This window comes from Lucilia sericata, unplaced genomic scaffold (assembly GCF_015586225.1).
Source record: "Lucilia sericata isolate MDLA Ls3-8-SP2 unplaced genomic scaffold, ASM1558622v1 Contig001178F_arrow, whole genome shotgun sequence".
NCBI classification, from domain to species: Eukaryota; Metazoa; Arthropoda; class Insecta; order Diptera; family Calliphoridae; genus Lucilia; species Lucilia sericata.
The window spans coordinates 129-144,307 of record NW_023995146.1 but is presented as its reverse complement, the minus strand read 5'-3'; the positions used below and the strand labels follow the sequence as shown (position 1 = coordinate 144,307).

The 144,179-nt window shown below is 27.2% G+C and overlaps 1 protein-coding gene across 1 annotated transcript; it reads left to right on the top strand.

Annotated features, from left to right (window-relative positions):
- The first annotated feature begins 38,342 nt into the window (after window positions 1–38,342).
- On the top strand, window positions 38,343–108,526 carry LOC119610402 (uncharacterized protein MAL13P1.304-like). Its single transcript, XM_037965577.1, has 8 exons — window positions 38,343–39,035; window positions 63,771–63,921; window positions 98,923–99,134; window positions 102,892–103,027; window positions 103,139–103,272; window positions 106,211–106,333; window positions 106,398–106,566; window positions 106,736–108,526. Exons 2-8 carry the CDS (start codon window positions 63,855–63,857, stop codon window positions 107,317–107,319), a joined length of 1,425 nt encoding a protein of 474 aa, XP_037821505.1. The 5' UTR covers window positions 38,343–39,035; window positions 63,771–63,854; the 3' UTR covers window positions 107,320–108,526.
- The last annotated feature ends 35,653 nt before the right edge of the window (window positions 108,527–144,179 follow it).

Below are 144,179 nucleotides of genomic sequence, written 5' to 3'. Positions count from 1 at the left end.
CCTTTAGTTTAGCCAGAAAATGGTCTTTTATGTTTTCACCCAGAAAATCGATATTTTTTGGGAAATTAGAGTGATCACAGATTTTCTTTCTTTTTGCCCTAGCGCTTTTAGTTTAGCCAGAAAATGGACTTTTATGTTTTCACCCAAAAAATCGATTTTTGTTGGGAAATTAGAGTGATCACAGATTTTCTTTCTTTTTGCCCTAGCGCTTCTAGTTTAGCCAGAAAAGGGACTTTTATGTTTTCACTCAAAAAATCGATTTTTGTTGGGAAGTTAAAGTGATCACAGATTTTCTTTGTTTTTGGCCTAGCGCTTCTACTTTAGCCAGAAAATGGACTTTTATGTTTTCACCCAAAAAATCGATTTTTGTTGGGAAATTAAAGTGATCACAGATTTTCTTTCTTTTTGCCCTAGCGCTTCTAGTTTAGCCAGAAAATGGACTTTTATGTTTTCACCCAAAAAATCAATTTTTGTTGGGAAATTAGAGTGATTACAGATTTTCTTTCTTTTTGCCCTAGCGCCTCTGGTTTCGCCAGAAAATGGACTTTTATGTTTTCAACTAAAAAATCGATTTTTGTTGGCAAATTAAAGTGATCACAGATTTTTTTCTGTTTGCCCTAGCGCCTGTAGTTTAGCCAAAAAATGGGTGCATAATATAAGCGCATATTTTTGTTTTTTAGTGCATGAAAATCCTTGCCTTGTTAATAATTTGTTTACGAAATCATGCGGAAAATTTACACAAATCTAAGGATTTGAAATAATAATTTATACAACGTCAACGGAAATATTAAGGATTTTAACAAAATAGCATTAAACTAATATATGATACAGTTCTATGCTCTACTACTGTCCAGAAAATTGTAATATTATGTTAAAACAACAACAGAAAGTAAATAAATTATGTAAGAATTTATTTGTCTGTCTGTTTGTTGTTAGGCTTGTTGTCGTTATTTCTCTAGAAATAAGTAAGCATCAATTAATTTTCTCTTACATACACTCAACAATTTTGCACTTAAGCCTCAATGCAAAGGATTAATGCGTGAATGCGTTAAATCTAATAAACCATAGGAATCAAGACGATGGAGAGTTAAACAGCGATAAGTTTAAGTAAAATACAAATACATAGAAAAGAAGTCAAAGACACATACATACATACATACATACATACATACATACATACATACATACATACATACATACATACATACATACATACATACATACATACATACATACATACATACATACATACATACATACATACATACATACATACATACATACATACATACATATGTACATAATGGAAAACCCAGCAAGGATACACAACAACACACTCTCTCTTTCGGTCTTAAGCTCCTTATACTCAAATTTAAACCAATTTTTGTTTTGGACTTTGTGTAAAATAGGAAATTATTATTGTTATATTAGTTGTTGTTGTTGGTTATTTAGTTGTTGTTGCAGCTTAAGTGAAAGCATTGCAATTTAATGTCTTCTTATAATTTAATAATAATGAAAATAACAATGCGTAAATAATATTAGGACTTTATTAACAGCAAATCAGCAGAGCTGATGATAATGTCCATGCTGCTGTTGATGTTAATGATGGCGATAATAATGATTATAGAGTTACAAATACATTTCCGTTATGAAATATTTAGGTTATTATAGTATTAGTGCTTGTAATTTTTTCCTTTCCCCTAGGTAATGCATTTATTAAGCTGCTTACTGCCGGCTCCTTTTTGCCATTTTTTATTTGTTTGTATATTTCATTTTATCATGGTTAATTTACTGTAAGGCTTTTAAGAGGACGCCAGTTAGAGTATTCGTGGTTAGTTAACGCTGCCGCCTGTGGGTTTTAGACGTGTCAAATTGTTACTTTGGTTTGTTAACTAAAATAGCAAATCATTGTTTTATGAAGCAGAAAGTAATTTTGTTTAATATTGAATAACTTTTTTTTTAGAAAACACATTCAAGAAATTGTTCTTTAAGTAAAATACTGAAAGTTTTAAATTGAAATTAACTGCCAGTTTGACGGTTTCAAATACAAAGTGAATTGAAACAAATTTTATGAAATGGTTTGACTGAAAGAAAATGTTCTCCCATTAGATTTTGAAAATCAATTTCCAAAGCGATGGCTCGTAAGGGAAAGTGCTTTATTTTTAATAATTACACATACATATCTAAAAACTGATGGATTAAAAAATTTCAATGATCACAGATTTTCATCTTAGTTTTATAATGGTGGTAGTACATTTAAAACAAAATAATTTTTAATTTAATTGTCTTCGAATTTAATACCAACCCATTTGATTTTCAACCCTGATGTTCTTTCTCGATATTCTTTACCTAACTAAATTTGTGTTGGTTGTCTGTATATGAAGTATCGATGTGTGGGTGATTGGGTGTGTGTGTAATTGACATATAGTCCGAAATATAACAGAATCATAGACAGGCATATAATTGTAAATAGAGCATAGATTACTATATGAGATTTTCTATTGACTATTCGAGAACACACATGCACTATATGCATATTACATACGTATGTATATATGTATGTACTTGGGTAATAATACATCTAAATTTAGATTGTAGTTTTGTATACATTTAAGTATGAATAAATGTACATAGCAAAGTAAAATGGATTTTGAAAAACATGAGAACTTTGTTTTTGTTGTTGTGCCTAAAATTCCTTATAACACCTCAATATAGCAATAGGGTTTTTGAGTTTTTGGAATGATAATTTTGAGAACAATAAAGATTTTTGAAAAATATCTGCAAGACAGTGAAAACACCTTCCAAAGGACTTAATCGATTTCCTTGTATAAAAACGAGTGCAGCAATAGTAAGTAGTATGTTCACATATACTAAAAAAAATAAACAGCATTTTATAAAAGTCTAAAAAAAAATATTTCTTTCTGATTAGAGCCCCTTATGGGTATTGATTAGCATTTATTTCCTGCATACATTGTTTGTGTGAATAAACCAAAGAGTCTATTATGTCCTTCACATCTTTAGCCATTGATTTCAAGCAGAAAATGTTTGTTGATTGGAAAGACCTAAATGAAATTTTTCTTCATGCAAATTCATCAATATATCTTCGAAAGCAATAATAAATTTTATGAATTTTTCATATTTAATATGATTCTGGTTTATTGAAATTTACTTGTGGGTTGACAGGTGTAAAATGCAAACAACAATATATCTGACAAAGGCAAACAAATTCTTGTTTGTTTGCGTAAGTATATGTACATACATAGTACATATGTATGTACATTGGGGTCAAACTTAAAATGACAATAGAAAAGAAAAATTTAATCTATTGTATTGGTCAACTGAAAAAAGATCAGGCCATATACATTCATTCGTTTGTTCAGTCAACATCAACGTCATTATCAAACACATTTGTAATAAAAGTCAAATATTTTGTTATGGCAAATAATATTTATCTAATCGATTTTAGGTAAAAAAAAGCTAAATAAAAAAGTAATTATTTGTTTTTCAATTGTAAGTATTTATTGTATGCATTATGAATTTATTTACACACACATGTACATATATACAAATATGTATGTGCACATTTGCATACATGTGTAATTAGGACATTTTCTGTTTATGTATTGTATTCTAGAATAAACATAAAATTGCCTTTTGTGGTTTTTACATTAATTTTATAAATGCGTACATGTGTATGTATGTATGTATGTATGTATGTATGAGTGTGCGTTTGAAGTTTTTATGTAGGTTAACTATTTTATAAGATTTATTTGTTTATGGTTAAATAATTGAATTGTTTATGATTGCGAAAAATATTCATTTCCCATATTCATAGAAACCGCAACATTTTGTAAACTATTGGTATTTCCAAATAAAATGTAGGTTAATAAAGTACAATAAATAAATTTCATATTACATGATGGATTATTAATTTTCATATTAAATTTGCAATAAAAAGTGTATGTTTGGTGTTTTATAATTTATACAAAACCATGGAATTTCAAAAGAAATTTATATTGTTTTAAAGAATGTCATATTTGGAATTTTAAAAATTATTCGGAAATCAAACAAAATGCAATAACACGTTTACACAAAAGTTCTTTTTTTGTTTAGTTTTAAAAATCAATTTTTCATTTTTTTTGTTGTATTCATGGTGGTTTTCTTATGGAAGCCATTTTATTTCAATTTTGTGGATTTTTTTTGTTAAATACAATGTTTCTATACTCACATGTATGTTTTGCATACAAAATACTATTTTTCAGAGATTCGATTTTGTTTTTGTAGTTTTTCTCTTTGCAAGTTAGTTGAGAAAAAAAAAAAAAATAAATAAAAATCTGAAAAGAAATGGCTTGAAGTGTTTTGTATAAATATCGTCATCACGTGTTTGAACACTATTTCATTTGATATGCATACAACAAACTCCCAAAAGTATGAATAGATGAAAGAATGATATTTGAAAAACGTTTTGTTATTTTATTATTTATTCATTTATTCTCTCATTTCATCAGCTGTAAAATATTGATATTTTATTGAAAAAAAGCAAAAATGCATACGCTATTTAATGGCTTCTGAAAAAAGTTGAATTCAATCGTAAATTAGATAGAAAAAAGTGATAGTAACAGAGTTACATTTATTGATGAATAATAAGTCCAAAAGTAAAGTTTGCTGGAGTTTCTGTTATATCAGGCAAGTTGAAACTTTTTTAAAGCCTTTAAAGCATTATCATAAATAAAAAATATTATAAAATATTTATTAAATTGAACATTATTTTTATTAAATTAAACACAAATTTATTAAACAAAGTAATCGTCTTTTTGATTACAATTACATGTATTTTTTTTAATGTAATAAATCATTTTCACCACAATTTACTTTGAAGCAATTTTATTTCATTACTACCAATAACATTTATGAGGTTTGTTGCCACCATTTTAAAATGAAACTTAAGCGCCATATTGCATGCGTGAGTACGAATGGATGTGTTGTGTTGCGACAAAATGTATGTCAAATGTAACTGTCATTCGCAATAATCTTAACGCTTAATAACATTCACGTGTACAACACACTTTACTTTCATCGCAATCCGTAGTATGTTTTTGTTGTAGTTACTGCTGCTTCTGTTATTTTTATTATACATATATATTATTATAGTTTTTTTTTTTCATTTTATTCTTAATGCAGACACCTTTAAGCATTTTAAATACTTACATGCTGTGAAAAGTGTTAAGAAGAGTTGCAGGAATAAAAAGTGTGTGACAACACAGGAAGTGCATTAATGTTATTTGCACTTAAACTAAATGGAATATATGTTACTGTTCATAACAAAATGGCGTGGCGTTGAGGTTGCCACTGACGATGATGATTATAAAGACTACAGCGGTGATACAGATGATTTCAACGATGTTGATAATAATGATTTTAACGATGACAATGCTGCCGTGAAAGTAGTGTCGAGAAAGAATGATGCATTTGTTACTTACATGCAAACAAACATTTGGTAAGTTGAGTAAAATTTTCTTTTCAAATGACATAAAATGATAATGTGTGTAGTAATGCATTCTATTAGTTTATAAAATTAAATCACAATAAATCAATTTGTAGATAAACAATTTAAGTGTTAAATAAATTATGCAAATAATTCCAAATGGCTTGGGTACTAATTTGAGGGCGCGTATAAGAAATTTAATTTCTATATTTGCACTTGTTGTTGATACCAAAACTACTCCAGTGTTTATATTATTAAAGAAAAAGTTAAAAACATTTTTTATACAAAAATATCTTTCATCCTTTAAAAACTTACTAAACAACTAATAATATATGTACTTCTTTTAAAGCTTGATGATGAAAACTTAAAAAAAATATTCTTATGAAGCCAAGATATTTTGGTATCCCTGAAGTGCTTAAAAGGAAACATCTTTGTAGTTGCATTATTTTAAACCATTGAATTTTTCCTATCTTTTTTGTTTCTTTTTTTTTTTTGCAAGATAAGTAATATTAGAGTAGGTGTGCAAGTATGAGTTTTTGGTTAGAAGTAGTAGTAGAAGTCTGCAAAGTTATAGTTTGCAGTTAATAAATCTTAACTTCACTTACCTGTATCTTCTTAAGCAGAAAAGGAGATTGAATAATTCGTTTGGTGAAACACCATAAATACTTAGTTTGTACAATAATATTATACGATAGAATAACTTATAATGTGAGCATATTTCGTATGAACTTTTAAATGAAAATTAATGAGCTTATAACAATTTTTAATAAAATAAAAAACTGTATCTGTTTTTCTCACTTTGCCCACAAGCTGTTTAACTAAATATCGATTTTCGATTATATTAATTGGTTGTATTGAATTGTTCCCTTACGGTCTTCCGAAACAAAACTTGATGAGCGATCACATAAATTGTACGATTTTGTATTAAATATCCTGCAAAATAACAAATTTCGTAATTTAATTGAAGCTCGTAAAAACTCCATTGTCTCAAAGAATTTGAAAAATTTAATCACAACTATTGATTAAATTAAATATTTAAACTCCATTGTCATTCACCCCTTCCTTGAACATCATTAAAAATGCAACACTGTACTTAAAGTTGTATTCTTAACAGTTTTTGTCATTTTCTTCTGCTCTGTCCACTTTTCTTGTAAGTTATTTAAAAATTTTGTGTCTTTTTTTTTGTTTGTGTTGCTCCTTTTGTTGTAGTTATTTTTTTTTGTTTCTTTAAATAACTTTCTGTGGCTGCTACAGTAAAGTTTATAAAAATGTAACAACTGTACAAGTCTTTATATATAAGAAAAAAGATAAAGAAACAAAAGACAAAAGCCGGATATCCGGTGTCGTCCTTAAAACTGTTGCAGTTACAGGAATAACGAACAATGAAAACTGAATGTAAGAAAACTATTCATATTTAAAGAGACATTGAAAAATAGCTGTAATACACTACTATTTAAGTTATTGCTTACAAAAAAATAAAAAAAATGTGTTGTATTTTTTTTTTTAATTTTCAAGAAACAGTTTATAAAATATTTGTTAGCATCTGATATTTTATTAATGTGTGTATTCAATCAGTAACTATGCTTTTGACTTATTTATTATTTCAAGCTTATTTGAATTAATTCGAATGGATTTTTTTTTTTATAAATTAGTTAAAATTAATTTGAAATAATTAGGAAGTAAATCTATTTCTATTTTCATTTAGTATGTTAATATTACTGACTATGTATTTGTTTTTAATGTTTTGTTCTGGGCAATTTAAAAAAATTTAAAATTTTTACAAAAAATTTGTATTTAGTTCAGCAGATTTATTTCATTTTAAAGAAGAAACTACCCTAGAAAACACTTAATATTTCATTCAAACAATCTTTACTGAACAAGAGAAAACATTTAAAGTGAATCATTCATGCATGATCTAAAAAGAAGGAAGTGTTGAACAAAAAACTGAAAACACCCACAATGACAATGAAAACATGTAACAGTGCTTAATTCGGTTATGATGAATCTTATATATCCTTCACCATAGAACGTACATATTAAGAAACTTATTTTTTTTATTAAAAAAAATAATTGAATTTTAATTTTTCTTAATTTTACAGGAATTTTCAAATTCGGTTCATATTAAGTTGAAATGTAATTAAACTCCTCAAAAATTTGTTTCTTTTGGCTATATTTTCGGATATATCTCGAACAGAATTTATTTAAGATTCGTGAAGAATTATCACTTTTGTTTTGAATTTTTTGTCTAAATCGGTTCGCAAAAATAAATTGTAGAAATTACAAATGGAATGATAAACTTATATATACATAACCTTCAGGATTTAAAAAAAAGAATCAAATCAACAAACAAGAAAAATTTTTCCAAAAGAAAAATCATAAAGTTAAAACTACAATCTTTTTTCACTCTTATTTGAATATTGAGAAAAGAAGTAAAAAAAACTGAATTTGTACTTTAAACTCTGAGACTTTCACTTCCAATTTTTTGCACACATAGTTATCTTGTTGCTAGTGTATGGTAGCAACTATACAGGCGTCTTAAACAGCTTTAAGCTGAAAGGAAAAATGTTTATTTGATGTCAATATTGTCTCAATTGTCTTTTAGTATTGCTAGTGTTTTTAACATTGTTTTTTTTTTTTTTTTTCAATATTATTGTTTATGAAAGAAAGTAGAGCGTTTTCAGCAATTTTGATATAAAAATACGAATATTTATTTTTGATCGAAGCATTGCTATACACTGAGTTCATAATAAGTAATATAAAAACTAAAATATTTCTTAAATATCAAGTACATTGTCACATAGCAAGTTTTGGCTTAGTGCCTTGAATTTTTAATTCTTAAATCAAACAGTAATATTATTTTCTATGTTTTCTTTTAAACAAATATAATGTTTTCAATATATAAAGATACATATGAAATATTTCGATATCTCTGTGCATGATATTGTTAATATTTGTAAAAACTAAAACAACATGCAGAATATTTTTGATTTATGTTTCTAATCATAACTGTAAATTTTTCATTTAGCTATGAATTTGATTTGAAAAAGAGTAAAGTGTGGCCTCAGGTAGGTTACTGGTTAGTGTTCAAGTCTGGTATACCGGAGGTGGTGGGCACGATTCCCACCTGAGGTCTTGGTAAAGGAGCGCACAACAAGCCCGATATAGGCCTAGGTATATTTGTTCGGATTTGTTGTAACTAACTAACTACTTCAACATAAAGTTCGTTAAGTTCTTTCTTAATTTTTTCGAAGAGAATACATAATATTTTTTTATCCTTAGAACTCTTTACTAAGGAGATATAATTATAAAAGACATCTCAAAGATATTCTAACATCTCAAGACAACTAAAATATCAAAAGAAAAAACATTAAAGCAGTAGGTCTTCCATAAACATACTTCAGTTTTCTGTTGTTGACGCTATTGAAACCCTTTCATTACTTGTTCAAACACTTAGTTAGTAGACAACGTTGCTATTTACCTACAAGCATTTTCAATTATGAGCCAATTTATACTAGTTGACCACTTAATTTCAATATTGTTGTTGTTACCGTAGAGCCTACGATTTACTTCATCATCTCCAACACATGTTCACAAAATGTTAAGGATTGAATAATATTTGATAAACGTGCCTATCAAACTGACCAACTGCAGATACACTTTCTTCCTTGTGTACACACACACACACACACACACAAATAAAATATAATTGCTGAAAAGTTCTTATTACATACAAACATAAAAAGAAAATTTAGCAAAGATTTGGAAAAGCAAATAACTTTTTAAGCAAAAACTTGAAAAAGTTTTCACTAAATTAAGGTTAAATTTTGTAAAAGGAATTAATTAAAATACCCACATAATATATTTATATTAAATTTGTTAACAAAGGGTAAAAGTTTCAGGAAAGAAATATTTTTTAATTGTTGCTATTAAGTAAGTAGGTTATTATTAAGTTTTACTTTAGAGATTTTCAAAATAATGTTAATCATACGCCATATAGTGCTTAAATTGGTTCAACAAATTTTTAGCACAATATTAAATGAAAAAGTTTTCATTATATTTCTAAAAAATATTTTTAGAAATATTATTTATATTTTTGTTAACCACGTTAATTTATTTTTCTTTTTTTTAAGTTCCAGAATTTTGTTTTCTTTTGAATTTTTACAAAAATATTTTAAATTTTCGTAAGATTTTTTGTTAGCAACAATTTTCCCTTAAAATTCTTCTTAAATGTGGCCTTAAATTTGACATTGTCTTTCTGCACTTCTTAAAGGCGGAGAAAAAGATTGTTTGTTAACTTTTCGCATGTGTTGTTTTTATTATCTTAAGGGATCAAAAGGTTTTTTTCTTCTACTTTTCAACTCAACGTATCAACAACACTTTTAACACTGGCAGCGAAAGTAAAGGGTTGACTTTCTTCTTTTCTTATTTGTTTTTTTTCCTCTGTTAATATTTTTATGATTATTCATTCATATTATGAGGTTGCCATAGTCTACTACGTAATCATGCAAACATATGAATGTGTATGTCATACGTTGTGTAGTAAAAGAGTTGTATAATAATAATTTTGTATTGTTTATCATGTAAAACGCCTAAATGTTCCCTAGAGTTTTTCCACATTTTATGTTTAAATGTGATGAAATTGGCTGTTTTTATGTATGTTTGTATGAGAGTGTAGAGTGCCGTTTAATGAAAAGGTAGTTATGAATGTGTTGGCTTGTGTATTTTTCATTTCGTTTTTCTGTAGTGTTATGGCGTTAACAACGTGAAAAAATTAATTTAAAAAGTTTTTAAATTGTAACAGTTTAGTTTTATTTGGTGACAAGACAGCAATGAAATTTAACCTTTTTTGCCTTTGTTTTCTATTTTTAGGTTGTCAATAATTTTTAACAAAGTACTTTTGTAATATAATATGACATTTTATTAACAAAAAAGGAATGTTTATGAAGAGGATATTAATTTCTAGCTGATAGGGTAAAGTGTTTCAACTGTAACAAAATAAGCAATATTTTCATGAAATTAAACTTAAAGCAATAAACGTTATATTATTGATGTGTCATTGAAATGATTGTATTTTAGGTTTAAATTTATTGTTAGGAAATTACTAGAGATCTTAAAATTATGCGAAAATATACATAACTTTGTAACATGTTAAGGTTCTTATTCATAACAATTTAGCAAAGGTTTAAAAATAAAATTTTTATACAAAATTTGCCCTATAAAGCTTTAATAAATTGTTATGAATAAGACCCTAAACAAACAACTAAATACTAAATTTACCATATAAATTTTTAAATATTCCCACATGCATACATTTATAATTAATTTTTGCCTAATTTATACTTTCCTACATATTATGTACATAATATTATACTACATAATGAAAATTTCCGCTAAATTATAGGATTTTAAATAGATTTTCCCATAAATTAGACATTTTCGTTAAGCAACAATTAATGTAATGTCAACATTTTCCTACAAAAAAATATTTTATTTAAAACATAAACATTTTGCGCAAACTTACATCCTGCTTGTCGACAAATGACCAGAAATTGCAACGGAAACTTAGAATGATTATTGTTAGAGTTTGCATCATAAAGCAATTATATTTATGTATGTTATACATTTATGTATGTTTGTATGTATGTATAAGTATTGAGTGTTTATTGTTTAAAATGATTTCCTATTTTCACAAAATATTCACACACACACGTGCAAACACTTATAAACATTGTATGTTGAATGAGGCATTTGTGTATACGTAATAATGGTTGTTGCAAGTATTTAAAATACGCGTGTGAATTTAACAAGGATTATATGTGGCCAATGGGATGTGTGTTGTAATTCACACTTGAAACTAACTGTACGGCCTTAGGCAATAATTGATTTTTAATGATATTAAAAAATACACACAAACATTTTTCAAATTCTTTATTTAAAAAAGTATGTTTAACTGTTTATTTTAAATTGTATAAACTTAACATTAGATGTTGAAAAAGTATTTAGTTTATTTGAAAAGTGGTTGGTTTGTTGTTTGTAATAATTTTATATTAGGGTGATACCTCCTAAGTAATATCAGAGGCCACATATTTTTAATCAAGAAACTAAATCCAAATCATAAAGACAAAATTTAGGGATTTTTTTTTATTTGTATTTAGAGCGAAAAACTGTTAGCTTAAGATGTATCAAGAAAGGAATGAGGTATGACAAGTGTTCATAACATTGAATTATCTCCATCACAACGTCACAAACAAGGCGAATCGATTATAAATTGAAGTTTTTTTGTAAGGTATTTGCCCAATTTTTCTGAATTAGGCACTGACCTTACTTTCGAATATGGTGAAAATCCTGCGTTTTTCCAGTTTTATATTATGATATCTCGAATTCTGATATGAACCCAGGGTTTTGACTTATCGATTGCTAATGCTGCCTTATTATCAGTAAATATAGTTATGAGAGTTTTATTGCCATTTGGTAATTTTTAACACCATCCGTAGTGTATAAATAACAACGATGCATGAAACAAACATTTTAAACAGCAATAACAATAATATTTCAGATAATAGTTCATAAATAACAAAGTAATAGGTGCAACAATAAAGAAGAGTCTATTAACTTCAAAAAACTATAAATGATCAAAATTATAGCGAGTAAGAACAAATCGGTTTACTGTACATCTGTAGAAAGCTGTTTGGTATTAAAATATATAAATGGGAGAAACATTTTATGGAGGTTATATGATAATAATATATGTATGTACCAAATCTCATATTTCATCGTATTATTTTGAAAATTGTGACCTACATAATCGGTTTAAGTTGGTGGTAGGACTAATGTTTTTTGGTTGTTACAAGCCATAAAGGCGTACTATTATGGTAAAGGATATAGAAAGTATTGTGTCCAAAGAGGAGGATATTGGATTCTGGAAGAAATTTTCACTATTGATCTTAAATATAAAGTAATAAAACTAAGATAACCCAATAAACCAAACGATATTATAACGATATCGAAACGATATCACTTAGGTGATAAAAAATATCATAAGTGATACTCGTTCTCGTATCGAGAACGATAGTATTTACGTACTAAATGGTACCTTTCCTTATGATATAGTTTTTCCATAAAATTATGATATCGTTTTCGCTATCATAATTTCCAAAAATAATGATAGTTAAATCGCCTTTTTCAGTTTTTTTTCTGTATGCTCTTTTATTCTTAAAATTTCATTTAAAACGCTATTTAACTTAATATTTCGCTATTATACATATAAAAAAGCCTGAAAAGGGAAGGATTGCATTCATTTGTACATATTTACATACATACATTAATACATATTTTAAAGTAATCATATTTTTCATCACATTATGCATTGTCTTGCAAATACCTGAAACTTTTCAAAATTGCATACATGTCAACTTACCACAAAACTGAAGTATCGAACGAAATTCGCGTATTTATTTGGAATATTTATCAATAATTAGTTGATTTTATTTTTATATCCTTTTTACTTTTCTTATGTTACAAATTTTTTATTGAAATTATTTTTATGTTTGAAGTTTTTTTCAAATGTTTGTATTTTCTTAATTTTTTTATTGGAAACAAAATAATATAAAACGATATTATAATAATATCGTTTTAAATAATGAAATATGATATCATAATCGCCCTTTAAAAGCAATACCGTTTTCGCTATCATATCGTTCTTTGGTTTATTGGGAATCTAACTTCCCCAAAATTTAAAATGTCTCTCATTATGTTTATCCTAATAGTATAAAAAGTAAATGCCAACCAACGGCGCTATAATGTGGTTTTGAAATGTGTTTTAATACAATAATGTGGTTTAGATTTTTGAGCTTAGTATTACGGAAAGTTTTATCAGAAGCAGATAAGTATACTAAGCAGACTTACGTTTCTTACATTTGGATAATATTTATGAGAAGCTTAATAATTTTTAAAGTAGTTGGACCCATTTTTCTAATGAATCTTTACTTCCTGTTCAAATTAACAAACACACACTCACATACACGACTGGAAATTATTTACACATTTGAGTTGGACAGTATAAAAGCAGCGAAAGAAATAAATGTTAGTGTTAAATATATGTGTTAGTTGCTATCGTTGTAATTGTTGTTGTAGTTTAATTTCATTTCAGTGCTTTTAAGTTTTATTTATACTTTTGCAACATGAAACTACTTTGGTCAGACAATAATTTAACATAAAATTGTAGCACTTACACAGACTCACTAACAAACACACATAAATTCTCTCATAAAGAGATACGAAAAAAACAACGTACTCATAGTACAGTTATTCTTTTGTATATTTTCACAGTCATAAAATAGAATATTTTCTTCACTTTCATACAATTTTTCTCCGTCTGCTTATAAATAGTAAAATGTATTACGAGTATACTTTGTTTAAATACATAAATGCATGTATGTATGTTTGTGTAGATATGTGAGTATAAATTAAGTTTTTTTTTAACACACATAAACACCAATATCAGACAACAGACGATTTGACCAAAATGCAGTAGTGAAGTAGTAAAATACAACAACAACAACGACATCAATAGCTACAAACCAGAAGTATGTGTGAAGGTTCCTCCACAGTGACCAACAAGGACTTGTTGTTATTATTGTGCAGTGTGTGGAGAAATTTGTATGCTAAAGAATCTTTGTAAATGTGTTTGTATACTTATACATATTTAAGTGTGTATTTATGTATCTGTGAGTAAATTCGTTTCATTCATGTTCAGTAGTGTTAGTTTTATTTGTTGTTTTTAACACATTCTAAAGTGTTTGTAAAGTGTATTTTGTTGTTTTTGTGGTAATTGTTGTTGCCGTGTTGGTGCGTATATGTGCGTTTAAGTACAAGTTAGTGTAAAGAGTATTTGTCTGCATATGTGTCTAATATTTATGAACCATTAGCTTTTTGGCACGAAGGCAAACAATAATTGAAAATTATTTCATACAAATAAAGATGAGTTTTTTAGAAAGAAAATGAAATTAAGTATAAATTGTTTGGAAAAAACATATATTTAACCGGAAAGTTTATGTTTTGATGAGGGGAGATATTTAGGTTTGTACACATATTATGAATAAATTTTTGTTAATTTAATTATTTAACATAAATATTTTGTTATCAATCTAGTACTTATAATAAATACCCTTTGTTAGATAAATTACACCTAAATACAATTTAACACATTTTTAACAACATTTACCTACTTATGCCTTGTATCTGAAAATATTATTATTTTTGTTCTCTTATGATTATGATTTTCATTTCATTGTCTTCACTTCATTGCCTTTAATTGTATTTTCCATCACATTTACATGGTGTTTTCTTTTGTACAAATAAGAACCAAAAATGCAAACGGATGTGTTAGAAAATAAAACGAAAGAAATGCATAAAATTACTGTACGGACATCCGGTGATCCGGTAGCAAGTAGCTTTATATTAATAGGAACTAAAAGTAGCAAAAATGAAGGAAGTTGCAAGCAAAATAAAAACGAGAAAATAAAATAAGAAATGAAGTGATATTGCTTAATATATCCGGACATAAATGGAGTAATAAAAAAGTAGTAGTAGAAAAAAAAAAACACAATTGTCACTTTATGGTCTCCGAATGACAATAAAATAATTTGTATGGAAAATAAGTAAATAAAGTGAACAAATTATGTCACATATACAATAATTAGGTATATGGTTTTTCTTTTTTTATTTTAAAAGTTACATAAAACAAACTGTACGTATACGTATTTTTTGTGTTAATTGTTTATAAAGTATACGACCGTTGTACTTCCTCATATATTTTTATAAACTTTTAAATATTTTCGTTTTATGTTAAATCTGATAAGTTTCGGTTTATGAAAAAAATCCGCAAGATTTTTTAGAACCTTTAATTTACTTGCTTTGATAGTTAGTTGGCTTGTAATGGCACAAATTTTGTAACTGCATTTTTAACCAGTTTCCGTTGCCCGATTTGGTTGAAATTTGGTACACATAAAGACACCTGATTACAATGCTATCTTGAGTTTGAAAAATCTAAATAAAATTCTAAAATTAGGAGTTATGTTAGTATGTTGTTAGTAATTTTAACTGTATTTTTAAACCTCTTCCTGTAAATAAAATTTTTAATGTAAAAAATAGATTTAGCAGATATCAAATTTCAAAGCAAAATTGAAAAAAATCAAATCTGTGTAAAATTTTTTGGTTTGAGCTCAAATTAAACAGAAACAACAACAGTTAACAAAATACTCTATACGACAAAAATAAATACCTGGAATGTGACCTGTAAAAACATCTCCAAACTTTGAAAACGGTGCAAAACTAAAATCAAAAATATGTTTTCCGATGAAAAGCACACATAATTCTGCAGGTTATCTAAACGTCAGTTTCTGTTTTCTAAATCCGTTACTAACTTATAAGTGCTTAAAGGTACGAAAACCCGGGTTTTTACCCGTATCTCAAGATTTTCGAGGTGTTTGTCGAATTTCAAAAACAAATTCTTGTTCTACTCGGATCCACATTTCAGAAAAATAGTATTTCCCAGGTATTTCAATTTTCGTTTATTTTGTCTCACTGTGTTATTTAATATTTAAAAGCTTGTCATAAATGCCATTTTTAAATATACGTATTCTTTTTTCATTAAACAAATGTTATCCAAAATTACGTATACGTGTTATTTGCAAGAATTAATTAATAAATTATACGCCATGGTGTACTACTAGTAAACATTTTTACTTTTTCAAAAGTATTTTTTAGTATTTGCATTTCCTATAAAACTATATTTTTTGCCGGTTCAAATTTATCTTAATAATATGGTACGTATACGAGTTATTTGCAAGAATTAATCAATTATATGACATGGTGTACTGGTAAAAATTTTACTTTTCCAGATTTTATTGACCAAAGTAAATGTTTATTCTTTTGCCAATTAAAGGTATCAAAAACATGTTTTCGTTCCAGGTGACCCCTCGATAACTCAACGACTTGAGATTAAACAATTTCTATGAATTCCTACATATACATTAGGCCGCCACCACGCGTTAGCCAGTAATGTTCTAAAAAATAAATTAATGTTCAACTTCTTCGAGTATGGAAGCGATCGTCGCCATAAAGCAGGTGCCGATGATATTTCCTAAAACAAAAATAATTTTCCTATGCTTGTTTTTACATCAACTGCTTATACTTAATGAAATATATGAAAAATCTTTGATAAAAACGAGTTCGGCCACATAGTTCACTATAGTTAAAATATTTCATTCTTTAAAGTATTTTAAAAGTCAAAAAACACTCTCAATAACCTTTTAGCAATCATCATTATCATCATTCTATTTTGTGATTTATTTTTTGTTAAAGTTTTATTTCTGGTTTTAATTTAAGACTTTATTTTACCACTTTGGTTTTATTCTTTTATTAAGTTTTTGTTTAAGTTTTTGGTTAAATATTTTTCTTATTTTCTTTATAATTGTTAGTTTTTGTTTTTTTTCTATATTTTGTTTCCTCACTTCTTGTTGTTTTTCTTTAATAATTCCGTTTGCTTGTTGTATAGTAAGTGAGTGAGTTTAGAGAAAAGCCTTTCAACTGGTTTTTCACTTTAGTTTCAATGTAATACATTAACTGGCAACAGCAGCATGTCCAATCATGGATAAAGGAATAAATGTCGAATAAATTTCAAAAAGTGTTTACTTTTAATTAAAATGTTATACTTTTGCTTATACATACAATATGTACTATATTGCAATCTAAATATATAAATATGTATGTATGCATTTAAGTAAATGTTAGTATGTATCTATTACACTAAGAAATAGTAATAGTGACTAGTAGTATTATGTATGTATGTATGAATTTGCCTGTGTACAGCATAAATGACTAGAACATTTTAAAAACATTGTTTTTGTTTTGAATTGTGGTTATAAAAAGTTTTTTTATTTAAAAAATATACATATTTGAAATTTATTTTTATATAGTGCTAGAGAAGATGTTTGCTGAAGAAGTAATTCGTTGAAGCAAGAGGATTAAAATATTTAAAAATATTCAATAGCTATTGAGAATAATTTATTCATAGCTAAAGCTTATATGGTGTAAGAAATTGCTTAAATAATGGAAAACTGATTAAGTTTTAAATTTGTTAATATGTAATTTAATAGAATTTATGTAACCAATATATTTTTAATTTTAGAAGAACATTTTGCTTACGGCTTAATATATATATCGCTTATTTCCTACAAGATTGTCATATTCAAAAAAAGTCGTTTTGAGAAAAATGGCTTTGAATGATTAATGCCATTTTACAATTTTTTTTAAATAACTTTTAAATATATTAAGGGTTTCGGAAAATTAAAACTGATTCTCTAAACTGAAATTTAAATTTATCTAATATTCGTAAAAAAATCGATCTCATATAGGAAGTTATAGACATATTAGAAATCTGCTAAATCTTGACTTTAGTACGAAGCATGTTTTGTAGCCCTCAGTTTAAAAAAAAAATCCTAATTTAGATTACACAGTTGTTTTAAAGTTATTTTAAATCCTTTAAATCTATAACAAGCATAATGTTAATGAGTTTAATTTAAAGTTGATAAATAAAATCTACTTATCAAGAAAATAATATTAATCGCAATATTAACTGTTTCAAATATTTATACATGCCTTAATAGTAAGACCAAGAAAACAATTAATTCTTTGGATTATGATGTAGAATTTACATATATACACATGTAGTAAATATTAATGGGAAAGCCCAAATGACCTTAGATAAGTTGGCAAATAGAAACCAGTAAATAAATGCGACACATTTATTAAATAAAATCTCTTAAAAATATGTAAACCTTCCTCTGGATAAATAACATTTATATATGTTTGTAAATATAAGTATGTAAACACTTTAATAGGTCTAAAAACATAGAGAATGAATGTAAGAAGATTCTATCAAAATCTTTAACTAAATAAAAAAATCTATGATTTAAGACCTTTAGATGTGAAACACTCACATACATCTAAATACTTTAAGTGGAAAGGATAAAAGAACAACAAATAATACATTAAGTCACATATACACAAACATACTTAGACGCACATAAACCATGCAAAAACAAAAGTTTACCAAAAGATTTGTGCAGATAGTCGTTTTTACAAATAACTCAGTTAAACTGTTATTTAAGCATTTATTTAAACGATATTTATAGCTTTATTGTTTATTTTCTCTTTCTACATATACCGACATATACGCATATACCGATATACATATTTGTATGTATGGCTAAGATATAAAGTCGGTGTAGATGTGTATTATATGTGATTTATACTTTAACAGTCTTAAAATAAAACAAGATTGATAACACCTTATAGAGTTTTATTATTTTTGCTCTGTTTTTTTGTGTGTTCGTTTTCATGTAGTTTATAAATTGTTTCTTTCTTTCATGTCTTTTTCCTTAACACGATTCTTCCTTGTTCTTGTAGTTTAGTAGAACAAGAGATAAAATATTTTATTTTGTCTAGATGTATGTTTTAACTTGATATGTAATCATGCATGTATTTATGTTACAAAAGACCTTAAGAATTGTAACATAATATTATGCTCCAGTGATGTTTTACATTAATCATTCGGTTAAGAGTGATTTGGAACAAAACACAAATTGTTTATGTGTTAGAAATCGAACGAGTGTAAAATTTCTGTGACACGATATAAGAAAATTGTCATTGTGGACCAGAGCCTACTTTTCAATAGCAAAATAATCAATTTTTGTAATTTTCATATTATTATAACTTTTATTTTTTGGTATATGTATGTGTATATGTATAAATATAATTAAAACAAGTATATTATTTGATAGTGGGAGTTTCATACATTAAGAAGAGATTTTATTTTCAACAGTTGTCATATAGACTTTTACTATAATTGCCACTACAGTCATATGCTCGTGGTTTTATAACGTTAGAATTTTTAATTATATTTAAGCTCGACATAAAAATGAAACTGAATTGCAAAAGAGTAAAAGAATGGTGAACTTGACACTTTTACAGTAATATCGAAATTAACCAGAATTTAATAGAAAAAAGGGTGTTTACACCAAATATTCAAAAAGTGCTAATTCGGTCTAGGGCCAAAATTAAATATATTAACTTTTGTATTTTTTACATCTTTTTTAGAAATATTGCTATTTTAAAGTAGAATATTTTGTGAAGAAAGTAATTAGTATTAGTAATTTTGTTTTTTTTTTAAAGATTCCTGTTATTAAATATTTACCTATTATTAAATATTGCATACTGAAATGTTTTAACTCAAGATTAATCCTAGAAAGAAAAAAAATTAAGCAGTTTTTGCTATCCCGAAAACTAGACTTTTTCGAGTTAACACTTTTTGAAAAAATCTAGTCTACGGAAACACCGTTGACATTTACAATTAAATAAAAAATGGAATAAAATGTTAAAGGAAAATCAAGGCTATATTAATTTATTAAACTTTAGAAGAATGGTAAATAAAACTGAAATGACAAAAGGCGTTTATAAAAACTACAATTAAAAAGTGAAATTACAATGGATAAAAACGGAAATAATTACATTGTAAGAAAAAAGTGGAATCTCATTCACAATTTCATTTACAACAAAGACATAAAAATAAAACTGGAAATAATTAGCTTTTAACGAGTGAAATGATAGAAATGCTAACAAGAGAGAAAATATTTACTCAACAAACATAAATGTTGTGTAGATACAGACATACAATATAAATACAAACAAACAAATAAGCATATAAGCCTTACAAAAAGCTAATAAAACAACATGTCTACTGAACAATATTCCCTCTCTTACCAACTGTTTGATTCCAGTAGTAATAGCTGCTTTAAATAGTCTACGGAAATATAAGCACACCCCTGTAGTGCGCGGTAAGAGATTGGAACTAGTGCTTCTATCTAACTGCCGTACCTAAATAAAAGCGTCAAAGTCCCATATAAATTTCATGAAAAAAAAGTTTAACGCTTTTATAAACATGGGTTTGTCTCAGGAGGAACTAAATTATCTCTTTACAAATGTAAATCACACATGACTTCGAATAAACAACATACAAATGAGAGTCATATAAGTAGTAGAGATCAGTGGCCATGGCTGTCTCTTATGGATGTGCATTGGCTTCTTGTGGAACTGCTGGGATACTCTCACATAAACACAAACCATACATAGTGGTTAAGGAGAAACAGAGAGTGATAAAGGAAATTATTTGAGTATATACGACATATATTACCGTATAAATTTAGTTTTTGATTGAGTTAAGATTTCATGTTCAATGTTTAGATATTTATTATTTTTTTAACATAATTTTAATTGAAAGTGATTTTGATTCAATCAATTGTGTTTAAATACATTTTTAGCTACTTAGTAGGCTATTCAATTGTAAGAAGAAGAAAAGCTGATATATCCTAGCGGCAGCAACGAGGGTGAATGACTGTAACCTGCAACATGTTTGCTGTGTTGCCTGTAATTTTTTAGCTTTTGAATACGTAAAGCAAATAAATAACACCTTTAGGCATATTTGCTTGTAAACACATTCATAGAAGTCTTCTCTTAACATTGACGCAAATGTGTTTGAGTGGGTGAAAGTGTGTTAATGTATGAGAAAGAATGAAAAGCATACATTAGACCTGTCCTTAATAATAGTTTGTTTTTAAAAATATCCTAGTATCTATTATTTAGTATGTGAGGACAATTGAATAATGGAAGCCCATGTTGAAATCTATTAAAATTTTGGAAGTTTTTAACCCAGCCAAGAAATATTTAAGGAAGCAGGTCTAATATAAATATTTACCAACATATACATGGCCTGCAACCTGTATACAGCATACAAACAAAGATTTTCACTATAGTTTTTGTTTCATTGTGCGAGTACGTAAACGTGTGATAGTGTTACGAACAAGTGTTAAAGTATTAAAAAGTAACAGGCTTTCAGTTTTCACAAAATAGTAATACAAATATACAAACACTTAATCAAACACACTCAACCTACCTTATATTTTTTCTTCAACATCGTTTACTAAAATGTGTGTAAAACAAACAAATAAACAATTGTATTTTTTACTCTATCTTCCTCTGCGATTGTTTTATATCAAACTCCGTTTTCAACTAAACGTCCTCCAATTCCTCTCGTAAAAAAGTCCGTTTGAAATGTTACATTTCATTTATTCTCTACACACACTGATGTATTTTAGTTCTATTTGAATGATGTGTGTTATAATTGCTGTTGTTGTATGTTGCGGGTATGACTGTTTTGAAGATAGTATCTGTGAATGTGTTATGCATGATGTTGTGTTATGTTTTGTATTAATTTGTCCCCACGCATATTTTCCGTGAGTGTGTATTTGTCGATATTTGTATGTTTCCATATTGCCGTTGGTTGTTTTCTTTGTAAATATTTTGTCAACTCTTTACAATGACAATACAAATATAAAACACAACAAAGTACAATGACAGCAATAACAACAACAATTTACTCATAGCATAATGTTGTATAAATGTATGTATATGTATGGGTGCATATACATGTGGATAGAAAAATAGGCGATGAATCCTTAGATTGTAGCCGTTTGAAAATTCATAATTTCTTTAAAAGTAAGGCAAACATTGAGAGACGTCTATCAAATCAGCCTGTTGGTCAATTTGAAATCATTTAAGACAAATTTGAAAAGTTCAAGTTTATTCCTTAAAAATATTATGAATAATTATTAAGTATAATTTAAATTAAATAAATTATCGTTATGTCGAAACCACAGAAGGGTCAAATATTTGTTTTTGTCTTTTCATTTTTTTAAGTCATTTGGTGCGTATACGTATTATTTGAAGGAATTAATTATAATATACGGCATGGTGTACTAGTAAACATTATTTACTTATTCAGATTTTAAGGACCTAAATAAATGTTTATTCTTTTGTCTATTACCAAGAGATATTAAAGCTTAACTTCTTAAGAGTTCGAGTATGGAAGCTATCGCCGCATTTAAGCAGGTGTCGATCATATTTTCTAAAGCGAGAATAATGGTTCTATGGTGGTTTTTATATAAAAATAATTGTTTAAAAGTAAGGCATTGTTTTTTTTAAGTCTAGCAAATCAACCTGTTGATCCTTTTGAAGCCATCTAATTGAAAAATTGTTGTCTATTCCGTATAAATATTATGAATAATTATTAAACACAATTATGAAAACAATTCTGAAAAATATATGTACACCTTTAGTTTTCTACCCGCATGTGTGTTTATTTAGTTGTACGTCTGTATATGTATATATTTTCATATTTCTTATATAGTAGTTTTTAGGTTGAATTTGCTTTTTGTTGTTTTCTGTTTTCTATTATTTTTTGACATTGATGAAGGGATTTGCGAGTATAATTGTATTTTTTTTTTCGTAACAAAAACAACAACAATAATGGTTTGTTAAATGTTTACGCTAGTGGCAATGTTAATTGTTAGACAAGTTGTTTTTTTAATTTTCTATTGATTTTATTTGCAGATAATTAATATTTTTTAAGAACTAATATTTGCCTAGTACTTGACCCTTGATTAATTAATTCAGTATAAATATACTGTATGTATTTTCGTTTTGTGAGTTTACGTCAGGTTAAAATAATATTAAAGATGGATTAGTAACTTTAGTTGTCTTATAATTTCAAGACTTTATAGTCCCAAATTAGAAACAATCATAAATTTTATATATTTTAAGATTGTTCTAGTAAACACTACGACCGAAATAAAATATTAAAATAGTATTTCGATCTATAGCAATAGAGACTTCCGTTAACATCTGCTTAAATATTATTTCGTTGATTTATTAATAAATAAATAAAATTTCTTTTAAATATTTAAATATTTTCAGCTGAATCTTACAGAATTTTACTTTTGAAATGATAATTGGAATTTTTAATATAATTGACATAAAATTGATTTAAATGATTGACAAATTGCCATTTTTCTCACACATGAATATATTATTATCATACATACAAACATATGTATTTATACATATCCATGTATGTACTTGTAATAGATAATTAAGAGTTCATTGATAATCGTTAAATTATTCAAGTGTTATCAATTTATTATAATGTATATAAAATTTGAGTTAAGTTGTTTGTTTGTTTGGATAAATTTTTGTCACTGAATTATTTCCACTCTAACACTCTTCAAAATATTTTCACATAAATTATGTGCCGCTTGCCTGCTTGCCTCATGCTACACTTGCAAACGCCCACTTTTACTGTTGATATATTTTTTTTCTTCATACATTCCTACTTATGATTTTTCAGCTTGACTTGAGTTTAACGTTTAGAGATATTCTATAAAAAAATTGTCATACAGAAAGATAAAACAATCATCTACCTTCTATTTTCTACCTGTCAACTGTAAACATAATAAAAAAAAATATTGACGATAAAATATGAAATTATTTTATTTGAAATCTTTATTTTAAATATTTTTTCTTTGACTGATTGGAAACAATTTGTTATAACTTTTTTTCTTATTATACTTTTGACTTCGTAATATTCGAGAAAATTTTATTATATTTTAAATACTTGATATACACACATCATTTTTTACAACCTCTTTGACAAATATTCGGGTATATTGTCTTTGTCATTTTGTTTGTAACAGATAAAAATACATACGAGTGTCCGTTCTTCTGTTTGTGTATTGAAAATTTTATTATATTGAAAATATAATAAATATCTCAAATGAAAACAAAACTTATCTTCTGTTCTACCTTTGAAAGCAATTAAAATATTGTCTATATAGGGCTTGAAATCGTCCACAATTATTTTTTTTTGATCTCACATTTTATCAATATATGAAAACCCGTTAAAAAATATTATTCTAGAAGCAATTAAAACTAAATAAAATACAAAATAAGGAGAGCAGTAAAGAAAGTTTGTTGGGTATATATGATTCGGCATAGTTGGATATAATAATCTTACTTGTTTTCATCTTATACTCCCATTCATAAATAAGTATTTCTTCATGTTTTTAAGGAAAACCTTAAGTGTTTAAGCACGTGCATAAGCTTAAAAATTATTATTGAATAAAAAATAAAAATAATAAAAAAGGAAAAATTCCAATAAAGAAACAATTTTTTATTTATCTTGAAAATGACTTGAAGCATGAAAAAAACATTATGAAAAAAATGTTTAAAAAAACAACAACAGCAACGTAATAATGTAACAGAAAATTGTAACCAAATTGTTATAAATAAGTTAACGAAATTGCTTGCTTTTCTGTCTGTCTGGCTGTATGAGTATGTCGTTGTGTTGTATCTTGGGACATATGTGTTTGTCTGGATGGTTGTTGTTAATGATGAGTGTTGGTGCGTATATGTTCAACATTATAACTTTCCATATGAAGACGACATGATATGCATTTCAATATCATTATAATGCTTTATCATTTTCGAATAATACAGCGAAATACCAGAACATAAAACATATGGGTGTTGGATGAATAACATATATTTCTAGAAAGGTAACTGTATGATTCCCAGTTGGAAATTATTTTTATGTTGTATAAATGAAATGAAATTAAGAAAGTCACCTTAAAGAAAGGATTTAAGTGAAAACTATTGAAACAAGCTTTTGCCAAGTTTTATCAAACATACAACTTATGGTCAAAATTTCCTATAGGGGTTTAATTACACATAAAAAAACAATGGAATTGAATAAAGTCAACTAAGAAAAATTCTTGACAATATATTAAGTTATAAAAAAGAAAAAAAAACCTCATACAAATATATAAAAAGTGACTGAACGAGTGAATGACTTGGTTTGTTTCTGTGGCAAGCTTTCATACAAACGCAAGTATATAGGTATAGTCAAGGTAATAAAAAATGCCAAGCTTTAGTAAAATTGGTTATAAAAATTGAAAAATTATATACAGGTGAGATCACAATCAATTTAAACATTTATTCTTCATATACTAAGTATTCTACAACATCAACAATGTGAACAAGTGACTTTTATTTTCGTAAATAAGTTTCAGAAATGTTAAAATCTATCAGTTGTTATATAAAAAATAAACTCACATTTCAAATTCATTGCTTCTCTTGTTGACAACCCAACAGTTTTATAAGTATTTGAGGAGAACAATTAAGGTATTTTTGGCTAATATTTCTTTCTTTTGTAATACAAAGTGGAAACAATTGATTATATCTATATTTAATGCATGGACTCAATAACATTTCAGGATCTAAAGTGAAAACTTGAAATCATTTTTAGAGAGAAAATTTATCTTTGTATCAAATATTATCCATAAAATAAGTATATTGATACAATCTTTCAGAACGTCTGGAGTCTTAAAAACACATTAAAATGTACTAGAAAAAATAAAATAACTCACATACTTGTAAATACACATGATATACAAAACGTATGTATTTTCAAGTTTATCTATGAATATTTTTGTAAACGTTATTATATCATTTTTCACTATGAGTCCCAAATAAATATGTATGTATATAAAGGATGACTTTTAGTGAGTTTGAATGTGGTTGAAATGTTGTTTACAATTTTTCAATATTTTATAGAATTTTAAACGTTATTGTTTACAGTTATTGTGTGTATATTAAGGTAAATATGATCATATCTTTATCTTTTATTTTTAGATCATATTTTTTTATAAATTTTAAGAGCATATTTATCGATTTTTACTGAACTTTACTGTTTTAGAGCATATTTATGGTTTCCTGGGCATAACCCTAATATACATATGTATACAAATGTATGTATATTAAACATTGTATATACATACAAACACCAATCCCAATATATTTTGTTATACTATGTAGTCGTGCTATTTTGCCGTTGTTCTTTATATCCGTGATGACAGTGATGGCGATAATGAAAATAATGATGGTAAACGTTGTTACTGTAACTGTTTTCCAAAGTTATACCGCGTAGCTGTTGCTGCCATTACCGTTAGTGTAGGTATCGCTGTTTATTTTATTATTTTCTTTTGTACAGTTTATTATATGCATATCATCGGGAGTTTTGATATTGAAATTCTTACTTTCGCTATTTACTAAGTTATGTATCTGTTTTTTTAATATTTCATTATTTGTTAGTGTTGTTTGTTGTATCATTCATCGAAGCATTAAATTTTGTATTGCTATTATTGCAGAACATTGTGCTGATGGTAAAAATATTCAATCATAATAAGTTTTTCACTGCTGACTGTTTTGACGAAATGAATACATAGTTCAATAAGGACATGTTGTAAATATGTATGTAGTTTAGTTCAGTTCTAGTTCAGTTCTGGTTCAGTTCTAGTTCAGTTCTAGTTCAGTTCTAGTTCAGTTCTAGTTCAGTTCTAGTTCAGTTCTAGTTCAGTTCTAGTTCAGTTCTAGTTCTAGTTCAGTTCTAGTTCAGTTCTAGTTCAGTTCTAGTTCAGTTTCAGTTCTAGTTCAGTTCTAGTTCAGTTCTAGTTCAGTTCTAGTTCAGTTCTAGTTCAGTTCTAGTTCAGTTAGTAGTTTAGTTCAGTTCTAGTTCAGTTCTAGTTCAGTTCTAGTTCAGTTCTAGTTCAGTTCTAGTTCAGTTCTAGTTCAGTTCTAGTTCAGTTCTAGTTCAGTTCTAGTTCAGTTCTAGTTCAGTTCTAGTTCAGTTCTAGTTCAGTTCTAGTTCAGTTCTAGTTCAGTTCTAGTTCAGTTCTAGTTCAGTTCTAGTTCAGTTAGTTCAGTTCTAGTTCAGTTCTAGTTCAGTTCTAGTTCAGTTCTAGTTCAGTTCTAGTTCAGTTCTAGTTCAGTTCTAGTTCAGTTCTAGTTCAGTTCTAGTTCAGTTCTAGTTCAGTTCTAGTTCAGTTCTAGTTCAGTTCTAGTTCAGTTCTAGTTCAGTTCTAGTTCAGTTCTAGTTCAGTTCTAGTTCAGTTCTAGTTCAGTTCTAGTTCAGTTCTAGTTCAGTTCTAGTTCAGTTCTAGTTCAGTTCTAGTTCAGTTCTAGTTCAGTTCTAGTTCAGTTCTAGTTCAGTTCTAGTTCAGTTCTAGTTCAGTTCTAGTTCAGTTCTAGTTCAGTTCTAGTTCAGTTCTAGTTCAGTTCTAGTTCAGTTCTAGTTCAGTTCTAGTTCAGTTCTAGTTCAGTTCTAGTTCAGTTCTAGTTCAGTTCTAGTTCAGTTCTAGTTCAGTTCTAGTTCAGTTCTAGTTCAGTTCTAGTTCAGTTCTAGTTCAGTTCTAGTTCAGTTCTAGTTCAGTTCTAGTTCAGTTCTAGTTCAGTTCTAGTTCAGTTCTAGTTCAGTTCTAGTTCAGTTCTAGTTCAGTTCTAGTTCAGTTCTAGTTCAGTTCTAGTTCAGTTCTAGTTCAGTTCTAGTTCAGTTCTAGTTCAGTTCTAGTTCAGTTCTAGTTCAGTTCTAGTTCAGTTCTAGTTCAGTTTCTAGTTCAGTTCTAGTTCAGTTCTAGTTCAGTTCTAGTTCAGATTGTTTATTGGGTTACAATATACAAGTTTGTTCAGAAACACACGTTAAGATTTACAAAGTTTTAACATGCAAATTTAAGTCTTAAAAGGAACTAAAACACAAAATAAATATGTATGTGTTTGTGCAATGTGTACAAATAATGGTTTAATATGTTAGGACACAAATACATTTATGTAAGTGACCGAAAACTTGTCTGTTTGTTCAGTGTAATAGAATAACGAAAAATGTAAAGTATAAGCTTTATCTTAGGATAAAACTAAAAAGATAGTAGACCTCAATTAAACTTACAGTCGAAACGAGTTTGTGATCAAACTGCAGACCATAATTAGGAAGATAATTCAATGAAATTTGGTAGATGATCTTCTATTGTCCTAGGGACGAAGTCTATTGAAAATAGTTAAAATCGGTCCATTATTTCACTTAGGCCTCATGCAACTGAACCTCCATAAAATTTTATGAGGAGCGGTTCACATATGCCCAAGTCCAGATATAAAGCCTCTATCAGAAAATTAATTTTTCATCAATTGCTTAAATGCTTTATAATTTAGATAATGATAATACATATATTATTATAGTTAATTATAATTAAAATTGCCTATTTCATTTCATATTTAGACTCAAAATTTTTTATAACCTATATCTGTTTCACTGTGCATTACTCATAAAGATTTTCTGCAAAATTTTATTAAATCTAGTATTTTGTCTCTTTAATGCCTAATGGAGAGTTAAATGATAAAAAGATTCATTTAAGAATGTTTGTAACAAAAACATTTCTTGCATCATGCTTTTTTAAGAACAAAAATAAATTTATTTTAGATTTAATTTTAATATCATTGTTATTGTTGCACATACAAAGACCCCATCATATACGCACTACTTTTATTGAACAAAAATGTTTTTGAAATTTGATGCAATAAGAGACATAATGTGAGCTTAATTGAATTTTATAACCCTAAAATTGTTATTCAAAGAGATTATCAACAAATGCTCAAACATACATACATGTGTATACATATATGTATGTATGTGCATTTACGCATACAAAGAAATATAAATACAAACTTATACACAAGAATAATGCCGAAGAGATGATCATCATTTTACACACATGTGGGTATCTATGTACAACGACAACTACATAGATAATGTAAACATGTCTATTATATGCACAAGTAAGAATGTTTGTATATAATTTACTACATAGCATTTGTATGTGAGTATCTATGTATGTGTGTATATATTACATATACCTACATACATACATATAAGTGTTTGTATAAGTATGCATATGTGTATGAGTGTTTGTTATTAAACAGATTAAATGTAGAAATCTTCAAAACGAGAGAAAAAAACTATACTGAATGACACATCATACAGACAATCCATTGTGCACATATACTACTTGCATACTTACAGTTTACTCTTCCAAAAATATTTCCTTCTAATGTTCAAATGAACAAAAAGTGGAAGTGTTGAAAAAACATTTAAACTCAACTACACATACAAATACACACATCCCTGAATGTGTATCTAGGATAGTAAGAAAAAAGGAAAGCTTTTCACAGATTAAAAATTTAACAACAAATTGGGAAGTTTTAATGCCGAGATGTGCAACAATGTATAACAGGCCATATATCCGGTTTTTAGGAGACTAGCAACCATAAAAGATTTATCTTAATCGGTTATTACTTTTTGATATTTGTTTATTGCCAAAGTGCAGAGAAAAAAGTTTAGTTGAACTTTACAATGGTGTTTTCTTTGAGTTTGGTAATTTGTTTTTCAATTAGCTTCACTGATGATGCTGAAAATGTGATGCGATTATAGGCATACCATCTCAAAAAAGTTGGTTTTGTAATAAAATAATATTTTTATTTAACACTCAACACATTCGTAGTACATATAGATTAAATACTTTGTGTGCTTCTGTATGTTTCTGTGTATGTATTTGCATATTATCTATCATCACTTGTTTGTATACGCAGTGTGTTTGTGTGTGTGTGTGTGTAAATATTTGCACAATTTACAATCTTCTATGTGTACAAGTATTTACTTTAAATTTTGTCATTATTTCTGTTTTTTGTTTTATTTTTCTATTTTAAGACTCGAGCAGCTGTCAAAATACCAAAAGTAAATATTTTTAAAGTTTTGAAACAAAAATTAATTTTTGGATTTTTTGTTAAATTGTTTTCTTGGAATTTTTTACTGTAGCAAAGGAAAATCAAATTGAGATTTTTTATTTACTGGCATGTATGTATGTAAAAGAAATGGATAAATTTTGTTTGCCACTTCTGTGTAAGAACTGTGAATGTTTGATAAATGTATTCTGAGGATTGTTTTTGAAAAATTTTCAGGAAGAATACACACTCCTTTTTAATTAAAATCTTCATTTGAAGCTAAAAAAACTACTAAAGAAATGCAATTTTAATTAAACTGCAACAATATTGTGAGAAGAAATGTGATATTTCAAGCAAACATTTCAATTCATACAATTTTAAGAATTTTACATGAAAGTTGAAATCAATATGTATATGATTTTTATTTATTTATCATTGAATGTGGAAGTAATAAAGTTGTTAAAAGAGTATTGGGTTTGTTTATTAATATTACAGATTGATTAATGGAAATTATTCTGGTAACTTTTATTGATCAAACATTAAGTTATTTAAAAACAAAAGTTAATTGCATACTACATATACTTAAGTACATATTTATGTAGAAGTGTTTTCCTGAACAGAAGTTCTAACAAATGAAATTCTAATCAATATAATTTCAAATAAAAAAGTTATGAATTAGTATGTGAATGTCAAAAACTATTGCAAATATCTTATGGTATATAATATAACATTTTGAATTTCTTAAATTACTTTTGATTAAATTATGCTATTATGTTTGCATCTAAAGTTATTAAAATTGTGAAATAATATTAAATCTGTGCAAATCTTATTATAATAGAAAAATGATTTAAATGCTATATTTTTGCTGACTTTATGTTAAATCGTATTCTGTTCTTTATTTGCCTTTCCCCTTAAATACAATGTTAACAAGAGGAGAAGAAAATTGTGTATCTAATTTGAAAACCATTTATATTTAACTTCCTGTTGAAGGTTTTTTGTCTGGTATAATTCCATTGTCTTCTTCTCGTTTCTATTGTATTTCTGTGACTCCTGTTAATTTAATGTAATACAAAAGACATTTATTACCGACCATAAATCCGCCCACAACATTGGTCGTAATAATAAAAAAGGAATTGTATTTTTTTTTCTTAAAACAGTGTTGTTTTGTAGTGTCTTGTATAGTTTAATATTTTTTTAAGTTCATATTTTAGTTTTTTTTTGTTTCTTAGTGCCTTTAACCTAGACTTCCGTTTTTATGTTGCTTTTTGCCTTTATTCTCTATAGAGTTTCATTTGCATTTTTTAGTTGTTGTTGTTGTTACTGCATTCTTTTTTTTTTTCACAAAATACAAGGTGTATAATAAAATTTATGTCCTAACTAGCAAGGAATTAAAACATATACATACTAAATTATTATATCCTATATAGTATAGGAAATGTCTAGATCTTCTAATTGGTTTTATTTTCAGATAATTGTGTATATTTTCAAAATACCCCGAATATTTGTAATTTTTTTTCTTTTTTATGTCCTTTATAAGTTTTTAAAACCATATTTGTTGTTTAACTAATACTGACAGTAGTCGGCTGCCTGCTGTTTATTTGTATGAATGTCTCTCTTGTCCTATCTCTCTGTCTCCAAGCTTTTAGTTGTCCTTCTGTTTGTTGTTATTATTGTTGTAATATTGCTTAAAGCCTTGGCAGACAATTGTACATTTGGTTAGCCAAAAACTGTCTGCAATGTCATTGAATAAAACATTGTAAAATGTTACTTAAACAGAGAATTATAACAGTATTCACAAATACACACAGATAAAATGATTTACATACATTCATTGAAAAATACATATATACAGATTCTTATGAACATGTGTATGTGTGTGTATTTCTGTGTCAGTACAAAGAATATAAGGTGGTGCAAAACTCAGGTAAATTTAAATGGAAAACATTTGTTAGCGGTAGTGTAATATAAGTTTTATAAAAAGTATTGAAATATTATTTGGATTATTGTCATGTTTAAAGTTCGTAATTAAGATAGACACCGGTAGTCAGTTATTGAAATGAAAAGGTTCCTTATCAACTGACATTGCGGTTGTTGCATTTTAAAATTGCTTTTAGAAAGGACATTAGTATTTTTTAAACTTTGGATCTATGTATTTTTTATGTAAAGAATTTTGAACATAAAAAATAATTTTTTGATGATTTTGAAGTTTCAATCTAATCGCTTGATGTTAGCCATTTTCCCTCAAACTAGATATGATTTCATGTTTATACCCTACACCACCATAGTGGGGAGGGTATTATACGTTTGTGCTGATGTTTGTAACGCACAAAACTATTGGTCCTACACCCACCTTAAAGTATACCGATCGACTCAGAATCAAGAAAGAATTTCTGAGTCGATTAAGCCATGTCCGTCCGTCCGGCTGGCTGGTTGTCCATGTAAACCTTGTGCGCAAGGTACTGGTCGCAATTTTCAAGATATTCTGCTGAAATTTGAACCATACGTGTTTGCTCACCGAAGAAGCCTATTGAAAATGGTTGAAATCGGTCCATTATTTCACCTAGCCCCCATACAAGCCTACCCCCCGAAAAGGGCTTTTAAAATTAATCTACAAAAATTGGCAAAACTTAGTTCCAAATACGTCTTAATAATGCTACAGATTTTCGTAATTATCGGACTTTATTTGACCCTAGCCCCCGTACAAAGTCCCCTTCAGAAAATGACTTGATGGTCAATAATTCACTAAGAAACACTAATAAATACATTTTTCATAAAAATACCCGAGTCCCATAATATACAAACCGTATGCGTTATGGATCTAATGTATACGTCATATAAACTGCATTTGATACTCCAATTTATAACTAAATCGAAAGTGTTGAAAATTTAAAGTGGGTGAAGTGTCTGTGGAATGACTTCATATAAAAATCTATTTTTCGTGGAATTAGTAAGTTATCACAGCTTTTTGCTATTTTCTCGGTTGGAGAACGATAGAATATATATTCTATCGTTTTTAAGAATCTACAGCCGATTTTATCTTTTTCGTATAAAAATCCACTTTTGATGAAAAATATGAGATGTTAGAGCGTTTTTGAGGAACTAGAGCTAACATAAGTGATCAGAAATTTGGCGTTCTTTGATTGGAACGTTATTTAAGAGATTAGAGTGATGACATTATTGTTTTAATTTCCTGACTGCATTGTTATTTAATAAACTAGAGCTGAGAAGAAAATTTCAGCCAAAAATAATTATTTGTATTTGTAACATTCGTTGGTAAAAGCTTTTACTTAAATTTTTATTTTATGTCACACTTTTTAAAATTCATATAGAAAAAATGCCATACAAATTATAAATACATTAACTTTGATTGTTCTATTACTTTAACATTAAATATAAAAGTATGTATGTACATTGTATAACAATAAGTTATATTATTTTTTTTTTCTCAAATATAAATAAAAATTATTACAAAAATAAAAATAAACCGAAAAACACATAAAGTAAAATGTTTAAAATATTACCACCAACCAACCAAATAAATAAATATGAACAATATACTATATACTTACATATTTACGTAAATATTAAATAAAGACCATAGACTATCCTTTAAAAAATAATCATAATGTAAAATACAGTGTAAGAAGTACGAAAAGATACAAAATGCGAAATTTCAATATATTTCGTTTGTACTTTATTTGATTTAGTTGTTTATGTTTTACTGTACAGTGGAAAACCAGTAACTCGCTTGCTCGTTAAATTAAATAAATGTTTGTAGTACATACAGTGTGCCACGTATAACGCAATAAATTTTCCATTAAATTTAATTTGCATGGTTTTAGGCACAATCGGTTACAATACCAGCTTTACTAAGGGATTTTTATATATTTGTTTGTTTTATATAAAAAAAAACATTTTATAAATATTGTTTTTTTGTTTCTGCTTCTTTTTGTGTTTGTTGCTTGTTTGCCACCCACCATACTTGTACAATATTTTTTAGACTTTTTTCAATATGATTTTGCTCTACCATTCTACTCTATGAAAAATTTACAATAATTTTGTTGTGGGAAAAATAAGAATAATATGATTTTTTTCTCATTGTTGTTGCAACTTTTCTGCGTAAATAGAGTAGTAAAATGTAAAATGCTTAGTGGAGTTGGTAGGAAGTGAATCATATTTTTTGTTTCATTTTTTAGGCGAAACCAACAAAAAATATTTAATAAAAATATATTCATGTGGAAATAAAAAGATTAGAACGCTAATACCCACCAAGGTATATTACGGCTTAAGCAACAAAAAGTTAAATTTTTTTGTTATAAATGGAGATTTTTTTATATTGTTTTTGCTGTAGTTGGTATCAAAATTGTATGGCTATTTGTGGGGTTAAAGAGAATTATGAAAATTTAATTTTTATTTTATTAAAATATTGTAAACGTTTCAAATGTTTTTGCTTGAGTTTTTTTTAATATAAAATGGTTCGAGGCATAAAACGTATTTTGCTATTGTTGTTGATTTCTTCGTTAGATGTATTGTAAACTGTTTAAATGGGATAATCAGGAAATAAAAGTTATATTATTAAGAGCTTTACAAATTAACCCGTGAAGAAAACATTTTCAATATTTTACAGATATTTAAGTAAAATTAAAAAAAAAAAAAAAACAATAAATTACTTCCAATGACATTATATTATTATGATATTAAGAGTATCAAAATATTATGAGCATATTTTTAACTTCTCTGGAAGTAATGTTTAATGTATCCTTTTTATACCCACTGTCAAAAAAGATGGGTATATTGTTTTTTCTTTCCGTTTGTAATGGAAATATTGGTCATAGATCCACAAAAGAATATATATTCTGAGTCCTTATTGAATTCTAAGAAGATCTAGCCATGGCCGTCTGTCTGTTAAAATCGCGATAGCGACCAGACGGGATCAGCTAGACAGTTGAAATTTTGCATAAAAGTATTGGAAATGAGCAAAGACGGTCCATGAGTTTGCCTCCCCATAGGAGTGGTGCCCTGAAAAACTGCTTTAAAAATACGAGTATAGCTATGAAATTCGACATAAATAAGTTTGTTATGAGCCAAAATCTCTCTACGAAATTTTGTGAGGATCGGTCAAAAAATGACCCTACCCCATAGAAGGTCATCTTTAGAAAATTACTTTAACTCTTATTGCTGGATTAAAAATACGAATATAGCGATTAACTTTGCCACCAATAAGTTTTTTACGAAGCAAAATCTCTCAATCTGATTTAATGAGGATCGGCCCATGAATGACCCTACCCCCCATATAAGGTCAGAAATTGACCCTATCCTCATATAAAGTTCCTTCGGTCCATAATCAATCCTTTTACGGCAAATGGTTTGATTGTGGTTATATAAGATTCGGTACAGCCAAATATTGCACTCTCATTTATTAAAGTTGCAACTACTCGTGGCGATCAATACCGATTTTGTACAAAATACTTCTAAATGTTCATAAAGAGGGTAATCCAAATTTTTTTCAATATAGGATTGTTAAGGGTCAATAAAACGAAGATTTTAATGGAGAAGATTTTTAAAGAACCCATATAATAATTTCTTAAACAATTTTGATTAATTTTAGTATTGACTATACAAAAGGCACAATTAAGAGCTATGGTCAAAGTAAAGTAATTTTTGAAATATTGAAAATATTTAAAACCTATTTTGAATCACATGTAATATTTAAAAAGGATCTTTGTTACTTTAAACAGGATCATTGTTACCTGATATTTTCTTGTTTGTTCCATTATTTAAAAATTTAATGCAAAAAAATTTTAAGAATAAAATTGTAGAGAAAAATTCCCCAAACCCAAGTAAATATATATAAACATATGAAGTACGTTTGTATGTATGTAGATAATATAACAAATATTTAAATTTATAATTGTTTTAAATAAATTTGCAAAAGCAAGAGTGTTCTAATACATCATACTTAGAAACTAGCAAGAATCACAGACAGTTTACAAAAAACTTGATACTAAAAAAGAGAAAAAAAAAAAATACATACGAAAAAATTATTAATTGAATTTCCGCTTATATCCGGTATAATATTTTTTTTTGCAACATAAAAAAATGTAAATGAAAAATTGCAAGACACACTCCAAAAACACTCCGTTATAGAAACAGACAAACAGCGCAAAAAACCATGCACTGTTATAAATGGATGATAAGTAGAGTGTGCAAAAAATGAAGGAGGAATAGAGAAAAAAAAATCACATTATCAGCAAATATGTTGCGACGTTGATGAATGTATTAAAACGGAAGTAAAGCTAAAAGTAACAAAGTAACAGTTAGTTAAACACACATCCTGATACTCACTCATACTTAAGGAAACCACTGCTATTATATAGGAAATCAAGTAAAAAAATATTAAAAAATATCGAAATATATATAATAAAATCAATAAACGTATTTAGAAATATATTACTTTTTAAAACTATAATTTAATGGATTATATATTTTATTTATGAAATATTTCATGTTTTATTAGTAATGTCAGATTCATTTTGTAAAGTACTGAGTGCTATAATTCTCTTATTTAAATTAATTAATTGCTAACGGTAGACTTTTTTTAATATTTACTGGATTTTGTGAAATTTTAAAAATTTTAGTTCAAATATATAAGTATGTAGTGTGGATACAGAAAATAACATGTTCTGTTAATGTTAACAGGCAAAACTATTCAGAATTTTCCACTGTTTATAAATGTGCTATAAAACACAAAGTTGGAAAATACATTTTATTAAATGCTCATGGAAAAGGATTTTTTAGCAGAAATTTATTTTTATATGACGACAACGAAAAAAATATTTTTTGACTTATAAACTCTGAATTGGAAATCATTGTAAACATTTTATAAATATAGCGCCCGCTATTTAACTGGTTTATGTGGTTTTTGAGAAAGTATTACTTTTTGGACCTATAAATACGAAATACTTTACGTTGACTCAATGAAAAAGAAAATAAAAATACATGAAACTTGTAAAGCATTAAGCTTTATTATCGCAATATATTTTACTACCTTCTAAAAACTTGGTAACGACTTGAACTATCACGACAACTTACTTTTCAATGACTACTACATACAGTATGTATTACTTTATAATACTCTAATAATGAATTACATATGATCATATACTTGAGAACATATTTAAAGATGTATATAATGGAAATACTATTTCTGTGTAAAAATCATTACTTGATGCTCAATTACATAACTAAGCTAAAGTTTGATGAGTAACCTAGAGGACTAACGAACACTAGATACGGGTTCGAATTCCGAAAAAAATACAACTTTTTAACTCCCTTATTCAAAGTACATATTTGTGAGCTACCATCACCATGTTAAAATAATGATTGATAAGGGTGATTTTATTAGCTATTTTACTCATTATTTTTCAATTTAAGTCTTCGCTGGTTATAAAGCTTACCTTAAAAATTAAGGAGTTAAAAGTCCATGAAGAATTTTTCTAATCAAAATTTAATTTATGTAACAATCTTTATCCATTGAGTAAATAACATTTTCTCTCAACCATTTTCATACTCTTGTTACTTTAGTAACAAAACTCCAACTGACCTTCGACACTGAATATATCCTGAAGAGTTAATTTTCTGCTGCAATTTATATGTTCCTGTTGGAATTGCATGAAGCTAAATAGAGAAAAAAAAACAATGATAATAACAATGATGCTTATTTTAAAGGAGGATGTAAAGACAGACAAATAAAATACACAATACCATTGAAAAGAAAATTATATAAAACTTAAAGAAAAAACTACTTTAACATGAATTTAATATGAAATACTATAACATGATACAGTTTTTAAGGGCGATAAGGGAAAAAGTGTAAAAAATAAATTCGGGAAATATAAAGAACGAATAAAAACTCATGACCTATAACACTTAAAAAATCAACAATCCATAAATGAATTTTCATTCCATTTCATCCCAACAATAATATAATATACATATATATATATGAAGAGAGAAAAGGAGCAGCACGACAGCATCTCGTTATGGACCATAAACTTAAAACAGATCATGCGCTTTACCGCACTTTTACACGAAAACATACAAATTTGTTTCATTCCTTAGTCCTTGTTTACTAAAGAGCTAAACTTTTAGTACTAAATTTCGTTTAATTTTATTAGAGTTCAATGAGAGAAAGAGCCAAATTTGGTTACTTTAAAGCAATTTGTTTATGATTGTGTAACATTGTATATTGGTCTGGTCATGGACTACAAAAGAGCAAAATCAGTTTGTTTGATAACGTAGAACGTATTATAGCCAACAAATATATTAACGCAAACTAAATTTAAAAAAAATCGCAACAAAACTTTGCTCCAAAAAGTAACAATAATAATTAAAAGCAAAAAACAAGAGAATCGGGCGTAGGCGTTTAATAAAAAAATATTTTTTAAACAATAATTAAATGGTTTAAAAAATTAAATCTTAAAAAATATTTACTTTTTATTCTAACCACATAAAGCGTTCATAATTAAATTAAAATTAATAGTAAAACAAAAACAACAAATACGAAAATCGTTCTTAACCTAATTTCTGTTGTTTGAAAATTTATGTATGTGTGTCCACATGTGGCTTTAATGGTTTTGTGGTCTTTGCGGTCGTAGTGGTAACGGTCAATTTACGTACAATTTCTCCATTTATGATTTTTGTTCGCTTTGCTGTATTTTTTTATTTTGTGTTTTTAACGTGAGTGTAAAAGGTGCAAATAATTACAGTCATGATTATGTTTTCCATTAAAAAAATGCATTAAATAAAATTTTATTTTAAGCACCATCATAAAATAAAATTAACAACAAAAATACAGCAGCAAACCGTCTTTATTACACTTATTACGAACGTATTTTACGTTTTTGGTTTTGCTGTTAATGACATCAAATTTAATGTTTTTAAAATATTTAATAAAGACTTGTGTTAATTAATTATGGTGTCAAATTCAATTTGGGTGAGTAAATAATATAAAAAGTTAAAGTAATTAATAAACTGTTGGGTTATTTTACCCAGTAGGCGAGATCTTTGGAATACTGTTTATATTAGATGGGAAAAAATAACACAAATATTTAAAATTGAGTGCTATAAATTGGCTAACAGTGTATTCACTCGAGATACGAAGTAATGTTCAAATTATTTAATTTGTTAACAACGATTTTAATGGATCGACAGTCTATGATAGTTGATAAGTTTGAAAAGAGGATTTACGTATGTTATATAAGATTTAAAGAAAAACTCCTAGGCCACTATTAGGTATGTAGTAAGTCCCTTTACCAGAGTTTCTGGTGGGTATCGCTCAACTAACCTATCGATGCGCTCACAATAGAAACCTTAAAATGTAATAATATAGTCGTGATTATACCTATATGGTAAGCCTAAGCCATGTTACCGAATTGATTAAATTAGTCCATAAATATTGCTTTTAAACTCTACAAGAGCTTGCACAACCTTTGGGAGCAAGCAAGCATGATTCATCCAAAGTAGGGAAATTAGGTACCAATTAAGGAGATATTGAAATCCAACTCTGCATGTCTGAAATGCTAATTGAACTAAAATCATTTCTACACCGATTCATTATTTGCCGAATGGACACTAATGCTAAATATCCCTGACGCTTAGATAATGGTCGTATTTGAGGCCATATCTGACAACACCATCACTGTACCGAATACAACTGATTCGTTTAAAGCCTTGGCTAAAATGCCCAAAATATGCGGACAGAAATACAACGCTCTGCCACATGCTGCAATACATGATAAAACCTGGTTCGGAAGTGGTTCGGATATTTTACCTCATCCGCCTTAATGTCCAAACCTCACCCCATTCGAATACAATTTTTTTCGATTGACAACTTTGACCCCCTCTTGACCGATAGAGTTGAATTTGTGTCTGGTCTATTATCGTTTCTTTTAAGTTGAGTCACTGGACACGAAATAGCCCATTTTAACTCCGGCAGTTCTTGACCTATAGAGCTTGTTTTGCATTATATATTAATATCGAAAAACTTATTTATTGTATTCTACGCAGATATGTATCAGAAAGCTAGTCAACTGTTTCAAGTTATAAGTGGTCTTTATTAACCGCGTGTTTTAGTTTTACCTCAAAGTGAATCTACGTTATGACGGGCGAATATCGTAAATACTGGAGACCATTAAAAAGGTCTTAAACTTTTAATTTTAATCTAAGCATTTGAAGTTTACTGCTTCCTCTATTAATATATATATATAGGTCGACTCGAGAGTATTCATCGAACCAATATTTTGTATGTGTTATGTAGAACTTTAGAACTTGTTTTAAAAATCTAATTCAGGAACGAGTGCACAGAGAACCATTTCAGATTCTTAAACAATAACCATGCAACTAGTGATGTCGTAATCACTTCTGGAACCCGTATTAATACAGAAAAACTTATTTTATGAGGAATTTCTTCCCAGTACAAATTTTAGAACTAGTTTTAAAAATCTAATTCAGAAACGCGTGCACAGAGAACCACTTCAGATTCTTAAACAACAACCATGGAACTAGTGATGTCGTAATTACTTCTGGAACCCGTAACTCGGAACATTGTTGTGTTTCTAAAGTACTTCTAAAGAGTTTTCAAGGAAGTTTAATGGAACTCATAATAGTTTCGAAACAGCTTCTGGGAATTTCGAACAAAAATCATTGGTCTCAACGCCAAACAAGAACGAGTACAGGCTAAAAAATTCGTTCCAGAACTAGTTGTGTAACTAATACAGTTTTCCCTGGGTTAATAAAATTTACTTCATCAAAACATTTGTTTTAAATTCGTGTACAAATCCTAGGTGGTCGAATAATTTCGACATCGGAATGTGTTTTCGAACTCGTATATGATAATTTAAATTATGTTGTTTAAATTACTACAAAAACCTAAAACATCTTAAATTTATACATAAAAAATTTTATGTTGTGTTTGATTTTTTATTCTAGATAAAATATGTTTTAATAATTTAATTTGATTTAAAAGGCTTTTGTTTAAAGTACAAATATTATAAAAAACTGAATTAATTTATTATTTTTTTGCATAGATAACCTAACCAGTACATGATGCGTAAACATAAAAAATTTTAATATTATTTTATAAATAGCTTTAGGTTATTGTTTTTGTAGATTTTTTATTTTATTTTTTTAGTTGATTAAATTTCAAAACAAAGCTATATATTAAATATGTATGTTAAAAAGGAATATATGTATGTATGGATACATGCATATATAGTTGAAAATATTTATAATAGAAAGCAATTAATGTTTTTAATTTAAAACTATGTACATAACAAAAAATGCAAAGAAAATAATGTTAAATTTGAATAATTTACTAATTATTATATTATTATTATAACATTATAATGTATTAAATTTTTATATGAATAATATTCGATAAATTTTTACTACTAATTTCGGATTTTAATCATGATTTTTTATAACAAATCTCGGCCGAAATTGTCGCATATGTACGTGATGGAGAAAATTAATTGTAATTCAGCCCTTGACTGAATATTTAGTTAATCTAATCGTACTTTCAAACCCAGCACTTATTTAATACATTTGTGTTCATATGTTTGTACGCATGTATATAGTTAATTCTTCTCAATAGTGATATATTTTAATGTGGCCTCCGGTAGGTTAGTGTTCTAGTCTGGTAGACCGGAGGTGGTGGGTTCGATTCCCATCTGAGGCACTGATTAAGGAGCGCACAACAGGTGTAGGTGTATTTCTTCGGATTTGATGTGTATATGTATGTACATCCTCCTTTCAAACTAACTAATTATAATTTTAATTATATTATATATACAGATTACTTTAATTAAGAAAATACAAGTTTGTCTTAATTTTGGTGTTCAGAATAGAAAATGATCCTAACATCAAAAATAATTTAAAATCATCGGAAAACCCCCAAATTTTTAGTTAAAACATTATATAGGTAAATGAGATATTTATGTATATATTTTTTGTCATATACGACAACATTTTTTAGCTTCAATATTAAATTTAAGCCAAAATTTTCTAAAAGACCCAATTTAATATTAAAATAAGGCAAATAAAAACAAATAAGCGAAAAAAACAAATTAGCATATGAAAAGTGCGTGTATTGTTAAGGGGCGTGTGAAAACATACGGAAAAATCTTTATTAACGGCACCTTTGATGAATTTAGCAACGAAACAAGTTGTTATCGAAAAGAAATATTAAACCGTTATGTTTGGAAACTCAACAGACACTCACACACATATATATACATTTATTTATGAAAATTTCGTTCATTGACGCGTGAGTTGTTAAAGTGATTTTACCGTTTCTCGTTACTGCACGTCATGGAAACTCACACAGGATTTTATTTTTTTTTTTTATTTTGATGGTTGCCAATTTGTTGGGTACGGGTACGTATGAAAATATTATTCTAAGTGTTGAAATTCCCTCAAGTGTGTTAATTACATAAAACCGTGGCAGCTGAAGACATGCCTCGTTTTGTTTGATTTTTTTTTCTATTTTCTATTTTCTTTAAAAATAAGGTGTTTGTTTACATTAAACGAAAAGTTTAACTAGTGTTTTTCTAAAAAAGGCAAAAATAGAATTAAATACTTATTTTTTTCGTCATCGGAAATTAAGCTAAGAAGGAAAATTGCAGGGTTAGAAAAAATGGTTAATGAGTAGAAAATTAAGGTCGAAAAGTTCAAAATAGAATGAGAAAATGTTAAAGAAATTTAAGTGTGAAAATTCTAATTAATGAACACAAAAGAAAGCATGTCTAATCTAAAGTATTGGTTGAACCCCAAAGTAATTGGTTAAGAAATAAATTATAAAACTCTTTTTAAAATTAGATTGCAATGAAATTATTTATGGTGGGGAAATGCTCATAACTACAGAAAATGAATTTTATCTATAATATTTCTAAATGTGTGTACATTTAATGACGTTGTTAAATTTTATTTTAAAGCTGTTGAACAAATATTGCATCTAGAAAACCTCTTACATTAATAGTTATCCTAAAAAAGTATTATTTTTTTAATTATTATTCCCCCATAGGATATTTTGAAGTTATCATTTGTACATCTTTACTAGTACTTTTTTTATTTGTTCGTTTTTATTTAATTAAAATGAAGTTTTCATTAAACTACATTCATACACATGCTTATAGCCCAAGGTAAATATTTGCATTTTCTGTCTGTGCAACACTTACGTATGTAAAACTAACCAAAATGTTGCTGCACGCGACGGTTATTTCTTAAAATAGCAAAACAAGAAAAAAAGGGACATTCATGATTACGAATCTGTGTATATGGCTAAATCCTAGAAAATTTTTACAGCAATGAAACTGATTTAAAAATAATGCAATGTTTGATAAAAATCGAACCCTAGGTGCCACATAAAGCTCCCTTCAGAAATGTATGTTAACACTCGTTAAAGACGTATAAAACTAAAATAACGATGATATTCAGGATAATTAATTTTTTATATAGAAGAATATTAATATGCCACGGAAAACATTAAAATTTTATTCATTTCCCTAAAATAAAGATTTTTTGGGATTTGACGGTATGTGCGCATTAAAATGCTCTACAATTTAAAATATACGAAACCCTCTACTTGTATAGTAACAAGTATGTATGTGTGTATTGTTTACACACATACATACATTAACAATATTATGCTACATACATAAAACACATGCTTAATTAAAGTGTAATGGGAGTCATTATGCAGAAGAGAAAAAGCAACAATATTTTAAGTAAAAAATATGTGTCTTTGTATGTAGAGGAGGGAAAGGGAGAAAAATGCCAAAAACCTGAATGCACTATAGTATCTGCTAAAAATACAATATACTTGCACTATATATGTGTGTATATGTGCAAATGTATACCTAGGTTTTTGTATCTGCGTATGTTATAATTTTTGAAATGGATGACAGACGGAGCACAGAGCGTAAAAAAGTTTTAAATTAAATTGTAGTAACGAATAGGTAAAGTTACAATTATATTTATTACATCTATGTATGTATGTTCATTCACTCACATACATACGCAATATTCACATAGAAAACAAACTCAAACCGAAACCGAATTCCTCTATCATCAACAAAACATACTCACATTATACGTTAGGGTGTTTGTATGCGGCTGGCAAAAGTGAAATGCATCCAACATAAAATTGGGTTAAGTTTTAAGGATAAAATTTTAATTTTTTCTTTCACTTGTAACATGGTTTCAGGGTATAGGATTACGACGATTACAAGTAGCGAAAGTGGAGATACAAGTAAAAGTGATGATAGCGAAATTTGTATTTATTTATATGGAAAAATAATTTGTGTATGAATCAGCAGCAGTAAGAAATCTGAATTTAATGGGTATTTAAAATTTAATTAAATGTTCAATTTCTTGCAAGAATGTCAAATAATACTTGAGATATCAAGTGTTCTTAAAAGAAGATACCGAAATGAAAATTTTACAAAGAAACAAAATGATTAAGTTTCGCTGTAGTAATTTTGTGCCACTTCATTTGGAGCTCTAGCAAGGATGTCATAAATGAAAGGCAAATAAATTAAAATCAAAAGTATGTAATACATGTTTTTCATTAAAGCGGAGATGTTATAACGTCTATTCGTTGATGTCTGTAAGGTATTGATATGTTGATCCTGCAGATGACGTAGAATCCTTTGCTGAGTTGAATTAGTGAAGTCCTTCTGTTTATGTCTCTTTGTTATTAATGTAATCGAATTACAGTTCGAAATATTAAAGATAACATAGGACAACTTTTCAAACAAAATTTTCTTGATTTTTATATAAAATGCATAACAACAAGTAATTAAAGCAAATTTTCAAAAAATATTACCAAAAAATAGTTTTCTCCGAAATCTGAGAGATTTTGACCGAATTTCTTTACTGTTTTAATCCCTTATTTATTGTCAATAAATCGCATGGAGATTTTCTTAAAATTTGCGTCTGAAGCGTTTAGCAAAACTGAAAGACCACTATAAGACCTACATCTCCTAGTTTTGTCCAAAGTCATAAACTTTTTATATGGGCTGCCAGATATTTGTCATTTTTGAAATTGCACTGTTTTTATTAAGGACACCTGCACGTATACGTGTTAATGATTTATTAATATTACAAATATTAAGTATACGCATAATTTAAAGCTTTTTTTAATGTGATTTGCGATTTTGATCTTGAAAAAGCATAGTCACAGAGACTAGATAATACTAGGATTTTTTCGCCAATAAACTTTTAAACTTGAGACCTGAGCGAGGTAACACGCCCACTTTTTTCATAAATATTAAAAGTCGTATATTTCTGAAACTGATACAACTAGAGTCCTCAAATTTTTGCACGAACAACTTTGACATTGCTAACCAATACAAAGAGAGGTAAATTTGAAACAATTTTGACATTCATATTTGTCTAATTAATAGGTGTATTACGGGGGCGTGGTCCCTGCCATATGATAACACTGAAATCCATGTGAACAATAAACTTTTAAACTTGAGACCTGAGCGAGGTAACACGCCCACTTTTTTCATAAATATTAAAAGTCGTATATTTCTGAAACTGATACAACTAGAGTCCTCAAATTTTTGCACGAACAACTTTGACATTGCTAACCAATACAAAGAGAGGTAAATTTGAAACAATTTTGACATTCATATTTGTCTAATTAATAGGTGTATTACGGGGGCGTGGTCCCTGCCATATGATAACACTGAAATCCATGTGAACAATTTGAGAATACGGATTAGCAATGAATTATCTCATATAAATTATATATAGAATTTTTACTTCTGGGAAAATATAGAATATGTTGTACGAAAAATTTTGATATCCATGTAAATATTTGGGTTATAAATAGGCGGATTAGCCATTAGAATTAAATAGATAAATTGTGGGCGTTGCATCTCACATAAACACAGGTTCCAACTTTATAAATTCTGCAACCGGTTTCACTAGAATCGGTTGTTTTTTTGACATACATGTAATACCCAGGATTATTTTGTGAACTTGTTCCCGCTTTATCAATTATATAACGGGTTTCACTAGAACCGGATGCCATAGAATCGTTACCACTAGAATCGATTATTTTTTGACAAAAAAAATTACCAATATTATGAACAAGTTTCCACTTTATTAATTCTGCAACATGTTCCACTAGAAACGGGTTCTAGAATTTAGTCTAATAGAATCGATTGTTTTTTGTCAAAAAAGTATTGCCCACGATAATTTTGTGAACAGGTTCCTACTTTGTCAATTCAATACAACCAGAAGTATGATAGTTTTGTAAACATACTTTAATTTTAATGAGTAATTTCATTAGAATGAAAAAAAGTGTTAAAAATTTGCCTTTATGAGTATGCCACGCCCATAATTACCAATATTTTGGCCAAATTTTTTTGGCTACCTTAGTTTTAATGTATTTTAGAAATCAATGTTAACAAAACATTTTTTTATTTTGTTTTTATTTATATTGTTTTTAGGATAGCGAAGGACACTGGGTATAGCTAGTATGTAAAAAAACATCGATGCCTACACCATATCTCGCCCTTGAACTAAGTTAAACTTTATATAATTATATTTATAAAAATTTCTATTAAATATTAGTTATTTTTAATAAACTTTTCTGTTAGCTAAAATTATTTTTTTCCTCAACTGCCTCTCTTTTTTGCTGTTGAATTTTGATATTTATTAAACCACTTGACAGTCTTAGTTTCGAATTTCCTGTTATTGTGTGTACAATTTTGTTGTTGCTGTTTTTGTTGTTATTGTGGGTGTTGACAGCTTTTCTTGTTTTTTTCTTGTTGCCTAAATTCTTTAGCACAGCAAAATTTGTTTTTTCTTTTGTAGCTTTTGTTAAATTTGATTGCTTAGCTTGTTGACATTATGCTGCTTGAGACGTTTTTTTCATAGTTGTTGTAAATGCTTCAGTTAAGTTTTTTTCTTCATTCAAATAGATGAAACCAAAAAGGAGACGGTAAAAAACTTCTTGTGCCATTTTTTGTCATTTCATCGTTCAACAAAAACAAATTTTTTTTGACTGATTTTATTTGGGCACAACTTTTTGCACATTTCATTTGCACACAAATACGTATGTATATTAGAATGCGTGTAAAGAAAAACCTTAAATGCGGTTAAGTTTTTTATATGTAATGTTTTCTTTATAACACAATAATACAGTAGAATACTGCTATAATAGATTAGTTTATCAATTATTACAAAATGATTTGATTAATATGATTTCTACTATTTTAAAAATAAGATATATAAACAGATTTCTTTAAATTTTTTATATTTTCTGTTAATATATTTTGACGTTTTCAAAATTTCGTATACATAAGTAAAACTAACAAACATGACCATTTTTTTTCTTCAATATTAGCCCACTTACCATTTCATTAAGATATTATCTTAAAATATTTATCAAATTCTTAATACATATTTATATAAAAAAAAATATCATAAACATCTGTTATCTGAAGATTTTATTTCCACTTACTAGGCAATATACAGCACTCAACAATAACAAAAACAGACAGTATGGAGAAAAAATGCAAATCTACTTTAGATTTTTATCATATTTTGTTAAGCAAATTTTAACATACCATTGCAATATAGAAAGCCACAAAACACAAAATATTCTAGTAGACAAAATATGTATCACAGTATAGTCGAGTATAAATAAACAAAATATGAAAAAGATTTAAGAAAAAAATATTTGTATAAAAAGGAATTTGTTTACTTATTTTCATACTTTTACCACAACTACATGTATTTTTTTTTAATAAAAAATAAATATAAAAAAATCTATTCAAGAAAAACATTATATTGTTGAGGAGACTAGTAAAACTGGAGATAGAAAAAAAATTGTCTGCGTAGAAAGTTTTATAAGAAAACTGAAAAACCTTAGAACTATAAATATAAAAAAGTAACAAAATAGACATCTACAATAATAACAACGTAAAAAGGAAACAAAAACTTAAGAAAGGGAATTTAAACATTTAAATAAATCGTTATCTGGCAGTAAAAACTAAAAGAGAAGAAAACATTTATTGCTTATAAATACAGAGTTTATTTGCAACTACAAGTAAATTCAATTGCCCTACAGCAACTGTTTAATGCTTCTCAGTGCCGGTGAATGTCATGAAACTTATGTATATGTTTAGCACTTTAAGCCTTTTAGTACTCGGTATACAAACAGATATATTTTCTAATAATTGACTTAGAATGTCCTTTTTAGAAACACAATAGTCAATAAATCCCGTAGATATAACTATAGCACCTAACCTTATATTGGGCCCTTTGTTGAAGAGTGTCATATAGCGGGTATGTCCAACTATACGTTTTTTACTTTCTGCATATTTGAATGAAATATATTTATTTTAAGTGGTACTTTTGACAGATCTATAGTTCAAGAACTAGCTTGTGATAATAAATATAATATGTCTAATATATGTATCTTTAATTATATCTGAATTTAAGAAAAGGACCGAATAATAATTATTCTGTGAAATATGTTATAGCTTAATTTCGTTTGTTTTAAATTTTGGTTTAGTAATAAAATTAATTTTCTTTGCCCACTTTTCTATAAGTGTTTTATGGGTGCGACCGTATTTTATTTCCTTCCTCTTAAATCTCCATTTAGTATTAAAAAAAATTATTCAATTTATTTTCTTACCGCCTAAAAAATGTTAATGAATTTTTCCATTTTTCGTGTTCTTTCACTAAAGTTTATTAAAAGAACCTTGTCACCTTTTGTAATTTTTTGTGTGTTTTTTGTAGCCAAAAAATAAAAATAACAAGAAAGGAAAAAGATTTCATGTTAAGACACAAAATTTCATTGTCATTAACATTTTTTAGCTAAAAAGAAAAAAAAAAAAAATGTTTTCAAGCAACCAACCAAAACAAAAGCTATGCTATTCATTACCCTACACTATTGGGTAGTAAAATGGGTTGATAGAGTGATTTGTTACAGCTGTAATTGCAATGAAGTAAAAAATTTCATATATTATTAAATTTTTATATACAGACTTATAGTAGTCAGTGGATGTTGATCATTTACCAAAAATTTTTAATATTAGATTATCATAAAAAGGTTTCTTTAATTCGATCTTGCCATTCATTAGGGTAGAGTAAACATAAGATGCAATAATAAGAAAAAAAATTAAGACCCAGGTGACAGTTTCAGCACAAAGTCTTTTTATTGTTGAATCTGCCAAGTTTTCATAAAAAAATATTTTCTTCCCTTTTTTTATTTTACATGCTGTTGATGATGATGACTCTGTGGCAATTTTTTTCTTCTGTTGAGTGTTTTTTTTTTCTTATACACTTCATGAATATTGATTGATTGCTTACAAGTTTGCATAATAAAAACATGTAACAGAGTAAAAACGTATTCTTAACGAAATTGGTTGGCAAAGTAAAGGTGATGGAAATATTAATAGAAAAAAAGGAAAACCAATACAAGGGTTATACAAGAGAACACTCAAACTCATTTACCAGCTGCTGCAGAAGCAGGAGGCAAATTAATTAAATGCTATAGAAAAAAAACTAAAGTAAAAATATAAGAAAAAGAAACATCGACAATCCGCTTATTTAATTAGAGCGGTTGCAACAGAAAAAAAAAGATAAGAAGTTAAACTTTTGATATACTTTTTAACTTAAACATTAACGAAGTCATCCTTAAAAAAGAAATAATGCGAATAATATTAATTAGGAAAAAAATATGAAATAGTAAAATTTTAATAGTTAACTTTGAAACAAGTATTGTAAGCAGGGGAACATTCTACTTATTAAAGTGCATTAGACCGACTCAGTTTTCATGGAAAGCAAAATCGTGTTTCTATTACCCCTCTTAAAATTTAGCATGCTTTAATGAATCCCAAAAATATTTTGAATCTAGCAATGTAAGCTGAACTGATTTAAAAAATAATAATTTTAGTACTCATTGGGAAGAGTTTATAAAGCCGCATCAAGAATTCATTTCCTAATTCTTTTTTTGAAATTGAGTTTTATTTTAAACAATTCTTCAAACGCATTCCCTTTGATATAATTCCTAGAATTAATTCTTAAAGCTTTCGATATAGTTGAATTAATTCTCTAATGAATTAATTCCTATAGAATGTTAAATTCCTTCTGAATGAATTAATGTTTGCATTCAATCTGCTACAAATTGAATTAAAATAAATTTCAACAATTCCTATTGATTTTTAAATTCCCTCTGAATAATATAAATTTTGTTTGAATTCAATCTATTACAAATTGAATTAAAAAATTTTTCAACCATTCAATTTGAAATAGATTGAATGAAAGTTTTGTTTTATAATTCAAAAGCATTCTGTATATTAAAAATTGAATTAACTTTTTTTCTTTCATTCAATTTGTAATAGAGGGAATTAAACAAATATGAATGATCATTCAACTGAATTCATTCCTATAAAGAATGAATTCTCTTAGGAATTAATTCAATGGAATATAAAGCCAAGGTATTCAGCTTTAGAATTTAAATTCAAAGAATGATTTTATAGAATGGTACATTCAAAAATTTAAAACCGAATTAAAAATATAAGGGAATTAATTCTAAATAGAATTCATTCTCTCCATGCTTTGATCTAACGCTGTATTAAACAAAAATAAATGTCAAAACCATGTTCATTTAAACATGTAAAAAGGGTCCGAAAATATTTTTCGAACTATCATATGAAATAACGGGGGGCTCGTTTTTTTGAGTCGGTCTAATGTGAATAATTGACTTTATGTTAATCAGGTTAAAAGTATATAAATGAAGATATTTTTCTAGAATATAATTTAGAACTATTTGCTAAGTCGAAACAAGTCCATGATGTGATTTGGAAATCCATTAACCTTGGATTGACATAAGTTTAAAATCTATTAAAGCATCTCATGCTCTCATATTTATGTTTTTGAGATTTTTTAATAAATATTTTTTTTTTTTCGAAATACACACATTTTTGTTATGCATTCGTAATACAATATACATAAATATATTTTTTTTATTATTTTGTTCATAATTATGTTTCTTTTTTTTAATATTTTTATTCGTCATGTTATAACTTGATACATCAAGCATAGATGCATTTTAGAGTGTATTTTCTATTCAGTGTTTTCTTTTATGAAAGAAAACTAAAACTCAATATGAAAAGGATAAAAAAGGAAAAAACACACTAGAAATTGTTTCTAACTACACTACACATACTTTTCGGTTAAATAAATCTGGGTTAACGAAGATGATACTTGAAAGTAGGTTTTACACACAAATGTACAAATACGTTTATCATCTATTCAATGTGCATCTATAAACAAATGTGTGTGTGTAGTATTCGAAAATATGTAAAAATAAACTAAAGAATTTTCCTACACAAATCTAGAAATATTCTTTTAATGTTAATGCTTGTCTATGTGGCAACAAAGTAAAAGTATATATCTCAAGTTATGCATAAATTATAGTTTTTTGATATTAATAGTTCCATGATGAAAATTATCGCTAAAAATATCTGCTTTTCAAAATTATTGTAAACAAATTTGTTATTAAAAATTATAGTCTAAACGGTAGTGTTCATCATTTGCAACTAATTTCTATTTTCAAATCCGTAAAATTCAAGTACTATTGAAAGGTTTCTCAGTATCATCTAAAAACACACATTCCAAGGGACCCTAAATTCAATAGTTTAGAAGTATCAAATAATTGTATACATATGATTGCACAAAATTAAGCCATTTAAGGGTAAAAGAACAAAACTCTAATAAAAATAAAACACTCAAACTTACACATAGCCCACACACTAATAGACATGAACATTAAAAGGATACAGTTGTGACAATTTTTGTGGGTGTAGAGAAGAGCAATAAAAGGATAAACAACAATCATTAACATTTGAAAGGTTATGGTAGAAGAAAACAAATAATATCAAGGGTTTCGGATAAAATAAATATTACGAAATCCAAAAAAAAGAAACATAGAAATAGAAAAAAATTTTATAGAATATATTTATTTATATTGAAAATTGTGAAAAGATATTTTGAATTGAAAAGCAAATAAATTTATTCGAAATTTTATATTAATTTAATAAAAAAAGTTTAAAGTGGGAGTAGGGAGGTAAATTTGTTTCTTTTGTCTGTTTTTAATAAAAGTTTTTTTATTTGCTACGCTGTCTACTGTAATTTACAGATTTGGACTTAACTTAAGATTTCATTATTGTATTTTATCAACGACCAAATGGTGTTAAAAAATATGAGTTTTTTTTTATTCTGTGTTCATCAAATTGAATTGAATTGGCCAATTGTATTGAGATCATATACCCTCCATATCTATTATGTTGGACGAATGGTTGAATAAATGTTTGGAAAAAGTACTACAGCTTCGACAGCAGCGAATACAATGTTGACGACCATCATTGAATTTATTGCAATTGTGACTTAAACCACTTTATCCACAGTCAACAGCTTGACCAATAAACCAATATACTTATATTGAATTCCTTTATGCTTCTACAGACACATACACATGCAAAAGCAAAACAGTATCCTTATAGAAAAAAATGGAAATAAAAAAATGAAATCCAAAAATATGGTAACAATATGATACTACATCAGCCCAAGTTGAAAAAATATGTGTATTTGGTCCGAATGATACCATACGCTCATCCTTATACACGAACATAGAAATACATTCAACTAGGGATCAATATACTCGTTTCGTTATAACTTTGTTTTGAGTCTACTAGTTGTATTACTGCCACTATGTGACACTCCACCCAATACCATCAGCAAGGACACCATTCTCATTTTGGTGTCATTGTTATCGTCAAGCTTTAGTTGACAATAAGCTTATGTATTATAAAATGAAAATGAAATGAATTGAACGAAAAAAGAGGAAAAATTGAATTTTAAGTCCGCTATCTTTTCAATAATACAAGCACAGTCTTTTACACTTACAAACACACATAAATAATTTAATCTAATACACTAAAAGGACATACATAAATACATGTTGAAACATTCAGTCATTCATATAATTCATATATTAAATTTAATAAAGGACTTTGTAAAGATTTAGTAGGGAAATCGCAGGGCCACTCGTGGCCTTTTGTTTAAAAATTTAAATATTATAGAACATTTATAGTGGATCAAATGAGATTTTTTCGTTTGTAGAAACTTAGTAGTAAAATGTAGCATATTGGAAGCGTATGAGTAATATTATTCAATTTAATATTTTAATTTAAACAACTTTAAAAAATATATATAATTGCAGTATGGTATCTGCAAATTTCGTAAAATTATAAAGCAATATTCAATTTTTATATTTAGAATAAGTGATCTTGAAGCCCGAGATTATGTAGTTTAGACTCTTTACCGCTTTGATTATTTTATTAATCCATTGCTCAATACGAAAATGTTTATTACTTTCGAAAAAGGGTTGTCATTACTATTATAAAGGGTCAACATTTACATTGTTAAAATGTAATATTTTATTAAAATATGAAACAGCAGCTGCAAAATGTTGATAAACTTTAAACTTAAGTTATTGGATTTCTTTGCCAGAAAAAAAATAATAATAAAGCAAATTCAATAAAAATTATTAGCAGTATGGTTTGATGTACTCATTTATAAACTTTTGACTTGTGATTATTATAGTTTGTGATTTTCCTTAAATTATGTTAATAATTTTGTTTCTATTTTTTGCCAGTTCTACTTGAAAGTTCTAATCCCACCCCACATTATATTATTATAGTTCGAAATTTATACCCTTACATGTTGTTATCATTTCGTCTGTTTTCGTCTCCTTCTGGCTTCTTAAGTATCTCTTATTTTGGTATAATTTTATTATAAGTAGTTGTATTCAAACATAAATTTCCATTTTTCTATCTGTCTTATTAAAAGATTATCTCAATTTGTTGGTGTTTTTGTTTGTGTTTGTAGCTTTTAGTTTTGGGGAAGGAATGTCCATTTTATTCCCCTTGGAATGTCTGTATAAATTTATCATCAATTAGTTGACCATTTTGTTAGCAAGACGAAGAAAGAGATTTCCCATGAACTTACTCATACTGAAATCAATGATGAGAGTCGTGCGTAAGTATTAGTGTGTTTGTTGTCAGACGATTTTTGCACAGCAGGCAGTTAATGTTTTCTCAATGGTTGTTTCTTTTTGTTTTTTTTTTTTGTTTGGTTATTTTAGATAATTTATTTTGTTGGTCAGGTTAAGGTTATATAAAATGATTTTTGTATTGATTAGCTGTGATTTATTAAAATTTCTTAATTTTTAATTGTTTTTGATATTTTTTGCGAATAAAAACTTAAATTATCTTTTGTATTTTACTCTTATTTGTCTTTTATAAGTTTCTTACTTTGCTGAAGCATAATTCTTTTAAAACACTAAATAATTTTTAGTTTAAGCTTATTTATGATGCAAATTTGTATCCCCTTTTTTCTGCCAACTTGGAATAAGATTTGCCATAATTTATTGTATGAAAAATATATCATTTATTTTCTTGAAGCAGCTACAGCAAGAACTATTTTTTTGTTGCTTTAATACAAACAAATTAAATAAAGACAGTAGAAGATATAAAAGGATGGACAAAAGTCAAACAGCAGAAAAGTACAAAATTCTTAAGAAACTAGAAAAGAAAATTATATACAAAAGAGAAAACAATTTTATTTGACTTTTAAACATTGGAGTTGTGTAAACAACAAGTTAGAAAGGATTGTATAAACAAAGAATTATTTGAAGGAAATACTGAAGGACTTCATGCTAATATAAAGTGATAAGTGGCTACAAGTAATAAATAATTGAGTTTCTTGGATATAAAGGTTGGGTTTAAGATCAGCCGTAATATTGAATTTTTCATGAACTTTTTAGCAGCATACTAGACCGCAATTTTAATTAAAAAAATATTGAGTTAATGTGTTAATTTGAAAGAAGGATGTGTGTTCCATCGGTTCTGTTGTGTGCTTCTTAACCAGTGCCGTTGATGGGAAACGAACCCACGGCCATTAGTTTGATAGACTTAAATACTAACTAATCTTCTTTATTCATTGTACTTTTATTAAATATTCAGAAAATTTGCTGAATGTTATGTTTTAAGACATACTCAACAAAATGTAGATATAGCAAAAATATGCTTTTTAATTTTTTGTATTTCATGTTATTATGTTGCGATCTTTAAGGAGAAAGCATTCATTGTCATTGCATTCTATGATAGTTGTTCTCTCCCAGCAAGAGTATCAGAAAAAAAAGAAGAATATTTTTCATGTCACTTTTCTTTTTTTAAACAATAAATGACATCATTTGCCAAAACATATTTAAACTTATCTTCTTCATTTTTTCATCCTTTTCTCTTGGGTTTTATTTCATCTTGTCTTTAAAAGTGTAATTTTCTTTCATACTCCGGTAGCAAAGACGATAACAAATAAGAAAACAAAAAATACAAACATAACGGTCGTTATATAGTCTTACAATTCTTAACCAGTGAATTTTGTTGTTATTTTCTACCTTGTTAAAAATGTTGTAATGTTTTCTTTATCGAAAACATTTAACCTCAACAATATTGCGAAAAAAGTAAATGTACAAAAAAAAAAAAAAAATAATATACTACACATACATATTTTGTATATAAAATTTATAATATATTTTATATTCAAGGATTTTCTCTGCTGACTTTTTATATTCTTTCTTTAACAAATATTATAAAAAGCTTAATGCCTTTTCTTTGCCGGCTTTAAGCTACTTTTTGACATTGTCCACTTGTCATCTTAAGTCAGTTCATCATTCATTTTACTTTATTTTTTTGCTCGGTTTTACTGCAAAGAGTCAGTTTTTTATATTTTTAACGCACAATTTGATTGTCTTGTGAAAATAAAGAGTGGGTGACTTGGCCTTAGGAAGTGGTTTTGCAGGTCTTGTTTAACAATATTTTAAATGACAAGATCTTTATCGGCTTTTGTGTGTTTGCCTCAAGTTTAACTGGAAATGTTTGAAAAATATATTTTTTATGTTTTTCTTGAAAGTATTTATATAAGATGTTTATGTAAAAAATAAACAATGCTGACTATTGTCATTGAAATGGTAGGAGCAGTCATACAATACACCTCATTTCTACATTATATAAAATTTAAATGAAAATAAAATATTTAATGAAAAATTTCTATAGCAATCACTGTTTCCCATATTTCTACGTATGCATTCAAAGGCAATAAAAACTAGCTTATTTCATATAAAATTTCCCATAAATTGTCAATGAAATTAAAAATATTAACGAGCACATAAAATTCATAACAACTTTTTATTTCTTAGATTTTTTCAACAACTCTATTAAATACCAAAGTATTATCCATTAACTGAAAATTTCATACTAAGCTAATTTTCTAACAGTCATTTCATTCAATTTTATATTTTCGAAAACATTCACTAATAGCACTTTTTTTTGTTATTTTCCCGGATGTAATCAATTTCTGCAACTCTTTAAAAAAACTTAAATTGACCATACAATATACGTGTACGTACGTTATAATATACAAAAAAAAAGAGTAAAAGGAATTTGAAAAAAGAACTGTATAGAATTACAGTTCTAATTGTAATGTAGCCATTTAAGACTTCTTTCTCTTTTATAAACTCAAACATTCATAGCTACAAATATAATAAACGTTTGGTATAAGTAGAGACAAAGCTACAAACAATAAATGTCTTTAAAAAATTCATTCGTTTTCTTTTTTCAGCTGTTAATATTATAGCATTTATTTGAAAAGTATAAAAAGTAACTACTGACAGGAGTACTTTAGTTTGAAAATGTCCAGGAATATGATCGTGTGTGTAAGTGTGCATAAGGATATGCATCTAGTTATGGAAGAACTTTTGCAAGTACTGCTATTGCAACACAATTACAACATTCTCTTTTTATAGGAAAGTTGTAACTATAGTTTGTGGGCATGTGGTCATTACTTACTGTTGCAGCAGTTCATTTCTGTTTGGTTTCATTGTTAAATTAAAGAACAAAATGTAGTAGCTGGGAAATACGTTAATGTACATACATATTTAACTGCGAGTAATTTGAATAAGGAATTTAATTTTACCAAAATTTTGTTTTAAATTTAATATTGGATAAGTAAAAAAAAATACTTTTGAATGGGTTTTTTATTATTTTAAAGAAAATTATTTTTATCTACTTTTCAATAGTTCATTATTATACCCTACACCACTTTATTGTGGAGGGTATATTGGGTTTGTGCTGATGTTTTTAACGCACAATAATATTGGTCCTATACCCACCTTAACGTATACCTTAGAATCATTTTCTGAGTTCATGAGTCTGTCTGCAATTTTGAAGATAATTCAATGAAATTTGGTACATGATGTTCTATTGAAAATTGTTAATATCGGTCCATTATTTCACCTAGCCACCATACAACAGAACCCCTGAATGGGGCTTGTAAACATTGTAATCAAACTACAGGTCGCAAATTTTATGATAATTCAATAAAATTTGGCATATGATTTTCTATGGTACGGGAGGTGAAGCCTATTGAAAATGATTAACATCGGTCCATGATTTCACCTAGCCCCTATAAACCTGAACCCGACGAATAGGGCTTTCAAGTTCATAATTATGTTTAATATAACCGTATCTCGAAAAAAAGCTGCAAAACCAAGTTCTAGCCATTATGACTCTCATGAATTTTATAATTGAAGGGTATCATTTGACTATAGCCCCTATACAAAGCCCCCTTCAAAATTTGACTTAAATGTCCACAATTTTATTCAACAATAAATGGCATAAGTATATCTGTGACAAGGTGCAAATCAACTTAAATGCTTTATTTTGAAAACTAAATCACATTTTATTTTTGTCACAGGTGTAGGGTATTATACGGTCAGCCTCGCCCGACTATAATTTCTTACTTGTTTTACTTATATTAATAAATTTGAATAAAAACTTAACAACCATTTATTAAAAAATTAGCTATTCAATAATTTTATTATATCTATACAAAATTTAAATAATAAACAATTCTTTATCACTTACATTAATAATTGCACTAATATAGCCTTTATATCAGAAAAAATCTGTGGACCCTTACTGCCTTGTTTACAAGATATAGTTATTCCTTCAAAGTTGATAAATTTTAATTCCTTATTTAAGATATTCGTAGGGTATGAACTTGCATTGACGTTAAATTGTTCTGTATTTTAACCACAACAATAACATTGTGTTAAGTTTGTTCGTACTATCGAATAATTAGAAGTAGTAGCACTACGTTTCATTTACAAAACACATCGATTATTTAGTTTTTAGGGATAAATATTTATTTAAATAAAACTAAATTTTTAAAATTTGCTACTTTAACATAATACCTGCGTTTTAATTATTGAATTAGGATAAAATTTGATTAGTTATAAAAAATAATCTCTCTCGAAAATGCTGTAGAGTTTGTTTCAAAATTTATTCAAACTTTTTGAATCTTGATCGTGGTAATAATTATCGAAAATATCGATCTATGAAGAACTAAATCCATATTTGCTTTAATTTTGTTCATACATTTGCCATATGTACGTATGATTAACATGATATTCTTGCAACAAGTATACTCTATTGATATCATAAACTGACTAAAATTAAATATAAAGTTTTGTTGAACCAATTATTATTTTTTCTTGTATTGATCATTTTTAATACTGTTCCCAAAATATTTTTCATAAAAATTATAAATTTTTATTTTGTAATAATAATCTTATTACATAGTAGGTTTTGTAAAGAAAAAAAATTTTCGTTTTCCTGCTATTCTAATACTTATTATGGTATTTTTCTTTAATTTTGCCAATTTGACTGAACATACATTTTTTTACATATTAAAACTGTAAGTTTTATAAAAAAGGTAAAAACTGATGAAACCACATTAAAATATGCCACAAGTTAAAGAACAAGCCTCAAAATAATTCTTCTTCTTCCTTAAAGATATTTTCAACTGTTTTTGTATTGTACACAGGTAGAGCTATGTGGAGGCAAACTGACATTTAAACATATTTAGAACTTGAACATGTATGTGTGTATAGATTTTTAACAAACACAGCGTTAAGTGGCTTATTAATAATGCCACAAAATTGTTTAAAAGTTAACAACAACTCTGTTGAATACAGCATGTATTTCTTTCATACTTTATTTTTTCTTTTTTATTTATAGAGTGTGTTTGGGTGTGTTCAACAAAAGTTTGTGGTATGAATGGGGTGAATGGGAAAGTACATATTTTATAGTATTTGTTTATACTTGTAGCAAGTAACAAAGCATGTTGTAGGAGTAAGTATGAAAATTAAAACCTTAAACAAGAAAAAGTTGCAAAAAGATGACAGCTTAGACAACAAGTACATATTTACAACAATAGCAACAAAGTTTAGCACAAAAGAGCAGGTTCACATAAAATATACTATAATAAAGGGGATCGAGTTTTACTGGGGCACACAAATGTTAAAGTTGAATGCATCACATGGAATAATAGGAGTAGGAACCTTCATTTTGCTTTCAGTTTCCATTTTTTAAAGTGGTGCATATGTTACTAGTATAAGTAATAATTGTTGATGATAGATGATATTATTTATAAACAATAATCTGCTCCTCATTATTTACTCTTAAATCGTTAACAATTTTAATTTAAAGTCATTTCTATGAAACTATGTTTTTTAAAATTTATCAATTACGCCTCTGATTAGTTTCTTACATTGTATGGCAGCGTGGTCTACTACGTGCAACAAAACAATCGGAGTGGGTGTAACCGATTTTCTATATATACATACATATATACAAAAATGCTAATGTTTCTATGAGTATTCGGCATAAACAACATACAACACCTGCTATTGCTACTTCTTTACTCGTGTAGCATAAACTAAACAATTCGAAAAACAGAAAAAAGTTTTAAAACATCACAAACATTTAACCACAGACTTTACTTTCGAACAATTCAAAGAGAAGTCTGTCTTTACGTTAACAACTCAAAAAACACAAAGAACAAAATTGTTCATAAAATGTTTATTTTGCACAAAAAGTCTATGAACGACAGCGTAATATTCAAGTGGAAAAATAGCAGGAAAATATAACAATCAATATGTTGCATAAAGTCGTTGGAGAAATTATGAAAATGTTTATGCTTCAACACAATCTAGCAGCAGTCAATTTTTAAAAGCGTTAAAGTTATTTGTATTAATTTTTTCAGTGTTTCGAATTAGTAAGTAGTTGTTATAATTTCAAATTTTGAAGTTAGAAAGTACATACATATTTGCAGGTTTATTTAAATGAAAACATATTGAAGTACACAAATTTGTTACTTAAATATTATTTATTTGTGTAACATCTGCTTGACTGTTTTACTGCCTTAACAAACATGGTTTTGAAACTTTTCATTATGGTTGATTGTTCAGTTTATTATTTGGAAGACGATTAAAATCCCTTCCTCATTTTCCACGAAAACAAGTTAAAGTTTAAGATAACCATGACGAAACAGTTTAACGAGAAAAGTCTTAAAATAAGTTTATACAATTTTTTAAAGTAGTACAATTAATGATGAGTATTCTAAAATTTTATAATTTAAAGCTAAAATAATAAATTATCAACTATTTTTTAACATCAAGTTAAATTATGTCTGTTCCCGTACTTGTCAGTTTTGTAGGTACGGGTACAGACATATTTTTGATTTCCTAAATTTATAAAATCGTATAAATTAATAAATTTAAAACTTTAAAAATATATAAAACATTTTCTTATATTAATTTTGAGCTAAAATTAGTTTAAGAAACACGTACTACAGATTTTTTATAAGAAAGGCAAATTTTAAATGATAAAATGTTTTTTTTTTTTATTTTACTATTTAATTTTACAAATATTGTATTGCTTGAAGAATCTTTTTATATGCAAGTTTATTGTTCTAGTAAAATATTTCTATATTAAAAATCATGACTCTCTAAACAAGAGTAAAGCTCCGATATTTGGTTTTTTCTTCTAGTTATATTTTTATCTGTAAACAATTTTCTTTCCTTTAAAATTGAGTTCGTGTTCTTTTGCGTCTACAAGATTTAAAATAATAACAAAAGCTGGAGAGCTGAACAAAAAACCCAAGCAACCATAAAATTGCTATAGTTTTCCATGTGATTTTTGTTGTTGTACGCGAAATACCATCTGTACTTACTTTTGTGTAGATGAGTTTAAGTATTGGTAAGGAACGAGTAAAAGGAAAAAAAAAATTAAATGAAAGGATAAACAGTATTTATTTAAAAATATGTATAGAATTATACTCAAATGCATAAATATTTACATATTTGAAATTTTGTGCAGTCGCTTTAATAATTATAAGTAAACTTTTCCAAATTTACTGTTTTCGAATGGGTACTTTCACTAATAATATTGAGTGAGAAATGCAAATTATTGAAAAATATTAAAATGTTATTTTCATAAGAATTTTTGAAAACAAGTATAAACCACGTACTGCATTGAAAACAATCTAACATCGGAAAGTATTGAGTTAAAAAGCTAGTAGCTTCTCCCGCCTATACCTCAGACCATTTAAAAGCCAGATAATATAGACGGACGTGCATGGTTAGATCGATTAATAAACCGATAAGCTTACAAATGGTCATCACTGAACCCATAATATTTTGAATATTTCCTTAAGAATAACAATGTTTCACACTTTCTGTAAGTGGGTGTAACTTTCATATCTATACAAATATATAAAAATTAATGTGAAGTCTATAGCCGCCGTTTAGGTTAAACCGATTTTCTTGAAATTTTCGCAGTGTGTTCCTGTATGCCTGGACGGAAAAGAAGGCTACTTTTTATTTTGAAATTTCAAGTAGGTGAGGTTCCACGCCTACTTACTAAATAACTATTAAAAGTCGTATATCTTGGAAACTGGCACAATCAAATTCCTCAACCTGTGACATATATGTAGGAATATTTTTGGGCAAAATGGACGGAATGGCTATAGTGGGCGTGGCACCTTCCATTAAGAAAATATTAAATCAGTATATCTCAGAAAATATAACAGTCAGAGTCCTCAAACTCTTTCGGAGCCACTTAAGTCTCAATATGATTATTTAAGATAAAGCAGGGGGCGTGGCACCTCCCATATTAATTAAATACAAAAGTTCGATTATCTTGAAAACTATTACAGTTAAAATCTTCAAATTTTACACAAAGAACTTTAACATCCATGTAAACATTTTGGGTAATAAATTGGCTACTATGGGGGGAGCGGCACCACCCATATGAATTAAATACAAAACATTTTTTGTCTGGCAAACTAATAGAACTACATTCTTAAAATTTTGCACTAAGGACTTTCATTTTTATCTGAACATTTTGGGGGAAAGAAGCGGACTTTTATCAGGGGGTGGCTTGGAACCCCCATAGGAATTAAATGTAAACATTTTTATATGTAAAACTTTGACATTCATGTGAACATTTAGAGAAAAATGGGCGGACTTTCAATGTGGGATTGGCCCCTCCCATAGGAATACACTACAATATTTTTCACATTTTTCATAGCTTATATTAAAATCCTTATTAGCATTCGGAAAAATGCGAACTTGAAATAATTTTTGTGGTATCTCCCATGAGTAAGTGGGTTTTTTTTTTTAATATTGCTTTTAGGGTAGCAAAGCACACTGGGTATAGCTAGTTTAATTATAAAATGTAATGTTACAGAAAAAGTTTTCCTGTAAATAACAGTTTCACTGTAGTAGTTTTGTATTTCCTGAAATAACTACATACATAGATTTTTCCTTCAATTTTTTGCACACTGAATTTGATGTTGAGTGTGCATTGTGTCCTTTGCGTTATTTGCTTAAGTCAATACTATTACGCGCGTATGTAAATGAACACACACGAAAAAAAAGTAGAGCAACAAGAGTTGTACAAAATAATAATAAAAAGGAAGTAAAAAAGCAACAATAACGAAGAAGATGAAAGAAATCCAGTATTAAAAAATACGGAAAAGTATTTTTTAGAGTATAACAGTGGAAAGTATACAGTAGAGATTTCTACAGTATTTTTCCTTATACATATGTACATAAATTTAAAAAATACTCATACATGGAGAAAAAATCTCTATTTATATTGAAGTTTAAACCTATACATTTGCATGCATATTCATACAAATAACAAAGTATTTTGTATGTATGTATGTAAAATCTGTAAGAGTTTATAACTACAAACGAGTGACTATGTATGTAAATATGTATTGTATAAGATGTATACATAAATATTACATACTTACATATGTATGTATACAGGACTGTATGGATGTTTATGTAAATACTTACAATATTAGTGATTCATAGTTAAATCCTTTAAGATCTCACATGAGTCCCTAAAGATTTACCATGATCTGTGTGTGCTGTGGTAGTCATATAAATATATTTTTATATATATATGAATATGTGTATATGCATGTAAATATACATTCATATGTATGTATTTTATAGTTAAGTAGTTGAGTACATACGATAAGGTCCTTTGTGCATTTAAATATATTTCTAAGTATTTGTATAAAATATTTATTTTTGTTAGTGTAAAAATCTATTAAACTTTCATTTTATACTTTTTTTGAAATTTTTTTAAAATTTTAATTTATATTCATTATTTAATTTTTTTTCCAGAAAATAAATATTGTATATTTTTCATTTTACTTTCAGACTATGTGTTTTTAAGAGTGAAATTCGTTACATTTTATATGGAACTTATTTTCAATTTCATTTAAAAATATATTATTAATCACAATGTGGAATTCGAGGAATGTAATAATTCAAGTAGCAGTAGTTGTTCTATTGTTTACCATCATACCGGGTAAGTTTAAAGCAAATATTTATATTTTTAATTATTAAGAGCTTGTATTTAAATTTAATATTTAAATTTTTTCATTAATGTAATTTACAGTTATTTAAAAATCTGTTCATAATATAAAAAGTACTTTTTAAATAAAAAACTCAATAATGATTTTAATAACTCTAATCATTATGAATTAAAGCCTTTAAATTTGAAACTAATTACAAAATTTTAATATTTAAAAATATTGTATATGTATTAGTTTATACCTTTTTCGACAAATCAATAATTTTTTATTTTTCATATAAAACCTCAAAGCCATTGTGGTACTTTTTATTTCTTTTAGTTTCTAAAGTTGTTAATAATATCATTTTGAGGTTAATAAACTTTTAATGTTGGCATTTCACATTTTATTGAAATCCCACAGGAACATTAAAAGCTAAAGACACATTCTTATACAATTGAACAAACTCACAAGAAGAAAAACGTAGAAAAAGTTTTTCTGTTATTTGTGTCATCAAATTGATGATTGCAAAGGAAGAGAAGTTAGCAAACCTATTATTTATTCTCAACATAAAGAAACTGATTCAGAGAAAAAAGAATATATTTAACTTCTTATTCATTTTTTTGTGTTGAAACATAGTAAAAATCAAATTAGCGCCATATCAAATGTGTTAATGTATGGTTTATGGATTTAATATAACTGGTCTGGTATGACTAATACAATAAAGAAAAAATTGCGAACTCTGACTAATATTTCTTTGTGTTCGAGTGGAAACATTCATTTTTCTTACACATAAATGTCAATTCAATGACTTTTTGACAGCAGACTTTCAATCAGACCAACCATCACCGTAAAGCTATGTATTTCAATAGAAATTTTGCCAACAAAACAGCAATGACGCCACATTAAAAATAGTTTTCTATTTTTTATGTGATTTGTTTTTCCATCATGTTCTTTTTTCTATTGTTGAGAAATAATCATTTTACAAATGTTTTCTAGATTTCCCTAATAGCATTTTTACAAATCAGTTTTTTTTGTTGATGTTGCTTGGCTTTTATATGAATTTAATATAATTTTGACTTTTGATAGGTGGCAGGGGGAAATTTTTATATAATTTTCTGCGTATTCATCATAATTTTTATCATCAGCAAATTTCACTATATGAATAAGTACATTCATTTATTCATATTCACAAACGTTTACAGTTCTCTGTTTTTTGCTTCTTTAACTTTCTCTGGGAATACTGCAGGAAATGTATTTATATACTTATACACATATTCTTATACATATGTATATAACACTCGTACATGCACATGTTTAATAATATATTTATGTGACAAATATAGCAGGGTTGGAAAATAATGATTGAAAAATCAAAATACATTATTTTTTCTGACATACAACTCTTCTCAATTTTTTCTTAATTGACAGCAAGAAATCCATTTTGAAGTTTTTTGAAGCCAATATTTGGCCATCCTTATTAATGTTTTAAAGTTCAAAACAAGGAGTAGCAATCATGTAGTCCCACCTCTGATATACATATGTACATAATCTCACACTCATTACACATATTTATGTACATATATTCTTCTTATGTCATTTTAGCATTTAAACAAAAATTCATCTTTTCTTCCATCATGTGTAATAAACAAACATCCATGATTAATGTGGCAAAAATTATTCTCTTGTGTAATCGTTTGTGTGTGTATTTAGTAAAGTTTGCAACTGTGTCTGTGTGTTTTCTTTCCCTCCTTAAATAACAAATTTCTGTGTTCTGTATAGTAAACGTCTGTATGTGTGTAACTATTAATATATTTGTTTCCTTTACTACCACAATTGAAAAACGTGATTAAACAGTTTCTGGGAAATGTCCTTTTTGTTATGTTTTCCATGTTTCAGTGTTAAAAGTTTTAGTTTTATTTTAGTTTTAGTCTATTTGCCATTTATTAGTATATGCTCATTTTATTTTTGTTTTAGTTCAAAGTTAAACATTTGCTTAAACAATTTTATTTTGTACTTTACCATTATTATTTGAGTTGAAAAAAGAACACATTAATTAGTTTGTTGAATAGTTAGTTTATGTATGTGTATGTAAAAATCAAATATGAAATTAACATAACTACCCAGCAGTTCGGTCAGACAGCCCTGAACTCCCTATTTAACCTACCACATAGGGTTACACCTAGCCGTCAACTGTCCAGGTGACTAGCTATTTTAACATGTGCTTGTCCTACGAGGAAATCAGTCGTCACCCAGTAGGTTACGATGAGGTAGGGTTTTTATGTTGAACTACTAAAGTTAGTTTCTGCAAGTAATAAAAAAGTGTTCATATGGAGATATTATGTTTAGTCCTAAGTTAAAATTCAAACCCAGATATTTTATTTTAAAGCTTTAGATTTCAGTCTCAGCTTAAATATATTGAAGTATTGCCAACCAAACAAGCTATTCATAGTCAATCTACAAAACTCAACTTCCTACAGGGTATTTCATACTAAAAAATGTTTCTCTTCAAATTTAAAGATATTTTTCAGTTCACTTATATGCATGTTTTTTAAAAATTTACAACTTTATTTGAAATTTGAAACCTCATTAAACACTTCATTTTCTGATTCAGCATTTTTCATTCATTTTCATGCACATTGTATGCTCTTCAAAAATAATTTTCTGTTTCACTTTTTTAATTAGTAAAATTTTTGTTGGTTGTGGTTGGAAAAATAATTTTTTATTTTCTTTTCAGTTTTATACGCATAGAAAAATATCAATTCATAATTTAAAATTCAACATTGAATATCTACTTCATAGAATTCAATTTTAAAAGATATTTTAAGTATTATTTTGTTTAATGATTTGTTCACTTTTTGTTTAACAATTTGCTCGTTTGCCAATATTTAGTTAAAATTTACATGATTATTTCTTTAAAACTTTGATTATAAGTGCATAAAAGAAGAAAGAGGTAATGGGAAACCAGTTGTTTGGTTTCTTTAAAGTTAAAGGTTTCTTGGTTTCTTTAAAGTTAAAGGTTTAAAGTAAAGGTTTAAAGTTTGGGTTCTTTAAAGTTAAAGTTTATGATTTATGAATTTGACTGCCTAAAACAATAAATTCGAATAATAATTAAAAAGTTCAAAATAAATGCCTCTTATTAGGGTAATTAGATAATTTTAAGCTGTTTGTTTGCAACAAACGTAATTGGTTGCAAACTTAACAAATACGAAGTTGAATACATTAATTCACAGACAAATTATACTTGTTTGGAATTAAAAACGAAAACCTTCAAACATTTTTTAAAATGTATAGGAATTTAAGAAAACAAAAATTCTATTGTGCATTTTACATATTTGTTAATGTAAACAAAATATACACATACATATGCATATTTGTATAAAATATTTAACAAAGTGTTATTTTTTTATTTCCAAATCTGTAGCTTGGGGCAAAAAATTGCATTAATAAAACTTTTAAAACAAACTAATTTAAACATTTTACCAAAAAATTTGTACTGCATAATGAGTTGTGTGTGTTAGAGTGTCCCGACGAACTATCTTTTTAAAAACCTCATATAGGAGTGCCTCCCGTCCAATGCATATTAATGTACTGCTCAAAACAAATTTTTATTTTTAAAGGTACTCAGTTCTTTACTAGCGATTAATAATCCTTAGCAAATTTTGAACTGATTACGGAAAACATATGTTATGTTAAAATTTTGTTAGAGAATTTATAGTGGGTTTGAGAGTCATATTATTTTCATAGAGTCAAGATTGTCGAAATTTATAACGTATACAGAAAAATATAAATTATTTTTTTTTATTTTAATTATTTTTCCCGCGATAAGCTCAAAATTACGGAATTTTGAGACCTATTTCGTAAAACTGGATATTTTTTTTGCACTGGTAAGCACTGAGGCCTTTACCAAAGTGGTCCACGGGACACCCTAGTCTATATGTTGTTATAGTATGCATATTCATGTATATACATACATTTATACATATGTATGTTTGGATGTACATAAGCTAAAGTAAAAGTAAACATCATATTATTAAAACATCATATGCATGTTTAAACATGCCAAAAAAGAGGATAAACTATTTTCACTTCTTTAGTTGCGACCAAAAAATAGCAGCAACTAAATAAATATATGAACAAAGTACTTTTACAAACAATTTTGCAATTGAACTTTAATTGAATTTTTAGTATATAAGCTAAAACTTAACCAAAATTAGAATACTTGCATACATACATGAACATTTTTAAATAATTGATGATTTTATATAACAAAATATAAAGTTATACCGAGGAACTTTATATTAAGTTCAAAGATGTATTATAATGTATTACTTTGGCTTTTAATTCTTCTCATATTAGTCGCTTTTTATATAAAATTAATTTGCTAAGTTTTAATGAAATTTTTGTAAAAATTTTTAGTAAAGAATTTTTATGTGAAAATTTTTAGAAATTATTTTGTTTCTTATAGTAAAATATAAATATAACAAAGTCCTTGAAATACTTATAATCGAGTATTTGTAACATATCGCTCATTTACTACAATACTGGCTTAATAAATAAAAATTTAGGGTTTTTGAACTGCATAATAAAAAATATTTATCTAGTTAAAAAAAATTGTAAACAATATTTACGGTGTGAAAGGTATTTTTTGGTTTGTTTTACGAGTTAAAACTAAAATTACTGTTTTCACGAATAATTGTTAAGTAAAAATTAAATTTAAATTAACCTTTTCTATCGAAATCGTTTTCAAATCCAATAATTTCTTTAAGAAATTGTGAAATGAAATAAAACTTCATAAACGTTTTTTTCGAAACGTTCTTTTTTAGATTATGCCATCATATTGTTGGTAAAATAGTTTTGAAATTATTTTGTTTAAAAAAATACTACATTATTATTTAAAACTAGTTTAAAGTTTATTATATAAAATTAGTGATATTCGAATCATGATTTAAAAATTAAGTTCAATATTTTTAAAATAGGTTTTGAAGATTTTAAATATTTAATTTTACTGTTTGTAAACAACAGATAAATGTTAAAAAACATTATACAAAAACGCCTAAAAACGAATTTGTTATATGTTACACTTCGATTAATCGACGCAACCAAATTAAACTCTAAAGTAAGAAAAGATCTACTACAATAACATGCTGTACCATGGCTTTGGAATCTTGGCTTTAAACAACATCTCCGCTACTAGTATTGTGGAATTCGATAAAAAAAAGTAAAAAGTGGTAGCTAAAGTTTGGCGTGCAATAATGTGTGGTAAATACGCCTCCATTGTATAATAAAACACTTCACGGTTAATGTGCAAAACCTAGTTAGACATGCCAAACCATTTACTTTTCTTGCTATTCTAAAAATTGACTAAAATTTTCTAACGATACATAAACGTGAACACGAGTTCAGAGTAACCAAAAACACCAACATAAAGCACCCATCACTAATACTATCTCATGTTGCTGATGTGTTTGTTGTTGTTGTAATATCCTATATGTCTGTGTGTATTATTTAATGGTGAGTGCAGTCACTTTAACAGACAATTTGTACATATTGCCTGTAATAAGGTAATAAATCACATACAGATTACAATCGTTGGCCCTTCAATAGACATGCAGAGGAGAAAAAGGGCAGAAAAACATACTACAGCAGTAAAAATCAAAGCATACATACTTATGTACAAAAACATGCAAGAATAAACAGCCGTATGTGCGATTATGTACTGGATAAAAAAGCAGTGGTTCAATGGTTGTTCAACTGTTGACTGATTTTTCTGTATGTATTTTTTCTGCATTTTCAATTTGCACTTTTTTGTTGCATGTATGTATGTATGTATATGAAGTAATTGTTAAAATTGTTGTTAAATACAAGCATACATACATTTATACACACAAACAACCATCAATACTTAACCAGCAGTTCTACAATGAGTCAATGCATCCGAAAACTAACGTCTAAGCACCTCGTTGGCTCTAATAAGTCTTTCGTCACGAATGTAGGTACTCCTTGTAAACAAGAGTGAAGATAGTCATCACTTTATAGTCTCCTAGTATTCTAAAGAGTGGGCACAAACTTAAGAAAACAGGTTCATTACCATACATTGACTCATTAGGACTAGCTTTCCTACTGTTTCTTTGTAATCTATGGAGAGTCCTTGTATAATAAGCACATGTTAAAATAGCTTCTTGGTAGCCGGTGGCTAGGTAATAGGTTAAATAGGTGTTTCGGGACTGTCTCGCAGAACTGCTGGGTATTTACACAGATATATTTGTGTTTTTAACAATTTTATGCAATAGTTGCAATTTGTATTGCATGCTTTCATGCGTTAAACGTATAAAATACCATTATTCTTAACAACAAAAACAACAACGACAATAATAAAATTTTCAATTGAAATATATGGGCGTTTATAGCAGTATCAACAATAACTACTACTGCTACAGTAACACCAATGTCGACAACGTCAACTACTCAGACACTTACAAAAAGAACTATAGGTATATAATCGCTGTTTGTGTTGTTTAAATAGCAAAAATAAAAATATTTTTCGTCTCACTTACATATAAATTTATACCCAGAAGATAAATGTTGGTAAAATATACAATAATGTGTCTGAAGCACTTTTGCACAATAATTTTGTTAAAAATTATTACTAATTAAGAAAAATATTAAATTTAAATAAATATCTGAAAATTTTAATAAATTAAGATGAACACCACATTAAGAATGTAATTAATTTTAGATTCTTGAAAATTGCATGCACATATGTATCTACTAAAAATGTAGACGTTGAAAATTACTATAAACTTTTCGTGAGTGTGTTAACTTTCCACTTTATGTGGTAAACTAAATGGCATGACTTCACTTAACTGCCACCTCACATGTTGTGTACTTTTCTGGAAATCGACAGGCAAGACCATACAAATCTATCAACAACTACAACAAGAACAGATATCACGATCAGATACTTCAACGTTACAATGGCTTGTTTGTTATTAATTGAAATAAAAAAGTAGAAAATGTTTTTTTTAATTATATAATGTAAATGCCTCTTGAGTATTCGTAAAATGAATAAATAAACAAACAACATTTTGAAGTATTTTTTTTTTGATAAAGTAGCTTAAAAATGGCAATAAAATATGTTATAAAATTATTAAAGATTTAAATAAATAATTCACTTGAATCACGTAGATATGAACATATATTTATGGGCATATGAGACGCATGAGTAATATGAATTACATTCTTTGATTATATATAAAAACTTAATTTAATTTAATTAATGCACTAAACTTAAATGTCATAAAACTTAAATACTTAAGAAAATATTAAAAATTTTTTAAAAGAAAATAAATAAGGAGGGAGAAAAAAAATAAAGTTCCTTACACATATAAAAGTTTTCATAATTTTTTTCTTTTCTTTAAACACTTACTGAATTTTTAATTGGTATTTTGATATGGTTTACTTAACTTTGGAAAGTTTCTTCTTTTTCCGTTTATTCTATGTTTTCTAGTAATTTTCTTGCATCTACAAAAAAGTTTTTGTCTTTTACAAACACATGCAGAATAAACAAGTTGTCATTTATTCGAGTTGAAGAAAATGAAATACTGGTTTTGAAATAACTTTAAAGGGAAATTTAAACAACATATATTCCATATATCAAATTTTTTACATCTTTTGGTATATTAGTTTACGATTAGGAATACAACCAGAGCAGCTAAGTCTAGATTTTTATAAATATTAATTTTATTTATAAAAATGGTAAAATATAATTATACCATTGTACTATGGAGTAAAATTACAATTTCCTTTAACCAGAAAAAACTTTAACACTAATAAACAGCAAATAAAACAATATTTATGTGTATTTTTGTAGGCACTATCAAAAAAGGGGTATATTGATTTTGTCGTTCTGTTTGTAATACATCGAAATATTGGTCATAGACCCACAAACGTATATATATTTAAATTCGAAGACGATCAGCCTTCCGTCCGAAGTCCGAACGGAAAGAGCTAGAGGGTTAAATTTAAATTTAACTTATAAGTAAATTTGTTTAGTTTTGAAAATGGGCAATGCCAGTCTACGTTTTCCGATAGCTCCCTAACAATAGTCCTAACTGTTTTAAAAGTACGAGTAAAGCGATAAAATTGGACATGTAAGGCCCCCTTCAGAAAATGTCTTTAACGCTCATTACATGCATGAGGATCGTTCCATAATTAACTCTACCCCCATTTGAGGTCCCCTTCAGAAATTGACTTTAACTTACTTACTTCTTAGGAGTATAGCCATAATCTCTCTACCAAATTTTATGAAGATCGGTCCATCCATTCAGAAAATGACTTTAACGTTCACTACTGGTATAAGAATACGAGTATAGCCATGAAATTCTTCATGTACATACATGTGTGTATATTTGGCATTTAAATATGTGCTTGTGTGCGATTCTGTGAGGGTGTTTAGGCAAGTGTGAGAGTGAATTATAAAAAGATTATAAGTAACGGCGCCAACAAGTGCTCCACATCATGAATTGGTTGCTATTGTTCTTTGCTTTTTTCCATTCATTCTCCTATTTCATTATTATATTTTTCTAACCATCATAACAGAGTATACATTTGTATGTGTTTTTTAACAATTGATAAGTGCATATTTGTACATACATATATACACACATGTACAAAATAATAATTATACTTATTCAAAAATACTATATGAGTGGGTGTTATAATGTTTTTCTAGCAGTAAGAGAGAACTTGAGATTTTTATGATTATTATAATGTTAAAAAAGCAAATAAAACATTTCACATAAAAGTACTATTATTTAAATAAACTTGTAGTGAAGAATATCCTTTCATAAAAATACTCTTAAACATGTTTTAAGGATCTTAGGTTTTAGTTAAGTAACATAGTTATTGTATTTTCGAAATTAAATTCCCTTATTAGCATTTTTAACATTTCCTATTGTCGATATTGGTTTCCCTACTATTGTTTAAGTTTATTACTCCAACAGTAAAGCAGAATGTAAGAAAAGCCCTAGACCACAAATTGGCATTTAAATCTCCTTTTAAACTCTTTTCTCCTTATCTAATATAATCTACCTGTTTACAGACATATTTAATAGGGTTTCATTTCCCCTAAAGAAATGTTTTCAAGCTGATGTTTGTTTAAAGGATTATAGGTTTGTTCAAAGATAATGTACCAAAGTTAAAGTCAATAAATTAAATAGATTTTGGTTTGGATACAATACTTTAAAAACCATTCATGATTGATGGTTAATTTTTAAGCAGTTAAATCATTTAACAAAGCAGGTTAATAGAATCTAATATTAATGACAGAATTAATTTTGTAATCTTAACACGTAACTGTTTGCATAGTAATGGAGCAAAACAGTAGTAAGTGTGTAATCGCTGACATAAATAAAGCCTTTCTGGAAAGTGATTTTTAATCTCCACTAATTATACAAAATTTTATATAATTCTTTCAATGAAAATAAGCATCATTTACAAAACAGATCAACTAATATTGAATAATAAATTACTTTCTTGGAAAATTTTATTTATAATCCTAAAAGCTTTGTAAACTATTTTAAGTATAAAATTTTTAAGTAAAAGTTTGAATTTGATATTTATCTGCTGCGATTTCTTTTAAGTATAATAAATTTATGTCTTTATATTGTCCCCGAAGAAAGTTTAATGTCTTGTATGTACTCGTATGTTTGTATGTACTCAGTAATTCAATATATAATTTAAACAACTATTGTATTGTCAAATATTTTTGCAATATAAAATAGATTCCATTAGCTATTAAGTGACTTTTAGCCTGTTTCCCTAAGGGAAAATGCATTCACTTTTTTCGGGAGAAAAAATATATAAAAGTATATAAAATACTATATTCAATTTCAAGATAACGACAAATGTTATTTTAATAGAATTTTCATCGTGTTTTTCTCCAATTCTAATGTACTACATTTTTAGTTGTAAAAAATACTATTTCTTTTGAGGCCATATAACAATGCGACACATGAGTGTTGTATTGAAAATAAGGAAGGAGTAGTTGCCATATTCCCAAACTTAACTTAAATTCAAAGAAAGGAAAGAAAGTATATTAGACGAATAAACATTTATTCACAGTTTACTTCTATGTATTGAAGCACATGTAAGTCTGTGTATTTATTAAGTGGAGCTGTGTAAGGATATATTTTGTTCCCTTTAGAAAACTTTACATGCTACAGCAGCCACCTTTACAATTGTGTAGAAATGCCAACAAATATACAAAATGTATACAAGCCTGCTGTAAAGTTTATTTCCCTTAACGTCTGAGGCTGCACTGTCAGCGATTTTTCTTGAAAATTTAGTTTGTTTTTGGTCTTTTGCTTCTTTTTGTAACAACATTTTAAAATGTTGAAAATCCTGATATTGTATTAGGATTTCACATAGTAAGCCTTGGTGTGCATTTTAATAGTGTTCCAAATTTCCTTGAATTTTACCCTTCTAACAGGCTGGCTAAAGAAAGCTTTATGTACATACAAACATATATGAAAATAAAAAAAACTGGTATAAATATTTTGAAAGTCTTGCACTCTTTTGTTATGTTGTTTGCCTTTAAAAGGAGGAAAGAAGGATGAATGAAAAAACGTAAAACTCAGCAAACATTGCAGACATACGTACCTTGGCAAAATTCGAAACGAATAGAGTAAATTTTACAATCAGTAAAATATTGCTTTAAAACATGAGTACATAATATGTACAGATGTATGTATTTGAAAGTGCTACCAGCCAATTTAAAATTGGTAATATTGATTTATTACCATTTAGAGAGTGTGTGTGCGAGGTGAGGCAAATAAGTCTGTGCTCTGCAGTACGAATTTTTTACTGTTTTCCTTTTAACGACTATTAAAACCTACACACAAATAATTTTCTTTCCCAAGTTCTTTACGTCTTATTACATTTAAAGAAACTTTATTTACACCCTACATTTCGAGTTCGACAAACTTACGTTATAAGCTGATATTTTTGTACTTTTTAATGTTTAAATTTAAATAAATATTTATAAAACATGTAACAATGTTACGTATAAATATTAAAAAATAACGGTAGTTAATAAGTTTTGTAGTGAACTTGTTAACTCTTTTATTTTGTTTGTTTTTCGAAATTTACATTTACATTTCCACATAATTTATATGTACTGTGTTGATAATATTTTTACTCCAAGTTTTACTCCTTCAAAAAAAAAAAAAAAAAAAAAAAAAAAAAAAACACATCCTATTTTACCAGCATCATCAACAAGAATATAAATTTAATGTCTGTTTTTGTTGCAAACTCGTGTTATACTAATAATAAGGTGAAATCGATGATTTGCATACTGACAGAGCAAAGAATCATAAAAAAAAATGTTTTATGTCTTTTACCAATAAATCGAATTAAATGAAAAATAACAGAAAAAGAAGATTATTAGCTCAGATCGTAAAAAATGTTTACTCAAGAGGTTTTCGAGTAATTTTAATATTATGGGATAATAAAATATAAAGGCGTGTTACTCCGAAATAATACAGAATTTCTATGGAATCCTTGAAATAATAAACAGGAAAATAAATAAATTCCAAAAGAATATTCTAGCAAATGGTAAAAGTAATTCAGTAAATTAAATACATTTAAAAAGATAATGTATAATTTAAATATATAATACAATAAACAAAATAAAAAGAACTTAGAGTCTTACAATTGTTTATCTCAAATATGAGCATCACCGTGATTTTCGGTGCCCTTTATGAGGATTTGGGTCAATTATGGATCGAGCGCATTAGAATTTCAGGGAGTGGCTAATTTCTAAGAAGAGTTTATACATTTTTAGCATGTATAAATATATATATGTATAGACTATGATTGTATTTAAAATTTTTTATTTTAGTAAAGAAACAAGTGTTCATATTTGTATATAAATAATACCTCAATTTAACTACAACTTTTATTACTTTATTTTAAACTTTTATAAAAAATATTTTTCTTCTTTTTAAGAAATTATATTTTATTTGTATTTTTTCCACAAGCTAAGGCAATAAAATTAAACATAATTTAATGAAATTCTCAATTTGTTTAATAAAAGTAATAAAAATAGAAACATACTTTTTATGAGAAAAAAAAATGCTTTGTGCATTGCCAACTAGGCATGTAATCAAAGAAACACAGAAATTTAATTTTTTTCTTTTTTTTAAAGTACAAGCCAAAGACATTGAGAAAACAACAAGCAGAAAAATCTTAGAAAAGATTAATTGATTTCCACATGACTGCATCAGGTCTCTAAAGCAACGACAGCAATTGCAACTCTAGTCTACTCTGTTCTACATACATATTTTACAACTCGAACATTGCAGTCGACATCCGTTGCAGTGGTTGTTTTGTATTAGAACTATTCCGTTGAACACTCAAAATGCAAAATGGAGGAAATATAACCAAAAAATGTTTATTAATTTCTGCATTATTACAAACAACACTTTGCTGTTGCTTCAATTTCCAGCTCAACTTCTGGGGAGACCAGAGTGTAGCTCATTGCGGAATGTATACTAATGAATAAAAGGCATCTCATCTCGTCTTGTCTTTTAAAGAGAAAAACGCAAAAACTGAAAAGAAAAATGTTCTTACAGTTAGTTGCAATTGCTTATCTGTTAAGTGAAAATTCTTTGAGGAAAATTTACCAAGGAATTCCATTTTTTTTCTGTATGTACAATTTTTCAACTTGAATGTATTCATCTTCTCTGAAGAACACTTTTGAAAGGATAATACAAGAGGCATGCTTGTGTTTTATTTCATGAAGTTTTAAAGTGAATTTTTTATAATGGTACTCTAAGGGTATGAAAATGTTAGTTTGGTGTAACGAATTCCTAGTGATAATTGTGAAATGGAGTATATAAGATTTAAATGTTGAAACAAATAATTTCCTGATCAATTGATGTAAATTATAACTTCAGGGTTATAAATATATCAAATAATGTTCAACATCATTTACCACTCATTCAAAAGATTTAATTGATTATTTTTTTATTTAAAATAATAGTCATCTAAAACACTGTGCACTTAGTTGGTATTTGGTGTTTATTACTTTAAGTGTGTGTAAAATGTGAATTATTTCTTGCAACATTTTTTGTTCTCTCCTTTTGTTTCCCATAAAACTTGTCAAATTGTATAAAATTTATAACATTTTATAATTTATGTACAAGCAGCTAAAAACCAACGCCCCTTAAGCCTCCGCCACATAATTTCTCATTGTCTTAAATTTGTAGTTGGTAGTCTAAGTATATGAAGCATGATTCTTTCATAAATTAGCAGAGAAGAAGACTGTCAGCAATTTACACTGGCATTAAATGTGAAAATTGTTGCTTAATGAAGCATATATTTCAATGAAAAATCTCACTTTCCGACATAAACTCTGACTCTGACTACAACCGCACCGGAAGATAGTATTGCCAAGGAAAATAAACACCGATGAAGAAACGTATATAAAACTTAAAAAATTAACCATGATAATTAATTGGAAAATGTTCAACACCAGCCAGCCAAGCTACTCAACCAACCCCCGCCATCAGACAACTAACCAAAACAATGAAATACAAAAATTAATTATAAATGTTTATTTGGTATTCGTATTGTTTTTATTTTGCCGCTTTGCTTTCTTTACTCCCTAATACGGCAACCAAAAATTTTACATAAATTATCATTTTCGAGGTATTTTCCGAAAGGTTTTTTAAACATTTAACATTTCTTACATTGTAAGGACTATTTCGTAGAATAATATTGTGGAAACTCCTGCTCTAGATAAATATAAATTCCCACGCATTTCTTTAATTTTTGTTTCTAAAAAATAAATTTCCATGCATATTAAAACCATAATTAGACCTCCAATAGAATAATGGTTAACATTCCTGTATATTGTTTTATTCGTTTTGGTAATTTTTTCTTCATTGTTTAAGAAATGAGCATTTTCATTATTTCTCACTATACACACGGGAACTGCTAAATGATACGCAATTATATTTTGTGCGTGTGAGAGTAAATTGTATGTGTGTTTGTAAAAGTATCCGCAGAATATTTTTTGCTGAATTGATGATGCCAATTTCATATACAATGTCGCACATTGGGACAGAGACACATTTTTTTGGAAATAATTCTGGCATATCTAAACAGCTGGTCCGATAGAGATAAAATTTGATGTGGGCATAACATAGAAGTATTTGCGTATTTGGGAAACAAAAAATTGCCAAGGAAAATAAACACCGTTTAGCGACTTAAACTCGATTGCTCCTTGGCCACGCCCACATTAAATTTCATTCCGATGGGATCAGACATTTAAATGCCAGATTTATTTCCAAACTATTTTTGATTTTGCCCTACAGGAAAAGGAAATGAAAATTGTATGTGTATTTTACAAGATATTTTAGATATTTCGACCAATTTTCAATTAAATTTTTCAGAATATACAATTTTATTAAGAACCTAAAGTAAGTTAAATAATAATTTTATTTACTATCTGATTAAGTGCTAAAGTATCAAACATCAGACTTGTCGACAAGAAATGTTCAGCGGGTGTTTATGTAAAGCATTATTGCTCAGTATTATTATGAGTCTGGCTACATCCCCTTTCCCCTAAGCTCGACGTGATTCCACATCACCAACTATAAAAAGAGAGTAGAGCTTAGAGAAGTATCAGCATGTACATAGTTGTATCCTGTAGCAGTGGTTGTATTCTATTCTGTCTGTATGTGTATCTTAATGTTTAGATGAATGTTAGACGCTATCATGGTATGATTATTCGTTTAAGTGATAAATTATTGTATTTCATTCATGGGCATAATTTTCCGTACTATTCATTTTCGAGAGTCTTGAAGTGGGGTGTATTGTCATTAGTAGGCGTCAAATAAGGTTGTTTCAATGACATTGTAAGTATTCCTTTGAGATAATTGTGCTAGATATTTTGTTTATCTTTAATATTATTATTTTAGTGGTAAATAAATTCATTATTAAAGTGAATAAATATTAAGGTTTTCAATATCATGGTTAAAATTATTAGGTAATGCCAAAATTTGACAGATTCTCGAAAATTATTTTTTATGGTTAGAATTCAAAATGTCTCATTTCAGAAATTTAATTTCATTCTTTCTTAAATTCAATATGGTAACAACAAACAATAGCACCATTATAAATATTAGTATGTATGTAGCATATGTTAAGGCGGCTTCAGTTGATTTAAAACAAACCAAACATTTACCATTTAAAGTTATGACTTTATTTGCCGAATAAACGAGAAAAACGTAGAAGCAGAGCAAATGTTTCCTTTACAAATAACCTTGATTTAAAGCTCCATACACCTTGATTATGTTGTGTACTCCAACATATGAATTGATGTCTCTTTAAATTTTTTTGTTTGCTTCCTTTGGCACAACACAATTTAGTTTTTTTTTCTATAGGAAAAATCCAGGGTTTATGTATTTGTGGGATGTTATCTATGTTAGTACTTCCTAGGATACTTAGGAATGCTAGCTTAGTTAAGTCATTTGTGACATATCAACCTAAGAACATAAATTTAAGAAAAACACTAATAGTAATCTCTAATTTAGCCAATCTTTCATTGTTCAATATATGCAAGTGGTTTGTAATATACGAACTTTATTTATTTGCTATAATTTATCATCGTGTAGGGTAACCAGGATTCGTTGTTTTCCCTTCAAAAATACTTTTTATTTCCTTGTTTTAATAAAACAACTGTTTGTTTATTAACTTTTTTGACGACATACACACGATATAATTTGTTAGTGTTGGAGTTGACTTTTTTCTAGATTTTCTTTTCACCTCCACATTTTTTTTGGGCAACAAAGTTACAAATCATTTTTATGGTTGGACTGAACATTACCAAGAATGTTTTTGAGGCATGTTTATTTTTTCATTTATTGTTACGTTTTTTTTCTAACACGTTTAGTGAGGTAGCAGTGGTGAGGTGCTGTAGAGACAGAGGGAGATGTGATAAAGAGCATAAAGCAGAATTTAGTTAATAGAAATGTCAATCAATTGGGTAAATATTTTAACAATTTCATTTCCGTAACAGTTTTCCAAATTTATATAACAAGAAAAAACAGCAACTAGCAAATAAAAAAAATAATCAAGGAAAACGAGGCAACACATTTAAGGGATCAAAGAGAAAATGATAAAAGGTGCTCTATGTGAAGTGCGTAACATTGTGAAAGGAAAATTGGATAAATAAACAGGGAAGTGCAAAAGAAAAAAGTTAAATATGTTAAAAAATATATACAACAAAATAAACAAACAATCACTGAAAACAACTAGAACAAATTAAACCTAAAGGTCAATAGATTTTATTTGAACAAAATTAACCCACTAATACATCTCAAAACAAGAGGGCAGCATAATATTAGTTAGTATTGAAAAAGATAGGTCTTTGTATAATAATTCCACCGTATATATTTTTAATATAAATTTGGAAAAGTAACAAAATTTATTTTCTCGAAAGTTATAAAATTTTACGCACTTAAATGATTAATTTAGTTGAGCAAATAAGAAAAATAAACAAACAAAAATGGTTTTACAAACAAATTAATTTTAACATTAATTTTGAAATTGAGGTCATTCAACAGATTTCACTTTAAAATAAAGCTACACTACCAAAATTGAAAAAGTTAAATAAATAAAAAAGTAGTCGTCATTAAATAAAAAAAAACTAAACTTTTTTAACATGTTTTATACCAGCTCCAAAATGTTTGTTACCAAGCGGAATTCATTTGTATACGATTTTTAAAAACTCTATAGAATCTGTGTAAAAAGACATTTCGGGTTTTAAAAATATTTCATTTATTTTAGTTTTATGTTGCCCTGTTACAAAATTATATGGAGTTTCCTAGAAATTAAAATCGAAAGTGGGTTTGATAGAAACGAGTGAGAGACACTTTTAAAACACCAATGTCAGGGTCAATATCAATGTTAGCTGCTATTTTTTGATATTAGTATAAACTTTTAGATGAAGATGAAAAGGAAATCATGAAGGAATATAATGATGGGTGAGCAGCATTTATAAAAAGTTAAATTTACTTTAGGTTAATGAACTTTTACTAAAAACTATATTCAAATATATTTTTCTAAAGTAAAAAGAACCTAAATTTACTAGAGTTCAATGAACTTAAATTCGAGTGAAACTATGAAAATACATTCAGATTAAAAAGTTGATCAAGACTGATCATTGGGTTAGAGAAAAAGTATTCTTTATTTAATTTGTTCTTTATTTTCATATTATTATGTTTTTATAGTGAAATAATTTTTTAGATGCAATGCTATTTTCGTTAGTTATGAATGTATCTATGATATATGATATCTTCATTGTTAGGTGAGAGAAAAAGTATTTAAAAATACTACATATTTTGAGTGTTCATTGTAAAACATCTACATCTACAGTTAAATACTAGAAGATCTAATCTCAAAAATTCATAAAAAAGTAAATTGGAGATCAATATAAAGTAAAAAAAAAAATAGTAAAATAATTTAATATTAAAAAGATATTATTTCGCAGAATTAAAAAAATAAATATGATCTAAATAATTTTAATACCATTGAACTTGAAAAGTTCGTTTAGATTTTATTTATATAAATATGTTCTTTGTAGTCTAGGGTTTCAGCATTTATTAGCTAGGGTCGGAATATTTACAATTTTTCACAATCTACATACATACACATATACATAAGTATGTAATTATGTAAATTTACACTATATATACTTACGTATTGCATTTAACCTTGAAAACTTCAAGTTCATAAGCCCACCTTTTTACTACTCAGGCATAAAATTCAAAATACAAAACAAACTAAATCTTACATTTAATAACGCACAACTAGCTAGCGACTGCAGACATTTGAACAGACGCAATACCAGATTAAATATTTAACAGTAATATTTAGTTCATAGACACAAATAAAATAAAACCCTTGTCATTGTTGAACGTTATTAAAATGTTTAAAAAATGATGATCTATATTAATTTATACAATTTTAACTAAAGTAGCTGACTAGCAAAAATAAATTTTATTTTAGACGTCAAGTCTAACATTGCTCAATTTTATACTCGCAGTATTATACCTGATACACTTACAAGTAGTCTTTTTTATTTCGGTTTAAATTAGTGGCTGTTAAGCCAAAACTGCAATAAATCCATTAAAAAGTAATGCCAATGAATTTTTATTGCAGTTACGTTTTCAGCAAAACAAACGTGCAGACAATGAATAGACAGTCAGGCGGATATATTCAAAAGACAGACACAAACTGAAAACGACTGTGGCTCGGCAGCAGAGACTATACAATTAAGGCTGAAATATTTACAAATTGGGTGACCTTAGAGATCTCACGTTTTTCTTTGTTTATAGGTTTTTTTTGGGTTTTGTTTTAACGTTTGGCTTTTTAGTTTTTAATGGAACGAAGTAGGTTGGTTGGTTGCTTGCTATGATGTTAAAGTTATTGAGGTTGGTTTCGGCTATAGTTGGGTTTATAGGCTTTTTAAACAATGTCGAATGTATGAAACTATCAAAAGTTATGAATGAAGAAAGAGTTGAAGAGTGGTGAAGAGGGCTAGTGGGACTTTTCTGTTAATGTTGGCGACCACTTTGTAGGTTACATTTTGCTTTATTTTATGTACTCATATGTATGATCAACTATTTGCTTAACCTTGAATATTTTTGAGTTTAAGTTGTTGTACATATATACATATATTTGGATATACATATGTATTAAACGGAAATAATTTTTATATTGGTTTATGTGTTGTGAAGTTCAGTTTTTTTTTTAAATTTTCCAAGGCTTTTTAAAAAATATACATATGTATATTTAAAAAAATTAACAAATTGAAAAAATAACTTGCTATTATATTATGAAGACCTGGCTAAAATAGAACAGCTTTTTCTAGGTCCTTTAATAGAAGAAGATTCTACTAGAAATCTAAAGTATTTTTTCTCAACTTAACTATATTTAAAAATTAAATGCTATGTTGAAAACATATATGAAGTATAATATTCCTATATACAAATTTATAACATTACTTTTACACATTTTGTCATTTAGTCCTATTATTGAGAGTTTTAAGGCTATTTGTAATACACTTTTAGATATTGGTATAATTTGGTTGTATAAATTTTAATTGATTTTGTAACTTATGTTAACATTGATGCTAATTATAATTGAGTTCGTTGTAATTTTTAAATTCAACTGTTTTATGATTTATCTGTCAAAGGCATGCTAATAGTAGGCAGTAACTTTTTGTTCAAGGTCTAATAAATCAATATTTTTTTCGTAGAAATGTAACTTTTGAAACATGCTGTTCACCTAGGTTTAAGAGAACGTCTTTAGCTTAATAAAATCTCTGATATTGTTAGTCTTGTTTATATTGATGTATGAACTGATCACGTGCTACATAGTAAATTTATTTGTAAGTTGTTATTGTTAAAAATATTGTTAAATGGTGTACACCCTTTGAACTGACAGTACAATATCGTAAAATTCAAGGTCTGTCAAAGCAAATTGTGTAGCATTAAAATGCTCTGTGAAATATTCTGTTCGCCTAGGTAGCAGAGAACATCTTCGGCTAACTAAAACCATTTTAGAAAGAATATAACTAGAATTATGTGGAATGTTGATATTTGCTATAATAGAATAGAATGTTTTCTGTTCCGATATGCTTATGCTAAATAATGAGTGTCTTAAATTTTCATATCTTCTGGCTTCCTCTTTATACATTAGTTGCTGTAAATCCTAAATATGGTTTTGTAAATTTATTCTTCATTTTACATTTTATTTCCTGATCAATAATGAACTGATCACAAGTAATTCATTTTAAAAGTTTTCATTTTAAGGCTCAACAAACCATTATAGAAATTATAAAAAAAGCTCTGTTGAATGTGCTGGTTACCTGGTTAAAAGAGAACATCTTCAGCAGACAAAAATCTAAACAGCTTCATTTAGCTATAAGCTTGTATGTATACATATATGTAGTATATAAAATGAATCTTAGCAATTATATGATTATTTTTAAAAGCTTAAAGCATTAAATTTGAAATTTGAAGTTGCGTCGTGCTTTACTTAACAAAATAAATACAACAACATTTTGCTGAATGTTAATTTGTATAATAGGCCTTTGAACTGTCATCAAACAGTTGTGAAATACCTCTTGCTGTATTTATGAAGATATACGAATATAAACTTTGTCAAAAATGCTGTTCGCCTAGGTAAAAGAGAACATCTTCAGTTAACAAAATTCTAAACTAAAAATAAGCAGACAGAAAGAAGGTTTTTAAGAATAATAAATAGGCATAAACAATATACATACATGTACTATAGATTCACTATATTGTCTAGGCCTATTTTCTTAAGTTACTTTATAATACTAAAAGGTTTTTACACTTTTCAAGGCTTATAAAGACTGTTTAATTTTTATTGTAGATATTTTATTGTTCCTTACAAATTCTGTTATCCTATTCAAAATAGAACAGTGTAAAGCTTCTAAATTTACAATTTCCTGATTTGCAATTATTATTATAATATTTTGCTGTGTGATCAAGTTTGACCGTATTTATTTTGAAAGTAAAGTAAGCAATATGTTTTCATATTCTGTTCACCCATGCCACCTAGAAAAGTGGAGGACATCTTCATTTTTCGCAATGTAACATAAAGTATAAGATATTGTAGCTTATTATCTATTTGTAAAGTTTACACTCACAAAAAAATGTTAATCAAAATATTAAATATTAATTAATACAAAATTCCATATTCCTTTCAACTTTTATTTAATCAAAAAGGTTTCTTTTTACATGAAATAGAGCAGATTTTTTCTGTAATTAATCAATCATTGTTCGAGTGTAAAAATCGATCTGCAACAAAACCCACATATAATATATAACTTCATAACACAATCATGCACGTGAGTTTTTGTAAACAATCAAGTTTGGTATAGTTACTGCTGGACTCAATTGAACTTAAATATAAAAGATACAGTTTTTCAAACAACTAGTGGTTGACCTTTAAAGGTTTAAGCCATATAAACGCAGAAAACCTACACAAAGCTCAGCAGATCATATAATGCGCAAGTATTAAAATCCGTGATATTGTTGGTTTGGCTGTAGGGACGTCCAAAGTACATCATAAAGTAAAATTAAGCTTAATATGAAAATTTGTTGTATAAGTTAAATAAAATTGATTAGTGTGTCTTGTTGCTATAGGTATGAGTTGTTGCCATCTTGCTTTGTTGTCGATGTCTGTATGTTTTTTTTTGTCAGTTTGGCAGTGGCTTTAACTTGACTTATGTATTTAAAAAAAATGCAAATAACACAAAAATAATAAAAAATTAACCTTGTTGCATTTAATTGTAAATGCTTTAACATACAAATGTGAAAACATTGCGAACGTATGAATAACTATATAAAAATATATGTACATTTATTTTAAACTTAAAATATATTAAGGTTTTTCTCAAGGTTTCCCTGATAAAAAAATAAAACAAAAAAGATTTTTTAACTAGAGAAAAATATTTAATTTTTAATTTTATGTGCTATCTAAAAAATATGAACGCCTGGATAAAATAGAACAGCCAATGTTGCGAAATATTAAAAACTAGGATTTCTATTGAAATTTAAAACTAGTAGAAGCTTTAATTGACAGCCTATAGGTAAAGTTGAATGGGTTTAAAGGTATTTGGCTGTTTATTTCTTAGTATCGATATTTTATTACTAAATAACAAAGAATACTTAATTTTTCTATTTTTTTTCTAATTGAATTATTTATTCACTTAAGTCATAAAAACATAAAACTATTAAACTATTTGTTAACTACTATATATTTAGTAAAAAGTTGTTTAGATTTTGTTTACTATTTTTGATTAGGCTTTCAGCAGTGATAAACAAGTAGTTTTTGTAAATCTGCCTATGTTAATTTTTGGTAATACATATACATATGTACGTATATACATATTTTTACAATCGTTAAAATTTATGTTAATATTTTAATAAAGTTTTATTTAATTGCTATGGGCTTGATGAAGTATACTCATTATATGAGTTTGTATGTGGTCGTACATGTACATATGCATATGTAGGCTTGTGGTCACAGTTGTTCTTGTTTCCGCATTTGAGGAAATTTTATCATACATTAAACAATATGGTAATACTGGGAATAATTAAAATTATGTACGCTTAAATCAAAACTGAAAACAGAGCTAGTCAATAGTGGTGCAAAATTCATATGAGAAATTTCGTGTCAAGTGACCCAACTTTAAAAATCCATGTCTTTCCGATTTTGATGAAATTTTCAGCTCTATCGGTCAAGAACTACCGGAGTCAGAACAGTTGAACATTTAGGTTATACAGTGTTATTATACAGTAATGTTAAAAAAAAAAAATAAAAATTAGTCTTAATTCAAAGTACTTTAGCGATTAAATTCAAAGTATTTAATGATAATTATTCTTAATTTATTCATAAACCTTTTGTATGTTATTTTCATATATATACATATACACATTAGGGTGTCCCGTGGCCCACTTTTTTCGAGGAATGCCTCTAAACCGATTCCTTTTAATGTACGAGAAAAATAAAAAACCTTTTTTTTTGAAAATCTTGATCTCAGTACAATATGTTAAAAAAAAAAAAATTCTGCAATCTTTTCAAAATGAGTGTCAAAAATTCCGTAATTTTAAACTTATCGCGTGAAAATTAATTAAAATTTTTTAGTGTATTTCTAGTTCGACTTTTATTACATTAAAGATGTCATATAGACAAATTCAGAATGTACTATATGACAAATGCCAAATTATGTTTTAAATATTTTTCTGTATGAACTGAAAATCACGACAATTTTGACACTAATTTCGATAAAAAGCGAAAATAATATGCCTCTCCAAACCACTAAAAATGATTTTGTGGACCAAAAACACTCTACAAAAATGTTAAGATTATTTTTTCCTAATCACCTCAAAATTACGGAATTTTTGAGAACCATTACCAAAAACAACGAAGATATTTTATTCTTCAAAAATTATACTGAGGTCAGGATTTTCAATCGCTGGTAAGGAAATGAGGACCATTACAAAAAATATTTTTTATTTTTCTCGTGTTCAGTACATTAAAACACATCGATTGAGTGATATACCTCCTACATGAAATTCTTAAAAAAGCTGTTCCTCGGGACACTCTAATACACATGTCATTATTCATCATATGTACGTTAGAGTGTCCCGAGGAACAGCATTTTCAAGAATCTCATGTAAGAATACCTCTGAATTGATGCGTATTAATGTACAGAATACGAGAAAAATAAAAATATTTTTTTTTGGAATTGTCCTCAGTTACTTACCAGCGATTGAAAATCCTGATCTCCTTAGAATTTGTAAATATCTCAATTTTTTGAAATGAGTTAAAAAAAAAAAAATAATTTAAGCTCATTACGGGAAAAAATTAATATTTATTTTTTTAATTTTTGGTCAACAAATGATTTTTAGTGGGTTGGAGAGGTGAATTATTTTTGCATATATGCCTGCTACATGCTCAAAAATTACGGAATTTTTAAGAAAAGATTGCATAAAATTACATAAATATATTGTACTGATATGAAGATTTTCAATCACTGACAGGGAACTAAGGCACTTTGAAAAAAATATATTTTTTATTTTTTTTCGTATTTAGTACATTAATATGCATTCCTACAAAAAAGTGGTTTACGGGACACCCTAATGTACGTATTTTCATATGATTTTAATACATAGGTAAGTAAACAATTAATCAAAAATTTGATTATAGCAACTAAAATTGAGAAAGACTTTCTTATTTAAAAAAAAAGTTTATTATACTCTCACATTTTTTAAGAGAGATATAAAAATATAATTTCATTTCTACCTAAAGATCACTAAACTTAATCTAGAACGATAAACTTTTTTTAAAAGCAAAACAAAACTTTATCCAAAAGTTCAGTGAACTACAAAAGTTAAACGAGATCATTCAAACAACAAGAGTATCTGACAACCATACATATTCATAAATAGGTGTGTGTGTGTATATACATATGTATACATTTTGATAAAAGTTGTGCGTATGTGTCTTCTTCATTTTATCTAAATTATGTCTGATAAAAAATTTCGACTTGTTAACATTTCTGAACGCCTAATAAAATGGATACAAAAGTCCATGAAACTTCCTACAAAATGCGGAAAAACGAAAGTGATCTTTTATAAAAACCAAGAAATTCACTCACCCATTGCGTTTAACCAAAATGCAGTTTTGTATTTTTAAGCTCTCGATATTAAAATAAAAAAAGTTTTTTTTGTTGTTATGTATAAAGATACTCAACCAAAGTTAAAAGACCCTTAATGGGCACCATAACCTCAAGTAACCATGACATACATATTAACATTTATAAACAGTATTTTTAACTACAAAAAACTTATACGATCACATTGAAATGATTTTTTAGTTTCAAAAATGTAGCATCAGCTTGTTAAATTTTCTGTTTACTTCTTACATTAAAGTTTCATAAGATTTCATTTTCAACCGTGTTCAAGGTTTCCGTTAGCGACATTATGAAATTTTTGAAGATTGAAGAGGTTTTTGAACTTTTTTTTACGAAAAGTCAATGAACTTTTCGAAAAGTTCGTTGACTTTAAATCACAGAAGAAGAAATTGAAAATAAAACTGATAATATTGTTAGACTAGAATAATAGAGAGAGTTTTGTTATATGTTAAGTATTAAAATAATGTTTAAATAGTAGTAAATTGTTTACACTTAAATATTTTTGGTAATATATAGACAGTGTCAACTTGACACTCTATAACTTACAAACATTTTCATAAACAATAATGTCAACAGTTTCATTATTCATGCCAATGAGAATTGTACTATAAGTTAATTCTTTCAGTTTTAGAATAACTTTTGTTAAATGAACATATACATATTTTTAATTAATAAAAAGCTCTCATGCATTAAAAAATTTCATGATTACTGAAAAGATATTCTTGGCGCTTCTCGAAACCATGTTTTTGACTTAAGACGATCATATAGTAAATGTTCAATATATAATTAAAAAAATATTACTTTTATGAGTTTATTTCGTGAAATATTTAACAGGTAAAAAACCCGAATACCGGTTTTTGTGTTATACACGACACTACTATGCATATACAGTGTGTATACTCATATTAACATGCTGTATCAGTCAGTTTGTCAGTGACATTATCATAAAGTAACTCAATATGTACAAACATACATACATATGTATGTATACCTACAACGAGCGCGCTTCTTTCCCTTGAACACAAGTTGTTATTGTTGTTTTTTTAATAGCCCGCATAATTTAAAAACTCAACAATACGGTTGCCGAAAATTTTAAACAAAACACAAAACAAAACAAAATGTTAAAAAATTAAAATTCATTGACTCAAATTTTCTGTGAGCCTAGTAGAAATCAAAACGATCTTATTGATCATTTAAAAATGAAAGTGATCTACAGTTTAAATGCTTGTTGTATTAAATAAATAAATATTGTAGATGACGATGATCATCATTATGGCGGAAAAGAAACAAAACAAGTTGTTTGGAATGGAATAAATTTAATTTTGTTTTATTTTAAAATATAATTTCTACAAATATTCTCTTGTGAAATTTTATGTTTTCCTGTTAGAAAATCAAAGTCAACTATTGATTTTTTTAATGAAATCGAAAGTCTACAAAATTTGTGTTGTTTTTCATGGTGTTTTAATTTAAGCTAAAAAATAAAAAAATATATGTTTAGTGATCATGATACTATATTATAAAGTGTGTAATGAAAAAATCTTGAAATTTTCATTTTTTGAATGCGAGGTTATAGTCCTACTTATTTTGAGGTTTAATGTCATGATCAGGGCTATGTACTCATTTCATTTTTGATATCAAAGTCAAATGGGCAAAATGTTTCTATGTCAATGTTTTTACCCTGACATTATTATTTTTGGTTTCGTTTTATTTCACTCACTGCTGCTCTTCATTCAGTTCAATGCCCAGAAAAAAAGAAAATCATATGAGTAATGCTGCTATTAGGCTCTCAAAAAAATATGTAGGGTTTTTATCGCACATAAATAATTGAAATATTTTTAGTCTGTCTCTTTTGTTTGTTATCTGTTTGTTTACATTAGTTTATTGACCTGCCGAAAATAATACTCCGCATTAACAAACAAACAGAAGATATATGTACATACATTCATACATACTTTTGTGTTATAAAAAACCACCACCACTTGCTGCTGCACCTTATACGAACAGCGATCAGTTAAGAGTGTAATTGAGTAAAGAACTAAATGAAATGATATATAATACAAAGAGAACAGTAAAATATAATTTACATTTTTTTGTTTTTGTTATTAATTGTAATGATAAAAAAATACTTTTGTTTAATTAAAAAAAAAAAATAAATTTCCTTTTAATTTTTTTTTAAATATGTTTGCAACAGTATATTCATCATATGAATTGTTTAATAAATAAACTTTAATTATCGATAAATCCAGATGTCAGAGCAAAAACATCTGATGAAAAATACTTTAATATAAAATTTGAGTGAATATGTACATACATACGTACATATACATATGTACGTAACTTTGTGACTATAAATGTAGTGCTTTTATGAGATTATTTATTTATTAACTTTTAAAAAGTCTTCAAAATGTTTATAAACAAATGTTCTCATATTATATTTAAACAAATATGATCGTAAACTTTTTTGTAACAGAGGCACATAAATTTAAGTAATCATAAAAAAGATGAATCTACAATTTTGTAGAAATAGAAGAAAAGTTTAAAATTAAATAGAAATTGAAAAGGTCATTTAACTCTATGAAAAAAATTAATAAATTTTTATAACAAAAACGGTATATAGGAGTCACGATCTTGCTACGAATACATATTACTATCTCTTTCTGTAAATTAAAATTAAGACAACAACAAGTTGTGTGTATTATTACTCTACTTAGTAGAGTCTACTGTAAGCAGAAGTTCATTGAACTCATTTTTGGAGTAGTTTTTTTGAGGTGTTTGACTTCTAAGTAGGTCATGTTTTGTTTTTTGACTGTTCAATAATGTATTTGTACTCACTCGTTGTGTTTGTTGTTTATGCCCTAAAGTGAGTGTATCAGAAGACTTGGGACGATAAAAAATCACTTTCGATTTTTCACATTTTATAGGAAATCTCATGGTCTTTTGTATCCAATTTATTGGGAGAACATAAATAAAAAGAATGTGGTATTTTATCATAATATCGCAAGTTTGTGAGTTTTAACTTATAATTAAAAAAAATATTTACATTTTTAAAAAAGCTGTGTATATTAAGGTTTAAAAAAAATGCAAATGTGTATGTATGTATAATGAAATTGTGTAAAGAAGTATGAAAGAAAAGTTCTGTACAATATTTTTGATAAAAAAGTTTTGTCTACTGTGTTTGATAAAAAATATTATTTTTTGACTTTTAAAAATACGCTCAAATAGGGTTAGATTGTTTCCTAAAGAGCTATTGTTAGAGAATAGCTTTTGAGCAATATTGTTATTATTGTTGTGACGTTCAATTAAAAACTACCTTTAAAATTTAATAGTTCAGTAATTGTCTGAAATTTCTTCCCTATTTTAAATCATTCCCTACAGTAAATATTTTGATAACTGCGTCATAAATATTTCTTTAGCAATTGGACTTATATTAATTGGTATTTATATTAGCAGATACACACAATATTTTCATGACTATATATGCATTAGGGGAGTTCCTAAAATCAACATTTAAAATTTTCGGCACTTTTAAGGTTTAAAAGTCATAAAACCAATGGTTAAATGCATTTTAGCAATAACTTTTTTAGTATGTTTATATCTTGGGATATCTGTGGTAAAAAAGAAATACATTGTTAAAAAAAAACTTGATTTATCGAAAGTTTGCTTTAGTCTGGATTTTCAGTACTTTAGTAGTATTTTTATTTTCCAGTTTAATTTCAGAAGCACCCTAATACAGTAAATACACACTTACGTACATTTACCTCAAAAATGTTCTAAATGAAAATTTTATAACTTTGAAATAAATAGCGAGGAAAATTTCTAGTCTTCATATTTTTCATTAATCACTTATGTTAACAATATATTTTTTTTTTTTGATTTAAGATTTAAAAATAAAACTTGTTAGTAAAAATTAAATATTGACCATAAATATGTATTTATGTATGTCTTTCGATTTATAACTGAAATAATCTATTATTTTTACACATAATTTTTTAAATATTTCTAAATATTTGAATAAATTTAAATATTTTTTAAATAATTTTATTCGAAACAAAATTTGTTGAGTTAGTTCACTATTCAATTAAATAAGTGTTATATATATGTAATATAAACATCCAAAGTAAACAATTTCATTTACATATATAAATTACTTGTTGTTCAGATCTGAACTCTTTATACAAAAAGTTCAAAATTTCCGTAAATTTTTATAAAAGAAAAATTTAATTTACAAATTAAATTTAACAACACTGTTAAAATGAGGAAGTTGCATAAAATGTCTAAAAAGTATTTAAAAAATTTGTTTAAATAATAATGAAAAAATTTAAAAACTTTTAAACTTTTTATAAAATTTGCTAAAATGCCAGGCGCACAAAGAAAAATGTAGGCAATAAATACTTTTAAAAATTTAATAGAAGAGTCAAACAAAAATTGTTTATAACATATTTTTTTGGGTAAAAAGTCGAGTAAAGCGCGCGCAGCTTTTTTTTAAATCAATAAAAGACAACAACAAAAATATTGTCCGAAAATACATAATATAACAACAACTACATGATAATAACAATGTATATATACATATGTATGTAGTATGTATGTATATTTACTTATAAAAACAAACCAAGCAATAAGTAAACAAAATACAAAATGATTAAGCAGTCATTATTTATAATTTAATTCTACAAATGAGAAAGAGAGGAAGAAACAGAAAAAGTGAGGAATAGAAAGTATGACCCAATTTAATGAATGTTTTATAAACATTTTGTTTGTGTAACGATCGTCTCTGGAATGTGGGTCAACATTTTATATTTTGGTTATTGTTGCTATTGTAGTTACACTCGTGAGCTTTCTAGGGTTTATATAACTTTTCTTATGACACACAAAATTTACCCTGCAGTTTTAAAAGTCGTTCAATAATAAAACAAAGCTACAATGTTATTTTGAACATTCTTAATTGATTTGTTTACAAATACAAACTTTTCTAATCTAAAATTGTATAATCGGGTATGGCCGACCATATTATACCCTAGACCAGTGAGTATATTGAAAGTGTTGATTATTTTCAATAATAAAGCATTTAATTCCAAAATATTTTAATAATTTATTGACAAATAGATTGATTTTCTGAAAAAGGAGCTATATGTATTTGGGCAAAGGTAAATATGGGCCTATCCTTAAAAATTTTGGTACAGCGATTTATGTTTACATTAAAGTTATTCATACAAAGTTTCATCGTGATACTAGTGTTTATATATGAATTATTTACTATTAAGTTATTTTCTGAAGGAGACTTTGTAAATAAAACAATGTTATGCCGATTTTTATAGATATGCAATAACATTTAACGTTACTGGGGGGTATGTATGGGGGCTAGTTCAAATAATGAACCGATTTAAAATATTTTCAATAGCCAAACTAAATGGTCCTAAGATATAGGCAGTTAAAGTGCATGACGTGACACAAGAAGACTTTATGGTGAAAATACCCATATGTATATTGTTATTTGTGTATTCACCGATGTACATATGTATGTAAGATTGTACGCATAGTACATAGTGTTTGTTTGTTTTGTAAATTGTTTACATTTTATCATTGTTTCGAAATGCGTACATATTTACTTAATTGTGGTTCTGAAATTATTTTATTTATTATTTATTTTTACTTTTGTTTTTTCTTTGCATTCTGATGAGAGCCTGTTATTTAAACAAATAGAATTATAGTTAAATTATCCTGCTCAATTGTTTTATAAATAATATAAATTAAAATTATTTTATAAACAAATTTTTCAAACATAATGGTTCAATTCATAATTGACGTAGTAGCGAGCTAAGCGTTGTTAAAATTATGAGAATGCATGTTTTTTATAGTGTGTCTTATTTACTCATTTTTGCAATAATTTATATTTATTGGCATATTTAGAGTTTTTAAAGCATATTTTACTTTTTTAACGAATATTTTAATATTTTATGCTTTACTTTTTCATTATCATATATTTTATAAATATTTTGAATCTTATTTTATCTAAACAAAAAAGCTATTTGAACTCCTTTGGACAATTTTTGCTAGTACCAATAGGTGAAAAGTTACACTCATTTGTATAAAACCCTGTATGACCAAAATGTCCAACTTTGACCCCCTCTAAGTCCGGCAGTTCTAGACCGATAGTGCTTCAAATTTGTGTCTGGCTTACTATTCAATAGTATAGTAATTTCTTCCAAATGGGGCAGATTTCTTCCAAATCGGAAGACATCGATTTTAAATGTTTGGTCACTTGACACGAAATTGCCCATATACATGTTAGCATTTATAACTTGATTGTGCTTAAATTTAAAGTTTTATTAAATTTTAACATTTTGTGTTGTATTTTGAAAAATATTATATTTATTTGTGTATAAGTGTATTTGTAAATATGTCAGCTCATACATACTTATTCATATAAAAAAATAATATATTAAAATAAAATTCATTATTTTCACTCCCCTATTACATTTTGAAGTCTACACTCTACACTAATTTGAAGAGGTATCAAAGTATCCATTGTTGTTAGGTACACGTCAGAATTAGTAATAAAATTAAAATTTTCTAAAAGTAGTAAAATCATTTTATTATTCTCAGATATTTAATTTAACTAATGATATTTTCAATTTAACAATTGCTATTTATGTAAGTAAAAGAGTATTTAAAATTCGTTATATCTCAGTTTTTTGTATGCGAGAGTTTTGGTCTGTTTTTTATGTCTTGTTATTGTTTGCCTATAAACAATCGCGATAAAAAAAAAACTAACAACAATTTGCACTTTATCACAGATAATTTAAATACGCCAAATATTAAATAAAATTTTAAACTATAAAAATAAACTGAACATTAAATTAAACTAAAAACTTTTTGTCGAAAATAAGAAAAAACAAAAAAATGTCATAAAATAAATATAGAAAACAAAAACAAACAAATGTTGTTGTATGAAACAAACGAGCAGTAAATTTATTTTTCTATAATAAAACAAAAGAAACAAAAAAATTTAAGTGTTGAAATAAATGTGAATTGTAAAACAAATTTTATTTGTTTTTTGTCTGTTTTAGCTCTTTGGTAATATATATTAAATTTTTGTTTTGTCAACAAAAGCAAATATACTAAAATAAAAGCAACAGCAAACAGTGGGGCGAAAGTGTAATTTTTAGCTACAAAGTAATGAGAATATTAATTCTACTATACATTTTATTTTAAGTAACAGCTTCAAGAATTAAGTTTTAATAGTTATGTTATATAACACCAGTTGTTAGTTGGAGTTATTATTTTATTGTAGATATTTTTACGTAGCTGGTTGAAGTTTAGTGCGTATTGTTACTGTAAACTGTGAAATCATTGAGGCACATCGAACAGGAGACGTAACAGCGAGAGCAATAACTAAACTTTAAATTATGCAATATAAAATTGTTATTGTGTTGTCAACAGTGAATGTCATATGCCACCTACATCGCCTCTTTTGTATTAAATTCCGTATATAAATGTTCTACTTTTCCAGCCCTTACAATTATCATACGAAAGAAAAATAACAAAATAGCAACAAAAATGTAACCGAAAATTTTAGTAATAATAACAATGATAACAACAAAAAAAGCAACACCCAACTGAGGGCAATAAAAAGTCAACAGCAAAAATAATTTATGACAGTTGCATAAAAATTCTCACATAAATAAATATTATACAATGTATAAATGCATATTGTATGTACAAACATATATACATATATACATATATATATCTTACATGTATATATTAGGATAGTCCTAAATTGGTGACTCTGTAGTTTTCCCACCGGTTATTCTTCCCCATCTGGTATTTAAAAAGCTGTATAAAGTACAAACCAAATTGATTTTCGTAAAAATTAATAGAAAATTTATATTTTCCAAATTTTTGATTTTTCTAAGATTTTTCAAAGATATCAAATTTGTGTACTTAAAATGTATATTCTTATTTGATTAGTTATAGAGCAAAATTGTGTACTAATCGGATATTGAGAGTAATGAATCTTTATTTAAAGGACAGGTTTAATACGTACTAAAATAGTTAATTCAAAATACCGTTCACCGAAAATCAAAAACTGTTTTAATAGTTTACTTAAGATTACTAAAAAATATGAAATTGAATTAAAATTGGTTTAAAAATAACATAGATATGAGCAAAATTCCGAAATAAAAATATGATTTCTGAAAATATGTAAAAGAAAGATTTTAGAAAAAAATTAAATTATTAAAAAGTTATTAAAATATACTATGGTGAAAGGAAAATCTTTAATATTTTAAATAATCCTTAAAGTACATTTTATACTTATTTTTATTCTCAACAGGATGGTTGAACACACTTCAGGCCTCTTAAATTTGTAGTGAATCATTTTACTTTATTTATACACATATTTAAATACATGCATATATTCTTTTTTCCTCATTTTTATATGTAAATATGTAGTAGAGTATAACACAACAATAAAATTTTTTAATATATTTTTTTGTGGCATGCCTGAGGTTATGCAAATATATAAGTCAGACACTTGTGTCACAGGAAATCACACTTCAGTGTGAATAATTTCAATTTTTTGTTCATACTTTTCAAACATTCCTGTAGTACGCAGAGACAGACATTAAAAAACAACAAAAACTTGTCACTTTTGTTTGCGATCCTTTGGGTGAATGTTAAGTGTCAACAAAAAAGTTTGTATACAACTGAAAACAAAGTTTTTTTTGCCGAAATTATGAATTATTTTCGTTTTGTTTTAATAACGTCTAAGAAATGTCAAGATATTGAAATTATTTTGGTTATTATTTATTCTCTACATCTAAATCCTATTAAAGATAATTATTTTCCTAAAATAATAATTGATTTGTAGGATTCTTTTGTTTATGTTGACATATTTAGTATCCTTTGATATTATACATACATGTGTAATATTCCTTTGTGTGACAATATACATAAATACTTAACGAATTCACGGACATATGACAGAATACAATAACAAAGTATTATTAATAACGCAGGACATAACTCCTAAACAAACACATGTTTGTACAGTAAATATACACATTTACATGATCACATTAACTCTACACAAAATTGAAACACTGCACATTAGGGCAGATATACATATGCAACCGGTAAATTAGTTTTAGAAGTAATTCTTCGATTACCAACGAAATCCTGCTTTAATTATAAATATTATAGAATTATAACATTTAGGGTAATAAACTTGCATAAATTCAATACCATTTGTGTTTACATAAGGAAGCTATAAAAACTCTAAGTTAAAACTCTTAAAATCGATGTCTTACGACTTTGATGAAAATTGCACCAAGGTTAGTAGGCCAGACACAAATTTTCAGCTTTGTCGGTCAAGAACTGTCGGAGTCAGAGGGGGTCAAATTTGGACATTTTGGTCATACAGAGTTTTATTCAAATGAGTGTAACTTTTCACCTATTGGTCCTAGCAAAAATTGTCCAAAGGAGTTCAGATTAAAAAAAATTTAGAAACAATGAAGAAATAGCTATTTGACCGTAAGAGAAATTATCTTTTCATTGATACTAAACATATATCAAAAACTTGTGTTTTATTTATGGTCGGGATTTAAGAACTTTTGGCCCAATGTGCATAGTTAAAACAAATTCTAGTTACAAACCGGTTACAAATAATATACATAAATATATGAAGTTAATATTAAAACAAATCCAAACAAATGACCCATATAGACATAAGCTTATAAAGTAAAGTATACTTTCATGCGTTCCTAGAAGTTAGTTCGTCCTTTTACGTTCACTTTCAGTGTGTAAATGTCTTTATACGTATGTACATATATACATAAATTTGATTTAAAGGTGTTTAGTGTACAGGACAGTTTTAGAACGTAAGCACTAAAGTAGTAGTCATGATGATAATGGAGAAAGTAAACATAAATCTAATTAATTATGGTTGTGGTTGTATACAAATTGTGCATAAAGTTTCACTACCTTTGTTTCATTCTTGTTGGTATGAACATTAATTGGCCAATAATATTAATAAAGACATTCATTTATGCATTAATTCATTTCCTGCCTTTCTTTGTGAACAGTTTAAGGAATTTCCCCAGACACATTTCGTATTTCTAATTGGATTTGTCGTAGGACAATATTTACGTTTAATTGATGTTTAGCCAGGTATGTTGGAAAATATAGTCGTATCTACTATTTAGGGTGTTATGATAATTAACATGACACCCAAAGTATTTATAATACATAATAAGGAATATTTTAATATGTCTGTGTGTTGCAAACAAAATATTGGCTATAAATACGTTTCTATATAAGGGTACTGTTTCCTGAAGTATAAATTTGAAAAATTATAAAGTTAGAGAAATATTTTTCAGGCAATATTTATAGATTTAGAATTTCAGAAAATCTCACTATAAATATGCAAATAAAATGTCACTTTTATGCTAAACTAAAATACATAAAAAATCAATGATTTATTCAAATTCTTGTTGCTCTTCATTCACTCGCAATTTAACATCAACAACGAAGTCGATGACCAGAGACAATTTTAATATCGGCTGATGCTTTCAGTAATATTTATATAATAAGTTATCATTAAAACTGAAAAGTTAAAAGGTGAAAAATAATAAAAGTTTCTTAATATTTTTTGTTACTCAAGCTCCATTAACTTACATTATTTCTGTGTTTGGTTTTTTTCTCTTTGCAGATTTCATATTGGCCTTACGTAATGTCAGTGTGACCATACCGTTGGCTGTTAAACGTGGTGATAATGCGATTTTAATCTGTAATTACGACATTGAAAATGACACACTGTATACGGTTAAATGGTATCGAGGACGTCGTGAATTTTATCGTTACACGCCAAAAGAGAATCCAGCATGGAAAATATTTCCATCAACAAATGGTTTAAACGTGGATGTAAGTATAAAGAATTTAAACAGCAAAAAACAAATACAACAACAACAAAATATAATAACAACAGGCAAGATAACAACACACCATTAAAATAAACAAGAGGGCTTCCAAAATAATGTTTATACAATTTTAAAAATGACCAGGATGTTTGTTGTTGTTGCTTTTTATCCTGCTTTTAGTTGACTTTAAATCTATAGCAGTAAGAAACAAATGACCGGTCATCAGGCAAAAAAAAGTGCGAATTGATTTTTTATGGTTAAAGTGGGTATTAAGTCTAGAGCAGAGAGAGAATATAGCAACAAAAACTGATACCAATGGATAAACATTGACTTAATGTGATAACAATGGTTAATAAAACGAGTAAAGTGAAAATGACAATAACTTATAAAAGGATTTCCTTGAGCAGCATACAATTTGCGTCATATTTAGCATTTTATTTAAAGACTTAAACATTTTCCCTTGTTTAATGTAGGCATTTTAAACAGAAATCAGAAATCCATGCTTCACATTGTGTATATGTATACATAGTGTACTTGAAAAAAGATTCAGGGTAACTACGTTATATACTATACATTTTACTTATTTACTAAAAGACTAAAATAACTCAAATTCGAACGGAATACTGTTCTTAAAATGTTGTATCCATTTTTAAAAACGTGTATTATTTTAGGTATGAACATTTTTTTTGTTGTAAATGTCAAAACTAAAAGGGTTTGAATTAATTATAACTTTTATATGAACAGAAATCACACCATCAAATTATATTAGGATCAGTGCTTATTTGACCCATACTTCACTATATATCCATTTTCAGAAAACCAGGTTTTAATCAATAGATTCCTTAAATATATACAAATATTCGATCAAATGGTCGATCGTGCCCGATTATACTTTCTTACATGCTTTAACTTGCGAGACAAAGATAAACTACTCAAATTATAAATTCGCAAACATTACATTAACAAATTGTTTTCAAAATAAATTTGAAATATTTCAGTCAGGAGGAAAAAATATAAATTTTACTGGCTTTAAAAAATATTCCTTTTAATATACGATTCATTCTATATACATACATTCCTATCTTTGTTAGTTGAACAAAAATAAATATATATGTATGTAACAAGTGAGAGTGTTATATTCGGCTGTGCCGAATCTCATATACATAGATCTCATATTCCCACCATCAAACCGTATACCATAAAAGGATCACTCATCAAATTAAATGAGAGTTTTTCATAAAATTTGTTAGACTGATTTTGGTTCATATAATCATCTTTACATCGAATATCATCTGAAGGGGACCTTGTAGAGGGTAGGGTCAATTATGGACCGATCCACATCAAATTTGGTAGAGAGGTTTTGGCTTGAAAGTGACTTGCTTATGTCAAATTCCATCGATGTACTCATATTTTAAGGCAAGTAATGAGCGTTAAAGTAATTTTCTGAAGTAGACCTTATATGGAAGGTAGAGTCAATTATGGACCGATCCACATAAAATTTCGTAGTTGAATTTCATCATTATACTAACGTTTTTAAAACATAAATGCCTGTTAAGGCTGTTTTTCGGTGGTCCACTTGTATACGCGGATCGATATTGCCCATTTTCAATACCAAACAACCGATCCATATAAAATTTCCATCTATGTACTCGTATTTTTAAGCCAGTAATGAGCGTTAAAGTAATTTTTTGAAGGGGACCTTATATGGTGTAGGGTCAATTATGGACCGATACACATAAAATTTGGTAGAGAGGTTTTGGCTTGAAAGTGACTTGCTTATGTCAAATTCCATCGATGTACTCATATTTTAAGGCAAGTAATGAGCGTTAAAGTAATTTTCTGAAGTAGACCTTATATGGAAGGTAGAGTCAATTATGGACCGATCCACATAAAATATCGTAGAAATGTTTGGTAGGGAGATTTTGTCTCATAAGAAACTTATTTATGTTGAATTTCATCACTATACTAACACTTTTAAAACTAAATGCCTGTTCAGGCTGTTTTTTCGGTGGTGCACTTGTAATGTGGATCGATATTGCCCATTTTCAATACCAAACCTTATTTATGGGAATATTTGTGGAAAATTTCAACCCTCTAGCGCATTCCGTTCGCACTCTATCGTGTCAACAGACAGATAGACGGACATGGCTAGATCGTCTTAGAATTTAATAAGAACCCAGAATATTTATACTTTTGTGGGTCTATGGTCAATATTTCGATGTGTTACAAACGGAATGACAAAATCAATATATTTTTTTGATGGTGGGTATAAAAATAATGTAAAGCCAAATCTTATAGTTCAAGTAGAGAGTAAAAATTTTCCGAAACAGATATTGAGATTTCATTGAAAACTATACTATTTACCTAATTAAAAGCATACAGTAAATATTCTTTAGATATTTTTATACCCTTCACCTTCGTGAGAAGGGTATATATAAATTTGTCATTCCGTTTGTAATTTCTATAATATAATTTTCCGACCCTATAAAGTATATATATTCTGGATCCTTATAGATAGCGGAGTCGATTAAGCCATGTCCGTCTGTCTGTCTGTTGAAATCAGTTTTTAGAGGACGCCAGATATCGGCGAGATCCGAATCTTCAATAATTTTGTTAGACATGCTTTCGAGAAGATCGCTATTTAAAATCAGCAAAATCGGTCCATAAATGACGGAGATATAAGCAAAAATCCGAGACAACCTCTGAAAATTTCATTAAAAAAGACAATTTTTTCATGCTTTGATTAATAAGCAACAACAACAACACTGCTTATTCATTGAGTATTTCGTTTCACATGTTTGGATGGCTGTGTGTTTCATTGCCTTGTGTATATTGTTTTTGTTTGTTGGTGTACAGTTTCGTATGTTTGATGTCTGTTGGTTTTACTGCCTTGTGTATTTTGTTTTTTGAGTGTTTGTTTCGTTTAGCGTTGTTGTTGTTCATTTTGTTTTGCTATTGCCATAATAATGATATATTCGGGAAAATTAAATAGGTACATATGAAGGGTATATAAGATTCGGCACAGCCGAATATAGCACTCTTGTTTAATTTATAGTAGGATTTATAATAATTCTGTGAAATATACAGAAATGCATACATATGTACATATATTCAAATTAATTTCATATAAAATAACTGAATTTAATAAACATTCGCACAACACTGTAAAACTGAAATAAAATACAAGTGATAAACCAACAACACGTGCAAAAATAACATGCATTCAGAAAGTATTTTACATAAATACTTAAAATTGTTATATGGTTGGTAAAATGAATAAAGTTAAAAAACAAACATAAATACATACATACATAAAAACCTATATGTTTATATGCAATATGATGGTATTCAAACATTGTTAAAAAAAACTTCATACATAAATATGTGTTTGTAGAAAGAGAAAAAATTGTAAGCCAGTAATTATGTGTAAGTTAATATGTATGCAACAATGACCATAAAGAGGAAGTTCTGAAAAAAAAACAACAAAATAAATGATATTATTTTAAATACATATTGCTGTTCTTTCAACGCAATTTAAAGAGAAATTTATATTTTTGTGTTTCAACACAATACGAATACATAGCATAAAACTTAATAAATAGTAAATGTTATTTTTTCAATGCCTGAATATATGCAATACATATTAAAATTAGTTTTATGAGAATTCGTTAGTTTTGTAATACATATTAAAGTAAAAATGTTCTTGTTAAATAAATATTTTTTTTGCATTACAATTAATCATTTATTTTTCTCGTTTATAGACCACTCAATCAAATGCTAGTCATGTTTTTTTACGCAACGTTTCCACAGCGATAACAGGCCGTTTTGCCTGTGAGGTATCGGCAGATGCTCCGTCATTCCATACGTCTGTTATGTCGGGAGAAATGGATGTAATTGGTAAGTATTACTTTCACTAGTATTATTTTTAGAACAAAATTTAAACAATAATTTATTTAAGATATTTTTGATGATAATTTTTCTTTACTTTTTTTCTTGTATTATTATTAGAACTTCCTACTCAACGACCAATAATAACTGGAATTCATTCACGCTATCGTTTGGGTGATGTTATAAATGGTAATTGCTCATCCGATTATTCAAAACCAGCAGCAAATTTAACATGGTGGATTAATGACATACAGGTAAAATAGTGTGTAAAGAATTTGTGTTGAAATGTTCTTTATTTGAATACATTTACTATTAGATAGAAAGTGTTATTTATTGAAATACCCAGTTGGAAATTGTGTCTTAACGACAATGTCACTACAGATTCATTATCTACAAGTCGTTAGTATTGTATGTGTACTCTTTTTGTAATAGCATCATCTTGGCAGCTAGTTGGTATGCCACTTTATAGACTTCATTAATGACTGATTGCTGAAACAACAGCTGACATTTGTATGATATTTGGTACATTTGTCATTACTGCGGACATACGTCGACTTTATTTTTTTGAAAATTTGTATATATATGAAAGTGTCAGGGGGTGCCAAAAAGTTTTTTGTATGGGAACACATGACGAATTCAGCACCGACTCTGACAAGTCATGAGGTATTTCCATAAAACGTCTTAATGAAATTTCCAACTGGGTAAGATAAAAAACTAATAAATAAATAAATTAGTTTCATATACCAATTTATTAGAAAAAAATAAGTTTTCATTTGAGAGCATCCACGAGTTTTAACTACTGAAAGTCGTACAATTTTGTTTTAAATCTTCACGATTAGATTTTGCTAAATCTTTACTGAATTTATGGTTTTTTCTTATAACCCCATATACCATGTTATGGGATTCCATAATTAGAATTCCATAGAAACTGATTTCAAATAAAGATTTAACAGACACATTGACATTAAAATTGAATTTTCAATCATTTATATGAGAAGCCATCGAACTACTCAGACTCACTTGTACTCACTTATATACATATACGTTGCAATACAAACAATGGAAAAAAATAATGGAGAAAAAATTGGTATTCATAAAAACGTTTACATAAAAGTTGCCACAAAAAAAACTTATGTGGAATAGCATTCATTAGCAATATTTTTTTTATTCAATTTCTTTAGTTGGCCAACATTTAATGTATCCATTCACATACATATTTAACTACACACACATATACACTTATTTAATATTTATGTATGGGTATAAGTATATTGCGTGTGATTGTAATTCTCTTACTTTTTTTTAAAAACATTCAATACTACGGACCTTAGAATATGTAATATTTTGAGTTGTATTCTTGGTCCATACTATTTTTTCTGTTACTTTTTTATTATTGAATAGTTCGGTTTATGCATTTGACAGTTGCTTGGTATGCCAATGTAACAAAAACAACAGCAACAATATAACCAAATATATGTGTATGTATGTGTGTACTTACGTACCACTTTAAGCCAATGCTCCCTCAGTCCGATTTGGATACATCTGTGTAAATGGCATCTCACAGCATAACACAGTATGTAAAAAATTTAAAGGAAATAACAAAAAGAGAAGAGAGAGAAAATAACATTGAAAAGAAATTCATTAGTTTGGTTTATATTTGATTTATGCTGCACTTAAAATGGAAATTGTGCAAAATATTGAAATGCATAATAGATGGTTATTGATATTTTTACCAGTTTTTTTTTATTTTTTGGTTGGCCATTACAAAATATAAGACATAAAAAGTTCTAAGGTTTCACTGCATGTATTACTCTCCCTTCTATAGTGTTTGGTTTGTATTTTTTTCGTTCTTTTTAACGAAAAAGTCATTTTAAATGATAGACGTTATGGCTACCAATTGAATATTATTGTATTTTTTTCCAACTATAAATACTCGTTCTCTTCAATGATATTTTGTATAGTTTAATACATATGCTTATTTTAGCAGAACACATTAGGAATGTTTTCGTCTTAATTGAATATATTTTTTTTATCAATAAAATTCAAATATACTTATAACTTATGTAGGGTGTCTTATATTCGGGCTTGACTGAAAAACAAACGGGTGGAGCAAATATCCTTAAAGTATTGTTATTATTATTGTTGTATGAAACATATTTTGTTTTGTTTTAAGTTGTTTCCCAAAATTGCTGATATTCAGTTACAAAATGTTCAATTTTTTAATAATCAACCTTGAAATTAAAATTCAATAGTTTAAATGTCTGTGTTTAATACAATACAACTGAAGAAAACGAAGAAAAAGTATCAAAAAGGAATTATTGTTGTAATAAATACACACACACAAACATACTTACTAGTCGAAGATTGTGAAAGTCATATAATTGAAAAAATTCGAATTTCCCGGACATTATGTATGCTGTTTGCTAAATGATATTTTATGACCTCAATATTTGCAAATATAATACGTTAATAAAATAAAAAACTAAAATCTATAAACGAACAATTTGAGCAAGAATGGAATGGAACTATGACAAGAAATAATATAATATGGTTATATGTCTGTATATTGCTTAATAAAAAGTGAACCAATTATTTGAAGTAGTATAAATATTGAATAATTTATTCTCAATTGTAATTCAAATAAATGATTTCAAGCATAATTTTCTCCTATTGTGTTCAAATTTCTTTGCTGGTTATAATTCTGAAATTAATAATGAATTATTGGATACAAAATCGCTTAATTATAACAAGAGTAACAGAGAAAGGTATAAATAATTTGCGATTAGGAAAATGTATGTAGATTAGGGTGATTCCGTTTGCAGAAAAAGATGTTAAAAAGGTGTTAAAGTTTCCAAGATAATTGTAAACTTGATTTGAAATTATATTTCATCACATTTTATTTTTCATCAAAGAATATTTATCACCAAAAAATTTAAATTTCGTCGGAAAATTTATTAAAAAAAGCTTTTTAATGAAAAAAAAATTTTTTTGGCAAAATTCTGATTTTTCACGAAAAATTTTAACTTAGAGCCTGTTCTTTTAATGGAAATGATTTTTTCTTTCTGTTTTGAAAACAACAAATAAAGTCAGTTATTTTTATTATTTTCTATATAAATAAGAATAAGAAAGAAAACTTTCTTATTTAGAGGAACAGACAGTAAATTATATTTTTAATATTTTTTTTCATTTCAGGTTCCTCCAAATTATTTGCGTACGTATGAAATACAAAAACATGTCGAAGAACAGTTAGAAACTTCAGTATTAGAAATTAATTTTATAGTAACACTACAACATTTTATAAAAGGTAGATTAAAGGTAAGATGTGAGAAAAGAAGCTTCATAAAAAAAAAAACATTTAATAAATATATGTTTATTTCAGCTCAAATGTTCTGCACGAATACATCGAATTTATCATGCTGAAACTGAAAAATACATAGAAGAGGACAGACCACGAATTTTGGCTTCCGGCCGATCTCCAGAAACATTTCCTTACGATCACAATGATGAGTTTGACGATGAAAATGGATTATACTTGACGCATTATAAAAGTAAGTAAAAAGTTTTTCAAATAGCTTAAAATTACTAAAATATTTGTATTGAAAATTTAATTTCCTAATACATACTAAATTTTTTTTATATATTGCACGTTAATAATTACATTGTTAAAATTAAAATACGTAATTCTATTACTGTTATCATTATTTTAAATTATTTCAGATTATCAATCTTCTGCCCAATCGACTTTAATAAATCTTAATAGTATTACAAGATTTATGTATATGATACTACCAATGATAAGTAGCTTATTTTTTATAATATTTAACAAAAATATATTGAATCCTTTGAGACTTGTACTACGACAACAACAACAAAGAGAACATCAGCCACAGCAACAATATACAACGAGTATTTTACAAAACCATAAAACAAAACCTCGACAACAGAGACAAAATCAGAATCCGATTCAAAATGAGAATAAGAAACATAAGCAGCAGCAACAACAGAAAGAACAAAAGCACCGGTATTGCCACATCAATTGCCTCAACCATAATAATTACAAAAAGGATGATGATGACGATAAGAACAATGATAATGATTACAATAATAATAATAATGATGATGGTGGTGGTAAAATAAAAACAAAAACATTAAGAAAATTACCGTGTAGAAGGAATAAAAAAGAAATCCAAAATTCACACTCCTATAAATGCCAAAGACATGTTTTAATTGCTGCGAACACAAATACGGATTCGGCTACAAATGGAATTAATACCAACGATATGAGGCACGTATTACGGTGATAAGTTAATTTACACAATTATTACAAATAATATTATTAAATAAATGTGTAATAAGTAAATAAAATAAAACGAGCGACAACGACAGCTACAGCGACAGCAAGTGCTATTCTCAGAGAAATCTAGATGAAGTGACACAACCAACATATACACACAAAGTATAATGAACAAAAATCATTAAACATCCAAATACTGTTTGTGATTGCAATTTGTATATGTGTGTATAGTATAAGAAGGACGAAAGTAAAACTATTTAATACACCAACATACACATACTCCTACTCTGGAGTTAAGTAAATAAGCTGAGCTACAATTTGAATAAGTCGTTTTTTTCCAAATGTATGTATATGAATGTATGTATGTGTTTTTTATATTGTTTTTATTGTAACTGTACGTATATTTAATATTCGTAAATACTTCTACATAAAGCCAAAATAAAACAAAAAAGTAATAAACAAAAACTACAAGCATTTAATAAATTATAATAAATTAACGAATTAATTAATTAACTACGAGTAAGAAGAGATGAATATGAAAATAAGAGAGAAAAGAAAATAAAATGGAATTAATTATTAATAATACATATTTGTGCAATATGAGTATTTATTTAATTACAAAAGATTAAGAAATAAATAACAGAAGGAATTTCAATTGAAATATATAAAAGACTATTTACAGTATATAGTTGTACTTGTAAATCTATGGAGGTAAATGGTATGATGTGTAATTTGAAACATACTTTAAGGCAATTCACTGGAATAACCGCTAAAACTTTTTAATTAATTTGTATAGTAAAAATATTATTAAAAATGTATGTACATATGTGCGTGCTGCAGGGTACAATTAAGAAAAGAGTGAGTACGTATTGTAATCAATCAATTCGATTTGCAATATTATTTTAAATTGTAATTGCAATTTAAGTATGAAATTGTTGAACTCGTTTTGATGTTATACACAGCCATTTATAAATAACTCCATTATCACTTTGTGTTGTGTTTTTGTAAATATCTATAAAATTTAAGTTAATAATATGTTTAAGTATTAATAAGCTACAAGCTGTTTGAATAATTTAAAAAATCCCTCCCTCCCATTCTACAGTTAGGGATGGAAAAATTGCTCATTAAAATGCATTTAACATATTTTTTACAATTAAGTTACAATTTGTGAAAACATTGTAAATCATATACAAAAGTCATTAAATTATAATAAATATTATGATTGATAGTCAAAAGAAGAGAAAGTTTTTCATTTACTGTTAAAAAATATATATATTTAAAGGTAAGAATAAGTACACTTGTATGAAGTTACAGTAAATATGCTGTTAAAACAAAATAGATTTTAAATTTTACTTATTTATTACATAAATCTTATTAGACTAGATAGCGCTTTGCTTTTATAAGATTTTTCACAGTTCAGCCATTGATAGCACTGTATGGCAATATTATAAAAAGTTAATATACTCTCCACTTAAAGCAGTTCATAATTTTTAATATACCTCGAAAATCAAGAGTTATACCAGAAAAAGGGGTTAATTTTACAAAAATTTGTTGTTTACAAAAAATGTTGACTTCTAACTAGGTTGAATTTTACCAAATCTTATCACTTTAGTAATATAAGTGCTGTCCTATTCAAAAGTGTGTGCATGCCAAATGAATTAAACCCTTAAACGCATTGTATGCTAAGGGTTCTACACATTTTATAGAAATAACAAACTTAAATCAGATTATCATACATAAACTACTTAAACTTTTGCAATCAAAATACACCCATAAAGTACATCCAAACACTCCCACAAATTCATGAATTCACGAAAATCGGTCAACCAGTCAACTTAAAATACATAAAACTTTACTAATACAAATAAAACAAATTAGTTTTATACAAAGAATAGAAAAATATATTTAAGGATTAGTGTAAATGAAAACATTGACTACTGATGTTGTTGAGCTAAAACCACTAGACAGTCTTTTCATTGTGGCTAAAGAAAAAAAAAAAACTACTGAAAACTAACAAAACACCTATAAAAACAAAGAGGAAATTTTCGTCGGGGATGGTCGACCATATGATACCCTACACCAGCTATGTGCATTTTTTTTTATAAAAAAAATATGTTGAATTTTACATTAATTTTGATGTAGGTATTGAAACAATTTATTGATGTGGAAGTCAGGGTCAAATATGAGCCGCTCCTCATAAAGTTTGCAGGAGGGACTGTTTACATAAAAGTTAATTATGCTGAATTTCGGGTAGGGTATAATAAAGGAAATAACATTGAAATAGAAAACTGTAACGACTTAAAGTTAACTGGAAGGGCAAAATAATTTATAGTTGAGAAATTATGTCTTATATATATAGTAACGTTGTTTATAGTCTGTTAGTTATAACAGCATTCTAAAACCAAAAACTTTTCTACTTATTGGCGTTCTTTTCATTTAAGAAGATAAAACTTGAAAATTCAAAATTTGATTAAAATGTATGCAATTATAAATTCTTGTTTTAAAATTATTGAATTTGAAGCTGATTTCTATCAAAATATCCTATTTTTGAAAATGGAAAGTTATCAAAGTATCGAATTTTTAAATATATGTATGTAGATTTTTTCTTGTCGAAAATGCTTAAATACAGTTTTAAATTAAGCACTTATGTTTTTATTTTTATCTATTACTAAGTATGTATTTCTTGTACAGACTGTCTTTCTTTTTCGGTATAATAAAACTGATTCTCACCAACTTTTCATTCAGTTGAAATGTTATGTCCAAACAACTTGGTCGTGGCAAAAGCAGACACACATCACAACTAAATGTTTTAGCAAACTGAAAATGCCAAAAAAGGAAAAACATGAATGGAACTGAAAGTTAAATTTTTAAATTGCACAAACAAACTTAGTACTAATTTACACTCGAAACTTTTATTGAAACAAATTTTCAGTGGTTTGTTTCATGTTTCATGTTTTCTGTTTTATTTATTTGGGAACATGCATGCAAAGTTTTTTCTATATAACAGTTGATTTGTTGGTAATAAACCCATACGAATGGATGGATGAATAGATGATTGCGGTGCCAGATGGTAGAACGAATATGTGGACTATTGATTGTTCATAAAGTTTTTACAATCTGGTTTTTAACAATATTTTAAAGGACTTGAATGTCATTAATTTAGTACATTTGTTAAATTCTTCTTCTGCATCTTTATGAAATAAAATTGATTTGATTGGTAGTAATATATTGTTGTATGATTAGAGTTTGAAGAATTTTAAAAATAAAGTTTTTATGCCAGTATTTAGCACTGAGCCCTTAAATTGAATTTAGTGAAAAACAATATTTTTTAAATTTAAAGTTAACAGAGTCATAAATTAAGGATTCAACTTCAGGTGTTTAAGTCTATACATTTGAACCAATTTAACTATGTCCTTCAATCTGTCCGTTCATGCAAACTTTGTAATTTGCAAGGTTAAAGATAACTTGATGAAATACGTCTCTTTCGGACCAATAACGAAACCTAACCCCATATAAAATACATCATAATTTACCCTTAAGACCCGGAACTCTAATATCAAGGTTATTTATTATGATTTGTTTTGTGTTTAATATTTTCAAGCTTTAAACAAGTAAGTGTTCAATATTCGCCTTTATCAAATCTTATATACCGTTCACCATAGTGTGTTTAAAATAAGTTTAATTTTATAACATTTTAATTTATTTTATATTTTTTCAACTCTACTCGTTACTTCAAAGCATGTACTAACATTCTCTTTTTTATTGAAATTTTCAGAGGTTGTCTCGGAATTTTTCTCATATCTCCGTAATTTATGAACGGATTTTGCTGGCTTTAGAAGATATCTGGGGACTTCAGAAAATTGCGGACGGACGGTCAGACACACAGAAAGACAGACCTTTATATATTAAAATTTGTCAAATTAAATACGTAGGTAAATCCCAAAAGAAACAAGTAAGAAATTGTAGTCGGGCGAGGCCGACCATATAATACCCTACACCTGTTACAAAAATAAAATGTGATTTAGTTTTCATAATAAAGCATTGAAATTGAATTGTACCTTGCCATTTATTGTTGAATAAAATTGTGGACATTTAAGTCAAATTTTGAAGGGGGCTTTGTATAGGTGCTATGGTCAAATAAGACCCTATAATTATAAAATTCATGAGAGTCATCAAGGCTAGTATAGCACTTGGTTTTGCAGCTTTTTGTCGAGATACGAGTATATTAAACATAATTATGAACTTAAAAGCCATATCAGTTGTATGGGTGCTACGTGAAATAATGGACCGATGTTAACCATTTTCAATAGGCTTCGTCTCCGGTACCTTAGAAGGTCATGTGCCAAATTGAATTATCATTGAATTATCTTCAAATTCATGGACGGACGGACAGACGGACGGACGGACAAGCCCTATTCGGAGGTTCAGTTGTATGGGGGCTAGGTGAAATAATGGACCGATCTTAACCATTTTCAATAGGCTTCGTCCCTGTGACAATAGAAGGTTATTTACCAAATTTCATTGAATTATCTTCAAAATTTCGACCTGTAGTTTGATTACAAGGTTTACATGGACGGACGGACGGATATAGCTAAATCGACTCAGAAAATGATTCTAAGCCGATTAGTATACTTTAAGGTGGGTATAGGGCCAATATTATTGTGCATTACAAACATCAGCACAACCCCCACTGAAGTAGTGTAGGGTATAAAAACTACCGAAAATGCTATATTTCTTGATTACTTGACCAACAACTGGAAAAGTTCTTTTCTTATATTCTTTGAATGTAAAACAATGTTATAATTCTTCTAAATACTTATTTTCCAAAATATTCAATTACATTTAATTTTAATGCTTATGTATGTGAAACAAAAACAGTTATCTGCCCTTTAACAACAATTATAACTAACAAAAATATAATTAAAAACTCTTTGCAGTTGTGTTGAAATACAAAACACAAAAAAACTTGCTAAAAACGAGAAAAACTTGGAATTAACATGGTTGTGTAAACAAATAACGCCGAATAAGAGAATAGAATGAAAAGGGAATAATTAAGTAATTTAAGTTTTACAATTGTTATGCAAAAAAGTTTGAAAAATATTTATTTACCAAATGCACTGAGTAAAAATTCACATAAACACCATTTCACACACAAACACAAAATTTGTTAAATTTTTATAACAACAAAAACATTAAATTGTTAATGTACATACATATAAACCAAATATTATATACACACACATACACCTACATATGTATGTAGATATATAAAACAAAACCAAAACAATCTGCGGTTATTTCTTTTGTTTTTTGTTTTTTAACAAAATTTTTAACACTTAAATGAATGCAAGTGAAGTGAAGTTTGGTTTCTGCTGCTGTTGTTATTTTTCTTTTATATTAAAATTAACAACAACTCCAACAACCACATAAAATATACCACAATAATAAGTATTTATTGTACAAAAAATATAAACTCACAAAGATACACACCGTATGCATATAAACAAACAAACAATCAAAACTAAGAAAGAAGTAGGTAAAGTGTTCTATGGGCAAGAGTACTGGTTCTCGTTAGCAAAATATTTACAAATATTAAAATATAAAATAAAAATATTTGCATAAACTATTGTTTATAGTTGCACGGATAGGTGATTATAGGGAATAAAAAGAATGTAAATAGAAAAATATTTTCTAGGGAAAAGGCCAAACAGGCTGAGTTTTAATTGAATTTTAATGAATACTAGACCAAAAAGTTATAAAAACATTTCATTATATTTATTTTTTTTGGAGTTGGAAATGTTAAAGTTTTTTGCAAAGGTAATGGAATGATTAAGTGATTAATATTTGCATAACTTATAGAAAAAGGTTGAAATGTTATTCTGGCTAGTTTAATAATTTTAAAACTAAATGTAAGGTCAATAACTTAATCAAGAATAAAAAAGATTTGAAATGTATTTTCATGTCCACTTAATTATGTGTAAAAAACAAGTAGGAAAGTATAGTCGGGCGTGACCGACCATATGATACCCTACACCAGTTATGAATATTAAATGTGATTTATTTTTCATAATAAAGCATTTATCTTCAATATTACCTTGTTCCGATACATTTAAGCAATTTATGGATGAAAAAACTAATTTTCTGAAAAAGGCTTTGTATGGGGGCAATTGAGGCCCGATCATTATGAAATTTGGCAAGGTCATCAAGACTTGTATAAAACTTAGTTGTGACGCTTTTTACCGATATACCGGTATATTTAACATAATTATGAGCTCAGAAGCACTTTTCGGGGTGTTCTGTTGTATGGGGGCTAGGTGAAATAATGGACCGATTTCAACATTGGGCCAAAGAAAGCGTATATGCCAAATTTCGTCCAATTATATTGAAAATTGCGACCTGTACATTGCGCACAAGGTTTACATACACAACCAGCCATCCAGACGGACGGACATAGCTTAAGGTACTTTATAGTTTAAGGTGGGTATAGGACGAATATATTTCTGTATGTTACAAACCCATTATACCTTCCCCATTAAAGTGGTGTAGGGTATAATTAAATCAAATAAAATCACAGGAGGAGTTTGGTAATAAACTGGCTGTAATTTAATAATATAGTATAAAATCATATGCCAATAATAGAGCCAACCAAATATTGCTTTAATTTGAGTTTAATTTTATAATTTGAAAAGATTTTGACTGTTTTTATTCAATTTATGCTTTGTTTTGAAAAAAAGAGAAAAAAAAACGCAAAATTTTATTATACAAAATAAACAACTCTTAACATGTTTCTTTAATTTGATTTTTATTTTATTTTCTATTGTGGTTTTTTTGCTTTGTTTTCCTTTTGAACTCGTATTAAAATATGTTTATTGTTTTCCATTTCGTTGGCAGTCGACAAAATAAAGCGAAACAAAAAATTGCTAATTGATTTAATTTTTTCTTGAACAATTTTTTTTGTCTCATTCGCTTATTTTCCTAATTTTGCTTTAACCATATTTTGCCCTCTTGTTTTGGTTTTAGCTTTTTCTTCGTATTTTCTATTAAAATAAAGGGTAACTACATTAAACGGATTCAATTTGCGTAACTTTTTTTAATTTCTCGCTTTTGTGCACAATTGGTTTCAACTCGAAAACGACATTGTTAAATTTGAATGTTGTTGCTTTTTTTCTATGTTTATCGTGTAGCGTTGTTGTCAATTTGCTGATGTTTTTTCAGCCTTGAAAAGGGTTTCTATATTTTTTTTTGCTATAAACATTCTTTTGTATGGTTTAATATTTTTTTTCTATTATTGTGTAACAATTTAAATATTTTTGTATATTTCTTTTAAGTGGCAGATTTCTATATATTTTGTTGTTATGTGTATGTTTTGTAATTAATGTTAAATTAATTAAAAAAATTTTTTAAGTTAATTGGAAGAAATTTTTTGATACATAAATATGTCAATATTAAATAAAATCTGACATGTGTCAAAGCTAAATTGGTGTTCTCATAAACAAATTTAACTTTTTTGTTTAATAAACATTACATGACATTTTTTTTATGTATTTTTATAAAAGAGCAGTGTAAGTTATATTTTGTTTAATTGATGTAGATGAAAAAGTAATAATCTAGACTTTAAAATGAAACTCTAGAAAACTCTATTTATTTTTGTGCGTTTTCTCGCACTTTGTTCTACTCTTGAATTCGTTATTGAATAAAATTTAATTTTATATTAACATATTTCAGAACACAAAAAAATGTATTTAGAGGAAAAAATGCATATTAATTTAAAATTATGTACGTATGTACATTAGGGTGTTCCGTGGACTACTTTTTTGGAGGTATACCTCTCAAACGATACGTTTTAATGTACTTAATACGAGAAATATATAAAATCCATTTTTTTGAAAAGGTCCTCAGTTCCCTATCGGCAATTGAAAATCTTGATCTCAGTGCAATATTTAAAAAAATAATTTCTGCAATCTTTTCGAAATGGATGTCAAAAATTCCGTAATTTTGTGTTTATCGTGAAAAATAATTAAAATTTTTTTAGTGTATTTCTGATCCGCAAAATGAAATTAAGTGTACTAAAGGGGATTTCAAAAAATTCTAGAAAAATCTGAAATGGACTAAGCCAAATGCCAAACTAAATATTTTTCTGCATAAGCTAAAAATTCGAAAAATTTTGACACCTATTTTCATAAAAAGCGAAAGTGATATACCTCTCCAATCCACTAAAATAATTTTTCGGAATTTTTTGGACCCATTTCCAAAATATCGAAGATATATTTTTTTTTTTCAAAAATTATACAGAGGTCGGGATTTTCAATCCATTGAGAGGTATCAAACTATTAAAAAGGCTGTTCCACGGGACACTCTAATGTACATATACATACATATGTGAGATAAATTAAAATATTTTTTATTAACTCTTAATAACACTTCATTCTATTTAAACATTTATAATAAATAAAAAACAACAATTTCACTTTTATTTTTGCATATTTGTATGCACTTCAACATATATAATCTTTTATTTGTTTTATGAGAACTTTTTAATAATAATTTTATGTTTATGTCAGGTTTATTTATTTAACACTATAATACTGTTTAAAATAATAGCATTACGGTGTAAAACGATGCGTTAAAGGACTTTTCCGAAGAACTTTAGCTTTGGTGTCAGTAGTATGAGATTTTGTTAATAGAAGTTAATGACTGTGAACTCATTTGAACTTTTAATAATAATTCGTTCAGTGCAATTCAATGGGGACTACCAGAAATTATGAGCCGATTTTTATTTTTTAAAATAAAAGTGCTCTGAAAATCATCGAGTTATTTTAAAAATTGTGATTTTGTCTTAATGGTTTGTAGCGGTCAATATTATTGGACGCTACAAACGATTTCAAATATTAGTTTTTCAACTACTTCCTTGGTCCCTATTGTATGTTATAATTTTCTCTTTCAGACAATAACTGCATGCATGTATGTATGTATATATACATATTAAATATTGTTGATTGTTTTCTGTTGCTGTTGGTTTCGGCAAAAGAATGGAATATATTGTGAAAAAATTAATTACCTGTATAATATATTGCTGGCATATAATGAAAGTCATTATGTGGCATGTCAACAGTTTATACGTTATTAATTTTCGTACTCATATATTTGTTTGAGTTGCAGTGTATCGTATATTTTGCAAAGGGGTGGAAATATTAATCACTTGAACGGCCAACATTGGGAAATTCGAGAATCCAGCACAAGTCATGCCCTATTATGAACATTTAGAATGTTTATTGAAAACGGATTAAGTTTGTAATGTTTTAGTATATCTTGTTTCTTGAAATTTTTGGAAATCAACATAGAATCCTTCAATATTCAGTTAGGAGTTATAGGTGCCCATACCTGGCTTAACGTTTAATAATAAACAAAAAAGTACTCACAATCAGGCACTATTCAGTTTCATAAATATTTGTTGCAAACTGTAAAATATTAAAAGTGTTTAAATAGTTGTGGAACATTAAGTAATCGCTGAAAGTAATTAAAGACATGACACACATTAGGATATATTGTATATAAAGTGACATAACTCTATTAAGAAATAAAATGTTTATTTGTTTAAATTTCGTTATTTTTTAAATAAAGAACATTTATTTGGTATATATTTTTTATTTAGTTTTTTATGTTTTTTATTTAGTTTTTTATGTTATTTGATCGAAGAGGTGAAGGTTATTCATTATCCCTACATCACTATAATGTGGAGGGTATTATGTGTTTGTGCTGATATTTGTAACACCCAAAAATATTCGCCATACAACTACCTAAAAGTACTCCAATCGGCACAGAATCACTTTCTGAGTCGATTTAGTTATGTTTGTCCGTCTGTCTGTGTGTTCATATAAAAATTGTGCGCACGCTACAGGTCGCAATTTTGATCAGGCCTCATTTGACCCTAGCCCCCATACCCCTTCAGAAAATAACTTAAAGGTCAACATAAATATCTTTAATGTAGACGTAAATTCCTCCACAAACATTTAGAAGTATAGGCCCATATTTACCCTCACACCCAATTGTAGGAAATCTCTTTTTTGTCAACAATAACTAAAAATATTCCGGAATTAAGGTAAATTAAATGCTTTATTATTTTAAAAATAATCCAAATTTTTAACATACTCACAGGTGCAGGGTATCATATGGTCGGCCATGCCCGACTGTACTTTCATACATGTTTTAATTTGTTATTTACTTGAGCTTAAATTCAATTTAATGTGGTGAAATTTGACAAAATGTGGTATATTTTGAAAAAAAAAAAAAAAAACACAAAATAATTAATTCAACTTGTTTCATTAAGTAGTATTCGTTAATTAGTTTACTTAATAGTTTTAATAAATATGTACATATAATTCTATTTAACACCTTGTTGTGGTACTCTTTAAAGATAAATTGATTTTATCAAGTTATTTCTTGGTTTCCTATTACAGTTTTATCGCATCTTCCATTCATAATTCAAATCTTTTTTCATATAAATAATCATATTACACACACAAATCCTCAATGTTTGCGTCTGTCCATTTGTGTATGTATATAGGAGTGTGAACGTTTCTTTTTATATTGCTGTTAAATAGGAAAATTTAATTTCAAAGATGTATTAAATTTTTTTCTTTTCATTTTCTCTTTATATTATTATAATTTCATAAAGTAAATACAATTTATTTACTATTTTGTACAAATAAACACATAAATACTCATATATCTACATGTACACGTACACTTTGCAACATTACGTTGTGTTGTTGCATGAATAAAATTGTACAAAAAAAATGTGTAATTGAATGTCATGCCACACTGACTGCCTACTCTTCTACTTTCTTTATTTCTATTTCCCTCTATGTTGCAGTGTAATTTTTGAAAAAAAGTGGCAATAGCAAAAATATATAAAATTATAGCAACTACATGTTTTAGGTTGAGTACAGAGGTGTAATATCAGTAATCCTGTGCAAGCCTATTAGCAAATAATAAAAAAATTCTAGGATTTAAACAATCTGAAATGTGAGCGTCCTCATTGGAAATTTAATCAATTTACATTGAATGGATTCTTTCTCTATATACATATACATACATATATTTCTAATCAACACATTATTTTAAAACTCTGTCGGAAATGGTGTATATGTAGATGAGTGTAGATGTAATTGTACGAGTTGCTTTGGCAAAAGTAGCTTGTGCAACATTATTGCGTTCGTTTTATTTATTTTTATTGTTTTTGTTGTTGTCGCTTTTCCTTGTTTGTTGCTATTTATAGTTGCGTTTTTATGCATTATGCAAAAAGGAGAAAAAAAGGAATTGGTGGTAAAGTTATCAAATAAGAATAAAAATTTAATTTTCTTTTTCAACAAGAAAAAAAAAATGGCTTATACCAGCAATAAGAAAAAAAGAAGACATAAAGTATATAAAAATACACGAAACAAATGAATATTTTTTCATAAAGTTATTAAAATTAAATGTAAGCATTTGAAGGCTGTATTCATAACTTCAAAATTATATTTTGAACTTGTTATATAAAAAAAATAGAATAGTTTCTCTAGATTGGATGAGAATACAACTAAATATTAAAAAAGATAATATAGTACAAGATTTCACAGCATTTTGCTGTTTGTGCAGCTAGAACTCAATTAAAATTGTATTTTTATTATGTTTTGGGAAAACGTTATTTTAAAAATATTTTGTGGTAAACAGCTATTAAATTGAGAAAAATATTCGATAATATTTTTGTTTGAGTAACAATTAACAAACTATTGGTAATTTATTGAACAAATACTATGCAAATAATTTATTTATGCTATCATTATAAATAAACTCAGCTTTTACATAAAGCATAACTAACAGCAATTGCATAAATTTATGTCAATGTTACCTTGAAACAAAAACACTGATTAAACTAGAACAAACTTTTTATGCTTTCAACTAATTTACACCTGGTGTAATGTAAAACTCATATAAATGTAATCGGACAAGCATACAATGATGCGAAACATCACTGAATTTAAAGGCCTTGGGTCACACAATGTTTTTGTTCAATTTTAGTAAATAATTTTAACCTACAATTGACTATTGCGCTTGGCCTGTAAACTCTGTCACTAATTCTCATCACCCCTCTTGTTTACTTGAAATCCCCTATTAGTTTTTTTTTAAACTAAATTGTGTAAATTTACTCATACTGTGTCTGTCCAAGTGTCCGTTGGTGTGTTTAACAGTTAGTCAGCCGGTCAGGTCGTATTTGTGTATGTAAATGTCTTTATTGGAAAATGGCAAATGTTAAATGATCTAAGCCCAGTAAAATGCATCGTCTATCACATGGTTAGTTTGCTGAGTCAATCATTTGTAAAATTTATGTTGCTTTGAATGAAAATGTCATCAAACGTGAAGGTATACGTAGGAAATATATATTTGTACGTGTGTATGTTTTTATACATACATATATACAAAGCTGAAATGCAACTAAAATAGTTTAGTTATACACATTACATGCTTGTTTATATGCTACCTGAGTAAGTTGTTATAGATGTGTGAATATATGTAATATATAATGTCTATGATTCCAACTCAATGAACAGATTAACTTTAGGGAGTACATAGAAAAAAAACAACAGTTTTTTGCTGACAATTTTTAAAAGCATTTTTTGAAGAAAAATACTGGCTTTTTACAAAAAAATTGCATGTGTCTGTTACATTGTGCTGAAAAGTTTATTTCCGTTTGCAAGTAGAAAGAAAAATGAATACAAGAAATAACTTCACTTTTAAATGTAGACGTTTAATTTAGTTTTTCTTGTGAACATTTACCTAAAAGAAATGCTGCCAGGATATCTTTGTTCAGCGACACCTCATTTATTCTTGTATTCAACTTTTTTGCTGTTTATGTTTTTGTTGCAGTATTTTTTAAATTTCCTTAAGAGGAGTGAAAAGAAAAATGTGCAATAGTAACAGGATATCCGTTGAAAATATTTTTCAGTTTTGCTTTGAGAGGAATAGTTAAAATAAGTGGACAATAATGCAGTATATCTCTTAGCGGCACTTATAAATAAGTTTTAATAGTACTCAACACATACATAGATATGTGTAGGGAAATACTATACAACTTTATTTTTTTCGTATAGAAACTTATATTAAAAAATAATGCAATAATTACCCCTAATATTTACGACATATGGTCAATTTTATTTATAAAAATAAAAAATAAAAAACAGGAGTTGTATGGCGATCGATTGTCATAAAATTTTGGGGTGGGTTTTTTATTCACATAAAACTTATTTGTGCCAATTTTGATCATAATAAAAAATTCATAAATTTCTTTTAAACATTGTTAAAAAATATTTAATATTGCGTTTAATACTTTTGCAAAATTCTGTTTCAGTATTTTTTAAATTACAATTTTAATATTTCATTTTAAATTACACTCAAACTTTGTGTCCACTTCATATTAAAGAAAAATATTTCATTATTAAACATTTTATTTTTTATGTTTTGTAAAATTCATATAAAATTAGAAAAAAATATGACGTTTACATTTTTATTATTTTTATTCTTTGCTCTTTATTCGCACATCATAATATTTTTCACATTATTAGTTGTACAATTTCTAGTACATTATTATTAAAAAGAAATAAAATTAAAAAAAAATATTCTTACACACAGTAACAACAACTAAAAAGAATAGAAAAAAATAATGTAATAAGTTTTTTTTTTTTTACATATTTATGTGAAGCATGGTGCTTCTGCTGAAGATGATGGTGTGTTATTAAACTAATTAAATAAACTGTCAACATATTGTAGATTTTTATTTCAGAGTTAATAATTTAAAATGACAGTTGTCGCATTATTATAAAACTGCATCTAAGTACTATGCAGTATGTAAGTACATACATACATACATACATATTATATACATATGTATGTATATCATGTATATGAGTGTTTTTATTAAGGTATAGAGTGTAAACTATAAATTAGTTCACATACACTTTTTTAATAGAACTTAAATTCATATACATATGTATATGTGCATTAGAATGACTCACTTTGTATGGAGAGCAAAATCAAGTTTTTGTTACTCCTCCTAAAGTTAACCTTGCTTTGTTTTATGATTTAATTTTAATATATTTTTATATTTTTTAAAATATATTCAATGTATTTAGGGCATTAGAGTCGGATTTAATTTTTTTAAACATAAATATAACCATGTCCTTTTAATTGCTATATCCTTTAATAGCTAAAAATTGTCATTTTTGTAAGCGTTCAACTCACGAGCGGCCATCGATAGACCCAAAATATTTTGGGAATTATCATAAAATAAAACAAAGATTTTTTGAAGCTAAATACAACTTTGAATAAAGCATACACACATATGGGTCATTTCGTGTCAAGTGACCCAACTTTAAACATCGATGTCTTCCGATTTTGATGAATATATGTACGTGAAAGAGATATACATATATCCATATGGGCAATTTTAAATCCAGTGACCCAACTCAAAAAATCGATTTTGCACCAAGGTTAGTACTAATGTATGGTAGGCCAGACACAAATTTTCAGCAAATTTTCAGAGATATACATACGTACATATATTCATATGGGCAATTTCAGCACTATCGGGCCGAAACTTCCGCACTTAGAGGACATTTTGGTCATACAGGGTTTTATTCAAACACATTTTTGTTTGAGTAACCTTTTTATGGCATAACAATGTAAATTTTGAGAAGGGTAACTCATGTACCAATTTTTGTGAGTCGGTCTAATGTTTATGTATATGAATGTTTATATAATTATAATAAAATGAAATGGATATATGGTAGATTAAAAATGTCTGTAGAGTAGTTTAATGAATATTTATCTGATACCTCAATAATCGGAAATATGGAAAAGTATATACAAATATGTCATGCATCTTGAAGTATTAAAATTCTATCTTCCTTATAGTGACAAAAGACCAAAATATAAATTTAATTTTTTATAACGAAAATGTTCATATAATTTTATAAATTAAAATTTTAAAAAACAATTTCGATGTATTAATACATATGCACATTAAACTCATCACAAAATTTACGTCACTAGATACAACACTATGGGAAATGAGTAATTATTATTAACGTAAAGACAATGTTGTGTTATATATCTGTTTAAAATAAGAAAATTGTATTAATGAGCGAATTACATTATAAAGAGCGCATTTAAGAGTAAAATATGATGAAAATTCAATTTATCCCTAAACAAAAATATTTTAATAAGGGTAAATGTACCAAACCTTGGTATTAGCTTAGATATAATATTAAATAAAAATATTTGACTTGTAACAGCTTGTAAATATACTTGCATAACTTAAAGAAAATTCTAAAGAAAAATATTTTTTTATACTATAACGTCACCTAAAATGCAAAAAGTTCTAAGTAAGATTTCATCAAAAATAAAAAAATAATTATAAATTATTTGTTAAAGAGGTTTAATGTAAACTTTGTAACCAAATGCGATTTTTGTTCTGTAACATTTCATTAAATGTAAGTTAACAGTTTTTGCTGCTAAGTTGAAGTTGTGTGGTTAAGAAAACAAAATAAATATAAAAGCAAAGAGGTGTGCGGAATACACTCATATATGTAAAATTTTAATTACATGAACATGGTTGTGAGCATATGTTAATTACAAACAACATTTGCAGCAGTTTTTAATATGAGTTTCTGTTTTTCTTCATTTTTTTGCAACAAACAAGTAATAATAAAACGCAAAATATTATATCCCAGAAGTATATCATATATGTATGTATGTTATACCTATTTCTATAGTAAGACTTTTTATTTTTTCATTTCTTCCAAACAAAAAATACTCAAACACAAGGTCCTGTGAAAGTAAACAGAAAAAATGTAAGATAAATAATATATGTATTTACAAAAACTGCATAAAAGTAAATGAAAATACATATAATAAAATATGACTATGGTACAAATGAATATTATAGTTTGCAATAAAGGTATATGTATTTAAATAACTAAAAAATAAGTATAACTGAAATATAAATTAAAATTTCGTAGTTTTTATTTTATTCCACATTTAATAAAAATATTTGCATATTGCACTTACTCCTCATAAAGAGTGATATAAAATTCCCTTAAGGAATTTAGTTATATAATCTATTCACATGTTTGACATGACAGCAAATACTACGGCAACAACTGCTGCTGCTACTAATAACTAAAATAGAAGTTGACATACATACATATTTACATATTTTAGTTCACCTTCAATTACGAATGCTCTTAATAACACATTGACATTTGTGCATGCAAACACAAATCAAATATACACATAAATTCTATGTAGTTTTCCAAGACGTAACTATCTCATGGTAATAAATCTTACTGTATCCTTGATGGTGGCGTGTGCTCATTTTCGTAGAGAAGGTGTAAATTTCAATGTTAACAAGGACCGCCTAGCAAGATTTTTAGATTTTATTTCTTAAAGATTTGTCAAATAATGTTGGTTTGATATAAATAGAAAATAAGGATTTTGATTTCCGTTCATTATTGTTAGAACAAAGAATAGACAGAAAATTAAATTACCTCTTGAACTGGTGAGAGACTCATGTGGAAATATATCGAATATTTTGTTATTTGGTTTTGTTAATATGACAAACAATTTTTTCTTTGTGTTTGAAACTCTTAAAATAGTTAAGTAATTTTCAATCTATATACCACCTATGGTTATGAGTATAACTGTATGTAGGTAATTTACTTAACAATTCTTATATAACAATTCAGAAGCCTTTAAATATTATACTACTCAAGTTGAAATCAAATAAAAACTAATAGTTATTACTAAATGCTCAGTATTGGAAATGTGTTAGAGAAATGCTTCTAACATAATGTTGAATGTGTTAAAATTTAGCCGTATTATTTTCTGGTTTAGTATCGGCTAACGATAACTATTTAAGTATACTTGGTTATAACTGCATTTTCATATTAAATTTTTAAGCTGTTACGCACACCTACATACATATGTATGTATATACACTATGAATTTCTATCAGTAATACAATAATAAACATAAAAATGTTGTAGAAAAAGGAAATCTACCACAGTTATAATAACAATTTCATGTGTGGTAGTTATGAATTTATTCTATTAAAATGTTTCCACACACATTATGGCTACTAGGAGAAGACTGCGGAATAAAACAGTCAGAGGATATTGCAATAATTGAACCGCATGTGGTGAAAAGTATTATGGATTTTTAAATAACCAACATGAGGTAGAAATATAAAATTTTATTAAAACTTAATTTGGGAGGGAGCGAGAAGAGAAAACGAAAAAAGAATATTAAAAATTATATTTTTTGTGCGAAAACATGTATAAAAACTTTTAATTGCTGTGTAAACTACATCAAAAACACTCTATGGATTTTTTGTTTTAATAATTTTACAATTGTTTTTGTGCGACCTCTTTAGACAACGTAGCCATTTTTTGTGTAAAACTGGTTAAAAGAAAAACAAAAAATAATAGAAAAACAACTACTAATGACCATTACAGCTTAAAGTTTCCAGATTTCAAGTAGCAACGGATTATAGTGGGACAGCAACAAAACTACTATTAAGAGTCTAAAAAAATACGCGATATACGTACAGCCACATCTATACTTGAAATTGTTGTCAAAAACACTTTAAACCCATTTGCAACACATTTTATACTTGAACTTATACAGAAAATAAATAAAAAATTCTATTCCAACACATGTACGTTAGTGTGGCCCCATTTGTACGAAAGAAAAATAAATTTTTAGGTTAAATTGTTTAATTATTATAGTTGGAACGAAATTCTTGATTGGTAATACAATGAAATAATAAAAGCAGTGAAAAACTGATGAATATGACAATGACAAAAACATCTAGGAACGGTATCTTAAAATTAATTAAAATTTCAGTTTAGTGGGGGACATCAGAATTGTTTGTTATGAGCCAGCCTTATGTTCGTGTACTCATACAAGTACAATAATGATAGAAGAAACAAAAAACCTAAATTCAGCCTTAGTTAAAAATTTATAGACATTCAAGTAGAAAAAAAGATGCAAAAAATATTATAAATCTAAACTTTTGTGGCCTTTTCCACCAAAAAATATAAAAAAATTATAAAGGAAAAGAAGGAAACTTACCAAATAAAAGGCAGCATCTTATTTCAAAACCGCTTTACTAGGTTATAAACTTAACTTAAGAGTTTAACAAAATTGAAATAGTAATTTTTGCATAACTGTCTTTGCCAAACAAACAATAGCAACTGTTTTCCAACGCTAACTCAAACACATGCATACTCTTTCTAATATAGAGTTGACACAACTTTAGTATTAAAGTATACTCTTTTTCTCCCTTTTGTCGGTTTCATTTTGCTCTTGCAACAAATAAGAAAATGTATTCACACTGTCTTGTCTAGATAAGTGTTAAGTAAAGGGTCATCAAATACGCGCACTCCATGTCATAGTTTGAAGTTGCTTTTTAAACCATTTCGTTTTTGTTTTTCTTTTTTTTTACACCACGAAGTTTCTTAAATATTGTTTTCCTTTCCCTTGGTGAAGGCTGGCAAAAGGACATGATAACTACTTGTTACAGAAATGTAAATTTTCTTAAACTTCCTTTTTGGCAGTCGTTTAATTTGCAGGGGAAGGAAACCATAATGGGAGTGATAACAATGACTAAAAAATGTTGCCTAAGTACATAAACGTGTTTATAAATCAGAAGCAAATAAAATGGTAAATTTATACGTTTTTGAAGAGGAAAATATTTCTTTTTAATATTACTGATAAATGTAAGGGATATTTTATAGTTTGTCATAGGGAGTATGTCACAATCTGAATCGGAATTATTGCAGTCGTATGATCAATATATGATAAAATAATATATTTATCATACGTACTGATATCACTGTAAAAGCATTCATTATCACAATCGCAAAACTTAAAAAAATATTTGAGCTAAATTTTGGTCGGTTCTTTCATATTAACATCAATTATTGCAGGCGTATGATCAATATATTATAAAATAATATATTTATCATACGTACTAATATCACTGAAAAAGCATTCATTCTTTCTAATAAAAATAATGAAATTCTATTCATTTAGGTGATTGGTGGTTTTTATTAGATTCAGTGTTTTATTAAATATTCTAAACACATTCTAAATATATTTGTTTTGATATATTTGCAAATATTTTTATTTTTCACCTTTTTAGCATCTCCGTAATAATTAATTAATATTACGTTTATGTATTTTTTAGCATAAATTAATTAATAATAATACGAAAAATTTATTGAAATTATAAATCAACATTTCTATGTTGGTTTCTTTTTTATTATTGTTCTTAATTTATGCAATCAGTGCATAATTTAACATCATTTATTATTATTTATTTGTTTTGATTTTTTTTTCGTTTGCATTCCTAATATTAAATTTATTTTATCAGCAATGATTGTAATGTTGTGATGGTTGTTGGTGGAATACAAATTAGCTAATTGTAAGCCTCAGCCAAAAAATATTCGACGTGTTTGTAGCCATACTTACTTGCTTGTTTTACTTAGCATTTTCCAAAAGTAAATTCGTTCGCACAATCGTATTACAATTGAAAACAACAACTATGTATTACATTTACACTTCCAACGACTAAAGCTAAAAATTTATGTTGAATTAAAGGTGTGCTCGTGTTAGTGTAATTGTGTATGTTGTTTGTTTGTACAAGCGAGTGCGTGTGTTTGTTATTGTTAAATATTATGCTAATTATTTTTTGTTGAATGAACATTTGTAATGAGTACAACAACATTATTTCTTATATACACAAAAGTAACAAATAAAATTAAACAACAACACCAGCACCAACACTAAAGAACAAAATTACAGAATCACAGCTTAATTAAGATTTTTAGGTGGAATGGCAGGAGGATGGAGGGAGCATTTTGTACAGCAAGAAAGTATAAAATAATGGAAGTAATGCTCGTTTGTAAAATTTACTTGCTGTGTACTTGCATAGTTTGAGATGAGTTTATTTATTATTGTAGCACAATTAATAAACCTGGCTAATTGCACACCTTGATGTTTGTTTAAATAACAACGAATAGAATTTAAAGTTCTGTCTATGTGTATAGTTTAGTAGTAGTGTTAACATCAACAGCATCCCAAGTGTTAACATTCTATTTTCTGTTGATATTTAGAGTTATTTTCTACAAATTCTTGTTTTCAATTAAATACATGTATGTATGTATACATATTATATAAATGTTGAGTTTGGGTTTTTGCCTTTGGAGGTTTATTTGATTAAAGACTATTTGCAGGACAAATTAATGTCGAAGTGCTTTAAATAAAAAATTATGTTTTCTGGATTTTAATGTGTGGTTTAATAAACGGTGTTTGGGTTTTTGCCTTAAGAGGTTTATTTGATTAAAGACTATTTGCAGGACAAATTAATGTCGAAGTGCTTTAAATAAACACCTGCCGTGTTGGCCTATTTTTGCTTTTGCGACGACTCACCACCGACCCATTGTGTTTGTTACACACAGGTGGCAATTTACGTATATGGAAATATACATACGTGGACTTTGCGCAAGACTTGAGCTATCTAATCTCTTACTATTGCTGCCCCGTTTCTTAACTTCCGAGATGCAAAACATCACCTCCGTTTATAACCACGCAGATGGGATGTTAGTCGGCAACAGCACCTAGAGACGTAACCGGTAGACCGAAGTTCGAATTCATCAAATAAGCCGAGACTTTGTTTTTACTCACAGTGACATACTGTGGTTATTCTGGTATGGACAGAGTTTTCTCTGAACATACCTGGACAAGGAACGAAAATTCAATGATATCACTTCTCTGTGGGATATTTGTTGTACTCGGCAACAGCACCGAACTTATCCCGGAATATAGACTTTACCGTACATTAGTCCTTTAACCGCAACTCACTCTTCCTGCGAATTTGAGTTTAAACCACAGCCACTGCGTGGATTGCGAAAGAACTTCAAACAACTGACCAGCCAGGACAAGTCCTGCGTGCAACTAGCCATCCACCAGATTATGTGGTTCTCTGGTTAGACCCCATGTCAAATCATACCAAGGACTAGCCGAGGAGTGAAGTGACATCACCAGTTTATAGTCCCGGTAGATTAGATGTACTGATTGCACTTCTTTACCCCGGGATTTCAATACACCATGATGAGGGTCTTTCATCAAGGAAACATGCCCCGGGGGGAAGGGATTGCAGGACGACTGTCGAAGTACTTTACGTGAACACCTGCCCTGAGGGCCTTATTTCACGGTGGTCTTTTTCATCTACTGTGTGAGCTAAAGTGTAACGACTCACTACCGTCCCATTGTGCTTCTTACACGCCGGTGGCAATTTACGTATATGGATGTCCGGTCCATTATACGTGCACTTTGCTCAAGTGGAGATTGCAGGACAGTTAATTGGACCATTGTTATTTAAAAATATTTATTAACTACAAGCCCGAAAAGTTGTTGTTAAACTAAAATACTTCTTATTAAATCTTTGAGTATTTTTTTTAAACATTTCCCTAAATTTAATTTAAATAGTACTCATTGATATTATTTTATTTGAGTTAAATTAAATTCATTATTATGTAAACTAAAAACACATATTCACAGAACTTTGGTCAAATACAGGCTAATACTAAATTATACCTGAATAGAGTTCAAAATTGCATAAAGGACTAAATGTAAAATGTTAACTAAACATACATAAGGCAAATGTCTTACAGGTTGTGTATCATTAAGCATGAATAGATGAGTGTGGGTATAATACTGATAGTCATATCATGACTATAAACTACTGTTCCTGGATCTTATACTTAGCAAATGGGCCGTAATATTTGTAAAGTAAATTTCAAATATTGAACATGTCTATGAAGTACGCTGTATATTATAGTTCAAGCTGTTAACAATGATGTGAAAACACATAATAAAACATTTAAGCAAATAATGGCGATGAGGACGATGACGCTGATGATGGCAATGATTATGTCGATGATGAGACAAAATGGTGAGTGGTCTGATGTTGTTAATTTGCAGATTGCCTTTGGAATAAATTACTTATTTAAGTGATAATGATTTATACGATTTGAAGTATAGTAAAGTTCAGTCCATTGATGTTTATAGAGGTTTTAGAACTTTAAATATATAAAATTTTAATGTTCTTAGGAAAACAGTTTGTTTACTGTCAGTACCAAAAGGTGCTATAAACTTTTAAGAAATAATATTTTTTATTATTACGAGTATTTCTTTTAACTTTAGAATTTTATGATTCTCATCCCTAGAAGCTGGCATCTTACTAAAGTTAATTTTATTATTATATATAAATATTTTTTTGCAATTTAATGCTCCTTAATATATGTTTATAAAAAAATATACACATTAGGTTGACTCCAAAGAAAGTCGGAAGTTTCCAGTACATATTTGTTGTTTTTTGGAAAAGTTTTCATAAAATGATTTAAATATTTTTAGTACTCTATATTCAAACTAGATTGAATTGTGAAAAAAAGTATTTAATATATTTATATGAGGTTTATTTTCAATTAATTGCATTAAATTAATCTAAATTTGTTAAAAAAATCAAAATCGTACATTTTTTTCTTTCGAAATTATGATAAATTATTAAAACCGATGAATCATGATGTCAGAATAATAATATTGAGAAGTATTTGAACGTTTATTTTAGTCGAAACCATTTTCTGGGGCTATTCTAATGCATATACATATATATATTAGAGCACGTATATATGTATGTGTATAAGAATGTGTGTGGTCTCTTATCGTAAGTCCCATTGGATATTCCCAATAATCTGACCAAATTAAGCAGACACAAAACACTAAAGTGTAAGTGACATTAAGTTAATTTTATTTATGTGTATTCGAGTGTAAGTCGGTAAAATCTTCCTGTATACAGTCTGTTGTGTTTAGAGTGTTATTCGTATATACGTTTTACTTAATATTTGTATCTTTCTGTCTTCCTCTGTGTGTATTTTTTTACTTTAATGTGTGATGTTGAGAAATGGTAAAACAAAATATATGCAAAAGGGACAAACATGATAAAAATGAATGCTGAAAGTGTAAAATAAAACAAGAAACCAAAAAAAAAAAAACATCATTCTATATATAAATTTCCCCAGAGATCAATCAGTATTATGGTTAAAGAAGTAACAAAAACTCAAAAGAGAGAAAAAGTAAAACGTTACAACAGATTATGACAAAGACATTAAGAAATATACTGTTAAAACTTATGCAGAATTGTTTGGTTATAAAGCAAAAAACTTAAAGTTGGTAACGACTTGATGATTACTACGGCAAAAGGGAAAAAAGTGGGATTTTCACATTATGTTTAAGAAAAATAGTAAGCAGAATTTTCAATTTGCAGTTTAAAAAACACTTATAACTTGTCTTATGTTCAATTACTGTTCATTGCAAAATGTTACATAGCATTGGTTTGATTTGAATGAAGACATAAAATTGCATTCTTAAACGGTTGAACGATTAACTTTTGGTTTGAATTCAGTGGTGAACTATTGATTAAACACCACAACAAACCAAATTTCTTTAATGGTTTTATTAAGAGTCATAAAATATTTTCAACCACCAGTTTTTTTCCTATCTCTTAATCGGTTGCAATTTCTGTGTAAACATTTTATTTGCTCGATATAGAAATTAAACATGAATTTATAACACATTTGGCAATTTTAACGCTTTCGCATGTCATAAATATCAAACACTTGTAATCACACACATCTTTTGTGTAATATGCTTGATTTTGATATGTCATACACACTAACTTATAAATTTCTTCATATTGCCCCTCGTAAAGCCTGTAAACAAGAAATTTACTTGCCAAGTAATGTGAGAGTACTTAATCATAAACCACCACCACAAGTATACATACAACATGCAACACTTATACATATTTACTTATACAACAAAATGTTAATAAAACAAAACAATAAAATTTGCCCTCTATTTATTAAATAAACACATTTTATGTTAAATTTCTTTCTGACATTTTATTTCCTTTCTTCAATTTGGTAAGAAAATAAAAATAAACATTTTATGATAAACAGTTTGCAATCATACACATATACACGTATGTATATGCTGTTATGGAAAAAAACATAAAAATAAAAAATATATCATTGTAGTATATTTTCAAAATTTCATTGTTTTATATTTAATTTACATTTATTTTTATAAAACGTATTGTTTTGATACACATACATATTTATTAATGTATGTAACACAATACAAAGTGAAATGATATTTAGTATAATTAATTTACGTAGCTTGTTTTGCATATATCGATTTAAATAGGACATTTATTGCAATATCGGAAAAACTTGCTAAGTTCAATTATAAACCGATCCTCAAAAAATTTGGTGCTAAGATTTTGGCTCATAATTAATTCGAATTTCATCGCTATACTCGTACTTTTAAAGATGTTATGTCCGTTAAGCAATTTTTTGGGGTCCACTTGTATAGAAGGCCATCCAAAAACGTGTATCAGTAGAGAATATTTGTACAAATTTCAACTGTCTAGCTCCTCTCGTATGGTCCCAATCGTGATTTTAACAGACAGACGGACGGACATGGCTTGATTGTCTTAGAATTTAATAAGGACCCAGAATATATATACTTTTGTGGGTCGGTGACCAATTTCGATGGTCACGAAAACAATATACCCCCATCTTTTTTGATGGTGGGTATCAAAACAGCAGTGTATATAGTTAAAATGTTTAACATTGATTTAAAATTATATTTTATTCTAAAGTATTGACTCTTTATTTTGTGTTTTGCTTTAATTTAATTTAAATATACTTAAATTATTTGTATGTTTAGTCTAGTGTTTAAACAGTAAGATTTGATAATTTTCTTTCGTTTTGGAAAATTTTGTATTTTTGTTGTACATACATATAAATACCTACATACATACATAAATGTAAATATTTCAATTTACGTTTTTAAGTCATATAAATAAAACAATGTGTCAAATCACTGTTATTTTAAAATAAACATTTAGTACGACAGTACTGGCAGTTTTTAGGCAGCTGTTTTAAATAGGTTATTTATACATATAAATAGGATGGTTCCGTTTGCACCAATAAAAAATTAGGTGGCACAGATTTCAATTAAAATTTAAACATTTGATTAGAGGAAAACTTTTTCTTATTTCTTTCTGTATATTTTAAATATTTTTTGAACTAGGTTAGTAGGATGTTTCTACATCAAATCTGAAGAATACATGGAAAATGTTTGTTGGTAACAACAAAAACCATATTCACTGAATATATTATCGTACGATGTTCAAAAACACATTTTCCTGGACGTAGTTCCTAAAAATTTTCCAATCAATGTTCTTAAGGGATGTTATATTTGTAATAATACCACTCTCAAGATATTTGGATATAATTTCAATGAAAGCCTGATAATGGCAAAGGAAGTGCTAAAGAGTTTCGCTGTCCTCTCTTCATGCCCTACATGCCCTACGTCGGAATCAGTACGTCCAATTTTGTTAAGCTGTGTGCGTTTGTCAGTTTAACAACCTCTATCTTCATTTCATTTAAAGCATTGGTCTAAGTCCTTTCTCGGTTAGGGTCTTTAGGAGGCTATTAATCGTGGCTACCTAGAGTAAAGGAGACAAAATGGCACCTTGTGGGGTACCGCAAAATATAACTTCGTTTAACGCTGTTTCCGCCGATCGTACTTGATTTTATCATTCCCTTTGTCACACATCACATTGGTCATAGACCCACAAAAGTGTATATATATTCTGGGTCCTAATTAAATTCTACGACGATCTAGTCATGTAAGTCTGTTAAAAGCACAATAGAGTCCGAACAAAATGAGGTAGAGGATTGAAAATTTCCACAAATATTCTCTATAGGTAAGTTTGTTTGGTATTGAAAAGAACGAGTATAGCTGTAAAATTTAACATTATTAACAATATGAGCCGAAATCTCTCTGCCAAATTTTATGAGGATCGGTCCGTAATTGACCCTATCTCCCATATAAGATCCTCTTCAGAAAATTACTCTAACGCTCATTACTGGCTTAAAAATATAAATGTACCGATGAAATTCGACATACATAAGTTTTATCCGTCCGTAATTGACCCTATTCCCCATATAAGATCCCCTTCAGAAAATTACTCTAACTCTCATTACTGGCTTAAAAAATTGAATGTACCAATGAAATTCGACACACATAAGTTTTATGCGAGCCAAAATCTCTTTATAAAATTTTGAGTGGATGGATCCATAATTGACTCTACCGCCACATAATGTCCCTATCAGAAAATTGGTTTAACGCTCATTACTGGCTTAAAAATACGACTACAGCGGTAAAATTCGCCTCAAGTAAGCATCTTACAAGCCAAGATCTATTAATCAAATTTTATGCGCATCGGTCCATAATTGACCCTACCCCCACATAAGCTCCCCATCAGAAAAAATGTTTTAACGCTCAAAACTAGTTTAAAAATACGAGTATAGCGTGGAATTCGACTCAAGTATTGTGGATCGGCCCAAAATTAATCTTTTAAATTGATTTTATAAAGACAAAAAATAAATTAACCCTAAAACGAAAATATGTTTTTATTTATATAAAACTTGCATAATTTTAGAATGTATATTATAAATAAAATATGATAAGTATTATAAATAAAAGGAAATTGATAACTTAGGGACTATAAAGTGAAGACTATCTCCACTCCCAAATGGGACAATAATTATTTAAAAAAAAATAAAAATTTCATAGTAGTATTCAAACACAACTTGATAAGTAAAATTAATGTTGCAATTTATACTTTACAAAGTGTCTACAAACATTAGTATTTTGCTAAAATAATAAAACAATATGTTTCTGCCTCCAAATACATATAATAAAGAAATCTGAAATCATTTTCCATTTATATACCGTTAGATAAAAGTTAATTACTTTTTATTAACAAAAATACATTAGAGTATGAAACATTTTTCTGCTATTATTTATAAAATATAATAAATAAAAATAAATAAAACCAGTGATTATAAAAGTAGTCTAAGTCTAACATTTTTGTTTCTTATAAATGCATAAACATATATGTATATATCTTGTAAATAATTGTAAAAACAAAAATTTTATGTTTCAACGATAATCGTTAAGTAAAATTTTTATAAAAATCTCTTTTCGTGATCGAATTCATTTAATTACTAAGAAATTCATAGTTATAACATTTGTCAGATATTGTACGTTTATATGTACATATATACTTAAATAAGTATACAATTTTTCATGATAATAAATATTTCGAAATGTTAAATCTGCATAAATATAAGTTGTTTTTTTGGAAAAAAACTATATATTGAATTGAAAACAAAAAGTGTTTTTATCATTTGACTGAATTTCGTTAAAATTGTTTTTGTTGTTTCTATATGTAAATATAGAATTGCATATAATATTGTACATATATTTTATAGAGTTTGTTTATTTTTGAACGTTAATTACGAAATGTGTGTGCATAAAAATGAGTAGTTGTACATATATGTTGCTGAATTTGCTATTAAACTGGTTGTTTTTCTGTGAATTGGAATACTGTTAAAATACCATTAAGTGTAAAACCTAATCATAAATATTTAATTTCAATAATATTAATAATAATAGAAAGTCAATTTTATTTAAAGCTTAGAAATAGGATATTGCTTTTAATTTAGAACAAAAGAAATTAGTTATAAAATACTAAAAATATAAATAATTTAAAAATTATTTTTTTTGCTAGAAATGCCATAACCTAATTGCTTAAAAATTATTTTAAAAATGTGTTCATAATTAACCATAATAATACTATAAATATAATTCTTCATTTTATTCATTTAACATTGACTAATTTTTCTAATTACTTGTAAGCGAATGTGTTTAGTACTTGCCCCCAAAGGTGTTAAAATTGCGTAAGTAAATTTTAGCAAGGGGTTAGCTTTGTAATGAAAGTTTTTGCTGGGTACTTATGATAAAATTAATAAAATTCTCAACTAGTTTGTTGGAAACTTAACGTCTTAAAATTTATGAATTCCTATTTTTATATTTAAATGAATTTTAGAGATTTATCCAAATTTATATGATTTTAGCTGTAGTATTAATTTTAACTTTCTCCTGTTTCTAATTAAAAACATTTTTGTATTTTTCACGTTTTCTCAATATAAATTTCAAAATGTTTCTTTATATATATGGCTCTTGTCGTGCTTATAGCAGAAACATAAAATGTTTCTATTTGTTACACCTCAAAGCTCTTAAATCACTTGGTCACGTAAATGTGTGTTTTCTATTTGTAAGTGATGTTGCATGTTAGCCACTGTTAGGTGAAGATGTGCGCCTATTTAGGAAACAAAGTGACCAACAAAAACATATGTATATACACATATACATATGTTCAATATGACTATACATGTTATTTAAATCTGCGTATGACTTTTCGCTCTTCCGTATAAAATTTGTATGTGAATGTTGTATGCATGTTGCATTGCTTGTAATATGTATGATATTTGGTTTTATTGGTCAAACAGTGAAATCAGTGCAGATATTCTACCTAAACACTTCACCACTTACCACACAATATTTGACCACCACTAGAATGACAACATGGAGAGGCTTTCCAAGTATCACATATCCACATAAGCATTTAAAAGAGTTTGTTTTTAAACCTCTCTTACCTGTAAAAAGACACCTACACAAAAAGTATAAATTTAAGGAAAGAAAATAAAATGACCTCAACAAACCCACTTTATATGGTTGCACTCCACCTTCCCCCTTTATGGTCGTATGACAACGCAAGATCTATTTGCAACTTATTTCCGTTTTTACCCTTCGCCCTGCTATTGTAGAAAAAAATGGGGAGCTTAAAACAAATGTAGCGGGTCTTGGTTGTATCTTTTGTAAAACAAATGTCGTAATGTTTGTTATCGTTGGTTTTTAGTGGCAGTTACATTGAGTTTTGTGTATAGCGAGTGCAGTGAGTACTTGTTAGTGGTATGAATCAGACCTGGGCGATTTCCATTAATTTTGCATTAACATTAAATTAAAAAAAAAATTAATTTAATGTAAAAAATATTGCATTAACATTAAATTTTTAAAATTTAATGCATTAAATTTCCATTAACATTAAATATTTTTGAATTTAATGCATTAATTTTACATTAACATTAAATACTTTTGAAATTAATGCATTAATTTTGCATTAACATTAAATATATCTGAATTTAGTGCATTAATTTTACATTAAAATTAAATAAGCAATAAAATTAATGCATTAATATTCCATTAACATTAATATATATAAAAATTGATAAACATAAATAAAAATACAGCTCAAAAGACCTCGATCTAACTAAACAACTAAAATTAAATAGGTTAAAGTCCTTTCTAATAACTCCTATATTCCATTCAAACTTGTGTGTTTTAAATATGATATTTATATAAGATTCCACAGACAAAATAAACTAAAAAAGGAATATCTGGGAAGTGATATTATTCTTCTAATATGTATTATCGAGTATAGGAATTATTAGAAAGGACATTAACAAAATAAACTAAAAATGGAATATCTGGGAAGTGATACTATTCTTCTAATATGTATTATCGAGTATAGGACTTATTAGAAAGGACTTTAACACATTCAATTTTACTTGAATTTAGTTAGACCGAGGTCTTTAGCGCTGTATTCTTATTTTTATAAATTATTTTATACATTAATGTTAATGGAAAATTAATGCATTAATTTTATTATTTATTATTTAATGTTAATGGAAAATTAATGCATTAAATTCAAAAATATTTAATGTTAATGCAAAATTAATGCATTAATTTCACAAATATTTAATGTTAATGTAAAATTAATGCATTAAATTTAAAAATATTTAATGTTAATGCAAATTTAATGCATTAAATGTACCCATGTTAATGTTAATGCAATAAACTTGCATTAACATTAATTTTTTTTAATGTAGAAAAAATTGTTAATGCATTAACACATTTAATGCATTTATCCCAGGTCTGGTATGAATGCTGTGTTTCTCGGTTATCTTATACCCAACAAAAACTCCGAAATGACGCATCTGCTTACTTTTCCTTAACTAGTACCGTCTGTCTGCATTACTTTTAAGTATGCATATAATCAAATACATAAGTACTTTATTTTGAGTTTTGCTGTTTTTTTGCATGTTTTATTTGATCGCTAGCAAATGTTTTTATACACATATAAAATTAAAATAGTTATTCAGTATTATTGTGAGTTAGACAGCGAACAAATGAACAATATTTGTAAGTACTTATTTCAACAGTTACCATGTTAAAATAATGAGTTAAAACGTAAATGAAGAAGTAGTGAAAATCATTTTTAACTCATTACTTTTTAATGTAAGTTTTTGCTGGGTAGTTTTAGGTTTTAGTTTCAAAAGCTTATACTTTAGTAAGTATTTGGGTCTGATTGTAGCAAAACTCTTCTATTTTAGTGTCCACCTTTTGCTTTTTTGCTTTCGTTAAGTCCTCTTTTTGTTATTTTTATTAATAAATCTTTTACAATAGTCATTGTATAAACAAACTTTTTTCTTCCATTTTTATACTAGGTGTGCAATTGCGTGTTGTTTCTGTATAAAGTTTTTCTGGTATATGTATATGTATGTTGTTTTGTCTTCATTTTTACTAGTATGTGGTTTAAGGTTTCTGTTTAGTTTTAATCTTTTGCACCTCAAGTGTTTTTTATTTTATCTTCACTACCATTATTTCTTTGTATAAGTTATGACCTAATGATTTTGTTTTTTAGAGAAGAACCTTTTTGGTTACTATTTGTATTATTTGTACTATGCTGTTGTATAACTTGAGTTTTTTTATGTTTCAAGTGTTAAAACTGATTCACTCTTTAACACGATACCGCTGCAAGGCAATTTAATTGCCTTAAAATATAGCTTTGCTTAGATTAGTCCGATAGAGAATCTAAAGTCCAATCCGGTAAGAAACTTGTTTAAAAGTATGGAAATATTTTTGATAAAATTAGCTTGGTCTTTATTAGGTAGTTCATATATTTATTTTCAGTGCACATGTAATAATATTTAAGCAATTTTAAAATACGTCCCGTCACTCTGTATAAGGGCAGCAGTTGTTGTTGGTTCTTTGCAATTCATATGAAAATTTTGTATTATTCACTTTTATGCAAACGAGTCAATTAAAACTTTAGAGAACTATATTTTTTTCATTAAAGGAATTTTTATTTATGGTGTTATTTTTGAGAAAACTACTTTTATGTAGATGTTTATAATAAGTGTAGAATAATATTGAGTATGTTATTTTGATTTAATTGAAATGTTGTAGAAATGAAAAACTTTTAAACAAATTCATGTACACATGCAAATATGTATGTATGTATATTCTGCAGCCAAAGTAAATGTAATATTGCATTTATATATATATTGAGATAAGTCAATTTTTATTTAAAATAATATATTGAGATAAGTAAATTTTTATTTAAAATAATATATTTGATGTTTTTTGTAAGTAGGAAAAATGAGTAGTACAAGTATATAAAAGCCAGAGATCGTAAAGATCGGTTTCTACATTTATAATAATTTGACTTATAGCGCATTTAAAGAAAACAGTTTATATGAATAAATGTGAGCAGAATATATAGAATCAAAATACCTTTCGCAACATACACAAAAAATTTAAATTCTTCATAATAAAATGTTGTAGAAATGGGAAAATTAACATAGGTATTATTTAAATGAAAGTGTTTGTATAAATATTAAAATGATTGTTTTTTTGACATTGTTTTAAAATATTTTATTTTATATCTTTATTGCTAGACACAAATAATTGTTTTCTTCTTCGAATCTTCTGATTTCTGGGTTTGTTTTCGCCCTATCTGTTATTGAAAATTAAAAATGTTTCTTATTTAAACAGACGGACGTACATATATACATATTTCTTATTTCATTTTCATCCAATTTATATTTATATTTTCCTTTTTATCAAAAAACTTTTTGGCGTATTGAGAAAAAACAGAAGAAAACTTTATTGACTTCAAATTACAAACTTTATTTGTTTTGTTACAAAATATTGAGGGAGCAACTTTTTACATTTCATTTATTTTATTTCTATTTTTCCAATAACATTAAGAAACCAAAAGTTTAACAGTTGTAACATTTGTGAGTCATAAAAAAATTAATAGAAAAAATTACAAATTGAAAAAGACTCAATATTAAAATAAAAAAGACAGGTTATTCTACTATTAAGGAACAATTTAAAAATATATGTATGTATATTGAAATAAAAATATTAAAAATTGAAAAATTACTTGTCAAACGCAGTCATAATAAAACAAACAAATATATATTCAAAAAATATTTAATTATTAAAAAATATACTACTACAACACATTATTTCAATTTCAAAGTTACATAAAAATAAATCTTAATTCCTATAAAACAATAATTGTTTTTCCAACTACAATTTATTCTTGTAAACATCATGCTATTTGCGGGAAAAAGGAAAAAAAAATACAAAAAGTGCTGACATGTTATGGAATGTAAAAGTTTTATTAGTAGTATAATATTATTTCTTTTTTTCGATTGAAAATGCCTTTAGTTATGAGTTGCCTGCTTTATAGAACACATAAGAAACTAAGGTAATAAATCAATATAATCACAATGGAATTGTGGATTGAGAAAGTTTGTAAATAAATGGCTACCCAAAGTGATGAGTAATTTCAAGTTCATAGTAACAAATAGAAAAAGTTAAAGAAAAAGGTACAACTTTTCTGGTCAGGAGACGTTATATAAAAAATAAAAACAATCTTTAGGAAAAATACAGATTAAAACTAAAAAGTTACAACATGATATTATGAAGGAAAGAAAATTGTTCACCTATAGGCCTTAATATTTTTACTTGTTATTTTTCTGCATGTCATTACAAATTCATATCAAAAATTATGTAAATTTTTTCGGCAGCGATTTTCTTTTGGTTTCTTTCTTTATGATGTTTTTACGAGTTGCCAACAAAAATAAGGAAATTATTTTGTTTTCCCAAAAAGGTTTTAATATTCTGGTCACGTTTTATGAGTGCTGAAATTTTTATGAAAAAAAATTAAATTATTTTTTTTTCTTTCAAAAATGTGCGGAGATTGTCAAAGTGCTGTTGTTTTGCTTTAAAGTGTTAATGATTTTTATGATTAATTTTATTACGAAAAAAACCCGTGTGAGTACGTATGAGCAATATTTAATTTCTGCAAAATTATACGCACATGTTGATTTTAATACACTATGCATATGGATATTAAATTTAACTTGCAATGTTATTGTCTCAGTTAGGTATTAGACTTTGGTGAAATATAATGTATTAAAATGTTTATTTATCTATGAGGCTAAACACCGTTCAAATGTAAAAAAGTAGGAATAGAAGAAAGTTATTAATTGTAACTAACTAACTAACTAACTAACTAACTAACTAACTAACTAACTAACTAACTAACTAACTAACTAACTAACTAACTAACTAACTAACTAACTAACTAACTAACTAACTAACTAACTAACTAACTAACTAACTAACTAACTAACTAACTAACTAACTAACTAACTAACTAACTAACTAACTAACTAACTAACTAACTAACTAACTAACTAACTAAATAACTAACTAACTAACTAACTAACTAACTACCTAACTAACGAACTACTTTCTCATTATGTTTGAGATTTCTTGGTTTGTTTTGATAAAATAAAATTCAAAAGGTACCTTATTTAAAAAAAATTTTATTGTTGTTGGATTGGACAAATATATATTTTTCATCATTTAAATTTAAACTCTATGGAACAAAAAGACATCCCTATTTTACACAGTATTAGATTAAAAATTAAATATTCTCGTTTTATATCTCTACAGACTAACTAACAAACTAACTAACTAACTAACTAACTAACTAACGAACTACTTTCTCATTATGTTTGAGATTTCTTGGTTTCTTTTGATAAAATAAAATTCAAAAGGTACCTTATTTCAAAAAAATTTTATTGTTGTTGGATTGGACAAATATTTTTCATCATTTAAATTTAAACTCTATGGAACAAAAATACATCTCTATTTTACACAGTATTAGATTAAAAATTAAATATTCTCGTTTTATATCTCTACAGAGATGTTAAATTTTTTATGAATATACAACATTGCAAATTATATCATTTGAATTCCTTTTAAAATAAAATTAATTTTATTTTAATAAATTAAAATGTAGGTTATTTTTTGCCTTTTTCATTTGCCAATTTAATCAATATGTATCAATATCTATTTCAACATTTACCTAAACAATTAAAAGCCACTTTATACTAATACTCACTACTAGATATTATACTAACTACTTCCGCTATAAATAAAATGCTCTAAACACATATGCCATTTAAAAAAGGCTTAGTATATGCTGATATGTATGTATCATGTTCATGAATGTATGTTGATGCCATACATGTGGGTAGGGTGGCGTGTAGAAAATATTTGCAATGGCCATGTAATCAATTACATTTATGCGATAGCAAAATTCAATTATAGATGGTTTAGATTTTCTAATTACGTCAATAAAACGTTTCACATGACTACGAGTACGAAAATGCCATCAGTACATGCATGTGCAAGTACCATCAGTAATTGAAATGTATTAAAAAAATCAAACGATTTATTTTCAATCAAATAATGTCTTGCTGTTGTAGTATTTTGCTGAAATTAGAAAAACATATTTTTGAAATTGTAAATTAAAAAAATTTATTTAATTAAATAAATGTTAATGTATTTTTTACTAAAGCTGTTTGAAAACCAAATACATTTAACATTATAAATAATAAAAGAGTTAATTAAAATTAATGAACAAATAAACAAATCTGATTAGATTTTTTTTTTGATTTTTTACATAATTATTTAAATAAACAAAACTCAATTAAAACAATTATGTATGAATACAATAAAAACTATTAGAAATTAAGAAAATAAATAAAAATCATATTGATTTTTAAGCTGTTTATTTATCTAAAACTAGAAAATGTGTTTGTTTTAAAAAGAAACCTCTTTTTAATCTCCATTATTGATAAAGTCTTGACATATGAGTATTATTTATGGTTTACCCTTTTTATGAAATTTTCAAGCCTCCATATGTTTATCCTCATAAGAATCTGTAAAACTTTTTAGTGTATATGTATGTATATACCTACATATACACAAATATATTCATTGACAGACAGATGAGTACATGTGTATAAGCGCGTCAGCAAAGTCAATTCAAGCATATAAATATATTTGACAAGGATTAAATTATGGTTAAAATGATAAGAATCTTAAACAATCTTTTCGAAATAATGAGGCCTGTTACCTTTTTAATGCGTATGCATATTTTCTTTATTTGGTAAACTAAAACTTGAAACTTTAAAAATGTTTTGTTCTTGAAAAAAAAAAGTTAAACATAATCCATATTCAATTTACAATAATGGTTTTACCAATAGCCACTTGTTTTTCTTTTTGTATATGTATGTTTTGATTTTTTCTTTAAATTTTTGAATTTTTATTGCGATGCTGCAAATATTTGGAAATTATATTAAATGCCTTGAATGTTAATGCCACAAATATTTACATCTGACACATGTTGTGTCATACTTCATTTGTTGTAAAAAACATATGAGCAATTCTTCGTTGTAGAATATTAATAAAATAAAAGTTTAAAGGTTAGCAAGACTGAAATTACCTTCGTCTTCATCATTTTTCAATAAACACATGTGTTTTCCTAAGAAAATGTACAAAATAAACGAAGTCTTTCGAAAAAAATTTCCAGTATTACTTACAAACAACAAACCTTAGAAAGTACTTAGACAGTAGGATATACAACTACTAAATAAGGATAAAAAACAAGCCACAACTTAAATAGAAGAAAGGCGAAAATAGCTTAACAATAATAAATAAAAAGAAGCAAAGAAAAAAACATATAAAACATACTCCTACAGTCACTAACATACTTACATACATATGTATATATCAGAAAATTTCACCTTATGCAGCATTTAAATGTATTATAAAATCATACTAGTATGTAGCCCTACTTTTTTGAGAAAGTATACGAACACATGTAAGTACATGTACAGGTTTATCAGAAAAATAATAGGGAATCTTGCTAAACCAATGTACATTGTATAAGTATAATATATATGAAAAGAAGAATCAACCATCTTGAAAAGAAGAGTTTATGGCGGTTGAATTTTTAAAACGCGTTTATTTCAGTAACGTGATATAATAACAAAAAAAAAAAAAAAAAATTTGATACGAATTGTCTTGACTCTTCACTCTCACATAGTATATAACTGTCAAATATTGAATAGAAAACAGAAAATTCTCCCCTAAGATAAAAATACATACATAAAGAATTCAATGAATAAAAGTAGAAAAAAGTAAAACGTCAAAATCTAAAGTGAAAGTAAATACATTTGCTTATAAAACGTACGTAGGAGAAGAAAAAAATATAATTTTACTTAAATAAAAATCCTTTGGCATTAAAAATTTGAAAGGTCTTGCCTTTATTTTCATTTTCAATAAATTTTATTAACACAATCATCACATGTATAAGTGTTGCAAACAACAACTGCCACTACAACAGCAACAACCATCTAAACAAAACCATTATTACAAACACAAACCCAGACAGTGTCTGTCTGTCTGTTTCTCTTCTTTTCTTTTCAATTCTATTCAAACCATCAACTACAGACACTCAAACCCACCCACACACATACATACCTATACATGTTAACATTGTCAAGTGCATGT

Excerpts from the sequence above, each read along its gene's own strand:
- LOC119610402 (XM_037965577.1), top strand. The coding sequence starts at position 63,855 with ATGTGGAATTCGAGGAATGTAATAATTCAAGTAGCAGTAGTTGTTCTA. Across the intron at positions 63,922-98,922 it reads ATTGTTTACCATCATACCGG|ATTTCATATTGGCCTTACGT; the intron begins GTAAGTTTAAAG and ends TTCTCTTTGCAG. Across the intron at positions 103,273-106,210 it reads GGTGGATTAATGACATACAG|GTTCCTCCAAATTATTTGCG; the intron begins GTAAAATAGTGT and ends TTTTCATTTCAG.